Below are 143826 nucleotides of genomic sequence, written 5' to 3'. Positions count from 1 at the left end.
CCAACTCATTTCACAGAGGTCACCAAACAGCCATCAGCCAATGACCTGGCGAGCAAGAGATGAAAGGCCCCAGGTGTCCCATTGCCCAGCCTCTCTCTAACTGCTAGCATTAGAGAGTGATGCTTCATCCAGCTGACAGCTGGGGAGCCGAGCTTTCCTGTGCTAGGGTGTATTCGTTCATAACCCTGGCAGGTTGCAAATGAATCTTCCTTTCAAATGATCGCTTATCACAAAGTCAGGACTTGAACATAAGATAGTGTGCCTCTCATCTGCAGTGTCACTGGGGATGTGTGTTGTAAACTAACAGACATTCAAGGACACACACCCTTGCCTATTGTTTCAGTCCCTGGAATTTCTGCCAGCTCTTTGCCCTCGGTCTAAAAAGCTCCACCACTCTCGGGGCTTGATCCAAATGTCATTGAGTTAGTGGAGCAGGCCCTCGCAGAAGTGTAGGGCCTTATTTCTAAGCTCTCGTAGTGGTGTAAATCAGGAGTGATCCCACTGAAGTTAGAGTTACACCAGCGTGAGCGCGAGGAAGCAGTCAATGATCAGATGAACTTGATTCTCTCCGAAGGGCCCTACCCACAGTCACTCAATTCTACCTGGGTGTTCATGATTGATTGTGATTTAGATGCTTGCTCACTGACAGCCCATTCCAGCATCCAGCTGCAGTTTTACGTAGGAAGGGAGTGATGAATATTTTGGCGATAAAATGTCCTACCTGAGTAAGCTTGGAAAGAATGAATATTCAAACCAATGGGCGCCATCTGCTTAAACATTTCCCTTTGGGCTGTGTCATTATTCCCCAAAGTTATAACTGAATCCCTCTCTGCCCCTGCAATGCCAAGCCCGTCTTGTTTTTAGAGCTGGCTATTGAGCAGGCTTGTGGTTTTCAAAGGCTTGTGGTTTTTACAATCCCACTCTACCCATTAGCAATGGGTTTCCAAAGCCGGGAAGCAAATCCTCTGAGCCAGGTGAGACTTTTCTAAGTGTTAGCAATGGCATCGCAGATGCTAAGCTATTTTTAAAAATGGAGCATACTGAGAAAGCAGCTGGTTTTAAAACAGGGCACCCTCTCTCCTTTCTGGGGGTGTTAATATCCCCTCAGAGAGAGAGTGAGTCCTTCTGAGTATGTGGAGCGTTATTTTCTCTGGCGTTCCTTATGGTTTAGTTCAAGGAACCTGTTTGTAGCTTGAATGGCAGAATGCATCTGATTCCTGTCAGCTACCAGTGATGTTGCTGTTTATTAATTATTTGTATTACAGGCCCCAAACCAAAATCGGATCCCCATCGTGCTAGGCACTGTATGTACATGTAGTAAGAGCCAGTCCCTGCTCTGAACAGGGCACAGTCTAAGTAGAGGAGACGGGCAAAACGTGGGAGGGGAAACTGAGGCATAGAAGGGGGTGACTCGCCCAAGGTCCCCTAGCAGGTTATAGACTAGAGCCCAAGTCTCCTGAGCCCTTATCCGCTGGACAGTGCTGCCTCAAACCAGATTTGATTCTGTGCTACGCAGGGCTGGACTAACAGGATGCTTCAGGCAAAGCTGGACATAGGGAGCCATGGACTGGAATAGCAGGAGCGGGTGCAGAGGAGCATTGGCAGAGCTGTGGAGTGGGTGGGGAGGGCAGGCTGAAGGCAGCAAGGTGTGTTGCAGGTCGAGGCGGAGGCATGTTGGGGCTGCGGGTCTGGAGTGAGGGGCATTAGCAGAGCTGCGTTTGGGGACGTGCTCCCGCAGCTTCCCTGCTCCGAGTCCGGCTCCCGTCAGCTCTCTCGGTCCCTCCTCCTCTCCCCAGCCCCTCTCCTGCTCATTACAGTTGAAACCATTTTATCACATCTGGAAAGTGCAACAGGAGGCAGGACCTGTGAGCATGAGTCACAGAAGCTGGAGGAGACCATCTAGGCCAGTGGCCCTTCAGCGTTGCTGCTCGGCTGCCAGGACAGCTGGGGGCACTGGTTCTGTCTCACCCTCCGGGCTAAGAAGAGAGAAAAGCCCTGGGGGTGAGGGTGGGTATGGCCAGCTCTGCTGGAAGAGGATAGTGTGCATCATATTATGGTGACACACCCTGGCTGGTCAACGAATGCCATTGAGAGGTTCCAGAAGTGATCCCATGCAGCCTTTCTAGCCAGAGGAACGTGGTGGTGACATGGGACTTCTTTATAGGGAGGGGGATGGGCGGAGAGGGATGGGCGCTTAACAGGGGGGAAAGTGGGCCTGATTCGTGGTCAACGTTAGAGCTTCAAGCCGTCTCCTGACCTGTGTGACTATCCTGTGGGTGCATGCGTTCAACAAGACACAGTGATCCAGAGCCGTCATGTGGCTTTAGGGCTAATGTCACTTGACTGGGGCTGCCCAGAATATCAGCAGTCACATCAGAGTTGGGCATATGTAGTTAACCGCCTGTGGCCACTCCCCGCTTCTCATCCCTGCTGGCTTCCGGTGGGTGGCTGCGGAGGAGTCTGTGTTGGGAGGGACATAGCCCCCGAGTCCGTCTGATGCAAGGTGTGAGCTGTCATATCTGCTCTCTGCCTCCCTGCAGCATGGACAAGGACAGCCAGGATGTCCACCAGGTGCTGAACGAACTCAAGACCAAATTCCAGGAGATGAGAAAGATGATCAGCGCCATGCCCGGCATCGGTGTGAGCCCCGAGCAGCAGCAAGAGCAGCTGCGCAGCCTGAGGGAGCAAGTCAGGACCAAGAACGAACTGCTGCAGAAATACAAGAGCCTTTGCATGTTTGAAATCCCCAAGGAGTAGGAGGGAAGGGACAGGACAAGCCAGGCCCCAGGGGAAAGCAAGACATCCCCTCCCCTTTTTTTCTGTCTTCTTTCTACAAGGTTACTGCTGTGTGGATCGCAGCCATGTGACATTAACCCGGGAGAACATTGTGTACCTGACGTATGATGATTGCAGCGGTTCGTTTGCTTTGATCTGCTGTGGGACTGCGTGTATTTATATATCTCTCTGTTCTGGAGTGCGTCTCTTTTTTTTTTTTAATGCAAGCACGCAGGAGGGATTACGCTCCCCACCTTGCTATGAGGAGTAAATGATCTGGTGGCAACATTACTGCCTGCAGCCAGAAAGAGGGGGCATTTTCTTCCCTTTTGTGGAAATCGGCAGAATGGAGCTTCCTGCCCTGCCCCCTGGAGGCAGCGGACGCGGTCCCCCCTGCGCTGGTTGCAGAGTGTGTGTCTGGAGAGAAAGGATTGATTACAACTGCTTTAGTATTTATCACCTTGATTTTTTTTTTTTTTTCCATAAGTGATGCTTGTATCTGAGATGATCCAAGTAAAGATTTGAAAACCCTGAGTGGCACTTCTTGCATCTGTACCGAGCATGCACGGACGGCACAGGGCTATCGTTCTGAAAGCACAGGAGACCACAGAGCTGCTCTGGGTGCTTTCTCCTTCCATTGCTTTTCTAAAAGCAGGGCTGGGGCCAAATAGCCTGGTAGATGTAGGCTGGGAATTTTTAAAGGAGTAGTCAGTGCTCAGCTCTGAGTGAATGTCACAGGGATTTAGGTACCTCGATTCCCAACTCACAGAGGCAGTGTCACTCCCGGTTGCCCTGGGGTCAGTCTGAGTAACCCTGTTGACTGTAGTGGTTATTACACTTTCCACCAGCGGGGCTGACCGCAGAATCTCTCAGAGGCCAGCTGCGTGCCCCAGAGTACTTTAATCAAGGGGAGAATCCACTGCCTGCCTACATCGGCCTCAAGCATTTGGGACACTTGTCCTGTGCTGTGTTAACCCCTGTCCCCGCGCTGCGGAGGGAGATGAAGTGCTTTGTGCAGCTCCAGTGCAGGACACGGAGGCCCAGGCAAGTATCTAGTAAACAGCCCCATGGAGATGGGAAGGGAGATTGGCCTATAGCCAGCTAGCAGCAACTGGGCCATTCAAGTCAGTGGAGTTGCACCAGGGAAGAATTTGGCCCATAGATAAGCTGGTGACTCTGGATTAAGGCCTCTAGCCTTTCATTTATTGAGACCTGGGTGCAACTCCTGTTTAAGAGCACCGCCCTGCCACGGGAGTGAGGTTTGCAGGATCTGAGCCTTGGTCACCAGTGTAAAAACAGTGGTGGGTTCATTTCCCTCGCCCCACGGACACTGTGGCCACCACACACTACAGCACACCACCTGGTCTCTGCTCAAGGGGAGCCTGGGACTTGACCAGGACTGGGATGTATTGGCTGGGCAGGGGGAAGTTTGTGCAGTGCCTGCCGGTATTAGCAGTAATGCTAGCCAGGCCTTTGTTGCCTTCGCTTTCACAAGAAGCAAATTCACCCCCCAGTATTTCAACTGTATAAACTAGAGGCAGGAGGAGAAGACGACTTGACGGGGAAGAGTCCAGCAAGTGCTCAGATTGAGGAGATGGGCGGTGGTGGGTTGGGCCATCGGCTAGTCCATCAATGCAGCGAGGTGGTGTGAGCCAATTCTGCACCTTATTTGTACCCATGTAAAATAGCAGAGTTGGATGGGTCTGATTCACCCCTGACGTAAACACCCTGGCTTCAGTGCAGGGGCGTGCAGAGATGAGAAAGTGGGTTTCCAGGGCAGTAACTGAGGGCACCTCCGGTTACAACCAATGAAAATTGCTGAACGTTGGATCATGTTCAAATAGAGCAAGGGACAGCTTGCTGAGTCCTACCTCGGAATTTCCTGCTGCCTGCCTGCCCCTTCCATGGGAAATGGAGGTAAACACGGTTATCATAGGAGATCTCACTGTACCTCACTGGCTAATAAAGGTATTATGTGTACAGTTTCAAGCATGTGTGCCCAGGGTTGGCTGGGTCCCAGCCTTTCTTGTGAAGTGCTCTTATAAATTATGATGAAATACTGTGCCAGTCACTAGAATGCAGGTTATTTGCATATAACACAAGGACACAGAGAAGCCGGTAGAGTCCCTGGAAGAGAGAGAAAGCTCATTCCTGTCAAGAGCAGCAACAAATTCTGTTTTGAAATTGCTTTCCCTTTGCCAGCCAGAAGGAAAGTGTTTCTGCTAAGGGCAGGGACCCCATGCTGGGACAGTCCAAATTACCAGTAGCTCTCGTTTCTTTGGGAAGACGCAAAGGTGGCCTGGGATAAACCTTTCTTGTTTCAGTGAAACCGAACCCTAAAATACGCAATAGAAAATGAACGTGGGCAGTGCATTTCTGCCAGCCATTGTCTAAGATCAGTAAATTTGGCATCTATTTCACGTGGAGAAATAATCCATTTAGTTTTCAATATACATTCCATGAACTGTGAATGTACTAGAGATGGAAGAATCAAGTGTAAGCTCAGAGAAATGTGCAATTGCAGGTGAAAGTCACCCCTTCAACTTGAAATCCAGTCAGGTTGGTTTGGGTTTTTTTAAATGTACTAAAAGCTGTTTCAGAAGCACATTTTCCTTATCTTTAAATTAAAGATATATTTCTGGCCTCGATTGCTGGGGTAGGGGGCAAGGGAAATAACAGGGGGAACTGACTAGTGAAACAAGGAGACTGGCTAAACACAAAAGGCCTAATTTTTCCAGAGGATCTGAGCAATTGAGATCAGTGGGAGTTGGTGGTATCCAGCAGCCCTGAGAAACCAGTCCTAACGTGTTTTCAAAATCACCAAGTAAGCAAATTAGAAAAAAATGAGAATTTATTCCTTCCCCGTTTTCTTTCAGTTCTGGCAGTCTTGGCTATTTGGAACAGTAGTTCTTTCAAATGCAAGTATGGGGCCTTTTTAAGTGGAATGTTTCCTTTAGGTGTGTTGCAAAGGGAAAAAGGTCTCTCTGATTTGAGTGCAGGTTACTATTCGTAAAAAGCCTTTTATGATAGAATTGCATGTGTGTTTCAAGTGCGAAAAAACAGGGCAGGAGATTACTTCTATTACCGTAGTGCCTGGTCCTAGGAGCGATTTTAATTGATTATGAAGTTGTGTCACATCTCATTTTACCCACATTTCCTATGACAGATGTCCTACTAGTATTTATGATCACATGCACTTATAGGCTAGGAGCGGAAATATTTCATTTTTCCATCTGCCCTCTAGATGTCACCCTATGGTTCAATGCAAGGTACCGTAATTAGAAAAATGACAGGTTTCAGAGTAACAGCCGTGTTAGTCTGTATTCGCAAAAAGAAAAGGAGAACTTGTGGCACCTTAGAGACTAACCAATTTATGCTTTTATTTATTTATTTATTTGAGCAATTTATGCTCAAATAAATTGGTTAGTCTCTAAGGTGCCACAAGTACTCCTTTTCTTTTTGTAATCAGAAAAAGTTTTAGCCCAATCAGTGCTCTGTTTTGGCAGCACAGTTCATGTGACCTCTCCCCTGAATTACTTTGTTGTGTTGAAATAAATCTTGTCATGCACTTTCAGTAACGGGAACCTTTGCACTGGGAATGAAGGGAAGTAAGTAGAGGGAAGGTTTTGATTGGAGGGGGCTATCATAAGTAAACACAGTTGCTCAGCTTCAATATAGATGTTCCATACCACATAGGGGGAGGCTTTGAAAATGCTGAGAAACACCATGAGGAATCAAAGACAAACCTGGAACAGATTAATTTAAAAAAGGGTTTTATTTTTGTAGAAAAAAATAGTAAACTTAAAACATGGAGCGTAGAAAACACTTGCATACGATTTTGTTCATGTCCAGGACACACACTACCCTACATAAAGTGCCTATTTAAAAAAAACAAAAACAAAAAAAAGCTTTTTTTTCCCTCCAAATCAGGCAAGACAAATGTAAACAAAAGTCAGGTTTTGACACACACCCATCTCTGCTTCTGTAAGAGAGGCCAGTGGAGGGGCCTGCCAGATGATTGCGACAGCGGGAAGTGTCCTCCTGCAGCTCTCCTGGCTCAGAGAAATGTACACCCACAAAGCCCCTTTCCAGAGCTCAGTGTTGGCTGGTTTCTCAAGTCCAAACCATATCTTCCCACCCCAAGTCTCTTCTGTAAGGCAGTGCACTGGCCTATGCTGGCGAAGGTGGGGAGGTGCCTTAGAGTCAATGTCTTTCCACTACCAGGCTCCTCATCTGTGCTCACAAAGTCCTCAGTCTCTCATCATTGGGGGGGGAGGGTGTCCCCAGCATCATCAGCAGCCCCCCATTGCACCCCAGAAGTGGGTGCAGAGGACAGCAGATGCAAATCATCCCCTTGGGCTGGGGGTGGGAGGTAACCTGCCCCCTGGGCAGATGCCACCCTGGCCAGGGCACATACCACCCCTGGGCAGCCAGAGTTTATTATGAAACAAGCTTCCCCCCCATGTATCTCCCTCCCTTTTTGGGGAGGGGAGGAGTGGGGCGGCAGGATGCTCCTAGCTGATCACACAGCGCTCCTTGTCCTTGGCTTGCCCGCCGCCGATGGCCTTCTCCCGGATGTACATGAGGTCACTGTGCACGCTGGGCCGGCGGGCAAAGGGGGCCACGATGCCATAGGCTTCCCTGCTGCTGCTGCCCTCGGCCCCTTCCTTCAGCAGCTTCTTGCCCTTGAGCGCCTTCTTGTGCAGCATGTCACAGTACTGCACCGAGATCTTGCGGTGCAGGTCCGGGCTCATCTCGCTGGGCAGCTTGGCCATGGCAAAGAGTGCTTGGAACATCTGGTCCAGGCTGCTGTTCTTCTTGGCGGAGATCTCGAAGTAGGCACATTTCTGAGGGTCTGCCCCGACCAGCTGCTCGATCTCCCGGGGCGCTACCTCCCGGTAGAAGTCTCGGTCCCCCTTGTTGCCACAGATGACCAGGGGCACCTCCATGTTCTCCTTGGTCTTGTTCTTCAGGCAAGACTTGGTCTCCAGGATCTGCTGCTTCAGCCGCTGCACCTCCTCAAAGGAGTCCCGGTTGTCCAAGCTGAACACCAAGATGAAGACATCTCCTGCAGGAGAGAGGGGGCACAGAGAGGGGGCACGTTAGGACCTGGTCCTGGATGGAGATAGCGCCCTGTCCCCAATCAGCTCACCCAACCTCAGCCCTAAGGGCTGACCATAAACTACCGCACCACAGGATGGAATTGTGTGTTTGTTTCAGGGTTACGGGTTGCGGGGGGGTCTTCTTGAAAAACAAGACCACCAAAATATGCCTTCGGTAATTTATGGACAGCCCCTAATTAGCCCTGGCATGAACCAGAAGCAGTGCTCTGCATTTCCCTATTTGTTCCCACCTTCGCCTGGTGCAGGGAGTTAGCAAACTTTATTTCCCTAGGCAGTTTGCTGAGCTTGCATGCAAATGCCAGCCTCTGTGGAGGGGCTTAGCTCGCTTGTGAGGGTGCAGCTGCGGAGAGAAGCAGCCAGCGAGCTCCAGGCTTTGCTGCGCTTTCAGATTTACATTGCAAGGTGTGCTGTGTGTGAGCGGCTCACACACCCCATCCAAGCCACCCCGGACAGTTGGGGGCATAGGTACTGGAAGTAGGGGGGCTGCCGCACTTCCTGGCTTGAAGTGGTTTCCATGCTGTACAGGGTTTACAGTTTGGTTCAGTGGCTTTCAGCACCCCCACTAGACAAATTGTTCCAGCCCCCCTGCATGGGTGCTGGGTAAACACACCCGCCCGGCCCTTGCTTGGTTCACTTTCCTAGTGTAACCCACACACCTTCTAGGCATGGTGTTGTGTCCCAATTAGTGACACGGAGACCACTTTGAGAGCCAGAGATTAACGAGTCTGCTCTACAGCCTTAGCTAACGGGCCGCTGGCTTTTGGCTCATGAGGTAGAGGCTCTTGCACTAAGCTCCAGCGGTGCCAGGTTCGATCCCGCCTGGCACCACGAGCGCCTTGGCACTCACAAAATCTTCCCCGAGGGAGCCGGAGACGTTGCACGCAGAGAGCGGAGTGTCCCCTGGCACAAGGAGCATTCCCAGCTGGGACTCCCCCCCAGCTCCCTTCCCTACCCAGAGGGACGCTGCAGCCTCCCCCCGGCCCCAGCCCTGGGAGGTGGGACCCGGCCCCCCGTACCTGTCAGGATGGAGAGGCGCCGCATGGCGGGGAAGGGGTGGTTGCCCGACGTGTCCAGGATGTCCAGCTGATAGACCTCGCCGCGGATGCTGTAGAACTTGCGGTGGAAGTCCTCGATGGTGGGCGTGTACTGCTCCTCGAAGCGGCCCGTCAGGAAGCGGGAGACGATGGCCGTCTTGCCCACCTTGGAGGAGCCCAGCACCACCATGCGGTAGCAGTTCTTGGCCGGGATGCTCAGCTCGGACTCGCTCTGGCACAGCTTCTTGATCATGGCGGCGGGTCTCATGGGAGCGGGCGGCGGGGGTCTGGGGAACGGCTGGCCGCGGGACGCCCGCCTTCTCGAGCAGCCCGCGAGTCCGCTGTGAGCGGCCCCCGGGCGCCGCTGGCTTTATACAGCGCCGGGCGCGCCCGCCCCTCGGCGGCGTCACAGACCGGGGAGGCGGCTTGCAGCTGGCTGGCTGGCCGGGGGCGCGGCTTGGCGCACGGCCGCCTGTCTCTGCCTGCGCTGGGGACCCGGGGCGTGGGGGGGGAACCACCATCCTGCTGCATTGCTGGAGCCCGGTCCCCGGGGCTGCAGAGCCCCCCCCGCCCCCGGAGGAGACGGGGCGTCGTGCAATGGTCCTGGGCACTTTGCAATTACCCCCCCACCACCCCATCCCTCCCAGCTGGATTCGGTGCCACCCTCCTCTTGGCTACACGATCCCCGCCCCAGCTACGCCAGAAGCCATCCAGCTCCGGGCTGGTTTGTTTCAGCCCAGAGCGCTCCCGGGCAGGGAAGGGGGCTGCCTGCGGGAAGAAGGGGCGCCCCGGTGCGGGGGGGGGGGGGAGAAGCGGGAAGAATCGATGGATATTGTCGGTCAATTACATACAACGGTGCCTGGCCAGGCTTTGTGAGCAGGGCAGCCCGGGGAACGGGGGGAAGATTTCCCGTTCACAGTGGTTGAAAAGAGGCCGTCGATTGAGCGGGAGACGTTGACTTGTTGTTTACGCACACGCGGATCTAGTGTCTGATTCATCCCTTTGTCACTTACACTGAAGAGCGACTGATTTGGCCTCGTCTATTTCCCCCCACCCCTTTCTCTAGGTACCAAAGTTAGCCTCCCACGCCCCACACACAGAGCCCGGCGGGCGCCCGGACGGGTCCTAGCTATTATGATGATTGCCATTTATTCCCCCCCCTCCCCCCACACCGCGATTTCCCCGTTTCAGTGTAGCCCCAAGTTGCTATCCAGGCTGTGGGGGGATGGGGGCTCGAGTTCCTTTGGTTTCCCGCTGTGGTTTCAGTTCCTGTGGACCCCCCCCCCGCCCCGGGAATAAACAGTCTGCGGGTAAGAGGGCTCATAGAACCGGCTTTGCGGGTGCGCGCCCAGGACACTTTCCAATCCTCCTGGTGCTGGCTGGTGGGAGCTCCGGCGGTGCCCTGTTGGAGTCCGGCTCTTCTTCTTGCCTGCTGCTTTTCGCAGCCCAAAAGCCCCCCCTTGTCCTCGACAAGCATCAACAAACGAGAAGGGGCCACTCCGCTGGCGCATTAGGCCTCGTGCGCTGGTATTTATGGCCTGCTGCCGCAGGGCTGTTATTCTGACCATTTAAAAAAAATTTAAAACATGCTAAGACAACAATGATGCCTCGAAAAACAAACCCCTAAAAGAAGAGATTCCGAGATCAGAATGTGGCCAAACTGAAGTGCCTTGTAATCCGGAGTGTCTCCGCTAGAGGACAGCAGAGGGTGCGGTTTGCTTGTCCCTTTTCCTGAGCGCTATGTTGGATTTTATTAAGGGTGCACACAGGTCAAAACGCACCTGAGAAAACAGCTGTGAGGTGAGCAGATGGATCCCCACAAACTCAGTCATCCACGCAGGTGACTGCAGACAATCCGTTGCATCAGTTGCCAAAAGACAGCGTTAGCAGGAAATGAAAAAGTGCTTGAAACAAAGTTTCCCTAGGCCAGGATGGAACCACAAGCCGCTCAGAAAGTGAGCCACATTCATTGTCAGGTGAGTTTATAATCTAAACAGACAAGACAGAGGAGAAAGAGATAGAACCTACTTGCTTGCTTAAGTACCCCATTGGTACCCCATGGGAATGTATGACCCTTGTTGAACTGGTGCCTTATGGGTGTTTTGCCGCTATGGTGCAGGCCAGGATCACCATAGCTGGGGCACGGAGATGAGCTGGCTTGGATTAAAATGCCATGTGGCTTTGATTGTAGAGCAGACCCTGTATTGGAAGGGTTTATTTTCAGATGTGGCTGGAGAGAAATCCCCCCCTCCCCCAAATATTTGGCCTTGTAAGATTTAAGATGATGGATGTTTCACAAGAACAGCTCATGAAAATCTGATGCCATCGAACCTAATCCATTTTGGCCGTAAATCTGGACTCTAGCCGAATCCTAATCCAGAAGCGAATGTAAACACTGGCCATCTCTACAGCTATAAAATGCAGCTGCCTCTGGGGTGGAATGCAGCAGCCATTTAAACAGCCCACAGAAACCCAGTTGTTGGGAAACATCATAGCCAGTTGAAGCCGCAAGGGGGATTTTAGGCAGAGAGCATATGATTCCCAAAATGGGAATGTTATTGCTCTATAAATGAGAGTGCGAGATCAGGAGGTTTATTAGACAATCCTAAAGCACAAGTTGATCAATCCCCAGAATAACAAAGATCACTTAATAGAAGTGGTTGACTGAAAACAGCAAGGGAGTTAGGAAGTGCTTGTTCCTCGCGGATAGACAAATCGAATATCTCCATCAGAATTTATTGCTAACCACACACTTAATAATCATGTCCAGAGGGAGTAAAAATAGCTTGTTCAAAGCCTCCTCTCAAGTTGGCTCTTCTCAGTATGTGGAAAATCCATTTGCTCCCTTTGTGAGGCTCCCTGGTGATAGGAAAGGCAGCGTGTTCTTCATCCAGAGGCAGCTCCATGCCATCGACACATGCTGAACAGCAAAACCAGGTGCACGGAAATCTGGACAATGCCAGCTAGGATCAGGAATGAGCTTGGGTTTTTCATTCGGATGCAAGCTGCAAGCAGGATGTGACCAAACTGGAGAGAGTCCAGAGGAGAGCAACAAAAACAATAAGAGGTTTAGAAAACATGACCTACAAGGAAAGAATTGGGCGAGTTCAGTCTAGAGATGAGAAGGCTGATGATAACAGACTTTCAAGATGTAAAGGGTTTTTATAAAGAGGACGGTGATCAATTATTCTCTGTATTGGCTGAAGGTAGAGCAAGAAGTAATGGGCTTAATCTGCAGCAAGGGAGATTTAAGTGAGCTATTCGGAAAAACGTTCTAATGCTAAGGCTGGAACAGGTGACCCAGGGCGGTTGCGGAATCCACATCACTGGATGGTTTTAAGAACAAGTTAGACAAATACCTGTCAGGGATGGTCTCACTATATTTAAGCCGTCTCAGTGCAGGGCGAGTGGACTAGATGACCTCTTGAGGCCCTCCATGAGTCTGCAGCTAGTTGAGATGCCCTGTCTTATGACTGAAATGACTGAGGACACCTAAGTAATGTCTGCTAACCATGCCCAGGTGGAACCATTCAGGCCCAGGGAACTCTCAATGCAGGGCCATCTGACCCACTGACCTTTCTGGTCAGACAAATCCCAACTGTGTTGTTTTTCAGGGTACAGTGCCAGGCTCAACTGTTTTCCGGCGACCCTGTTTTCCCATCCGCGGTTGGCTGCACACACCCCAAGATGGTGGAGCAGCCATTCTCGCAGGACCCAAGGCAGCAGAAAGTGCAGGTGTAGAGATGATTTTGTGAGATTTCTACCCTGCGGGATCAAAAGTTGGTGGGAGTTCATGAAGCTTAAACAGTGTTCAAAGCAGAATTCGATCATGGGGGTTGGGGGTGGTAGCTGTGAGCTTGCTGAGTCCCTACAAACACACATGTCAGATGAACATAGGGTGGTCAGACAGTGAGCATGTGACACAGCCATTGGGTTTAACAAGGTTCATGATTGTCTTTGGATCTAAGACACACAGCCCCTTGCTGGCAGACGGTAACACTGATCAGCATCTCATGGCTGTTATTACACAGCTATCCAATTTGGCTCTGCTTGGGCTCATGCCGCACGGGGAGGATAGTATTGTGTCTTTTGCACATTTTACAGATGGGTGGATGGGGGAACAAATGGGCTTATGCAATTTGCCTAAGATCACACATGAGCATCAATGACAGGACACATACAGAACCCAGGAGTCCTGACTCCCAGTCCCTCTTTGGTCTAACCACTAGATCAAACTCCCCTCGAGCTGGGAACGGAATCCTGGCTCCCAGTCTGCTTGCTCTGACCATACCAGTCCATGGAACGTCCTCCCAGAGCTGGGAGCAGAACCCCGGAGTCCGGATTTCCAGTCCCTTGCTGTAGCCTCTAGAGACAACCCCAAACGGGAGGGACTTCATTCCTGATGTCTCCCCACTGGGGCTGTGCTGCTGACTCACCACGACTCTCTAAAAGGCGCTCCTTTCATCAGAGCATACAGTTACCAGGAGTGCATTGATTCTATTATCCCTCTTCACTTAGCTTAATAAGGAGCCCCACATGCATTGTGTCATAGGGTTTTTTTCATCTCTCTTGATTAAGGGCCCTCTGTTATGCTCCGTCCAAAGCGCTGTAATAACATCTCGCCCTGCTGGAACAGAGGGGGCTTGGAAAGCAATTGGTAAATATTACACTGGGCTTTTTCTCGCCAATCTTTTGACGTCAGCGTGGAGCCAGTGATGAGCTATGGCCCCACAGAGCCCTCTTAACGGGAGAGCTCTCTCTTTCTTCCTTCTGCTCTTCTCCCCAAGGCCGTTGCTGCTGTCACTTGCGTTCCAAAACTTTCCCAACTTTCTGCCCGTCTGTCCTGTCTCTGGGCGGGGGACGACGACAGGGCTGTGCGTCTCCTTGGCGGGGAGCGGGTGAATTGCTCAGGGCAGGGGCTGTCTTTTGGGTCTGCATTTGTGGAGCGCCTAGCACAATGGGGGTCCGTGATTGAGGCCCCACCCGCTATTGCAATATGAATACTAAATAATAATCATTAATAACACAATGGTGTTTCCCAGGAGCAGTAACTGGTCATCAAAAGCCAGCAGCAATGCATGGGGGGGGGCACGGGGAGGGAGGGGAGCATGTGGGGAGCATGATTCGTTGCTTGGCTTGTACTGCACAGGCTAACACGGAGTGAGCATGCTCAGTGAAATCTGCTGAAGCCGCTGCCCTCACTCTGCACCCCGCCCTGCACTGGCGGGCACTATGGGTCATCTCTGTCAAAAGCTGGACACTGGAAGGGCTCTATAAATCCATGGGAGGGGTTGCTGTATATTTCATTCCCCTGTCCCCACCCATGCGCCTCCTCTTTCCCACAGGAAAAGTGCCCAAGTGGCACCACAGATAAATCCATTGGGGGAAAGCGTCTGATTAAATCAAGATGCAACATCCACTGGTTCTATTAATTCCATATATTATTAGCCTGCCTCATTTTATTAAATCACCTCTAAGACTTTTCCACAGCTGTACGTAGTTTGCAGCATATCATCTCTCCCAGCTGGAATGCAATACAGAACCCTAAGTAGTTCATTAGTGGATTGTGGGGGTTTTTGCCCGTTTCTCTGGCAATGATTGTCTGCGTATCTCCGTTTTTTCCAGTACTTGGGATTTGGTACAGAACCACCTTGAAAGCCTGAGACATCTCTAAATTCCCTAATTTCTTGAGTCATCAAAGCAGGGAAATCACTCATTAATCATCTTGAAAACAGCTCTTGAGCCAATGCAAATTGAAGACAATGAGACTCTTTCAACGGGCTTTGGATCAGACCCATGGCATGACATTGTCTCCAGACATACTGCATTTATTCCCAAGATATTGTAATTTTGCTGGGCTTTTTGTTTGCGGAGGAGGGGGCAGGGCCACTGCAAATAAGAACAGAAAAGAGGTTGGTTCTCCACTTTGGCACGTTCAAGACAAGGTGTCACAGGTTGGGCACTGGTTCTGACTGGCTGAGGGAGCAGTGCTGCTGATTCTCATGAGACATGGGCTATTTCTTACAGCTCCAGCCGCTCAAGTCATGTGAAAATATGAGACTCTCAGCTTTCATTACAAAAAAAAAAGTTTCTAGTCCTGATGGTTAGGGAGAAAATCTTAAGACCAGAGTTCAGCCTAAAGGGGCAAAAACCAGAAAGTAAATAAAGCAACCCGCATTTTTTAAAAAAATCTCATGATTTTTGTAAGGCAATCTCTTGATTTTTGAATGCTTGGGGTTGGTAATACTGAGACAGTGGGTTCAAGGGTGCCACCTCTAACACAGAAGTGGCTAGGGGTGGGGTTGAGATAGTCTGAGTGGAACCCAGCTGTGAGGAACAGGATTTACAAGGTGGATGGGAGATGTGTAGATGCCGTTCACCCATGTGTGGCAAGTTCTATTTTGAGGGGTTAAGCATTGGCTCGGCTCTTCATTGGCAACTACTTGCAAAGCTGTTCCAGCTGCTGCTTAACATTCCAGCCATGTGTACTCAGACTAGTCCTGACGTCTCCTCCAAACTCTTCCCTACTGCAATTCATGCCTCCCCCTCCAGGTTCCATGCAGTCTGGGTCCATTGTATTTCCTCCCAGCAAAGAATTAGCCTACTCCAGAAACTCAAACCCATCTTAGACCGCTCAGACATGGAAATGCTGTTTTCTTTCTAGGCCCTTCCTCTACTGACTGTGGGGCCCTTTGCTCTTTGGTGGGTCACAGTGAGGGATAGTCCCTTCTTTGATGCAAGGAGCTACATTATGATATAATCAAAGAGCCTTGAAGAACACAAGGCTAGGCAAGGAAGGCCTATGGCAGCCACAGTGGAAGTACTTTGGAAGATACCATGGGTGGAGAAGGATGCACAATCACTCTGCAAAGAAGCTTCAGCGTGACATCAAAAGCAGAAGTGCAGTGTCTTTACACCAGTACAGTCACAGTATTGTAAAGATAAAGTTGTCTGCTAGAAAGGTGGCTAGGAAGAGAGCATTGGACATGTAGCATCCCTTCCAATAGCCTTCCAAGGCAATTCATATCTTCTTCCACAAAACTCCCTTCCACCTCCGATAAGGTCCTGTTACGTTTTGAATTCCCCATCACAATTTCATGGATAGGCCTCTTGCAAGCCGTGCATGTTGCCAGCAATCCACAGCTTGCACAAAGCGTCCGCACGTTCGGCAGCCGATGGAGGTCATCCCCTGCCTGATTGCACGTGGAGGCAAGACTTTGCACCTCATTTCCTCCTTTGGGCTGTTCTTCTAGCTCAGGGGTAGGCAAACTTTTTGGCCCGAGGGCCACATCGGCGTTGAGAAACTGTGTGGAGGGCCGGGTATGGAAGGCTGTGCCTCCCCAAACAGCCTGGCCCAAGTCCCCTATCTGCCCCCTCCCACTTCCCACCCCCTGACTGCCCCCCTCAAAACCCCCGACCCATCCAACCCCCCCTGCTCCTTGTCCCCTGACTGCCCCGTCCCCCAGGACCCCACCCCCTATCCAACCCCCCCGCTCCCTGTCCCCTGACTGCCCCGACCCCTATCCACACTCCCACCCCCCCCAGACAGGACCCCCAGGACTCCCACGCCTCTCCAACGCCCCCTGTTCTCCGTCCCCTGACTGCCCCCCCTAGAACCTCCGCCCCATCCAACTTCCCCCTCCTCTCTGCCCCCCGGGATCCCCTGCCCCTTATCCAACCGCCCGCCCCCTTACCATGCTGCTCAGAGCAGCAGGAGCTAGCAGCCCTGCCGCCTGGCCGGAGCCAGCCATGCCACCCACGCTGCCCGGCAGGAGAGGCGGGCCAGAGTGCTGGCTGGCGGGCCAGAGTGCTGGTGGAGCACTGAGGCTGCGGGGGAGGGCCCTGACCGGGAGCTCAGGGGCCGGGCAGGATGGGCCCGCGGGCCGTAGTTTGCCCACCTCTGCTTTATCCGTTGCCTAGGGTGACCAGAGGTCCCAATATTAGGGGCTTTGTCCTATATGTGCAACTATCCCACCCCCGGAAAAAAAAGTGTCCCAATTTTTCACACTTGCTATCTGGTCACGCTACCCCGTGGCCGGGAGGGATACTGCAGAGGCTGGGAGTTGTGACGGAGCCAGGGAGATGGGGCGAGATCTACCTCTTCTTGCTGTGTAAGTCTTAACAAAAATTGACCTCTACCAGCAGCAGCAGAGTTTGCTGGATTTTTCTGGTGAATTTGCCCCCAAATAATTGTTTGGGGGCAGTGAAACTATTCTTGAATTTGGGTTAAATGTAGCCAATAGTTTTAGCCATAACTCCCCCCCCCCCAAAACAAAAACAAAAAACCTGGAAAAATGAACCTGGAAACATTGAAATCTCTCATTCAGACATTTTCAAACCAAAACGCTTCACGATTTCACTTAGCAAATGTTGATTCGAATCGACGTTTGAAACCTTTTGTTTGACCCAAATGAAATTTTTTTTTCCATTTTGTTTTGGCAGGAAAAAATGTCAGTTTTGGCTCGAAACGAAGCGATTTTCTTTTCCCGTTTGGCCCCCAAATTGAAAAATCAATTATTTCCTCACTCTAATCATCAGTGCTCCAGAAACACTGGCAAGTAGGAGGAGCCCTCCTGGGTGCTTAGCACTTGGGTGTAATGGCCTTCGTGTAAGGCGGTGGATTTTTCCTTTGGCCCAGTCATCTTCTTAGCTGGGAAGGGACAGCTGATAAGCATCTGGCATCCTCCTCCCCAGCCCCCGTTTATCAGCGCTGCCTCCCTACCGTGTGTATTGGGAGGAAACACGTGGCCCACGTGTCCTGGGTGTTGAGCCTCTGTTGACTGAAGAGTTTTTCAGGATTGCGGGCGAGATTGGCGCAAATGAGACGCACAAAGTGTGACTCACCACTGTTGGTTTGCAAGTGGTGGCCCTTGGAGGAGGCTGGGATATTGAAGGGACACCGGGTAGTACAGTGTGGGGCAGCAGCTGGTTCCGTAACAGACTGAACATTAAAGCTCTTTGATGCTGGAATATAAGAACGGCCACACTGGGTCAGCCCAGTGGTCCATCTAGCCCAGCATCCTGTCTCTGACAGTGGCCACTCCCAGCACTTCAGGGGGAGTGTGCAGAACATGGCAGTTCTGGAGAGATCCACTCCTGTCTTCCCCTCTCGGCAGTCAGAGATTCAGAGTCCCCCCGAGCATGGGGGTGCATCGTTTGACCATCTTGGCAATAGGTATTGATGGACCTTTGCCATGAACGTATCTAATTCTCTGACTGCCCCAGGCCTTCTCGGAACTGGGCTCCCAAAGGGTGCAAGGCCAGCTGCTGGGAGCTCTCGCGTAGACAAGGCTCAGATGCACTTAGTACTTTCCCCAGTATGTTACCGTGCCCTAGGAATCTGCTCGTGCACGGCATTGTCACTCACGGCCCTGTCCCATGAAATTGAAGGTACAGAGGCCAGCTGGTGCAGGAGAGCTCACCAACATGGGCCACAGGCTGGTATTAAAGTCATAGAGAAGCAACAACACAGCTGTTTGCATGGCACATGGATAGCAGATGCAATGTACCTTAATTTGTTCTGTCTCCCATACCCAGAGGCTTTATACCTACCTGGTTATAAGCTGTGTACTGAGTGAAACCAGTTCACATGAGCCTCATCTAGTTAGACTGCTGGGACAGTGGTTATGAAGGACCGATTGTTTAGAAATAGCATTCGCTATTGTGCTGCAGTGATTAGAAGAATGGCTCAGTGTCCGTCTGCCAGCGGGGAGAGAGGCATTAACATGTACCAGAGCTGTACCCGGAAACGTACCTTCTGTTTGCTTTGAAAGCATGGCAGCCTACCTGGGATTAGGGAGAAAATGTCACCTGTAACCAGAGACACCCTAAGCAAAGCACAGCCCTCCCTGAAATATAGGACATGGAGAGCAGGGAGCCAGCTGCCAAGTCACTGCAGGATTCAAGCAGCTTCCTGCGGAAATATCAGCTGCTACCAATAGAACATCTCGGAAACAAAGCCCTTCAAAGGGCAGATGTAGCATACTAGGGAGCATCAACCGGACCACTACAAGACAGGCCAGGCTCTTGGAAGACTATATTACAGACTTAGACATGTCACTTGTCTGCCCCACGTCCTTCGCTTCGGCCCCGACTGCCTAGAGATAGCTGAGGAGGTAACGTTTGGAGCAAAGACAGAACACAAGGCAGGGTTGTGGGGTGGAGCAGGGCACTTCCCATTCAAGTACTGACCTAGCCTGTCCCTACTTAGCTTGGCTGGTGAGATCAAAGCAAATGGGGCTGTGGATTTGGTTACTCAAATGGAACTTTCCGCTCAAGCTGGGGTGATTCTGGGATTTATCAGGTGCCTTCCAGGCAACCAGCTGATTCTCTGGAGGGTACAGAGAACAAGAACAGGGGATATGAGGGGAACAATCTGGTCCTTCCCACTCTTGGGCTGCCATCAGACCGAGTCCGCCGTGCCCCACTGAGACCATCCAATTGTGATAGGGTAATAGGGCACGTCGCACATCCGTGGGTTGGCCTGGACTGGACTGGGTGACTGGCCGCATTTTCTTCACCCGGCTGAGCTTCTCACAGGGGGGCATCACCTTGTAATAACACAGCTGGTACTAATGGCCCCTTTGCTCCAATGCAAAGCCGATGGAACTGTACCACGGAGGGAAGGCAGAGGGTCAGTTTTCTTTCTGAAAATGTCCTCTTTTCGTAGGTCCCTTATGACATCAAGGTAGGTTGGGGTGACGGCCCTTAGACTTCCACGAGCCCAACGCCTGTGCTGGCTAGTTAGGAGTAATTCAAGTACACCTGTACAATTCTTGCAGTCTGTGGAGTGGCCTGGCAGACACCTTGGCATAATGGGACTATCGTGTCGTGGGGAGAATTCCCTCCAAAGCAGCTGAGGTTCCCAACTTTTGCTGTTTACTTACAGTCACAAAACAATATCGCCGCCCGTAGTTAACTGCGTCTCAGTGTTGCTACCAACCCTCTGACCCCCGTGAAATTCTTCGGCAAGAGGCAAACATCCAGGCAGCTGATGTTGTACCAATGAATGCTACATTGAAGATGAATTTCCTTCCTCTCCCAGATATTCCCTCCCTGATTTACACCAGTGCCTGTTCTTGACAGGGGACTCAGGGAATTAAAGGGAAGCGAAATGGCTGGAGCTAAGCCTGTCACGTCGATTCTTTCTCTGATAATGTCCTGGCTGCGCTCGGCTGAATGGGATGGCTGAAGAGGGTCTCAGGCAGAGATCCTTAGTGGTCTCTAATATTTAGCCCAGAACAGTGCGTAGAGCTGACGTATCTGCAGCCGCTGTGCTTGGGACACTTCGAACAGCGGGGACTTTCTGAAAGTCTCTTGCTGAGTGTGGCAGGTCACTCCGGCGCATGGCGCTGCCACCAGGAACCACCTGTGCTGGCAGCCCTGTGACCCGGGACCCACCCGTAACTCACAGCTGGCGGCATGGCTGCAACAAACCGCTCAGCAGCGCTACCCTGGCGGCTTGGAACTTCACGCCACAATCAAGGTGGAATTCAGATCCTCATGCTCCAGAAGCACTGGCCAAAGCAGAATCTGCAGTAACTTGTGAGCAATATAAGGCTGATGATGCATGACTGAGCAGTTCTTATGCCAGCCAGCAGAGAAAAGGAACAGACACGCACACTTGACTGTTTCATTACTGATTATACCAGTGGTTCTCTACCCACAGGCCACTTGCCAATCAGCACACAGCTGCAGCCCATGTAACATCCTCAGGGCCATACAGGCAGTATATATATTGTCAGATTTCAGAGTAGCAGCCGTGTTAGTCTGTATTCGCAAAAAGAAAAGGAGGACTTGTGGCACCTTAGAGACTAACACATTTATTTATATCATGTGGCTGCAGCCCATATGACACATAGAGAGCTGCATATGCGGCCCACAATGGTAAACAGGTTGAGAAGCACTGGATTATACCCTAGGTGAAATCCCATCACTGCCCAGCAATTTGCTGCTCTCCGTTTAGTTTCTTAATAGGGATTCAAATATGAACCCATTGTGCTAATCAGCCTACGACAACCACAGCACCTGTGAACAACAGGAACATGGTCTCCAGGAATCCATGGTCTGTAGTTATTGCTCTTTTTCAATAATTTTCCCAGGCTGGTATATTAGTTCTTATGAGAAGATTTAATGGACTGGGAAGAACGGATGGAAATCAAGGAACAGGGCATAGCATGGCAAGCCTGATTGGAATCAGATGTGGGAGTGATAGTTTCCTATAGATCAGGAAGACTATGAAAATGGTGTTCTCTGGCATTGATTAGGAGGTGCTGGTTAACCCAGGGTTTTAATTAGGAGGTTCTGAAAGTTCCCACAAGCAAACAAACCTGAGATTCCTGGCCACAAAGCACTTCCGGTGCAACACTTTAAAAGGTGGCAGAAAGACACATAATGTGGCCAGGTGTGTTTTCACAAGAGCCTCTTTCCTTTATCCACATTTCTTTATTGGTGTTTGGGTAAGAAATTTCCCCTGTAGTTGTGATCTGGGGCCCAGGAAAAGGTTTATGTACAAAGGAGCTTAAGTGGCACTGGCCTGGTTAGGAGATCATTAGTCAGCCAATGGAAGTTGCATTGACAATGGAATGGTCAGTGAGGGGTCCAAAACAAAACTGCAGATCCAGGATCTGGATCTCTCCATAATGAGCAGAACCAGAATCCCAGATCCCTGCACTCTGGGACTCGCAGATTCAAAAACTGGATCTCAGTCTGAACCTCCCCGGATTTCCCGGGCGGCAAACTCAGATCCGAGCTCGGCTCAGGACCTAGGGTTTTCGTTTGGGCCCATCTCTGATAAGGACTTTACCTTGTGTTTCCTTAGTTGAGTGCACTGTCACTCCCTGCCCTGTTTGTGGGTAGAACTGTTCAGAACTGATCCCTCCTGGCACAGAGAACACTCCAATGCTTTTGCCTACACAGGAGGATTCCTCCTCTCTTAATAAAGCTGTTACGGCTGCATCCCCCTGAGCTTGGAAGCAGCATGATCTAGTGGACTGAAACACGGGTCACTCTCAGGGACTCCTCATTGCTCATCTGCCACGGACTCACTGTCTGACCATTGGCAAGATCGGTCCCTTTGTTGTGCCTCAGTTTCCCCAAGATTCAGAACCACAACCTGACTTCTAGGGGAGCTATAAGGATGAATTCGTTAATGTTGGTGCAGAGTCTTGCAGCTGAAATGCAGTCGAGCTGGGCAAACAGCGGGAAGCATTCATTTCCCTCTGGCCTCTCAAATACTATTACTGTACAGCAGCACTCGGTGCGCTGCAGAGTAAATGCTAGTTCTTTTTAAACCATTTTCCACGCAGCTCAGATGAGAAGATCAGGGTTTATTTACCTGGCAGCCCATGTTTATTCTTCAAAGGGCTGCACTGGCTAACAGTGTTTGTTTAAAGTGGTGAATGCCTGATAGCCCTTCCTCCCAGTGCCGTCGGTCTACGAAATGCAGCTTGCGGGTCCAAAGCAAACATTAGCAACTGATCACACGTGCCCCAGAGCTGTTAGGAAGGGCTTGAGGGTTTGTCTTTGGTTTTCAGAACAACATGCAGTGCCCTGCTTGGGCCACAGTCACCTGATGCGAAAGAACTGTAGGTTAGTGTCTCAGCACAGGCCAGGTGCCTCCAGTCCCTGAACAGTCACTCTGTAACATAGCTGGGCCCGTTCAACCCTCCTGAACTCTGGGGACATTCGGTCCAGGAATGAAATGTCGTGGCTCACCTCTCCTCTCCTGCTGTTTCTTGTAGGGGAGAGACAGAAGACTCAACCTCACTAACTCTAATGGGGAGGCTTGCGTTGAGGCTGCTGGATACAACCCAACCCTGGGTGTTCTCCAAGACTTACTAAACAAATATCTCCCGTGCAGTTTAAGGTCAACCACACAGCATCCCCCTAAGTCCTGGCCTTTGAGGTCATGGAAGGGACGGGAGCCCACATGCCACTTATCTTTGAGTGGTATGATCAGCTGCTTTGGTTGCTCAAATCAAAACAAAGTGGAAGTTCCCACCGTGGGATCAAAGACTTGGGAAGACGTGTCTTATTGTGTGAGTAGCCAGACTGGGACTTTCAGTCACCCAGGAGCAATTCAATACTATTTCATTCTCTCAGACAAGCTGTATTACCCCAAAGCACCAAGTCTATTAGGTCATCTAGTCCATCCCCAAGTTATTGAAAGATTGTTCCCTTCCAGTTTTGTTTTCTAGCACTTTATCCAATCTAGTTCTAAGTAGGTTTCCGTGCTGATGGAGGAAATAACTACTGGCTCCTACTGGGTGGTTTTAATAGTGAGAACTAGGCTGCCAGACACAGAGATGACATCAAACCAGTAATTTCAATTCAGAAACACTGTGCTAGGTCATCAGAGAGGAGTTAAATCTTTCCTTAGAAATGGCGAGGGTAGTCTCATAATCCTTCCCTGAAAGTCAAACATTGTCCACAAATTCTAAATGGAGCCTTTGTTTTTTGTTTTTCCACTGTGGCCTTCGTAGTAAAGAATATTCCGCCCAAGTCACACCTGAGTTTACCATGCTGGTACCCATGGAATCTAAGCAATAACCTGCCTGGAAAAAAAGACAAACCTTGGATCCCAATCAGAATTTTGTTATAACACAACCTTAAGCCTCCTTTTCTTTTTTAAAGGAGTAAAGCCAATGGCTATGAATTACCCATGGGCTTTTGCAAAACCCAGATTCACAGCAGGCAAAACTAGTTCCAAATATACAGCAGAGTATATTAGTAAATGCCAACTGCCATTAGAAGAGGTAGTAAAAAACAGGACATGTTTAGCATAAACCAGACAAATCTTATGTCCCTGTTTTTGGACAAAATTGGTGCATGACTGATATGTAAAAATGGGGAATCATTAAAGTAACTGGAATTTGATTTAAAACGGGCTAACTGAAGGGTGGAAGTTGTTTTGCAAAACCTCAAACAGGGCTGGTTCTGACTGAGGTCCAACCCCCCCCAACTTTTAGAATATTCTGATTTTAAATCATAATCAGATCTGTTTGTATTTTCAAGCAAAACTAAAGTGAGAATGGCTATGGCTTTGCACTGTAGTTAAGAACCTTTTCCGGGGGGGGGGGGTAATGGTCAGAGTGGGGGAGGGCAGAGTGGTGTACACTAGTCACACTCTGCCCACAAACCCATGATCCTCCCATGAGCTTAGAGTAGCTGAATATTTCTCTTAAAGTGGTCAGCAAAAAAGAAAAAATGAAAAGGTAAGGTGACATGTTAGGTTTCAGAGTCAACACCCCCAAAGACACAAATAGGGCAGCTCAGCTCTCTCAGAACTAGTGTTTCAGACAGTTCATTGGCAGATTCAGGAAGACAGCAGGGCAATAGGTGATATTAGCATAGTAGCCTTTGCAACCAGTAGGATTTGTAACTAATTTAAGGGGCGAAAAGGAGAGAAGTAAGCTTAGATTCTGCTGAAACTGATGGGAGAATCGGGTCCTTTGTAGCTAGCATCAGCGTACTTTCCCCATCTGACTGCTGCATGGGGGTGACACCACAAATGGCTAAAGCAAAGAAAGAAAAAAAAATACAGAGAAGGAATGGTAAGGCCTCCAGACAGGATTTGTAGGTGAAAAAACAAAATGTCTACCATATATTTAAAGGTCAAGAAGGGAAGTACTGGATAATTGGTGTAAGACATCGGGTATAGCCGGGGATGGGAAAGATCATGGCAAGAAGCTGAACGTTAAATGTAATAACAGCCATGGTGGAGAGTGGCAGGAGCAGTGCATTTACACATTGGGTGGGGTATGGGGTTGGGTTGTTTGGTTTTTTTTAGTGGTGGGATGAGGTGAGGGCTTGAAGATCTTAGTCGTGCAAAGCAATCTGAGCAAGCAGGGGCCTGATTCTCCCCACACTGACTCTGGTGTGAGCTCAGAGTCATGCCACTGAAGCCAATGGAGTTACACGGCTCCTACGATATCAGACTTAGCCTTTGGGCTGTCCATCTGGGAAAGAAGTTTCACAGATTAGTGCAAAGACTCCAATTTTAACTGACCCAATGGTAGCACTGGTCTCAAGCTGTAAGATTTGGCTCTGGGTCTTGAATAGGCCAGAAGATCAGAGCTGTCAGGTATCATAAGCATCCCTGTAAATAAGTAACCAGAAGCTGACTAATTATGCACACAGTCCAGGGGCCCTTCTCCTTCAGGACCTTTTCCCACCCAGACCCAGCATCCCAGCTATGTCCCTGAGCCAGCCCTAAAAGTATTCCCAGCAAGACAGGAGCAACCGTCCCCTCAGCTGCTCTGGGGAAGCTCCAGGCTCTTTATCCTGATGGGGGTTGCTCAGCCACCCTCGCCCCTTCGGCACAATCCACAGGGCTCCATCTCCACCTCTCAGGCACTGGCTGCTCCCTTCCCCCATTTGCCATTATGCACCCAGGCGGGGCAATCCCTTTGCTCTGCCGAGTGTCAGGCAAAGCCCTCCACAGTGTGCGGACACAGGGCCCCTGCTCTGCTCCTTGGGCTCTAAGCTGACCAGCACGGCTCTTTCTTTTCCTCTCACTCACTCACCCCCCCACCCCCAAACTGTCCCTCTTCACAGAGTTCCCTGTTCTTATATGTAACAAACTAGGCCTCATTTTCCCACCTAGTCCCTCCTTGGCTTGCACATCTCTATGGAGTTAAACACAGAGCAGGACCAAGCCTCCTCTCTTTATAGCCGGCAGGTGTGCAGCACACAGTCAAGGGGCAGGGCAGTTAATTAAGGGAAGGCTGGAGGGATTGGCTCAGTGACAGGGATAGCCTCTCCTCAGAGCAATGGACTGCACCTGCCTGCAGCACAGGTGGGGTCTATCAGCTCAGCCCCACAGTGACAGGTAGAGAGTTAATCAAGGCCAACCTCGCTGCTGATTGCTCTTGTACCCATCACACTGCCAGATGCCTCACAAGAGTTAGCAAGGCTAAAATGCAGCTTGGTGCAATGGCCCAGTTCCACTTCCTTCCCCCAAAACAGCAATGAGCCCAGCGCACTGCTCTTTGGCTTTCCTTGAGGGCCACTCCCTAGCATTCCTCTTCCGCCTCTCTATAAATCCATGGTACACCCACATCTTGAATGCTGTGTGCAGATCTGGTCACTCCTTCTCAAAAAAAGAGATATTGGCATTGGAAAAGGGCAACAAAAATTATTAGGGGTGTGGACCGGCTTCTGTATGAGGAGAGATTAATAAGACTGTGACTTTTCAGCTTGGAAAAGAGATGACTAAGTGGTGGGGTATGATAGAGGTCTATAAAATCATGACTGGAGAAAGTAAATAAGGAAGTGTTATTTACTCCTTCTCATAACACAAGAACTAGGAGTCACTCAATTAAATTAATAGGCAGCAGGTTTAAAACAAAAGGACGATTTTTTTTCCACACAACACACAGTCAACCTGTGGAACTCCTTGCCAGAGGATGTTGTGAAGACCAAGACTATAACAGGGTTCAAAAAGTAACCAGAGAAGTTCCTGGAGGATAGGTCATAGAATCATAAAATAGAACCATAGAATATCAGGGTTGGAAGGGACCTCAGGAGGTCATCTAGTCCAACCCCCTGCTCAAAGCAGGACCAATCCCCAACTAAATCATCCCAGCCAGGGCTCTGTCAAGCCTGACCTTAAAAATATCTAAGGAAGGAGATTCCACCACCTCCCTAGGTAACGCATTCCAGTGTTTCACCACCCTCCTAGTGAAAATTTTTTCCCTAATATCCAACCTAAACCTCCCCCACTGCAACTTGAGACCATTACTCTTTGTTCTGTCATCTGCTACCACTGAGAACAATCTAGATCCATCCTCTTTGGAACCCCCTGTCAGGTAGTTGAAAGCAGCTATCAAATCCCCCCTCATTCTTCTCTTCCACAGACTAAACAATCCCAGTTCTCTCAGCCTCTCCTCATAAGTCATGTGTTCCAGTCCCTAATCATTTTTGTTGCCCTCCGCTGGACTCTCTCCAATTTATCCACATCCTTCTTGTAGTGTGGGGCCCAAAACTGGACACAGTACTCCAGATGAGGCCTCACCAATGTCGAATAGAGGGGAACGATCACGTCCCTCGATCTGCTGGCAATGCCCCTACTTATACATCCCAAAATGCCATTGGCCTTCTTGGCAACAAGGGCACACTGCTAACTCATATCCAGCTTCTCGTCCACTGTAACCCCTAGGTCCTTTTCTGCAGAACTGCTGCCGAGCCATTCGGTCCCTAGTCTGTAGCGGTGCATGGGATTCTTCCGTCCTAAGTGCAGGACTCTGCTATTAGCCAGGATGGGCAGGGATGCAAAACCATGCTCTGAAGCGTCCTTAGCCTCTGCTTGCCCCCCCCCCGCTCTTTGTTTTCATCTAAAGAAAACTCTGAATTATGATTGCTTAAGACTAAGCTCCAGTGGTTTCATCCTGAGCTTACCCCTGTTCTCCCCAGAGTCTCTCCACTGACTCCTGCAGGGGGCTGTGGAAGGGATTTTTCTGTATTGAGATGCTGCCCTGAGGCCCAAATCAGGCTCAGGGGTCCCACTGTGTGGCATGCGGCACAAAAACACAAGCAAGGGCTGCTCCTGCCCCAGTGATTGTACCAGCTCAGGAGGAGATTGTGCAACCCTGTCTCCCAGTGGTGAGCACTGACACGACTGGCCTCACTGACGTGACCAGGGCGATCAGGGATTTCTACACAGCAACTAGACACCTGTGGCTGGCCCGTGGCAGCCGACTGGGGCTCACAGGCTTTGGGCTGTGGGGCTGTTTCATTGCCCTGTAGACTTCCGGGCACCCTGGGAGGTGGGAGGGTCCCAGAGCTTGGATGCTAGCTCGAGGCCCAAAGTCTACACAGGAATAAAACCAGCCCCACAGTCCGAGTCGGCTGGCCCAGGCCAGCCACAGATGTCTAGTTGCTGAGTGCCGATCGGCAAGAATAAGGTTACATAATCTAACCCAGTGATCCCCAACCTTTCTGTGGGAATAGCACATTCCTATTCCCAACAGACTGTGGCGGGCACCAAACGCCCCGTCGCCGAAATGCCGCCGAGAAGCGGCAGCGGAAAGAAGCCTCACCGCCAAGAAACGGCAACGCTTCTCAGCGGTGCTTCGGCTGGGGGTTCTCAGGTGGCCGCGCTCGGCAGTGGCATTTCGGCGGCGCGGTGTCCTGCGGGCACCGCATTGGGGACCCCTGATCTAACCCTTAACAGGGACGAAGTGACAAGAGGACAATACAGCACTGAACACTCTGGGGTCCTGGTTCATGACTAAGGCTCCCAGGCACAATGGCCTAGATCCTCAAAGGTATTTAGGCTCCTCGCTCCATTGGTTTCAATAGGTGGCTAAATAACCTTTGAGGATCTAGGCCCATGGTGATACAAATAAATAATAACCAGGCCCTATCTTTATTCTAGTTAGATGTTTACTTCTTAGTATTTTCAAATGAAAAGATTCTTTCCTAACTATCCATCCGCATACGTGGGATTGTTTATATCAATTACATGAAGCCACAACAAGCAGCTCTGACATAAATTGTCTGCAGAATATAATGTATCTTCTCCTCATTGGTTGCTATGGGTACAGGGCCACTTTAACATCTGACTGTAAACATTAGCTGTGAAGGGGATGTGGAAACTTTGCTAAAAATAAAAGACTATGCAAAAGTCTTTATAAAGAAGGTTGCTGACAAAGCAGAATCCCCCCCCCCCGACTTAATGGTTCTGAAACTCTGAAACAGAAAAGCAGTGTCTGCAGGACAGATTGGATGCAAACAACGTTTTGATTCAAAAACGGATTTAATTCTCTTTTGGTACCATCAGGGCAGTGACTTATAAAGGGAATGGAGCAAATCACAACCATGCAAAAGCTACAGCACGTTCCACTGGTTTACAGGGGTGAACTCAAGAGGAGGAAACAGGACCACCAGTAGGCGACACATTATCTGGCACAGTTTGGGGGTTTCATTTTATTTGCAGAAAAAACAGCATTTGTGCCATGGCAATTTCCCCCCTCCTTCCTGGCACCCGCGCAAAGGTTTCTGGAGGCTGGAGCAAGTTCAGAAAGGAAAAGCAAAGAGAGGTGAGGCGTTTCAGAGACTTGAAGTGAAATGTGCAGAGGAAATAAATCAGGCGAATGTTAGACTGTTTGGATGCGACTGAGAGAAGAAATCCAGGAGGAACCCAGGGTGGCAGCAGACTCACAATGACAGACAATACAGGGAGTAAGAGGATGACTGTAATTTACTAAGGATATTATCATGCTCAGTTATACCAAGTGTTGAAGTTCTTTCCAGCCAACGATCTCAGTGCTTTACAAACATTACTTAACACTCACAACAATGCTGGGCAGTGGGTTTATTATTACTTCTACTGCACAAATGGGGGTGCGAAGGTATGGAGAGATTAAGTGACTTTCCTGAGATCATGGAGTAGGTCAATGGTGTCCTAGGAACCCAGGAGCCCTAACTCCCAATCTCTAGTTTTAACCCCAATTCCCCTCAATAACAACGCAAGCTCCCCTTCGCGCTGCGTTCGATTCTCTCACTACAACTGACTCTTCACGTGGCTTTCTTCTCAAAGTGCCTCTAACCATCACAGGAGTCCATAAACATCATTCACTCAGGCTGGGAGCTTTAACCCTTCGCCATTCCCATTCAGAATGAATTCGAACGCTAGTATCTTTTGAATAACTAGACACCAGGGCTAAGATTTCAATCCCTGGTGTGCAGAGGGGATGGCTGAATGGCTCAGTGCTAATGAAAACAACAGGGAAGAAGAAAGATAACCTAAAAAACCCCCAACGGGACAGAGATGAAAAGATCATTAGCATCGGCAGTGTGCAGTGGGAAAGGCAGTCAGGAATGCAGCCGCTCTGCAGAAAGGACTGGAGGAAAAGTGGAACATTCCTCTTGGGGCGCCATGCTTCGGCAACACTGTCTGAGGTCATTTGCTTCATCCAGGGTACAACATTTTGTAGCAGAGAAAGAGAATGTGTGTATGTGTGTGTTTGTGGGAGTGTGAGTGAGTGAGAGAGAGAGAGATGAGCGGGTCTGATAAGCTTTCACTCTGCACAGTGAACCCTGCCTGCCCTTTGATCAAGCACCAAACAAGTAGACACTGTCCCTACACTGCCATCAATCACTCCCATCAATAAAGATGTAGCAAGTCGATGAGTGGAACAAAAAGACAGGGCATGAGACAGCCAAAAGGCAGCTCAACAGAGACTACAATGAATCAGGGCTCTATTCTCTGCACGAACCCTTTTCCAGATTGACACAGTGCCCTTCCATGACACCTTCCAGCCCAACATCTCAAAACGCTTTCCGAACATTAATTTAAATTAAGCCTCACAAAAGCCCTGTGAGGGAAGGGTCAGCGTTACCGATGGGAGGCACAGGCCACGATTGGTCGGGGGGCTGAGCACCTGCAGCTCCCCTAGATTGCAACTGGAGTTACCAGGGCTCAACAGTTCTAACTGAGCCCTAAGGCCCAGATCTTCAAAGGTATTTAGATGCCTAACTTCCACTGAGCAAGTGGCAGAGTTCAGGCACTCAGGAGCCCCGATTGCCAGCCTCTTGCACTACTCCCCCGCCAACACTGCCATCTTCCCTTTTCGGAGGTGCCTGCATTATTTCCCCCTGGTGAAATACGCTCATGGCAGGGTGCTCTCTCTCACCCTTCTCCCCTGGGATGTGTCACGTGATCCCAGTGCTTTGCAGACCCCTCCCCTTCCTCCTCCGTTGTTGGGTGAGTTCGTTCAAACACAGCAGAGCGTCACCTTCTGTGGGACACCAGCTGATCCGCGAGGGTGGAACTTCTGCCCAACTGACTGGCGGAGTCATGATGTGTTTCACGCTCCTTCACAATAGAGGCTATTTGCAAAGTCACCACAGGATTTAGAGAAACCGGGATGCCTGCCAAATTCAGAGGTGTCGACTTTTCAAGCAATGCAATTACAGCTCATGCCTAGATTAAATGCACCGTATTAAAAGTGCACAGTGTCAGCTGAATACTTCGGACATCAATACTGTACAGCCTTTTGAAAGTCACTCTACTTAACAGTCTCATTCCAGGGACATCTGCATGAAAGATCAGCTGGAACAGGCAACTGCTGTCCTAAGAAACTATTTACAAATGTCCCCTCAAGGCCCTGTTTACTATTTCATGGGCCCTTTAGTTAGAAAATACAGCTGGCTTGTGTTTTGCTGGTCTCTAAAATCTGGTTTTGCTTCCTCCCAAGATGCGGGGGAGAAAGGTTGAAAGCTGCTGCATGATAGTCCTCCGAGATAATCTCCTTCTTCTTGGCTACTTTCTTTGTGTATCTGCTGCAGATTTTGTGAGCCAGGACAAAAGGAGGAGACATAAGGGGCAGACTGAGCTACACTGTGGGTCCCCATGAGTGCTTTTAGCTCTGTTATTCTGGCTGTTTCTCTGATTGTTACAACTGTCATGGTACAATTCATTGGAAGGACGGGGTTTGTTTGGCTAATTAGCAAGACACATTTCAAAGGGAAAATGGACAAATCACACACCCAGAGGACCAGCAAACCAAGCTGTGTGTGGAGCAACCCGAGAAACTTGTCTCACAAAGGAGAAAGAGAGAAAAATAAAAAAGACTGTTACATCACCACCATCTGAGCACCCCTCAGATCCACACCAAGATCCTGGGATTCTCCGACTTCCGGCGTTTGCAAGTCAAAAAGGGACAATTCTTTGGAGACCCGTTTTTCGCATGGCTCCCTTTGGCTGCGATGAGGCATGCTTTGTGGGACCAGTGGGAGGTCTAATCTGATACGCATTGATGCTAGAGAGTAGGCTGGAAGCTTAAGTGAACTTTGGCCAAGACTAGCAAAAATGACTAGTGATTTTGAGTGCCCAACTTGAGGCACGTTGAGGGGGCCGGATGGCCACTCAGCACTTCCTGACCATCAGGCCCTTTAAGATGCCTCACTCTGGGCATCCAAAAATGGTGGCCTCCAAAATCACTAGTCACTTTTGAAAATCTTGAGCAAATTTTGGTGAATTTAAGACTAGCAAAAGGTTCAATGGCAGTAACTGCACATGCAGACCAGTCAGGTACTTGCACAAGCCTTTTGGAACAGGCCGTTACACATGCAAGTCTAAAAAACAGGCCTCTTGGGCTAAATTTTCATAACACAAGCATGTGCAAATGTGTGTCTGGAATGACCTGATCTCCACTTGCAAAGGAGCAGTCAGGCATGGCTTTACCTGTTACGTTTGAAGCCCGGCCTCATACAGTAGCTGGGTTTTTCTTGCGGATTTATAGAGGTTAAACGTTTAACTTCAAGGTTCCCCGCCGGTTTTGCCTTTCTTTCACGTTCAAGCCTATAATCAAAACACTTTAGCCTTGGCTGCTTTGGAAACAACTAGGAAGTGGGAACAAAACTCATTGTGAAGAAACCCTCCTAGCTGGATTTTGTGGGGGTTTGAAGTTGAAAATCTCTTGAGAACTAGAGTGAGGGATTAGAAAGAGTCAGCAAATGCAAAGCTTGGGGAAGGGCATAATTAGACAGCAGGCTGAGTTCTCTTTTCCCGTCAAATTATCTCGCACAGGTGAATGGCCCAGCAGACCGACTCCCCTCATTGAAATCTCCCAGCTCCAGTTCTCTCCTCAGTTCTCTGCAAACACACCTGCTGCTGCTATTTGTTCTTTGCCGCCTTCCGTTTCTGCTGATAGATTTCTTCTGTGAAGGGTCTGTTGGGGGTGGGGAAAGGTAGAAAAAAATTAAAGACAACTGTGTGCCATTAAACTGATACCAGGATCTCTGCTCCTGTCCCCTCCTAACACCTAGAGATCAGGGAGATTCTGCTTTGGAGCAAGAAACAATACAGCAGTCCCGGTAATTCCCATACCTAGCGGCTGGAAGGCAGCACAGTGTGCGGCTCTCTCTAATGCACTGCCTTTGTAGGTATATGTACTACTAACCCTTAGTGGCCAGGCCTACAGAGAGAGTATGGGACCTGCTACTAGCATCAGCTAACAAAGTTCTCCTTTAGCCTTTGTTTTAGGAGCAAGGTTCCAGCCCCTTCTCCCCATGTGTGAGTGTGTGATTCATCTAGTGATGGTGACTGTTGCCTGCAGCATGCAAGTCTGTGACAAAACAAGGCCCAGGGTGTGAACGTAGCTTTATGCCCCCGGCGCCCCCCGCCGGTGCTTTGCAAAGGTGCCCCTCGCTGCCTCAGGGGAGGCTGCCAGCTCCCTCTGCAGCAGGCTCAATAATGTCCCGCTACAGCTACCGCTAATGTGTGCAAAGGGGGAATGGACAATGACAGCTAGAGACAAGACTTGGAGGTCTTCAAAATCCATCCAGCTTTAATGACAGCTCCTAGGACCACCCACCCTGGGAAATACCCAGAATCCCTGACTGTGGGGAGGCAAGAGGCTCACCCCGTAGGGAGACAAATGAGACTGCTTCCAAGTGCAGAGCCTGGGCTAAGTTCTCAGGGGCACTGCATTGCACTGCAGGCATATTCCTGCCCTAAAGCCTCCTGTCCAGTCCCAGAAGGATCACCCCACGGGAATGGTGATCCTCTGGTGGCACAGAGTGGGCACAAGGGCTCCTGCACAACCCTCTCCTGACTGCTAGTGTAGCTTGGAAAGCGGGGTGTGGCCAAAATACGATCATGGGCTATGCAAACCCTGGGCTTTTCAGCCTCTTTGGAACACTAGCTGCTGACATAAATGAGAGCAGTCCTCAAGGCTGCTCTAACCTGGTGCAGGCGGACTGGCTCTGCCCAGAGCCGCAGCAGGATGAGGGCCGCACAGAGGTGAGCTCTAAGCCTCCTTTGTGTGCGCGTGCTTTGGCTCAAGCTGTGGGCAGTATGGCCAAAGGAGGATCCAGCCCTTTAAATCTATCCTTGCTCCCCTTCAAGACAAACATGAAAGTAAAGAAAAATGAACAATCAAGTGAGAAACAAAACTTCAGGGCACTAAGCCCCTCACTTTTCAGGCTCTCTTTTATTCCTCAGAAGCAAACGCCCAACCTCCCACTTTCATCCTTTGCAGATCACCTTTAAGGGCATTTGAAATACGTGTCATTGCTAAAGTACAATTGATGCCTCTGGTGGATATTCCAGGCAGCCACATTCAGCATAGGCCTGGAGAGTGCAGTGCAAAAGATCAGAAGAACCCATAAAAGGAATTACAGAATGCAAACTAGTGTTTGCAGTGCACCGTCAGGATACCCATTCTACGCCTGTGGACTTCTTTATTGTCGTTGCCATGTAAATTCAAGACAGAGACGGCCATTAAAAATCCCTAGTCTCCTTTTTCCTTAGGCGCCGTCTTAAAACCTAAATCTGTCCATTACCAAGGGGATTGGGAAAAAAATAAACAAACATTCTTTTTCTCCATGATGGGCTAACTGGAATAACTGCTCCACTGGGACTCTGGCTTTGTCTCCAATTATTTTATCGTGTGCTCTTGAAAAGCTACTCACCCCTCATACAGCATTGCAATCATATAAGAAACCGCCACTACAGCTGTCAGTAAAAGGCCAGCTGGGCTCGCATGCCTGTTTTCAAAAGAGAGAAGCGAAAGATCAGGTAAGTCACTGGCCTTACGTAACATGGGTTAGTAAGTAAGTTAGTAACATGGGGACGATGTACTCCATGAGAGCATGCCCGTCTTAAATAAACAAAGGGCAAGCGTTATTGTTTTGTATTGAATGCAAACTTCGACAGATTTCCGAGTAGCAGCCGTGTTAGTCTGTATCTGCAAAAAGAACAGGAGTTCTTGTGGCACCTCAGAGACTAACCAATTTATTAGAGCATGAGCTTTCGCGGGCTACAGGCCACTTCATCGGATGCATTGGATGTCACTTGGCAAAGGTTATTTCCTGACCAGCTTCTTTCAGGTAAGCTAACTATGTCTGTGCTGACAACGCTGCTACTTGGAAGATAACTCCTGAGATTATAAGGCCATGTAAGAGCTGAAAACTCCGTTACATAAGACTGTGGCATGGAGCCCCGGCACCATAAAGGAAATGTCTGACGCACACAGACCCAGGAGGGAAGAAGCTCCTGGGAGATGAAATACCGCTAGTGTGTACAATGACGGCCAGACCAACCTAAGGACATTTGCTCCCAAGGATGGGGACTTTTGCTTTGATGGGATTGAAATACCTAACTGAAATGGTTAGAACACAGGCTGATGGCACAGGTGTAACACAGGACACCCAGGGCCTTTCTAAACACTCTATTGTGTGGCTCTATTCAAGCAGTTACAATAAATGGTCATGAATTAGGAAGGTCCCATTCAGTCACTTAGAGTGGGATTTTCCAAAGCACCTATGTGACTTAGGTGCACAAGTCCCACTGAAAGGAACAAAGGCATTTGTGTTCCTAAACCACTTAGGCACATTTGAAATTCCCATCCCTAATCTCTCTGTGCCTCAGCCTTGCCCGTTTAGATTGTAAGCTCTTCAGGGCAGGGACCGTCTCTCATTATGTGTCCATACAACACCAGCACAAAGGGGTTCTGATCTGAGTCTAGATGCTACAGCAAAACACTTAAATAATAATAAAAGCAGAACCTCGATTTTACGAACACCAGTCTTACAAATGACCAGTTGTCTGGGCCATTTTTCCTGAAAAAGAAAAAAGAAATCACATCACGAATGTGATGCTGATGAAGAACAAGTCAAAATCCTTTCACGTCCTGATGCCTTATTGGAAATCGCTTTGCAGTGGTATGAAGGACAAGAAGAAACTGATGCTATGCACTGTACATACTGTAATTCCATGGTGCAGTAATTCAAAAAACCCTCTCCACTGGGACTCAGATTGTCTTTAAGTATTTTATCCTCTGCTCTTGAAAAGCTGTTCACCACTCGTACAGCATTGCAATCACGCTACAGCTGGCAGCTGTAATTTTGAGATGTTACATGTTACAACCTTTTTGATTTGATGAGTGCCTCACTCCCCAGTGAGTCAAATAAGGGTTCTACGGTCATATCTTGTCTGAGTGGGGTGGGGGGGGGGGAAGGATGGGGAGAGAGTGTTTAAAGATGCTGTAGTTCTGAGGAATTTCAATCAGCCAGCTTGCCACAAAACCCCTGATGAAAGAAAGCCCAACGAGGTTAGATTCTAGCTGCTCCTATCTGCCCTAACAAAATGGATGATCATATTCTGCTGGGTTCCAACATTACTGTTTGGGATTCATCTCTTCTTTCATTACAATTGCTGCATCATGAAACTTCACGTCTCCTGGCAACTAGCAATCTTATTAGGATAACTGACAGAGGTGATCACAGGCCAGGGAGTTGTAAACAGGCTATTTCAAAATCCATTTAAGTGGAGACAGATCAGTCAACCAACTTTGTTCCATTGTTCCTTCAAGTTAAAGTAGGCTTCACAAGGGGACCAGCTGGCTTTGATAGATCCCCCTACTGCCACTTACATCTTTCTTATGCCCATCAAAATGGATCATGTAGGTACTGTACAGCCAGATGAACCTCACCTCCAAATCCGCCCACCCAAGAGTTTCAACCTATTGAAAACTAATGAACCAAACAAGCAAAAATCCTATTGGTCCCCCATCAAATAAAGGCTGGTGTATTACAGAAGACACAGCAGTGAATCATGGGAGTCTTTCTAGCAGCTAAATCACATGTGTATGAGGGCAGAGTAGAGATTAGAGGCACACTGCCACCACCCATATAAATTGCATGACGATTCTTAAAGGATGCAAGACCTGATCTGGATAGATCGTGAGCTCTTTGAGGTTGGGAGCTTAGCTTCTAACTTGTCTGTAAAGCTCCTAGCTGTTTTTGGTACTACCGTAACGACGACTTAACATTTCACATGCAATATTCTGCAGTTCCATCAGGGACCGGAAAGCTGTGACTAACTGCTGGGAAAGTCCAGTGGTGGGCATGAAAAAGGCCAGATCATCAGCTGGTATACATCAGCATAGCATCACTGACCACTCTGGTGCTTTATAGCCCCTGGGGATCTGCCCCAAAGCTCAACCTGAGTCTTCCAAAAACGCTTCCCAAAGTAAATGGCTCATCCGTCTGGTTCTCCTCCAACACCGCTTGAATTTAAACACGGGTGTTCGGAACTTTTTGTTTACTCTCAGTTTACCAGTGGGGAGCCTGTTCTTCTAGACAGCTCAGCTCCTGCCGGCATGCTGTGGATTCTACCATTCAAGGGTGTTGTGAGCTTTGGTTTCTTGTAGTGAGGTACATTTAGTGAACGGGGACCAAGAAATGATTGTGTTTGTGTTTAAATCCATTTAGAAATGTTTTAGTTAAAAGGTGAACATGGCCAATTTCCCCCTTCCGGCTCGAGCTGAGCTTTGTCCTTCAGAAATGGGTCACCATGCAGAGATAAATGAATGAATGACGTTCATAGCAGCACCTGATAGTATCCAGTTATTGTAATATTAGATTGTAGAGATGCACATGCAATTCAAACAAGCAAAGCTGGGTACAGCAGATACCCAGCCCATGAAAGGAGGTGCGGGATTTTTTTTTTAAATATTGGGATCATAGACAGTGAGGCAAGAGAGTTGGAACTGAAGTATTCCATTCACCTCCTGATCCAAAAAAGATTTCATTGCATGTAGTGAACGGCAGCAGTCCAATCTGTGACTGTTTACTTGAACCCAGGACTTAAATGAGACAACGGATGAAAGGCCAGGCCCTTTGAATCAATGGGAGTTTTGCTGCTGACTTCCAGGGTGGGCAGGATTTCACCCTATAGGTATGTCTACACTACAATCGAGGGGTGACTGCAGCATGTGTAGATATATCCAAGCTAACTGGGAGCGATCAAGCTTGAATAACCATCGATGGGAAGCCTTGGGAACACAGGTGCTACAATGGGCTAGCTACTCAAGTCCAAACCCAGGGCCCTGCGGGGGCTTGTACAACCTGTGCTGCCATGTTTTCACTGCTACTGTCATTTGAGTGAGCTAGACTGAAACTAGCTTGGGGCTGCCTACATGTGCTGTGGTCATAGGCGCCGACTCCATGGGTGCTCGGGGGCTGGAGCACCCATGGGGAAAAATTGGTGGGTGTTCCCCGCTCCCCAGCGCCTCCACCTTCTCCGCAAGGGCACCGCTTTTCCCCTCCCAGCAAGTGCTGGGCGGGAGGGGGCAGGAGGGGGAACGCGGCCTGCTCAGGAGAGGAGGCGGGGCCGGGGATTTGGGGAGGGGGTCCAGTAGGGGCAGGAAGGGGAGTTGGGGCGGGGACTTTGGGGGAAGGGGTTGGCATGGGGGCGGGGGAGGGGCACCAGCACTGGTGCCATGAGAAGTTGGCACCTATAGCTGCGGTCACAGGTCTGCCAGCAGTGTCGACACGCCCTCAGCGTGGTAACACCGTAGGCTAGCTAAGGTGTTCAAAATAGGGTGGCTAACGTTAGGCTCCCAAGTCCACATTTAGGCACCTAAATCAGTTACAAGTGGCAGCTGGTGGGTGCGTGGCCCTATTAACGATCAAGCCACAGATTTAGGTGCTGAAATAGGGATTTAGGGGGCTAACTTCTGGCCCCCCACTTTTGAAAAATCACAGCCTCGGTGTCAATCAGTTTGGGAGTAAGACAGCTGCTGCGTCCATCAAAACTATTCTTCATGGTTGTCAGAGCGAGGTCCCGTCTCTTCTCCGTCGGGAAAGACGCCACACTCGACTGCGTGTGCGAGACGCTATTTTTGTTTCTGAGAACACGACAGACGTCAGGGAGAAGAAGAATCAAAAGCAAGGCGGGGAAGAGCCACCGCTTCTCCATCTCACGTTAGAGACTGTCCAATGGCTGCCCGTGGCAGTCTATAAAACCAGAGTTATGCATAGTCAAACAGCCTCTGCACCCCACTTGCTGTTCAGGGCTGAAGAGATAAGGCACTACAAGTGTAATTTATTCATCTCCAGCCTTGAATATATTTTCCTCCTTGTTGACTGTGCAGACAAGTGGCAATTGCTCCCTTCTTGTTAATTAAAGAAGAAAAAAAGGGTCACGAAAGCAATTTGCCTGGCAAGCGTTCGTGCATAGAATCTGCAGAAAGACTATTCTCAGAGAGACTGACAGGGACGGTGGGCAAACCAGGATCGCACAGGGACTGTGGTACAAGACATAGCAGTAGCCAGGCAAGATGTCAGCGTGACAGCTGCCTTCTTGGCTAACAAACCAGGGATTGAACCGGGAACTTCCAGAGCTAAAAGCACGAGCTGCAGCAGCTTGAGTTTAAGAGGCCAGGCTTCACAGACTTGTATCCTCTGCGGATCGGGCACAACAGGGGGCCGGTAACACACACTCACCAATGGGCGAGGTGTGCACGCTTTCCTTGTCACGCCTAGAAACACGCCTGCCTTTCCAGAAAGGCCTGTCTTATGGAGGAGGTCAGACGTAGGCTACGTCTACACTACTGAGTCCTGCTGGGTCACTCAGGGGCATGAAGAGCTGTGAGCTCTGACCGATATCACTGTGCTGGTAGAAGTCCCATGGGCAGATGTAGTTATACTAGCAAACTTTGCTGGTATAGCTTGTTTCGTTTGGAGGGGGTGGGGGCGGGACTGCCAGGATACCTGCATCCACCCTAGGAGTGCTTTGTCAGGCTAGTATGATGGTACTCCTCTACTGGTCAAGTGTCCTAGTATAGACAGGGCGCCCACGATCACAACGGTTCCTTCTGGCCTTAAAAAATCTATGAAAAGCACGAGTCTCGGGGCTCAAGTCTCAGCCCCAGCAAAGCCACGAGTTCATTTATTGAACTATGACTGAGACACATGCTGAACACAGTACGGTATGAAGAGGGGAAGGAGAGCTTTTGGCATCTGAGAAGAGGGAGGTGGCTCCAGCCCCAGGGGCCATCTTGTAAGGCCCGGAGAAGAGATGAGATGAAGACAGCAGTTAGAGAGGTGATTGAGGAGAGTGAGGTTAGGAGGAAAGTTGGGGAGTGAAGTGCAGAAAGCAGACACACATCCAAAATACGGGGCTTCCCAAGACCTCGCTAACTGTCTATCTGGGCATTCATACCATGCCCATCACCATGGCATTTGACCGCCTGCCTGGGAGCACAGCTGCAGACTCAGCAGTCAGACAGATTCAGGACTTAATTTACAATGGTGGCCCGAAGTTCTAGTGGCGGGAAGGGTAGTTCTCCAGCAGGTTGGACAGACACCCCAATGCTGCGTCCAGATTGGTCAGCTGCAGCCACAGGAGGCTCTGGGCTTGTCTACAGGAACTTTTAGGAGATGGTAAGCTGGGGCGTGGATTTAACCTGCTCTAGCCAGCCGTGCACTAACTGTCTGTGGGCACTCTGCTGACGCACATTAAGAGTTTGATAATGTGCTTTGATCTAGTCCTGTTTCAAAGAAAACTAAATCAAAGCACATTAACAAACTCTTAACGCACTTTAGCAGGGTTCACGTGGATAGTTAGTGAGCAGCAGGCTAGTGTGGGGTAGATTCACACCCCATCTTGCCGCAACCTATTTGTTCCTGTAGACAAGCTCTCTGTCTCTAGCCCCATGCCCAGAATCACCTCCTCTCTAATAATGCCCTGGGGGAATGAAGAGGATCTTGCAATTCTGACTGCAAACCCTGCTAATGCACTGGGCTGTAACCAGGTCTAGCCCATTCTTGATTGCTAGAGCTACAGATTGATTTCCACAGATCAAGAGCTTTATATCATACTATAATATCATTACACTATCATACTTATATCATTACAATCCCCCCTCCTCATTAGGATTATGTTCCCCACCCCTCAACCCCATATTAACACATGCTTGTTCAGGTCTCCTTATTGATTCATATCAGAGAGAACAAATTTACATGATCATTTGTTGACAGTGAGAGCTCTAATTGTATCATTTGGCCGCAGTTCCAGCACTGATTTACAAGGCTTGTTACCATGTGTTAAAACATTTCCCTTTAAAGGATACACAAAACATTCCCTAAATAATTAACACTTCATTTAGGTGGCTGCTTGACTCAGGCATGGAAAAGCTACAAAGTGGAAGTTACACATTTCCTACTGAAAGCTTAACAGATTTATGTGGTAACAGAAGGGTGAGAACCTATAAATATAGGTAGTATGTTTTGGCTTTAGCATGACCATGGCTTCTGTAATGTAGGGATTGTCATTTCAGTCCCTACGCTGGACTGTACCAACCTAATGTACTTAGAGTAGCAGCCATGTTAGTCTGTATTCGCAAAAAGAAAAAGAGGACTTGTGGCACCTTAGAGACTAACACATTTATTTGAGCATAAGCTTTCGTGAGCTATAGCTTGTGAGCTGTGTAGCTCACGAAAGCTTATGCTCAAATAAATGTGTTAGTGTAGCTCACGAAAGCTTATGCTCAAATAAATGTGTTAGTCTCTAAGGTGCCACAAGTCCTCCTTTTCTTTTTGCTAATGTACTTAGGATACTTTTCGAGCCACTGATTATCAGCAGTAACAAGACTTGTTGGTTTGAGCAACTTTAGAAAGAAAGTTAATTGACAATACTAAAAAAAAAAAAAAAAAAAAAATCAAATCAAGTCAGTCAGCCTCACTTCAGTCCCTGGAAAAATCATGGAGCAGGTCCTCAAGGAATCAATTCTGAAGCACTTAGAGGAGAGGAAAGTGATCAGGAACAGTCAGCATGGATTCACCAAGGGCAAGTCATGCCTAACTAATCTAATTGCCTTCTATGATGAGATAACTGGCTCTGTGGATGGGGGGAAAGCAGTGGACGTGTTGTTCCTTGACTTTAGCAAAGCTTTTGACATGGTCTCCCACAGTATTCTTGCGAGCAAGTTAAAGAAGTATGGGCTGGATGAATGGACTATAAGGTGGATAGAAAGTTGGCTAGATTGTCAGGCTCAGCGGGTAGTGATCAATGGCTCCATGTCTAGTTGGCAGCCGGTATCAAGTGGAGTGCCCCAAGGGTTGGTCCTTGGGCCGGTTTTGTTCAATATCTGCATAAATGATCTGGAGGATGGCGTGGTTTGCACCCTCAGCAAGTTTGCAGATGACACGAAACTGGGAGGAGAGGTAGATACGCTGGAGGGTAGGGATAGGATACAGAGGGACCTAGACAAATTGGAGGATTGGGCCAAAAGAAATCTGATGAGGTTCAACAAGGACAAGTGCAGAGTCCTGCACTTAGGACTGAAGAATCCCATGCACCGCTGCAGACTAGGTTCTGAATGGCTCGGCAGCAGTTCTGCAGAAAAGGACCTAGGGGTTACAGTGGACGAGAAGCTGGGTATGAGTCAACAGTGTGGCCTTGTTGCCAAGAAGGCCAATGGCATTTTGGGATGTATCAGTAGGGGCATTGCCAGCAGATGAAGGGACGTGATCGTTCCCCTCTATTCGACATTGGTGAGGCCTCATCTGGAGTACTGTGTCCAGTTTTGGGCCCCACACTACGAGAAGGATGTGGAAAAATTGGAAAACGTCCAGCGGAGGGCAACAAAAATGATGAGGGGACTGGAACACATGACTTATGAGGAGAGGCTGAGGGAACTGGGATTGTTTAGTCTGCAGAAGAGAAGAATGAGGGGGGATTTGATAGCTTCTTTCAGCTACCTGAAAGGGGGTTCCAAAGAGGATGGATCTAGACTGTTCTCAGTGGTAGCAGATGACAGGACAAGGAGTAATGGTCTCAAGTTGCAGTGGGGGAGGTTTAGGTTGGATATTAGGAAAAACTTTTTCACTAGGAGGGTGGTGAAACACTGGAATGCGTTACCTAGGGAGGTGGTGGAATCTCCTTCCTTAGAAGTTTTTAAGGTCAGGCTTGACAAAGGCCTGGCTGGGATGATTTAGTTGGGGACTGGTCCTGCTTTGAGCAGGGGGTTGGACTAGATGACCTCCTGAGGTCCCTTCCAACCCTGATATTCTATGATTCTAAGCAGACTCTGCTAATCAGTCTATTGTACAGCTGGACAAAACTTTTCAGATTAAACTTCTTTCTCCCCAGAAAAATGCAGAGTAAGGTCAAGTGAAAGATTTTGCAAATTTGTGTCAAATTTGTCAAATTGTTTCAATACCAAAAAAAAAAAAAACCTAACAAACCAAACAAGCAAAAATCCTCCAAAAATCTAAATGACTTTTCATTCCGACTTTCGGAAACCAAACGTTTCAATTTTTCACCTTTTTGTTTCAAAATTTCCTTTCTTTTCAGAAAAAAAAGAAACTTCATTTTCAGTTGGACAAAATGATTTGTTTGACACACAATTCTTTTCCCCCTCAGTTTGCAGGGAAAAAATGATCTTTTTTTGTTTGGAGTACAACGCCCCACCACCCCACAGACAGAACAAGTGCACTGTGCATTCTATGCACCCCAAAGAAAGGCTACAAAGACACTGACTGCCCTTCTTATGGGGAAGTGGCTGGCTGCCAACAGTTTTCTTTAAATGATTTTGCACACAGGGAAGAGCAACTGCTGCCTGGCCTCAAATTTCATGGCAATCTCACTGAGTCCCACTGACTCCTCCAGGCGTCTGAGTCAACGTTCTTGTGAAAACAGAGTATTTCAGCCCTACTCCCGTCATGTGTACTTCAGGACGCAGATAAAATCAGGCTCTACCTCTTGCATTGCAGGCTCTGCCATAGCAGCATTAGACAGGACAGACCAACTAATCTTGTCTGGGTCCTTCCGCACATGCTGCCAGTGTCCATTATACAAGGCACTGGTGAGACCTCACTGGAATACTGTGTGCAGTTCTGGTCTCCCATGTTTAAGAAGGATGAATTCAAACTGGAACAGGTACAGAGAAGGGCTGCTAGGATGATCCGAGGAATGGAAAACCTGTCCTATGAAAGGAGACTCAAGGAGCTTGGCTTGTTTAGCCTAACTAAAAGAAGGTTGAGGGGAGATAGGATTGCTCTCTATAAATATATCAGAGAGATAAATACCGGAGAGGGAGAGGAATTATTTAAGCTCAGTACCAATGTGGACACAAGAACAAATGGATATAAACTGATCATTGGGAAGCTTAGACTTCAAATTAGACAAAGGTTTCTAACCATCAGAGGAGTGAAGTTCCGAAACAGCCTTCCAAGGGAAGCAGTGGGGCAAAAGACCTATCTGGCTTTAAGATTAGACTCAATAAGTTTATGGAGGAGATAGTATGATGGGATAACATGATTTTCGCAATTAATTGATCTTTAAATATTCATGGTAAATAGGCCCAATGGCCTGTGATGGGATGTTGGATGGGGTGGGATCTGAGTTACTACAGAAAATTCTTTCCTGGGTATCTGGCTGGTGAATCTTGCCCATATGCTCAGGGTTTAGCTGATCGCCATATTTGGGGTCGGGAAGGAATTTTCCTCCAGGGCAGATTGGAAGAGGCCCTGGAGGTTTTTCGCCTTTCTCTGTAGCATGGGGCATGGGTCACTTGCTGGAGAATTCTCTGCTCCTTGAAGTCTTTAAACCACGATTTGAGGACTTCAATAGCTCAGACATAGGTGAGAGATTTTCGCAGGAGTGGGTGAGATTCTGTGGCCTGCGTTGTGCAAAAGGTTGGACTAGATGATCATAATGATCCCTTCTGACCTTAATATCTATGAATCTAAGTGTCCATAAACCTCCTAGCTGGGAGAAGGACCAGAGCCAATACCAGTCTTTTAATGTATTGCAGATAGCCTGACTGGCAAGAGGATGTTCTTAGAAAAACATGGCCAGTATCTATCTTCATCCCAAGCCTCTGCCTGAGAGAGTGGGCACAAAATGCCAGCATCCACCTATCTAGGCAGGCCAGGCTGAGGAGTCGAAATAGAGCTGGTGGGAATTTTTCAACAAAACAGTTGGAAAAGGCCAGTTTGTCCAAACCAAAACTTTATGCAGGACTGTAGGAGTTTCTTGGGTCCAAGACAGTATTTCTGGTCAAAACCCCAGAACAGCCACTTGCCCAGAGTTAGGGCACTCCCCTGGTATGTAGGAGATTCAGGTTCAAGAGCAGGGACTTAATCCCCCAGTCTCCTATCACCCAGGTGAGTGCCCAGAGCAATGGGCTGTTCTGGGGTCTCTCTCTCTCTATGGAAAATATCAGGAGGTCTCAGTTTTGTCCCAGTGTGGAACAGGAATAAGTTTAGAAATAACAAAATTATTTTGCAGGAGGGGAAGTCAGCTCCTGCCCAGCTCAAAGCCAGAGAGCCCCATGCCAACTCCCAAGGGAAGGTCAGTTTACATCGCAATCGAAGAGCTAGCTCTGAGAGGCAGTGATTGGGCTCTCAACTGGGAATCGGGAGGCTGGGGGTCTATTTCCAGCTCTGCTGCAGGATCTTGGGGAAGTCACCTGCCTTCCCTTTGCCCGTTTTCCTTTGTGCGTTGCGTCGGTTTAGACTGAAAGCTTTTGGGATATGGACTCGGTTTGATTCCTGTGCCTCTCTACAGTACCTAGCACAATGGAGGCCTGCTCAGAGTTTGGCCGCTAAGCACCCCTGTCATGAGAATAATAATGAATGTCTCTTGCACAGCAACCCTTTGCTACAGATACCTCAGAAACCTGAAAGGAGGTCCTAGGAGAAGAGAACAATCCAAAGATGGCCAGGTCTGTGTATGTAACAAGGACAGAGGGTAACGTAGACCCTTCCCATGGCGAAGATGATTGTATTTCATGCAATGGGTTTGCACATCTTCAGAGACACCATAATCAGCACAAAACGGAGGGGACATTTGTACAGGGCTTTTTGCCCTCATCCTTCAGTTTTCTGCAGAGCCTTCTACTCAAAGGGCTAAATCTTCCAAGGGCCTCCCCTTCTGCACACAGGTTATCCGCATGTTCCCATTTGTGTGTGCAAATCAGATACCTGTATTTCAAAAAGCCTGACGGTAGGGTGACCAGATGTCCCGATTTTATAGGAATGGTCCTGATGTTTGGGGCTCTGTCTTATATAGGTGCCTATTACCCCCCACCCCCTGTCCCGATTTTTCACACTTGCTATCTGGGTCACCCTACCTGATGGGCATGTGCATTTTGCTTACACAGATCGCTACAGTGCCATCTGAGACTGCTTTGAAAGCTGGCATCCCAAAAAACCTAAAAAAACCTAGAAAAGGCCTCTGGGCCTGTCATGCTGCCTTTTTGGAGTGTTAATTCTATTTAGACTTTTCACTCCCCGTCTCTCCCAAACGCTCTGAGAAGCCACTGGGTTAACTGAGGGCCTTGGCTTCCAAGTCCCTCTGAAATGATTTCCATTTCAATGGATGGATTGGGAGACATAATTTAGCGTGTGCCCAACTGGTGTCACGCCAACAGGCCTCACGCCAACAGGCCTGTTAACTGCTGCTATGTCTCTAAGCTCCTCTTTGGATCCACACAGATAATGCCTGCCATTTCTCCAGCCTTCAGAGAGATTCCTTGTACCAGCCGTGAAAGCCTCCACCCACACAGCTCTGTCCTGTGCCTGCTTCCATTTACTCCTCCAGGATACGCTGCATGGCTCTGTTGGTGCCTTATGCATCTTTATTTTATGGAGTCATTAAGAAGCATCAGCAGCTCATCATACTTCCCATTTAGCAGCTAATTAAAAGAGCAGAAACTGTAACCGAGAAAGAAGGCTTGTGTGAGTTTGCGGGGGAGAAGGGGATGCGTCATATGACTGGATACTGTCGCTTTCTCAGAATTAAGGGCCTGAACTCGCTGGAAGATATGCTGACAATCATCCACGACACACCTCAAAAAATCATCTACAACTCAGGTACTCATAAATACAGTCTGTTTTATGTGACACACACTGCATGTATGATCAAGCCCTTAGTCTTCAGGATCCAGTGGGCCATCTTTTAAAGAACAGACGATAGGATAATTAACCACTACAAAATATTTTTGGGAAGGTGGGGTGTCTCCCTACACATCTATTTAACACTCAGAGATTTCAAAGGCCTTGTATGCACTAAAAGCAACTGGTTTTAAATTCCTTCCTCCCCTAGTAAATCATTTATAGGGGCAGCCTTTTCAGATAGCCCTCAAGCAAACTACTGCGACCACTTAGGAATGGGACTGCTCTCACTGCATAAATAAAGCATGTGCGTAACTGGAGAATCAAGGCCTGTATTGCTGAGAATCAAGCTCGGCAACATACAAAAAAATCAGAGTCTGCTCTCTGCTTCTGACAGAGGACGACCCTAGAGATGGAGCCGGGGCTTCAGTAGCTCTGCAAAGTCTGATTCGTTTCCTAAGAGACCTGGAAATGTTTATGTTGATTTTAAAAAGCCTCTTTACAGCCATTTACAGCTGAGCTCTCCTCTGGACTCTGTCACGTGGCTCTTCCCTGCATCCTTTGCATGGGCTGCTCCCACCAGCGGCATCTGGGTTGCGTCTTGCTGTTGGAGCTCCTACCAGCGCTGGCTCTGTTGTATCTTCTGCACCTGGTCCCCCTTGCAAGCTCCCGCCAACCTAATTTCCATTGCATTGCATGCACTGATCCCGTACGTGGAGTTCTCACCAACAACCACCTCACTGCATCACCTGTGGAGAGCGCTCTCTCTGACACCATCTCCAGGACACAGTCTTCACTCTTTTGAGACCCAAACCATGTCCCATCAATTTCAACAGGAGTTGGATTAGCCCCTTCTGGGCAGAGCTCTCCTGACCTCAGTGGGCAGTCCAGGTGCAAAATGTACAGTAGGGAAGCACACAGGAGAGAAGACTTGTAACTGAGTTACACCAGTACAATATTCATTAAAGGCAGAAAATGAAGAAACAGGGCTTTATATAGTCATAAAATCACCAAATTAGTTTCTATTTTGTTGTACTCCTGCGTGGCAGGTACAGTAACAAATAATAAATAGCTTGTGATGTTGTATGGATCTCAGTTCCCAATATAACTTGTGGTGGTTGTTGTTTGCTACTGGGCAACTAAAATTAAACACAATATTACACAAAAACCACTTCAAACTTAGAATACAGCACAGACCATATTGTTCATTAGTTGCCAGACCACATACTATTCATTTTTCTCCCAATCAGTCTATTAAACTTTGTTATGCTACCCAAGGAGTGTTCTTGCAAGGTTCCCATAGTCCTCCAGTCTTTTTCCTTTTTAAAGGTAATTATTGGACCATACTGATTCTCAGTGTCAATTTCTTAGTTTCTGTAGAGTTACACCAGGAATACATTTGGCCCTGGATGTTGATTTTTCCATTCTGCAGAGTTGGCCAAGGACTTCACGCTGCAGAAGATCAGATGCCAAGATCAGTATTGTCTTTCTAGAATGTGGAGAGTATTTATTTTGTTCAAATTAGTGCTAAACATATCCGCGGGTGACGAGTGATTTATGCGATTGTGGGATAATACTCGGCAAATTAAAAGTCAGAATGCATGGCACTTTCCCTACACTACCAGATTGTCCCCACAGTTCAGAACGTTTAGAGAACTTCCCTGTCGCGAGCTTTTACCTTTGCCACCTCTCCAGGATGTTTTGAGTAACTTTAATGAGCCACCTCCACATCGTCGCTCCGCAGAAACGACTCAGGAAATAGTTCCACCACTTTCACGTGTAATATACCCGCCCGGCGTGGGCGCTCATGTCTCCCCCTAGTGGCTGGCCACAATGCCTAGAGCCGCCTACGGGGTCTTGGGACAATCCCACCCTGAAGGAGTTCTCCTCTGTCTCCAGAGATAGTCCATTGTGCTCCTGGTAGGAATACTGCTGTCAGTTCCAGCCCCACAAGTTCCAGCCCCAATCCAGTATTGCAAGGCAGGATGGCTCCAGGTGGGCCTCCTCACACTTCTCATGGTTTTTCTGAGGAGCACAATGCAGGCCTAGCTAATGTTTGCTGCCTCCTGCATCATACATGCTCAACAGCTAGGAACTCCAAGGACGTGGTGTGTGGGGCATTGTCTCAGTGGACCTCCTAGCCCTCTCCGGAGAGATCCTTCCCTGCTTCTTACATGAGTGAAAGACTCCTCACATCCTTCCCTACTCCTCTCTGAGTATCAGCAACAGGACAAGGCAGGATTTCACTTACACACCAACGAGAGTGTGATAACCAAGCGGCACTTATGAGCCAGCTCCCGCAAAGCGGCAAATGCCCTCCCCAGCTAACCTTGCCAGCATGTCACAAGCTCAGCCCTAAATTAGACCCAGTGAACACTGCCACTGACTCTAGAGAATGATGAAAGAACGAGGTGAAGAGGCTGTGGCCCACGACTGCCCAGAGCTGTACTCACATGATGGACCAGCCAAGGTAGCAGGCAGTGCTTCCCCAGTACATGGGATTGTCCATTACATTAAAAGGGAAGCTTGTCACTTTCTCCTCCTTCAGGATGCCAAAGTAATCGCCTGTGAACAATAAAAAGAGTTTAGTGTTAAATATTGATCAAGCACACCAGAGGGTCACTGGGACGCAGCAGGGGCTCAAGGACAGCTGGGTCATTACATACCTCACTAGTCTAAGCTACCTGGGATCTCTCCTTTCCACTCTGCTGCTTTCTCTGTACAGCCTTTACTCAGCACGCTTGCTGCTCAGTTTTTCATCTCCACTCTAACATCACAATGTACTGAGCTGGTATTTTTTTGGTAGGGGATAGAGGCACTGGGGTTTCCTCTGCAATACCTTTTCTGTCCTTGTCAGGCCAAAGAGGGTTGGAATTGGAAAAGGGTCAGAAAAGGGCAACAAAAATAATTAGGGGTATGGAACGGCTTCCATATGAGGAGAGATTAGTAAGACTGGGACTTTTCAGCTTGGAAAAGAGATGACTAAGGGGAGATAAAATCATGACTATAAAATCATGACTGGTTTGGAGAAAGTAGATAAGGAAGTGTTATTCACTCCTTTTCATAACACACGAGCTAGGGGTCACCAAATTAAATTAATAGGCAGCAGGTTTAAAACAAACAAAAGGAAGTATTTTTTCACACAACACATAATCAACTTGTGGGAACTCCTTGCCAGAGAATGTTGTGAAGGCCAAGATTATAACAGGGTTAAAAAAAGAACTAGATAAGTTCCTGGAGGATAGGTCCATCGATGACTATTAGCCAGGATGGTCAGGAATGGTGTCCCTAGCCTCTGTTTGCCAGAAGCTGGGAATGGGTGACAGGGGATAGATCACTTGATGATTACCTGTTCTGGTCACTCCCTCTGGGGCACCTGGCATTGGCCACTGTTGGAAGACAGGATACTAAGCTAGATGGATCTTTGGTCTGACTCAGTATTGCTGTTCTTATGTCCAAGCCCTCTAGGTTGTTTTTTATATTATATATATATTCCCAACATTTATAGGTTTAAGAATAGCATCTGCAGTGACACTATGTGGGATGAAAACCACAAGAGCAACTAATATTTAGGCTTCAAGGGATCACCAGCTGCAGGTCAGGAAGAACTTGATCCCCTTGACACAACAACGCAGAATAGCATGTTTTACGAGAATTGTCAGTTCCTATGAAGGATGTGGTATTAGTCACTGCCAGTGACATGGTCAGTGCTTAGACAGAATGATGGTAAAATACCTTAGAAATGTGATGGATAGATAGACAGAAAGAATAAGTCCAGATGAATCACTGAACTCTTCTGATATGGCAATATCTGTGGTTTTTATATCACTAAACGTCACATCTTCATAACATCTAGAAATTAATCATTATAAAAGTACATTAACAACCCTCAGTGATGTATTTTATTTCCTGCTGTTTATATGCCAGAAAATTAATGGACTAACTTTTCTCCTCTGAAGACTTGGTTACAATGGTCTCAGATGAGTCCTGTCTGGATATTTAGCCACCCCACGTCATCACACAATGTGACTGCATTTGCTCATGAGGGTCACCTGAACAGGAACAGTACTGGAACTGCAGGTCAGTTTTTAGGTACATTGGTGACTATCATGGTGGGGGGCAGGACAAGAGAGAATTCTGTGGCTCAGGCTCCATCTTAGGGTTTTATATTGCCACTCATCACTGGAATACCTGATGTGTATTGACTATGCATGAGTGCAGGGAAGCCTACAATGTACCTGTCTCTACTTAGGGCTTAGCAGGCTCTTACTTTCATAAGCCACTACAATTCATGAAGTTCACAAAGAAAACTCAACGCTCTACATTCCATTTTGTCCTTGATCAGAGCTGTAATACAGTGTTCTTAGGGCTTTCCTTGCAAGCATCTACCATACGCTTTTCAATGTCATGGCACAACGGATGCATGGGGCTAAATCATGCTGGATGCAACTCCATGAAAGCGCCTCAAACCTGAACTGCAGCACCTCTCGATCCATTCAGCAGCAGGTGAGCGCTGATAAATCGATCTTACACCGCTATCTTATGGTGACTCATTCATATCGCTTTGAAAACAGACTGGAAAGAATATGGCATGCAAAGCAAAGCTTGAACTGCTTTTAAATTTTATTTTGGGATACAGAAGGGAATGCAGGGTTGTCGCCCACATGGGACCTTAAAGTGTGTGTGGGGGGCAGGTGGGGGAGAATATTTGTTGTATATATGGAAGCTCTGAAGAACATAATCTCCTAGAAAGAAATCCATTGCTACTTGGCTCCAGAGAAGTGGGACAGAGAGAGATACTCCACCAACAGTGAAGTAGAATCAAAAGTTTCAACTTCCATCAAGCGCAGACTGCAATATGGGTTATAGCAAGATCTCTGCTTGGAGTGAATGAAGGACTAAATGAAAAAATGATTTCAGGGTAAGGGGCTTGTCTCTCCCCAGGAAATTGACTGGAATAGTTATTGCAGAATAGCTTCCCATGTGGACCCTATTTCAGAATAAAAACTACTTTTTTCTGGATTAGCACACTGCCAAGACTCCAGGTGGGAAGCTATTCCACTATAGCTATTCTGGTCAATTTCCCCATGTAGACAAGGCCTAAGAGGGCTGGACAGTACATGGCAGCCTGTCTAATCATACATTGACCTCGGGCATATCCCAGAAGCTTTAATGTAGGAATCAGTCAGATTTTAGAACAGGTATCTGAAATGCTTTGTTGGTTCTACCTCCAACACATCTCTCCTCATTCAGGGCCCTGATATAGGAGGAGATGTCACTCCTGCATGGCTTAATTTGCAAAACAAAATAAGCATATTAAGGCACAATTAAGCTTCTGAGGCTGGTCATCAGGGCAGAAAAGCAACATTGTTAATCAGAATAAAACAGGCCAGAGCATGATTAGACCTGGGAGTCAGGACTCCTGTGTCTTATTCCCAGTGAAAAGAAAAGGAGTACTTGTGGCACCTTAGAGAATAACAAATTTATTTGAGCATAAGCTTTCGTGAGCTACAGCTCACTTCATCGGATGTATAAATTTGTTAGTCTCTAAGGTGCCAAAAGTCCTCCTTTTCTTTTCGCGAATACAGACTAACACGGCTGCTACTCCGAAACGTATCATTATTCCCAGTGCTGTCATCAACTTGCTCTCAGACCTTTGGCAAGCCACTTAATCTCTGTGCTTTATACGTGCTTCCATACCTCCCAAGAGTGCAGTGGGCTCAATATACGTTTGTAAAGTGCTTGGAGATCTGCAGATAAAAAGCACTATAGGAGGGCAAGCCATTATCATTATTATTATCGTTATTACATGGATCATCCTGCATTTTCCTTGGCCTCACACAGTGCAAAACATTTGCTTCCAAGATTATACAGCTCCTGTCCAATTAGACCAGGCTTGCTGGCTTTGGCTATATGCGACTAAGTGTAATAATTGCCTGGTACAAATGTTATACATTTGAGCTGTTCTCTTAGTTGCTTGGCAATCTTCTTCTGAGTCACTTCTATAGACTGTATTGAAATGCTCCAGGCTTCACCACAAATACCACTGACACCGTATGTCCTGCTACATATGCACCACGGACTCAGTCTCACAGCCAATTCCTGCACCTTCTTCAGGGTGTATCCATGTGCCAAATATTTTTTTACCCTCCTGTCTTTGTGTTTGTCTGTCAATGCCTCCATTCATTGCACAATGCTAGCTCCTCCAAGGCTCAACGGCAAAAAAATGCACCTATCTTGCTGGCATTGGCTTATCGGTGGAGTTATGCCTTGTTGGGGCTTCAGTGCATAGATCTCCAGGGAGTCAAATGCTGCATAATTTGCGAATCCCTGTTCCAAACAAACACAAACGCAGCAGCCCCGTGAGTTTGTGGAGCCTGTTATTAACATTCCTCAGGCCATCACCACTACTCAGTGGGATCTCTGACCTAAATCTTCACAGTTAAAAAACAAAAGGAACACTACACTAAATCATCTTGAATACCTTTCTTCAAAAGCAAGTCCTAGGAAAAACAAACTGGCATTCATTTTGGCCAGCCTGAATGCTGACATCCTGCAGCAAAAAATACCACACGTGTGGCTTTTAAAATATAAGAACATAAGAATGGCCATACTGGATCAGACCAATGGTCCAGGTAGCCCAATATCCTGTCTCTCACAGTGGCTAGTGATAGAGACTTCAGAGGGAATGAACAGAACAGGGCAATTATCAAGTGATCTATCCGGTCATCTAGTCCCAGCATCTGGACATTGGAGATTTAGGGACACCCAGAACATGGGATTGTGTCCCTGACTACGTTGGCTAATAGCCGTTGATGGACCTATTCTCCAGGAATTTATCTAATTCTTTTTTGAACCCGGTTATACTTTTGGCCTTCACAACATCGCCTGGCAATGAGTTCCACAGGTTGACTGTGCATTGTATAAAGTACTTCCCTTTGTTTATTTTAAACCTGCTGCCTATTAATTTCATCAGGTGACCCCTGGTTCTTGTGTTATGTGAAGGGGTAAATAACACTTCCCTAATCACTTTCTCCACACCATTCATGACTGTCTAGACCGCTGTCATATTCCCCCCTTAGTCATCTCTTTTCTAAACCTACCTCCTTTTAGGGCCTGCAAAATTATATCCGTCTTTGTCTGGTCAGACAGCAAGGGCTGTCTTACTATGTGTACGTACAGCGCCTAGCACAATGGGGCCGTGATCACAGATGGGACCTCTAGGCACTATCATAGTACAGATAAGTAATAAATTGCCTGCAAATACCCACACATACAAATAAGGGGAACTAGACATCCTAGCTCTGTGAACGTGCCTTGAATCAGGGATCTCTCTCTCAGTCAACACTGGCACTCGCATCTATTTGCTCCTGCAATACATTTGTTTACTGTTGACTATTAAAGTACATTTGGGCTTCTATTAATGGAGCCAACAACATATGTCCATCCCTTGCACAACTCTGCTAAGCAAAGCATGTTATTTGTCACCGAGCCACAGCAAATCAATTCCATTGCCCTGCTTTCAAACTAATTCTTACTGCAAGAGGCTTGAAGTTTTGTGGAGAAAAGCCTCTGATCTACAGCTGAATACCTCATACAGAGGAAGGCAAAGGCAAAGAAAGCTTCTGGCAATGCCACGCTGCTTTTACTGGGAGCTTCTGGAGAAGGTAAATGCTTTTGCTGCACGGATGTGTTTTATCTTTGGCAGGGACAAATCACAATGGAGATGAAGTCTGAGTATGGAGGCTAAATCAATGGCAGTGCTGATAATGGGAAGAGAGAGCATTTGCCAACCCTTGAAACAAGTAACAAACCAAAGATAGAATGTGCACTGTGCAGAAATGAAAAACAAACCCAAGAACACTGAATGGACCATTTCAGCTAAGAAGCTTTTAGTCAATATCAGCGATGTAGCAATCTCTGCAGCCCAAAATAGCCTTTCCTGACAAAATACTGTCCTCAGTCAGCCCAGCTACACTTCACAAAAGGGGGCTCAGGGGCTAAAATCTTCTATCCCAAACGTATATAATATATATATATATTTCCCATATATATTTTTTCCCCAAAAGATATATATGGGAAAGATTAACCTGGATGGCAAATGAAATTAATGAACCAAATGACATTAATAGACAGCAGGTTTAAAACAAACAAAAGGAAGTATTTTTTCACACAACACAGTCAACTTGTGGAACTGCTTGCCAGAGGATGTTGTGAAGGCCAAGATTATAACAGGGTTAAAAATAGAACTCGATAAGTTCCTGGAGGATAGGTCCACCGATGGCTATTAGCCAGGATGGGGAGGGGTGGTGTCCCTAGCCTCTTGTTTGTCAGAAGCTGGGAATGGGTGACAGGGGATGGATTATTTGATGATTACCTGTTCTGTTCATTCCCTCTGGGACACCTGGCATTGGCCACTGTCAGAAAACAGGATACTGGGCTAGATGGACCATTGATCTGACCCAGTATGGCCATTCTTATGGATCTCAATTTTGTAAATGGCCCTGGGTCTTGCTAATGAGCTATATTTAAACCCCAGAAATTTAGACTCAGACTGTGGGGTGTTTAGGGGCTGAATGTGTGGCTCGACTGATCTCTAGCTCAGATACTTCCCAGGTTCTAGGTAAATGTCATTTCTAAAATCTCTAATAAAATTATATCTCCCCAAGCTGGAAATCAGTTGCATTGCCTCCAAGTCCATAGGAAGCCTTCTGCTAGGGCTGTGCCAATGTTCAATGGGGCTCAGATCTCAGGTTTCACTCCAGGTTTCTCCCTTTAATGAACAATAATAGGATGGTAGAGATTACGAGGCCTGGGGGCACCGATCTGGATTGACAAAGAACTTGACTGAACCTTTTCCCAATCTCAGACTGAACTTCTCGTGGCATTTTCAGCTGGAACAATGCCAATGCCCTGGTCATCTCAGGGACAGATCTGGTAAGATATCTAGACAACGGGGAGTGGAGAAGCTTTACATAACAATAAATAACCCTAGCTCTTATAAAGCACTTTTCTTCAGGAGAGATCAAAGCACATTATAAAGGAGGTAGGCACCATGTTACAGGTGGGGAAACTACGATACAGAAGTGACTTCTCCAAGACCACCCAAACTTGGCCACTGGCCAAGCTGGGACTAGAACCCAGGTCAGTCTCCTGAGTCCCAGTCCAGCTCTCTAACCACTAGGGAACTCTGGCTCTCCAAGCCCTGAAACCTCTGGTGGACTGTCCACTGGAGCGTCTCTTTCTTTGAGGGTGAAATTTACCCCTATGCTGAGCGTCCGCACAAGCCTTGGGCCCCACTTGAGACTCAAGGAAGCCTCCAAAATAGGGAGCAGCCCTTTCTCAGGAAGTGGGAGGTTGGGATCTGCAGTCTTGGTTGGGGCTTTCAGCTCCTATGTTTGTAGGAAAGAATTCAAGGTGCCCATCCACTCTGTAGGGGTTATTTTGTATCTCTGTGGTTCAGGAGCAGTTTAATGTATATATGTCAGGCTTTCTACAGCCTCCTCTGGAAACCACCTCTGCGTTAGCTGGCTATAAAGCCCCACCACCACAGCTTCTCTGCAGAGACTAATAAGTTTCAATGTAACCCAACTGACAGCGTTTGGTCAGGCTGGGTTTACTTGTAACCACGGTCAATGCTTTCCTTGCTGGAAGGAATAATGCATAGATGGGAGACAGAGGGACTGAAAAATACACTCCTTCCCGCATGCAAAAAACCCCATTACCTCATTTAAGACAACTGTCCACCACTATGCATGTCAGAAAATAGGGCAAGCCGCACTGGAAGAGAACATTAAACTAGAATTCCAGCAAGTGTTTATAGCTCTGCAAATTGCTCCAATTGTGAAGGCACAATGAGGAAAGGAAATGCTGGTGAGCTGGCCCCAGTGACCGCTGAGAAGCATTATTTTGCGGGCGACAAAGAAAATGAAGCTGCATGAACCGAAATGAACAAGCTCAACAGCCGCAAAATGGAGCCTTGATCCAACACTGCTGGGTGGAAAATTGAGTGGCACAGAAAAACTTGTTTAGGAAGAGTGACTCATTGTCATCCATAGGCTCCCACAGTTTAGCCCTTTCTAAGCAATTTAAACGTATTATTTAATCTGCCTAGCCAGATACTTATATGGCCCCCATCATTGTAACAGAAGACAAAAGGGACCTTGATTTTGCTGAAGGGTTGAATCCTATTCCCATACGTTTTCGAGGCTGTTGGGTGTTTCAGGTTATACCAAAGCTTCCCTCTCCCTCGGATGTAATGCAATGACCTCATTCCTGCTGATCAAACACAGCCTTCCTTACCCAAAGCAAAATGTAGATCCCAACAGTACTAGAGAATTCACCCTGCTTCTCTCTCAAAGATACAGGTGCCCAGAGTTACAAGGAACAATTAAAAATGCACACTCAAAAGAGAGCTCCATAATTGAGAGGAAAAATATTTCCTTGCTGTCCTGGAGTGCCATATTTTGAGTAGGGAAGGAATTTTCCCCTGGGTCAGACTGGCAGAGACTCTGGGGGGTTTTTGCCTTCCTCTGCAGTATGGGAGCAAAGGTCACTGGTGGGTTTAAACGAGTGTAAATGGTGGATTCTCTGTAACTTGAAGTCCTTAAATCATGATTTGAGGACTTCAGTAACTCAGCCAGAGGCTAGGGGTCTATAACAGGAGTGGGTGGATCGGTTCTGTGGCCTGCGATGTGCAGACTAGCTGATCATGATGGTCCCTAAAGTCTGTGAGTCTCAAAAGAGAACAGCAGGGCTCCAGCGCTGCACTTGCAATAGCTGGGTCTGCAGTAAAGTTCAAGTTCGTGGCACATATCAGTAACTCTACTGCAGAGAGAACAGGAGGACTTGGGGCACTTTAGAGATGAACCAATTTATTTGAGCACGAGCTTTCGTGAGCTACAGCTCACTTCATGGAATGCCTGCAGTGGAAAATACAGGGGGGAGATTTATATACACAGAGAACATGAAACAATGGGAGTTACCATACACACTGTAACCAGAGCGATCAGGTAAGGTGAGCTATTACCAGCAGGAGAGCGGGGGTGGGGGAAAAACCTTTTGTAGTGATAATCCAGGTGGGCCATTTCCAGCAGTTGACAAGGACGTCTGAGGAGCAGCGGGGCGAGCCCAGGGCCCCACATAAACCAGATTCAAGTCCATTTCCCTTCTGGGATGCTCTGTTTCAGCGGCACTGCTCATCCCTACCCAATTCTCCCCTTGCACGACCGTTAATTCTTCTCCTTGGATTTCTCAGCTTTGTCCATCTGAGGTCACCAGCACAAGCGACGTTCCCTCCATAGTCGTGGCTAGGCAAAGGGCTTACGGTCTCATCCAGGTCAGGAGAGCGTTACACCAAGCCTAGAAATCTTATTCTGCACAATTAGGGGAGTGGGATTTTTTTCCCCTGCTGAGCCGTGATAGCCTCTAAACCATGGAATCTCAGCTATAATCCAACTTCACGACAGAGGGAGCTTCTGAGGGAAGAGGTGAATATGCAATATTTGATCTAGGCTAGCCACTAATGTTAATAAATCCAAGATCTTCCTTCTTCCCTACTCTTTTACACACAGAAGAAATGGTCTAAGCGGGAGCCATGCAGAGAGAGTACTCTTCCCAGAGCTGAGCAGAACAGAGTCACTCTTTGCATTTCTGCTGAATCTGACTCCTATTTGTTTATTTTTCAGTAGAAATTCAAGTCCAGAGGATCTGTTGAGTCAGCCATGGCTCAGGTTTGATGGAACTAATTTGAGACCTGGCTAAATGTGGGGAGTATTAAACCCATTTTCATTCTAGAGTGACACCTGCTGGCTGAGTACTATGGGTTTTAGAGAGACACAATGGGGGAGGTAATAATATCTCTTCTTCAGAGTCCTGTTCATCTAGGGACCTGAAGAAGAGCTCCGTGTAAGTTCAAAAGCTTGGCTCTCTCACCAACTGAAGTTGGTCCAATAAAAGATATTCCCTCACACACCATGTCTCTCTAATATCCTGGAACCGACACGGTTACAACAACACTGCAAACTATTAATGGGCTCATATTTCCTGACCCAATAACCATATTTACACAGCGCCAGGATACAGGGAGGAGGGGAAATAAGACCCCCAGGACTCTGGCTCTCTGGTTTCAAGGCTCTAGATATCAGGAGCCAATCAGGTTCCCACCAACTGGAAGAGGAAATTGTGACGGAGGAGCTATTCACAAGGCGGCTGTCAGACAAATGCCGGTGGGAAGCCAGTGAGTGCTGGGTGAGCAACAAACATGGAGTACAATCTATTAAGGAATGAGGAAGCACTGACTAGTGGCCAGACTGTGCATTCTGGAGCCCTGGATTCTATTCCTATTTGCAAGACCTCAGGCAAGTCAATACATCTCTCTGTGCCCCGGCTTCCCCCTTTGCAAATCGGGAATGATCTTTACCTCCCCACTTCTGATGGGGGGGGAGGGGTTGGTAACATTTTTCAAAATGACTAAGTCACTTAGGCACCTACGTCCCCTTTTTTTCCCCAGACACTTCATCAGGACACTTAGGAACCGAAGTCTCTTTGGAAGTCAGTGGGACTTAGTTTCTTTCTGCACATTTGAAAATTTTACCCAAGATCTTAAAAACTGGTCTCCTGTCTGCTCTCCCTGGGTCAGATAGCCAAGGTAGCAAGTAGTTTTGGGTGGCGTGCTTCTCAGTTGAGGCACGTGAAAGGAGCCTGAATTTCAGAATCACCTGTCCCTTCATGGCATCTCAAGCTGGACAACCAAAAAACCCAAAAACCAAACCACCGAGCCATCCAAAGTATCTAATCACCTTTGAAAAATATAGGCTAGATGCCCCTAGGACCACTTTCTGTGGCTACATCTACACCACAATTTAGGGGTGGGGTTTTCAACTCCCAGACCCACAGTAGCTCAATGAGAGCTAGCATGAATATAAACAGCAGTGGACCTGCAGTCGTACAGGCAGCGGGAGACCGGCTTAGCCCTGCCAACTACCTACCTAGAGGGTTCAGGATACTTTGGAGTTGGCACGCAGGGAACAACACCCCTAGTTCATAGTGTAGACACTGTTTGTGAAAACTGCACCAGGAGTGCCCAATGGCAGCCTTACCCAAAAATGTCCCGATGAATCCCAGTGCTAAAAAACTGGAGATGACAAACAAGAACCCTATTCCCAGAACAGCCAAGCCTGCGCAGTAGACAGAAAGGCAATCCAGACCTTCCAGCTTCGGCTGGCTCCTCATGGCTTCCGTGAAGCTGTGGGGGGGGGGGGGAAATAAAAGGGAGACCTTTAGTTGCAGCATCTCTTTAACAGCTTTCCTGGCATCTGTAGGGAATAGAACATGGAAAAGAAATTTGGTAGAAAGACTCTTTTTTTCCCATCTGGAGCTAAGCTCTGAATACAGCTCATCGGACATGCTGATTACTTCCTGAGAAAAGCCAAATGCCAGAGTTTTATGAGCAGTGGTTGACAGTCATTTTTACTTGGAACCCAACACAGGGCTAAAAATAGTAGCGTGCTTAAAAGCATTTTGTCCCACGCCCGTGAGCTTCTGGGGAAAAATCACATTTATTGCTTTGGGCTGTAAAGCCTGATGGGAAGGCAGGACTTACACAAGAATTAAGAGCTGTGAAAGACCTGCAGGGTTATCTTGTCCATCCTTCCCTGTATGTCCTCAACAAAACATTTTGCAGAGTTAGACACATACCCAGGAATGGTTCACAGCTGGAACGTGAGATTAGAAATTCAAGAGGGAGGGAGGGTGGGTCTGGACTGGTGAAAAAAGTGGGGAAATTCTTCCCAGAATATACTTGATACATGTAGTCTACAATAACTTCAAGCAAGCCCAGGTTTACAATTACATGTTGACTTTAACATTTAGAGCCCAATCCTCTATTGACTTATTACCGAGTAAAATACTTATGGCCCTATTGACTTAAAAACTTAAAAACCCCGTTCCGTCAACCTAAAGGGCTCTTAAAATCAACTTCTGTACTCCTCCCCAACGAGGGGAGTAGCGCTAAAATCAACCTTGCTGAGTCGAATTTGGGGTAGTGTGGATGCAAATCAACGGTATTGGCCTCCAGGAGCTAACCCAGAGTGCTCCATTGTGACTGCTCTGGACAGCACTTTGAACTCGGATGCACTAGCCAGGTACACAGGGAAAGCCCTGGGAACTTTTGAATTTAAATTTCCTGTTTGGTCAGTGTGGCGAACTCAGCAGCACAGGTGACCGTGCAGTCCCCCCAGAATCATAGAGTACAGAATGTTTCTAAGCTCCCCCTATCATCTTTGTCCCTGAGGTTATCGCAGATTAGAAGGCGAAAAAAACTGCACTCGCGATGACATGTTTTCCAAGCTCATGCAGTCCTCCCGCACTGATAGGGCACAGCTTAATGCATGGAGGCATTCAGTGGCAGAGGCCAGGAAAGAATTAAGTGAGCGCGAAGAGCGGAGGCAAGAGGCGATGCTGAGGCTAATGGGGGAGCAAACTGACATGATGAAGCGTCTGTTGGGGGAGCAAACGGACATGATGAAGCGTCTGTTGGAGCTGCAGGAAAGCCAACAAGAGCACAGACTCCCGCTGCATCCACTGTACAACCGCTTACCCTCCTCCCCATGTTCCATAGCCTCCTCACCCAGACGCCCAAGAACGCAGCAGGAGGAGGCTCCTGGCACTCAGCCACTCCACTCCAGAGGATGGCCCAAGCAACAGAAGGCTGTCATTCAAACAGTTTGATTTTTAGTGTGGCTACAATAAGCAATGTGGCCTTGTCCTATCCTCCTCCCCCACCCAACCCAGGCTACCTTGTCCGTTATCTCTTTTTAAAAAAAAAATTAAAAAAGAATGCATGGTTTCAAAACAATAGTTACTTTATTTCGAAGGGGGCAGGGTGGTTGGCTTAGAGGGAATTAAAATCAACAAAGGGGGCAGGTTTGCATCAAGGAGAAACGCACACAACTGTCACACTGAAGCCTGGCCAGTCATGAAACTGGTTTTCAAAGCCTCTCTGATGCGCAGCACACCTTGCTGTGCTCTTCTAATCGCTTTGGTGTCTGGCTGCTCAAAATCGGACACCAGGCGATTTGCCTCAACCTCCCACCCCGCCATACACGTCTCCCCCTTACTCTCACAGATATTATGGACCACACAGCAAGCAGCAATAACAATGGGAATGTTGCCTGTGCTGAGGTCTGACCTAATCAGCAAACAGCGCCAGCGAGCTTTTAAACATCCAAAGGCACATTCTACCGCCATTCTGCACTTGCTCAGCCTGTAGTTGAACGGCTCCTTACTACTGGTCCAGGCTTCATGAGCCCTGGGAGCAAGGGGTAGGCTGGAGTAGGTGCGACCGCGCGGTGCTGTCGGCTGGGAGAGCAGCCTGAGGCAGAAGCCTCCAGTTTGCATGATATTCCAGGCAGGACTGAATCTCCATGAGACAAAACTTAAAGAAAAAAATGACCTGGAGTCTCTGGCTCCCATTTGGTGCTCTAAGAGGAGAATAGCCATGTTTGTCCAGGTGCCCTGATTGACCTCACCGAGGTCTGCCAGGAGCACCCAGGAGATCTACGATGGCTATCAGTCCTACTGCACTGTCTGCCACAAAAGCAGGGAGCTGCTGCTGTGTAGCAGTGCAGTACCGCATCTGCCAGCAGCGCCCAGGAGACGTACGGTGGGCTGAGCGGGCTCCATGCTTGCCGTGGTATGGCGTCTGCACAGGTAACCCAGGAAAAAAGGCACAAAACAATTGTCTGCTGTTGCTTTCATGGAGGAAGGGAGGGGGGCCTGACGACATGTACCCAAAACCACCCGCGACAATGTTTTTGCCCCATCAGATATTGGGAGCTTAACCCAGAATTCCAATGGGCAGCGGAGACTGCGGAAACTGTGGGATAGCTACCCACAGTGCACCGCTCTGTAAGTTGATGCTAGCCACGGTAGTGAGGATGCACTCTGCCGACTTAATACGTTTAGTGTGGACATACACAATCGACTGTATAAAATCAGTTTCTAAAAATCGACTTCTATAAAATAGACCTAACTTTGTAGTGTAGACATACTGCTATATGGGGAGTCTGAGGGTATGTGGCCCCCTAATTATACATTTGTGTTAAGGGGAAAGAGGGAGGCAAGGTGCCCATTTACTATCATGCTGTGATTTAAAGAGCCCTGAATTAGGATTCAGATCTACTCTCCTATGCAAAAGAATCAGGTATACTGCTGCAGATGGAACACACAAAGTGGTCATGTGGGCATCTTCTAACATTACAGGCAAACACTTGTACGGTCACATATTGCATCTTATCATCTCTTCCGTCTTCTGCTGCTTTCATCTACTTCCTGCTGTTCCGCCCAGCTCAAGGTCACTCCAAAACTCTCTGGTTGCAATTATCTGACAAGCCGGAAGGAGCAGTATTAGCAAGAGGACGTCAGCAAGTTACATCAAACAGAACATCTCAACCAGGTTTTTCATCTGCCAGATCAAATATTTTGCCCATGGCATATAAAGGAAATAGGCCTGACAGAAAACATTATATCCAGCACCTCTTTCCACTTACAACCCTGGTGGAATATTTGTGTGCATAGATCCAAGAACTGCTCCTACCAAAGGCAATGCAAAAACTGCCACTGACTTCAACAGCACTAGGATATGGCTGAGCAGGCTGATCATGGCCCCAGGGGCAGCTGGGTCAAAGCAGGTTAGGGTAGGCAGGTGTGGCCAGTTATTTTTAAATGATCTGCACAAACCTCAGAGTGAAACAAGGAGGATGACAGCAAGAAAGGGACACTGCCCATAGCAAAGAGCAACCTCTTGTCATTTTGCTGGCTCGGGCTCAGATGCTGCTCGCCTCAAAATAAAATCACGTTTGCTTAAGCAAAGCAATACACAGTCTATTAAAGCAATCCTCTAGGGATGCTTCAGGACTCTTCAGTCATGCAGATGTTTGCAGATTAGGTCGCTAATGTCTTTGCACAGCTTTAAGGGCCTTCCCCTTCGCTGTGCTAGGGCCTGTCTACACTGCTCTGGCAGGCAAAGAGGTCTCAAAGTGGGCAGGAAAGACCCCCACAAGGATACTCTCTGTGCAGGGGGCTTCTCTGGCCAGTGCAGAGCTAGTGTCAAGGCTCTGCATGTCTTACTCCCAGTCCCCAGCATAAAAGGTGCATTGGGAGCATAGCAGAAGCATGGCTAGAGCACACGGCACTAAGGCTATTCTCTGCTTCCTAAACCTTATGTTACAGCAACCACAAGTCTGCTCTAACTTACACTGGGGACCCCCTGCATGGCCCCAGAGTACAAGGAGCACAAAGGTGCCTTAAAGCACGAGGATGAGGTAACTGAGAATCAGATCTCAGGCCTTTCCAGCCACAGCCAGCACGTGATGTGGTTTGTTTTGGCAGGGTCTTCGCCTCCCTTACCGTTATCTCCAAATGATCTCAACCATTCTTTTCATGCGTGGACACTCATGCAAACATCAGTTCCTCTAATCAGCATGTCTGCTTGGTCCCCTGGTGTTTAGCTTACAGCTAAGAGGGACATGTTTGCACTGAGATAATGGACTGTCTTCCCCTGTAGTAAAGTTTTATATCTTCCTGCACAGAACCTGTATTTGCATTATACATGATGACTACAGGACTTTTCAGAATTGGTAAATAAACCTTTTAAGCATTTATTAACTTGTGCCATGACAATCGACACACAGTCTTCAACAACTCTAATCATTTTTGCATTTATAACATGGCGTTGGCAGCTGCAAGACAATCTTTATTGCACTGGACGGTACCCTTGTTGTGTGAGTAAGGCACCAGCCAACTGCCCTTAATCTGAATGAAAAACATAGTAGGTGTATCATTAAAACGACCCTTTTAACATAGGTCTTGTCATGCTCCTTGCACCATTTGTCTTGGACAGGTCATCTGTACTGTACCAGCCCTGTGTCCTACCAAAGCGCCATGTAATCTGTTACGAGGAGGAGACAATTAATTCCACGCTGTGTCCACATAAGGTTCCTATTTGCAATGGCTTTCAAACCTAATGACCCTTCTTGCTGTAAACCCCACGACCAGAGAACTTCCCTCTGTTTCGTGCCATCAGGGCAGGGAAGGAGGGTGGACCACCATCAAAGGGGATCCCAAAACACATGCATGGAGGCCCAGATCCACTGATCTAACGGCCGTCTACCTATCTACTGTATGCATTTCTAAAGCACGGATCACTGTGGGATCCAAGCACCTGACCGATCAGAAAGATTAAGAAGTCACTACTGCTTTTTGATGGAAGACCATGTTCTGTGGTGCTGCTTGAATGGCACGGGAGAGGAATTTGCATCCCTGGGCCACTTTTCAGCAACTCTTATCAAGGGAAGGTCTGTGTACAGAGATGAGTTTTGCATTGCACTCTGGAAGTGCTGAGGTCTCAGGTGACTCGACCGCTGGCAGAAGGGTAGCACACAGCTAAGGGGCCTCCATAAAGAATGCCCTGCCTCAGCCCCCAAGAAGATCCATCCTGGGCTCTGCCAGCTGCAGCCTGCTTGTAGATCAGAGCACACTCGGTGCAGCCTAATACAAGAGACTGTCTGGACTGTCCCAGTGGATAGCAAGCTAGTAGTCCGTGGAGCAGTGATGCACTCACTGGGGGTGTACAAAGTGCTGGCAGGTCTCCTGGTTCCGGCTTCTTCTTGTTTCCACCTGTCAGATTGCATTTCCAAAAGCCAAGACTGAGACATTAAATACTTCCCCAATATTAATTTTTCCATACAAAGAATTGCTGCAGGTGGGGAGAGGAGGTGGATTGTATCAGGGGTCTGGCCAACTAGGACCAGCTATTGGCCTACTTCCCTGCTAACTCCGCTGCTAGGCAACTAATAGGCACAGCAGCACTGATCTGAACTGCCTGATTAATTGCCGCACCTGACTGGCTGCAAGGTTAGCATCCTGGTTTATAAGTCCCGTCCCAGCACCAGCACCAGCCCCCACCTCTGTCCTGGCTTCTGATTCCCAGCTCCGACCCTTGGCTCCACTTCAGGACTGACCCTTGAATTCAGCTCTAACTCAGAGGCCCGACGCTTGCTCCAACCATTAGGCAAGACTGCCCATGGCTTGATCATTGTCAGGTTGCACAATTGCAAGTGGGAGGTGAGGTGTCCATGAGTCAGTCGCAGAAGATGTGGTCACCATGGTGGGAAAGGTTTCAGGAACCCCTTCCCTAGCCCACAGATGTCCTTACAAATGAAAGCAACATGTGCAACCAACTGATGAGTGTGTGTTACAGCCCCGCCCCCCAGCGCCTGATCAGCACAGGATAGGAGTCTGTTATAGCCACAGCTAACGAGCATTGGCTCATCAGCTCAGGCTACAGCAGCTCCTCCTTTTAGTTCTAGTTCAATCCCTGATGTGTCAGCCAAGCTGGTGGCTGTCACATAGGCAGATATGCTAGAGAAGGATTATTTGACTGCTTCAATAAACAGAAAAAAGAATTTGGGGTCAGGAAGAAATTTCCCCCCTGGGGTAGATTGGCAGAGACCCTGGGGGTTTTACACCTTCCTCTGCAGCATGGGGCACGGGTCACTTGCAGTTTTAAACTAGTTTAAAAGGTGGATACTCTGTAACTTTACCTCCTTAAACCATGATTTGAGGGCTTCAGTAACTCAGCCATAGGTTAGGGGGTCTAGTACAGGAGTGGGTGGGCGAGGTTCTGTGGCTGCAATGTGCAGGTGGTCAGACCAGATGGTCATGATGGTCCCTTCTGACTTTAAAGTCTGTGATTCTATAAACCTTAAGGCACTCTCCAATAAGCTTCAGTCTGGAGAGGCTGCACAGAGTCCAAAGAAATAGTGTTGCACAACACATTTCTGTAAGTTGGGATGGATGCGGGGTTTTAAATTAAGAACCCAAGGTAACAGGCCCTGATCTCCCCACCTGTTCCCGTAAGAGAGAGAAGCTTATTGACAGGTTTCAGAGTAGCAGCTGTGTTAGTCTGTATCCGCAAAAAGAACAGGAGGACTTGTGGCACCTTAGAGACTAACAAATTTATTTGAGCATAAGCTTTCGTGAGCTACAGCTCTGTTGCTATGCATTCAACGCTAACTTTGGACTAGAAATAAACTAACGAATGAGGTGTGAAATTGCAGAGAATAAAGCCCATAAAGATGGGAATGATTTTCAAACTTGTGCCCTAACAGGGGTATAAAGACACCGAAAGCAAGAATAAAGCTTGTTTGGGCTTAAGGGAAAGGAAGGTCTCTCCTACAGGTTGCAGAAGGGAATCCAACCAGGTACAGAGGGAAAAAACAACAAGATTGTCAAGAATAGAAGCCTGAAGCTAGGCTCCTAAATCCATATTTAGGCTAGTGAAATCAGTGAGCTGATTTTTCAAAAGGGCTCAGCACTCCTGGTTGATCAGGCCAGCTCCTTGAACTGCACTCAGAAACGATCTGGAAGCCTGTACAGTCTCCAGAGCAGAACTGCAACCTGATGCTCCGGGTGTGTGAATCTCCACCAGCTAACTGGGCACTGAAATCTGCATTAGTTGAATCTCCCACGCTAGCTTCAGGTCTGACCCCGTGGAGCTGCAGTAATAGCCCTGTGCAAGCACCTTCCTTCGGAAGATCTCCAGGGCCTGGTCAAGAAGGTTGGGTTGCTGCTGTGAGAATGAGCGCTCCCTGCTATCCGCCCCACAAATTTTAGCCACCCTCTCAAAACAGAGAGCTAATAATGGTCATGAAAGACCTGGAAATAGGAAGGCAGAGAGCATCGCCAGAGGATGTCTCTGCACGACTGAGCAAGATTTTTAATAACTGGAAAGTCGAGGTAGAGGTGGGAGGTTATTTACGGAGATCACAGTGAGAATTATGCAAGCATTTCTTCCCTGGCAGAGATTTCAGGTGCAGCAAATATGGAAGCGGCTGTAATGATGCTGGCAGCGAGTCTGCTATTCACAGAGCAGTCCTACTACAGAGGAATAATTAGACTGGCAGCGAGCGCACCTCTCAGTCAACGGGGGCTGATTGTGGTAGAAGATCCAATAATTCACTAGCAGCGAATGCTGCAACCAGCAGCGTCACAAAAGCAGATGTCAGAGTAGCAGCCGTGTTAGTCTGTATTTGCAAAAAGAAAAGGAGGACTTGTGGCACCTTAGAGACTAACCAATTTATCTGAGCATAAGCTTTTGTGAGCTACAGCTCACTTCATTGGATGCATTCAGTGGAAACTGCAGAAGACATTATATACACAGAGACCATGGAGGAGGTATTGTTTCATGGTCTCTGTGTATATAATGTCTTCTGCAGTTTCCACTGAATGCATCCGATGAAGTGAGCTGTAGCTCACGAAAGCTTATGCTCAAATAAATTGGTTAGTCTCTAAGGTGCCACAAGTCCTCCTTTTCTTTTTGCGAATAGCAGATGGTTTCTTCCTGCCTTTACCATCAACAACTCCTTTTCCCCATCATTTTCTTCACAGCTTCTTCTCCCTGATAACCACTTAACCTTTCTAACTGCACCTGCCTGAATGTCATTTAGGTCAGTATGTTGACAATCACAGCCCACAATCCCATTCATATCTACAAGGAACCCTCAAAAAAAAAAAAAAAAAAAAAAAGAAGAAGAAGGCATCTCTTTTTGTTAGAAAAAGAACAGGAGGACTTGTGGCTCCTTAGAGACTCACAAATTTATTTGAGCATAAGCTTTCGTGAGCTACAGCTCACTTTATCGGATGCATAGAATGGAACATATAGTAAGATTGTAATATATATATTACATACACACACACATACAGATAAGTTGGAAGTTACCATACGAACTGTGAGAGGCTAATTAGTTAAGATGAGCTATTATCAGCAGGAGAAAAAAAAACTTTTCTAGTGATAATCAAGCCACGCCATCAGGGGCTCATTCAACTGCACATCTACCAATGTGATATGTGCCTTCATATGCGAGCAATGCCCCTCTGCCATGTACATTGGCTAAACCGGACAGTCTCTACGCAAAAGAATAAATGGACACAAATCTGACATCAGGAATCATAACATTCAAAAACCGGTAGGAAAACACTTCAGCCTCTCTGGCCACTCAGTAAAAGATTTAAGGGTAGCAATTCTGCAACAGAAAAGCTTCAAAAACAGACTCCAACGAGAAACTGCTGAGCTTGAATTAATATGCAAACTAGATACCATTAACTTGGGTTTGAATAGATACTGGGAGTGGCTGGGTCATTACACAGATTGAATCTATTTCCTTAAGCAAGTATCCTCACACCTTCTTGTCCACTGTCTAAATGGGCCATCTTGATTATCACTACAATTAACTAATTAGTCTCTCACAGTTTGTATGGTAACTTCCAACTTATCTGTATGTATGTGTATATATATATATATACACACACATCTTCTTACTATATGTTCCATTCTATGCATCCGATGAAGTGGGCTGTAGCCCACAAAAGCTTATGCTCTAATAAATTTGTTAGTCTCTAAGGTGCCACAAGTACTCCTGTTCTTTTTGCGGATACAGACTAACACGGCTGCTACTCAGAAATCTTTTCGTTAGGTTTGCTCCCCTTGTTTGACAGCACTGTGCATATGGACAGCTTCTCTGTTTTGCTGATGGTCAGGTGCACTTCCTATCTCATGCCCTAGCACAACAAATTTGGGACGGATATTGCAACCCGCATACAATATATTCCCCAAAGATACTGTATTAAGGTTATGAATGGCTTATGTATCACTGTGGGCCAGGGATTGTACACAGCGACAGCGGGGAAAAGGGTTGCGTTTAGCTCCTCCAGGAACTCAAAACAGTGGGGGGTGATTAAGGTGAATCACACAGGTTGTAAATGCCTCCCGAGAGGTACCTCACCCTGGGAAGACTTGCATAGGCTGGTTCAAACTGGGCTTTCTGGAGACCAGCGGCCAAAGAGAGGGCTTTCAGCATAAAAGGACTGTATTTAAATCGACTCAGGGCCTTTTTCCTGATCCAGCCAATGGACAGGACCTCCAGTTAAAGAGTTGTCCCAACCCATGCCAAAGGATTGGAAAAATTCTGGCTTCCTCAAGTTCCATAAGACACCTCTGGTAAGCATGTACCATGCAGCTAGGAACTTAAAAAATAATAATAATAATAATAATGTTTTCTCTGTGATGCTTTTACCTTAAGAACAAAGATGCTGGCTTAGAATGGGCTGTGGGGTAACTTGTAACTGCTGGCGATACACTGTTCATAGCGCTCAGAGAGAAAGCAAAGCCCAGACGCTGGTTGTTAGGTAGTCTGGCTTGCTGGGAATCCCGCAGTGTAATCCAGGGAGCCAGGCAGCCTTAAACCCCCACAGTCAGAAAGGAGAGAGATGAGAGTCTCCACCCAAGAGAGGTGATGGCTGGAAGCAGAGGCGCCAACTTCTAAATTTTCCCCGGGGAGGGGGATGGGACGGGACTCAACCCCCACTCAACCCCAGGTCCCACCTCCACTCCACTCCTTCCCCCAAGGCCCCACCCCCGCCCTGCCTCTTCCCACTCCTCCCCTGAGCTCACTCTATCCCCGCTCCTCCCCCTCCCTCCCAGCACCTCCTGCACGCCACTGAACAGCTGTTCCACAGCGTGCAGGAGGCGCGGGGAGGGAGGGGGAAGGAGTTGATCGGCACGGGCTGCCAGCGGATGGGAGGCGCTGGTGAGGGGAGCTTGGCTGCCAGTGGGTGCTAAGCACCTGCTAATTTTTCTCTGACACGGAGTCGGCGCCTATGGCTGGGAGAAAGAAACCTTAAGTGGGTGCCTTTGAGGGACCACGAAGAGGGAATACAGGTGCAGATACCCTGAACTGTGGCAGACATCACTCTCTCATGTCCTGCTCTAGGAGGTACATGCAGTGCTCATGGATACGGTTCCCCCAAACCCTGCAAGACTGTATTTTACCAGCAACGGCAGCAGGGGAGGAGAGAAAGCCTTATCAAATGTGTTTGTAAGAGGAATTTTAAATACTCCTGCCCAACACTCTTTAAAAGGGACATGCATTTTCAAAAAGTAGCCCATTTAAAAGAAATTCAAGTTGACAGTGTCCGTTTAAATGATACCACAGGGCCCTATGTTAGATCATCTGATTCACCCCTAGGTTATTCATTCACACCCAGTGTGGATCATGAATCATCAGCACTTCCAGCGATGACAAATTATCATCCGACTTTTCAGAGAAAATCACCTGCATTGGAGACGGCATCTCAGGAAAGCAGGAACCGCGTATGAGACGTCGGCCCAATAACACATCTCTTTGAATTCAGCCCACTCACAACAGGAAGTCCTAAAAGCAGCTCAGGAAAAGAGAGGCCTCCCTTCCATGCCCTTCTTGGGCAATGAGAGAGCAGAGAGCAGCTGGGGCACCTGCCTACCGAGACGGTCAGTGTCCCCTTTGAGGAGGAAGATATACCATCCCCCTTACAATCCAACCCGTGCTTAAGAAACGATCACCCACTGCAACCATCCTCTCCTAGTGTCTAACCTCCTATTCCTGAGCGAGCTAATTGAGCAGCTCACCAAGGCTCACCTCCAGCTCCATCTGGACACGGCCAATATCCTGGACTTCTCCTGATCAGCCCAGGGCATGGAGCTGAGCTGGCACGGGATTTCTCCTCTGGCCACAGGCATCCAATGCTCATTGCTAGACCTCTCAGCAGCATTTGAGATGGTCAGTTATGCAATCCCGCTGTCCTGCCTGAAAGACATGGCAGGGGTTGGCAAGATCCCATTGGGATGGCTTCATTCTCCTGGAATTGTCAAGTTTAGGTGAGAAACTTCAGCGTGCAGGAGACAGAGCTCAGCGATTGGCTCACAGATCTGGAACTCCTTCCCAGAAGACACCAGGATGGCCAGGAACCTTAGTGCCAGCAGAGCAAAATGTAAACCCCACTTACTTTGCCCAGCCCACACACCATAACACTCCATCTAAAAATAAAATCATAACAAAAACAACCAAAATCCAGCCTCTGATAGCCGAAGAAGTCTCTCTCTTTAGGTGTGAACGTTCACTTCATAACTTTGGGAGGTGTTCAGATACCATGGTGAGGGGGCAAGACATAGAAACCAAGAGAGAGAGGAAAGTAACTGGGACTTTAGCATACATATTCAGAAAGCACAGCAAAAAGAGAAACTAGAGGGATCAGGTGACAGCACTGGAGGGAGACTATATTGAGTCCACACAGGGGAAAGATACTAACAATTAGGCTAATGCATTGGAGAGTCATTTTGGACATAAATTAAGGGGAGAATAAAGGCTCGTCAAGTCAGGCACTCTTAGGATAAATGTCGCAAACCTCTGGGGCGGCCAAACAGAAGATCAGAAAAGGTTTTTACAGGTAAGAGAGGCCCTGCGAGAACAAAGAACTTTGATCACGGAGAATTTTAATCTAACAGCAGTAACAATTGCACAAAAGCAATTAATTCTCCTACGCAGTTTGCTAAACAGTTCCCTTGGTCAGAGGCCATTCTGGAGCCATTTCCAAGAAATGAGCTGAGTTTGATAAAGAAGGTTCCAAATAGGAAGCACCTCTGTCTAAGGTGCAAAATATAGTTAGACCCAAGATATTCATTTCCAACTACACTGAAGACACACAAGGCTGTCGTTGCTTTTCACTGTCCTCTCTGTCCAGTGCAGCAAGATTTATTTCCACGACTGGAGGAAAAGCTAACACGCTGCAAAACTTTATTTTAACCTCTTGTGCTTTCTCCAGGGATGCTCTGTTCCCTCCCCATGACTTTGAGAGAGTCTTTTGCAACTGCAGTTAAAATAACAAAATGCAGCTATTGAAAAAATTAACACCTGGTGGAGTCCACAGTTCATTCTTGCTCACAGATACCACTTGCCCACATAAGACATTCAATGGATTTGTTTTTTAAATGGCCAGCATTACAGTCTCAAGCTGGCATCTGAAACCACCACCAAAAAAACCCAAACCACAAGATGTTCTCTTTTTTGCTTCACTAACCACCGTGCATCCCCAAAGATTCTGAACTAGGAACCTGCCCAGTAACTTATTTAATGCATGAAGCACAGCTTGCTCTTTACTAGTTAGATTGGCTCTGCCACACTGAAGCAGACATGACTCAGAAAAAGAAAAGGAAGGAACAGAGAATGGAACAGCAAGACAGTGTTTTGCACTCACTTTCCTGACATAATCAGCCGTTGAGATTACAGCATCTCCATTAGGCAACGGGGCACTGCTTATGGTTTTCACGTTACATGTTGGTTGCTCTTTTGCCATCTGTGCTCTGTAGTCTTTTGAGCCTGCTGATGTCTTTATGGAAGTGCAGGGGCCAGAAATGAGGATTGAAAGCCATCATAACTTATCAAATCTTGAGCAAACAAACAAAGGTCAGCATTTACACTAGGGGCCTTGCAATACTGAAAGCAGGCTCATTTTGGAGAGGTGATGGCTCTTAACAAAACTCATCCACACGTATCACCACCATTCTGACACCATAGCTCTCTCCATTCAAGATTACCTGGCAGAGGCATATGTTTGGACTAGAGCACCTTTTGAACCTACTCTGGTACCAACTAAAGGCAGTGGTTAAAACCCCCGAGTTCAGGCTCCCAACCAGGTCTGTAATGTCTGTGTAAATACAGTGAAATGGGAGGGGAGGCCCTGTGAACATGAGGTACTATGGCCTCAAATTTCTCTCAATGGGCCTGCCGGGGGGCCTAGAGCAGGAACCCAATTTCCCTGTGGAACCCAATTTCCTTGAAGGGGTAACAGACAGAAGGCCTGTGCCAGAGAAGCCAGGGGAAAAACAGTGCTGCAGTCTAAGGGAAGGTTAGGACCATGCTGTTCTAGCATAGGGGATCCGAACAACAGCCTGGGGAGTGTCCACAAAGGGAGCTCTACCAGGGCTGTGCATGCCAATGGTCAAGCCATGCCAACTAGTTTAGTAGTAGCTGGCACAGCCTCTGAAAATGTGGAGTACTCCACCTGTGAACTGGCTGTTGTATGTGTCAAAAACCAGATAGAAGGCTTTGTGCTGTATCCCAGAAAGCCAGCAACCAGCTCAGCTGTGAAACTGGTTGGTGAGACCGTTCCCCTGTGAAATCCAAACAGACTTCTCTCCGGAATACATAAGCTGAAGACACACAAGACCCTTTTTATTGCCTTAAATTCAATTATGGTCTAAACTAATTACGAGCTTCCCTACACGAGTTTCAGCAACATGCGGTGGCCTTGAGGAATACAGGAGAGTGGGGGGCAGCGGGCAGTGTCATTTCTAAGAAGCAAAATCTGTCAAATCCATATACGAATTCCACTCATATTTTTATGCCATGGAAATTATCTGAAGTACTAACAATCCATTAGCTCTGACCCTGGCATAATTGGATCTGGGAATTTAGTTCAGACCCATCTTTAATTACTGCAGTGCAGCTAGAGTGACTCTAGCCTATCAACTCCTAGACAAAATGCGGCAAGGGGGAAGTCTGTAAGAATCTGTGTGTTACCTTCAGTGAACTAACATTTAAGGACATATTACCATAATGTACAGTGTCTCATCTATTCTATATCATTAGCTAACATAGGTATTATCAAGGCAGATCTCAGATAAGAGTTTAAACAGCCTGCTTGCTAAATGCACAGGTAATCCCTGCTCTTCTACACAGGAAATACTCTAACTTTTAATGAGTATGCACAGATTTGTTTCTTCTGGTCCTGAAGATTAAAAAAATGCCTACAGCAGCAGCTGTACAGTTAGTCAGTTAGGGTAAATAACCTTAAGAGAGAGCAGAACAAGAAAACATGATGCTTAAAGGCTGCTAACAGAGATCATTTGATTCTAGTAACTAAACACAAAGCGATTCTGCTTTCCCCTGTTTGTTTTCAATACAGAATTCAAAACTTACCCTCCATATACGCACCCCAACCCATTGGTGAAAGATGCTAGAGCTAGATGGATATCCTCTAGACATGCAACAGGGACAAGACAGACCACAACAGTGTGAGCTTCCCTAATCATCCTGCCTTTCCAGTGCACCTCAGTCCTAACTTAGAGGGATCAACTCTCAGAGCGAGAGGGTCTCTCATTCCCCATGCCACTCTTTGACTTTTCAGGTGCCATTACCAGAGAGAAAGGATGACCCAATGGTTAAAGGGCTAGCTGCAGATTTGGAGACATGGGTTCAGTTCCCTGCTGTGCCCTTGGGCAATTTGCTTAATCTCACTGTGCCTCAGTTTCCCATCAGTAAAATGGGTGTATAGGACTGGGGCATAGGCAGTCTGGCCTAGTGGTCACTGCTAGGCTGATGTCACCGAATCAAGAATGGCCATGAGGCAGTAGGTGAACAGGGATCATAGTAACCGCTAACGCCGGGATCAAAAGACCAGGGTCAGAGACCAGAGATCAGGACTATTTATCAGGCTGAAGTGAGGAGGCAAAAGTCAGGGTCAGAGACAGCAAATCAGAAAGCAAAGACAACGCAAGGTCGAGAGCTGCAGCAAGCCAGAATGTCTGCGTGGTTGCCCAGACAACTTCCTGGGGAACCCTCCAGGGTTAAATAGTAACCTTGGTCACACTGCAATTAAACACCTGCAACTGGCCCACGTCAGCCGACTCAAGCTCATGGGGCTCAGGCAAAGGGGCTGTTTAACTGCACGGTAGACATTCCGACTCAGGCTGGTTCCCAGGCTCTGGGACCCCATAAGGGGTGAAGGTCCCAGAGCCCAGACTTCAGCCCAAGCCTGAACATCTACACTGCCCCATAGCCCAAGCCCGAGTCAGCCGACACGGGCCAGCCGCGGGTGTTTAACTGTAGCGTAGACATACCCTCAGAGGGCCGCAGACTGTTGTTGCTCTGGCCCCTTTGGGTGGTACTTCCTGCAGCACCCAATCTCCATGATGTTCCTTGGATGTGGCTCTACACGGCCTCCTGGTGGCAACATGGGAACATCAGCTGCCCTAGGCGTCTCAGACCCGGGTTCCAGTGCTAAAAGGGGGATAACAGCACCACCCTACCTCACAGGGGTGTTGTAAAGTACTCAAATACTGTGGTAACAGAGACCACATAAGTACTTAAAATAGCTGAGGGGAGGTTTTCAAAGGCTGAAGCGGCAGTGGGATTTGGGCACTTCACTCCCATAGGTTCCTTCAAACGTCCCAGCCTTAATGTCCGTTGTACCAGGGATCTTTGCCACAAGGACTCTTGTCCACTGAGAGAGAGGCCATCAACTCACTTAACGCTCTGCAGTTGGATGAAAGGTGCTGCATACCCAGGGGTGTCCCTAGGCGGTGGCAGGGCCCGGGACATAGGTGCAGAGTTTTTAATCTGCCAGGGGGCTCCCCCCCACTCCACCCCTTCCCCCAAGGCCCCTCTCTGCCCTGCTTCTTCCCGCCTCTTCCTCCCCTGCCCAGTTCCTTCCCCTCCCCAAAGCAGGCTGTGCCCCCGTTCCTCTCCCCTCCCTGGCACTGCCTTCTGATGCCGCGAAATATTTGATCTGCAGCAGGTGGTAGGCGCTGAGAGGCAGGCGCTGATCGGCAGGGCCCACCAGAGGGCAGGAGGTGCTGGGGGGAGGGGGAGGTTCTGGTACGGGGGGCTCTTCCTCACCTGCCCCGCCCACCCTTTCACTCCCCTCCCACCTCCCCACCCGCTTCCTCATGATTTTTTCAAAGCGCAGCCCCCTCCCAAGTGTGGGGCCTGGGGCGGTCGCCCAGATTCGCCATACCCCAGGGACGGCTCTGTGCATAACCTGCCAAGGACCCAAGGGTGAATTATTCTTTACACCGCTGAAGCATGCAAAGTGCACCATGTGTTTTTCGAACATCAAGAAAGCCCCCGCCCCAGAGAGCCGGTGTTTTATTTTGGGGATTGGGTTTCTTTTTTTAAAAAAACAGATGGATACATTGAGAAGTTAAGCAACCTGTCAAGGATGAAACAGCGTGTCAGTGGCAAGGTTTGGGAAAGCGTACAGCTCTCCTGACACTCAATCCACTGCTCCGTCTCAACACCACTTCACGTAAGCACTTGTTCGTAACTTGGGCTCTATTCCAACCAGTGAGCGAAAGGCAAAAAGCTCCATATTGCTAAATGCCTGGTCCATGGACACACCTCCCAAATTATCATCATCTAACATGGTATGAAATTATTCCTTTTGGTCTAGCATGGGTGGGTTATTGTTTCCCATTAGGCATCTAAGCTCTCACAAAATCCTTATGTTTCTCCAGTTAAGCATTTCAATCATAGGCACATTTGTTGAAATATTTCAGCATTCAGATTCCATGTGATTAGGTTATGAAATCTTTTAATTGGAGGCAGCTGAGAAATAGAGGGAGCTAAAAATGCCTCAACAATCCTAGTAGGAAAGGAAGCATTGCACCAGCACATACTCCATGTATCTGGGTCTGTTCAGTCAGCTGCAGTAGCAGATGTACTATAAGAAACAACTTCAGATTTAAATACACACAGAGCCACTAAGACCGTGATGTAAACTTTGTGGGCTCAATTTTCCGTTGCATTGCCTTTTTATGCAGCTCCACTGGGAGGGGAGGGGATAAAATTGGGCCACCTCTCCCCGCAACATCCCCTTGGACCCAACACTGTGCAGGAGAGAAACTCCTCCCCACACACACACACTCTGGGGACACTAGGACCCAGCTGGTATCATATCCCCAATTCTGCCATTTCAAATCTAGCCCAGGCTGCTGGTCCCCCAAAGCTGATACAACCTAAGGGCTATATGTGGTGACTCATGTGAAATAAGTTGGCGATCTCAGCCAGCAGCGCCTAGTCGACAGGCATCCAGATCACAGAGCCAGAAGCACCTTTGTTGGGAGTCTCCACAGAAAGACCCACGTTTGTCTGGAGCAGGGAGAATGAAGGTCTTCCCAGGGCAGCATGGGAAAACCTTGTCCAGGCAATGGCTATGCCACACCTGTTCTGCCCCTGCAAGACTTTACTCTCCAAACACCAACAGTCCAGCACCTTTGGCCAGCATCCAGTTCATGAAATAGTAATACAAAAAATAAAACTTACAAGGAATTGTATAATGCTCTTTTTAAAAAAATCTGCTAGTTATCAATCATGATCAGGTCAGTGGAAAGACATAAGAAATCTATTGATCTTACATTTGTATAGGGTTAGGGTCCCCTTATCGTAGTATCTGAATACAATCTTCAAAGTATTTACCCTCACATGCCCTCTGGGAGGCAGGGCAGGACTATTGGCCCACGTGTACAAATGGGGAACTGAGATCCAAAGGCCCAGATCCCAGGTTTGCACCCAAACTACTGAGCCACCCTTTTTCTCTGTAGAACAGGGATACAAAGCAAGAAAGTTTGAACCTCAGTGACTAATACAGTTAAACGAGGCCACCGTGAAATATTTCTGATTTTCCTGTTTACTCCCCACCCTTCCTGCCTTGGAAATAGAAATATTTTTGTTTCCTTCTTTGATTTTATTTTTTCCTTAGTTGCGGGGGGAAAAAAAAGGGGGAGGTCTGGGTTTGGCTCCAAAATTTGGCTGGTTTGGCATAATAGGAAGATGGCTTTTCAAAGAGAAGTGGGGCATGATATTGCCAGCCCAGTTTCCATAGTCACTATCCCTGATCCCTGCTTTAACTTGAAGTGATAGAATAGGGTCCTTACCAATGGCTCCGTATAAAGTTAAGCAGCAGGATGACAGCGCCCAGGCAGTAACATGCAGTATATGGAGAGCCACAGACTCTACTGAGAACTCGGGTTTTGTGTTCCCATCTTGCTACCTAAACGGACAAAAAACAAAGGGCGTTTGAGGCAGTGAGACACATGTTGCTTTTATTTTAGTGCTGACAATGCTACCCCCGTACTAGACACAGGCTTTTATAAGAACTAAAAAGTACCAGGAGCCGAATGATCATTTAATAATTGATTAGAAAGGAGCAGAAGATATTGAACTGACTTGGCTTAAAAAGAACACATTAGAGAACACCCCTTTCTAAATTCTGTAACCCTCTTGGGAGCCTCCCTTAAACCCCAGTAGTGCATACATTTTTCCATCAGGTTAGAACCTCAATGACTTGTTCACAGGGAAGCCTGGAGAGTCTAAAACACACTAGCCAGGACTGTTGCTACTGTGTAGAGAGGGGGAAATATTAAGGTGGTATTTTCTTTTTCTACCGCTCAATTTATTCTCCTTGTTCATGCCAATCCTTCCATACTTTCCCAATTCTATTGCCCTGGATCAGATAAGCCATGGCCCAATTTACGGCAATTCCTTGCCTGCTCCCATACTTTATTTTGGCTTTTGAAGCCATTCAAAAATACAAACTCCAGGCCTCACAAGCTAAAACTCTTGTCACTAGAGGAGAGAAGTGATGCTGAGCGACTGAGTTAGGTCACACTAAATGAGCTTGTACATCTGGGCTTGGGCTATGCAAAGGCAAACACAAGTGGCCAAGAGGGGGAAATTCAGCTTGTACAGTTTCCCCTCCCAGTTCTGGCACCTCACTAAGACCCTGCTCTAAAGCCCACTAAAGTCAATGGGAATTTTTCCTCTGATTTCAACGGCTTTGGATTGGGCCCCAACCCCGCCGAGGTATCGCTCCCCCAGGCTGATCCTCTGCAGGATAATTTGAGGCGGAGTTCAGGGATCTGATGCCAGATGTACATTTTATCTCAAACTCCTGTGAACCAATATATTCCTTAAATGACAGATACACACTTCAGATAAACCCACTGGTTTATCTCTGCATGTCCATTGTGCCTTTGCCTGTTAGCGATTCCCAGTTTTAATCACTGGGGTCTTCTCTATTCTCCTGTGTCATCTTTGTCCATTGCTATCTAGAACCATTACATATAAGAGAAGAGGTTTAGAAAACATGATCTATGGGAAAAGGCTGAAAGAATTGGACATGTTTAGTCCAGAGAAGGCTGAGGGGGGACATGATAACAGTCTCCAAATAGGTAAAAGACTGTTGTGAAGAGGATGGTGATCAAGTGTTCTTCATGTCCTCCAAGGGTAAGACAAGAAGGAAACGGCTTAGCTTACAGCCAGGGAGATTTAGGTTAGATATTAGGAAAAACTCTCTCACTATAAGGATAGTTAAGCAATAGAACACGTTACATGGGAGGTTGTGGAATCCCCATCACTGGAAGCTTTTAAGAACAGGTTAGACAAACATTTGTCAGGGATAAATTAGACATATTTAGTGTCTGTCTACACTTAAAATGATACAGCAGGACTGCTGCTTCGCTGTAGTGCTTCAGTGTAGACACTACAGCGACGGGAGACATTCTCCCGTCACAATCCACCTCCTGGGTCGGCAGAAGAATTCTTCCATTGACCTGGCACTGTCTACAGCTGGGGTTAGGTTGGCATAGCTACATCTCTGGGGGTGTGAATTTTTCACAGTGCTGAGAGACGTAATTATGCAGATATAAGGTTTCAGCATAGATCAGCCCTTAATCTTGACTCCGCACACAGGGATGGAGTAAAGGACCTCTTGACCCTAGATGACCCTTACAGCCCTACAGGTCTAAGATTCTATTATATGTTTTTTGTTAGTAATGGTTCTGTATTCATTCACGCACACCCACACATGCATAGTGTATCCCTGGACAATGAATTAACACGCAGTAGAGCAATGCTGTTTTCAATTTCCATTGATTTCTGAGGCAGCACAGATGCAATGAGGCTGTATAGACAAACAAACAGCAGAACCTCTACCCCAGAGATCTTATGATCTAAAGAGCATTGCTCCTCAATCATCTGGGAATTCATCAATGGATCACCAATGGGAATTTTTTCCAGTGACTTCAACAGAATTTGGATCAGGCCCACACACAGGATTGGCACCAGCCCAAGTTCACTACATGCAGATAACATGTAACGTGTTTGGGAAGTGGCTGCAGCTATGTCAGTGGCATATTTAGGACCAAATTCACCTCTAAGAAGTGAATGTCGTGCCTTTGATTTCAACGAAGTTTCACCTATTTACACCAGGACTGAACATGGCCCGCCTTGCATGCGTCTTGCAACTCCATCTATGTATATATTCTAAGTGTATTTGATAAATGACCAGTTCATAGAAGCAGAGAGCAGGGAATTTGAAAGGCAATGCTGGTCCAAAAGCACAAAGTGCGACCTCTTGCGAGCGAGGCAGGCTTCGCCAGGCGAAGAGATGCAACACTCAGATAAGCAGGGCACCGGTTTTGCATGCCAAGAGTTGATTCAATTAGTTATACAACGATAGTCATTAGTGGATCTGTAATTTCAGGACAGAGAAATCAGATTTATAGTCTCTTGCTTGCTGGTATAAATAGTTTGTATTTTAAATTGAATTTAAAGCTCAGTGCGTCACGCTGCTGCTAAAAAGGGACCTGCTATTTGAATCAGTCAAAGGAAGAAACCAGGTCGGATGAGTTACCGCCTTTTGAATTTTTTTTAAAAAAGGGACCACAACAGGTGATTGAGTCATGGGGGGGAATGTAGCCATATGCTGGTAATTTATGCAAACTTCCTAATACTGATGCTTTCAATGGGAATTATTCTGGCTGCACTCAGTTGGATTGTGACTTGAGGCTTATTTTGGAAGCTTTTAACACATCCAGAGAGTACTTCGCTAGGGGAGTAGGTCAAATGCAAATCAGGACACACACACACACTTCCTACGGCGCCTAGATTGGCAAGGCTGCCCCTGTTGGATCAGAGTGGAGTGCATCAGTTAGTCTCTCCTGAAATACAAATCTTTGGAGGTCTACCTAGACGACCATAGTGGTCCCTTCTGGCCTTTACAAAACAAAACAAAAAACCCTCTGCATCTCTGATAAATTTTCAATTAATTTCAGCTGAGAACGAACACCTGACAGGTAGATTTCAAACGCTTCAAGGTAGAGATTGTCTCTTGCTATGTGTTTGCACAGCACCTAGCACAACAAGGCCCCACCCCAGTGTGTTGGGGGCCTCTAGGTGCTACCCCACTCCAAATAATAAATGATACAAACCACAAAAATGAATGTTAAGTGATTTGGGGTATACTAGATGACTATTACTTCTACAGCACCTCCTCCTGCTGTCCAGATACCACAGCAATACATGAGTACGGAGTGGCTAGAAGGATCTCAAAGTGCAATAGTCACACAAATTCTCTGCTGCCATGCCCTCTTTTACTTAGCTGCAGTCACAACCGCAGAGAATCTGACCCTACATCTATAGTATCACAGTGCCCGTGTGAGGGAGGTAGCTAAGTCTTGCAGATTGAATAAGGGGTTTTGTGACTTGCCCAAAGGTCACACAACAAAAGTCTGGGTGTAGACAACAGTTAAATCCAGGTCTCCTAAAATTTAGGTTGACCTTGCTAGATCACAATGGGGGTGTGAGAAAAAATTCACACCCCTGAGAGCCATATTTAAGCCAACTTAAGCCCCACTGTAGACAGCAATAGGTCAATGGAAGAATTTAGCTACCGCCCCTCCAAGAGGTGGATTTATTACAGCGATGGAAGAACCTCTTCCATCACAGTGATGTGTCTAAACCAGGGGCACCAGAACAGGGGAGGTCAGGGGGCCAGGGCCAACCCACTTTTTACCAGCCATACGGGCAAGCGATGCGGGGAGAGGATGAAGAGGAGTGAGTGGAGTGTGGGGTCTTGGGGGAATAGGTGGCACGAGGGCAGGGCCTTGGGGAGAGGAGCCGTGCGAGAGCGGGGGGTCAGGGAAAAGAGGTGGTGTGAGGGCAGGGCCTTGGGGGCAGCGCAGTGGGGGCGGGGCCTGGGAGGCAACGGGCGGTGCAGTGGAGGCAGGGCCTCGGGGGCAGCACGGCAGTGGCATGCTTCGGGCATCTGTCCCCCCAATTTTAGGGCACTTCCACTGCTCCCGATCTAACCTATAGCAGCACAACTGCAGAGCTTCTAGTGGAGACATAGCCCAAGACTTTCACTACCTGGTCATGCTTCCCCCACTCTTGATAAGTCCAATGATGACTGAAAGTTATCTGTGTAACATTTTCCAACACTCAGAATAAAAGTAATGCAGTAGGAGCCTCTTGAAAGCATGCTCTAGGTTCCAATGTACTCGGTCTCATTTCTTGTTAAACTTTTTTACATTGACTCGAACAGCCTGGCAATATTCCAAGTGATCCAATGTTTCCCCACAAACCATGATTCATACTCGATTTGAGCCCTTTCCCAGCGATTTGTACAAATGCTCAAAACACAAGTAAAGGAAAAAAAAACAAAACACAGCTCAAATGGCTGCCAGTGAAGCGAACAAGAAATTGATTTGGATTGCCTGGTCTTTTATAGGTGCAAAAATCTTATAGCATTTATTTCATAGAATCATGGAATCACAGAATATCAGGTTTGGAAGGGACCTCAGGAGGTCATCTAGTCCAACCCCCTGCTCAAAGCAGGACCAATCCCCAACTAAATCATTTAATTTGAGCAGGACTGTAAAAATCAGATTACAAACGTGACATCCACTTCAAAAGCAGCTTTGGCTCTCAAATTTGCTTAAACATTTAATCAACTGGAAATGCTATTTATTGCTCTGTTAAGGCACTGACAATAGCCTTTCATTAATATGTAGTGTTTGTTCCAGGGAAATGGATTTTATTCCATCATCCAAGCGAGGTGACTTTTAAATCTGTTACATTTTAATTTGCGCCGGCTTTGAAATAGAGGCTTGGTTCTATTTGATGGGACTCCATTTTTATATTCGGTTTACCACAGATGTACAGCATGAAACCAGATGCCTCTGAGCCCGAGATCTCTTTGCCATCGCTATGCTAATCCAACCGTCTAGGTCCTTATCTGACCCTCATTTCCACAGTATCAGAGCCCCTCACAATCATTAGTGAATGTAGCCTTACAATGCACCAATGAGGCAGAGGTGAAAGTAAACCGGTACACCCGGTACGGCGTACCGGCAAGAGCCCATACTGGGGCAGCCCGCCTTCCCCAGGCAGGGCCGGTTCTAGGCACCAGCAACACAAGCAGGTGCTTGGGGCAGTACATTTCTAGGGGCAGCATTCCAGCGCCGGCCATGCCGCCCCTAGAAATGTGCCCCCGCTGCCCCAGCTTGCCTCCGCTCTGCCTCCGGCCGCTCCCCTGAGCACGCTGCCGCCACTCCGCTTCTGTCTGGCACGGCAAACCTGGGAGGGAGGGAGGAGAAGCCGAGCGGCGGCACGTTCACGGGAGGCGGCGGTGGTGGAGCAGAGGCGAGCTGGGGCGGGGAGCAGTTCATCTACCCTCCCCCCCCGTTACTTCCTGCGCTCTCCCCCCACCCTTGCTCCCCTCCGCTCCGCCTGCTCCCCTGCTTGCCTGAGAGGGAGGGGGGGGAAGTGGAGCGGCAGTGTGTTCAGGGGAGCAGGCGGGGCGGAGGTGAGCTAGGGTTGGAGGGGGGAGCCACAGGAAGCAATGGCGGGGGCAGAAATGCTGCATGCCTGGGGGAGGAGGCGGGGCCAGGGATTTGGGGAAGGGCTAAATTGGGGCGGAGCTGGGGGCACAAAAAAAAAACAGGGGCAGCCAAACATTTTTTTGCTTAGGGTGGCAAACATCCTAAAGCCAGCCCTGTCCCCAGGGGCAATTTAAAGGGCCTGGGATTCCCAGCAGTGGCTGGAGCCCCAGGCCCTTTAAATTGCTTCCAGAGGCCTGCTACTCCATGGCTCCGGGGGCTATTTAAAGGACCGGGGTGGTAGAAGCGCCACAGGCCCTTTAAATAGTCCCCCAGCCCTGGGGTGGCGGGGGCTCCAGGGGCTATTTAAAAGGCCGGGTCTCCAGCTGCCTCTGCCGCCCTGGTCCTTTAAATAGCCACTGGAGCCTTGCCGCTTCCCCAGGGCTCCGGCGACTAATTAAAGGACGGGGCAGTAGAAGCAGGGGAGCCCTGGGCCCTTTAAATAGCCCCCGGAGCTCCGGGCTGCTGCGGCTACCCCGGTGGGGGGGGAGGGAGAAGGAGGGGTGGCACTTACCTTACAGGGTGGGCTGGGGATGGCTCTGACCCCCTCAGCCCCGCCCCTTCTGCCCTAGGCCCCACCCCTTCTGGGGGCCAGAGCTGGCCCCAGCATACCGGTAAGTTACTCGACTTACTTTCACCCCTGCAATGAGGTAAGGAAGGATTAGCATTGTGTAGAAACAGGACTACATCAATGTACACTACCTTTAAGTTCACACCAGGAGGGTTTACATGGGGCAACCAGAATGCAACACAGTACAGCGCTCTACAGTTCACATCCCCATAGTCTGGACTGCGGTGCCTTGTAGACGAGGCCCAAGTGACTTGTCCAAAGCCGCACAGGGAGCACGTGCCAGAGCTGGAAAATAAACCCAGATCTCCTGACACCGAAGTTTGGTGCTTTCACTACCAAGCCACCCTGATGCCCATAAGGGACAGACAGGATGGCCTGTGCGTTTTAACGTGTTCGCCCTTGGTGTGTAGCAAGCACCGTCTCCCGCTTGCAGAGGTGTGCTCCAGCACACCGCACATGTAAGGAAAGGGGTGCCGGGATCTGTGGGTGCTCTTGAGCTGGTCTCCAATTCATTCTGCCCCTTTCCCTGGGTTTAGGGGAGGAACAGCAAAGGGGGGAGGATTTGTCCCTAGACCTAGCATATATTGCCTCATTCACCGCACAAGGAATTCTACCGATGCAGTGTTTAGGAAACGATACACCGTGAACTCTTTTCACACTGGCAGAGGGGCCATCCAGCTGACGGGCAGGTAAAACAAGCATAATTAGCGTGATGTGTCATTAACATAATTCATGATAACAAAAGCTTGTGAAGGGTTATTAAACTTCATGTTTCAGGCCATTCTCTAACTAGTAGACACCAGGATGAGACCTAGAGGGGCAGGGGAGCTGCAGGGTTCTTACACCTTCCTTCGAAGCATCTGGTGCTGCCATTGTTGGAGACAGGACATTGGGATAGATGGACCTTGCTTCTGATCCAGTTTGGCAACTCCTAGGTTTCTAAGCTGTAGTCAGTGCAACTGAGTTAAAAATATAATGAAAGCTACTGAGGGCTAGCTGCTCCTAGTTGGCTTAGCCCCAAAGGGAGGCAAAGGAGGAAGTCTGGGGCGGAGCAGAGTGCCCTGCTGATCTCATGGATCCTAGGGGATCTGCCAAAGATCAGAGCCACCCTGCCTCCAAGCCCCCGAGCTGTAGGGGAGCACAATCCCAGAAATCATGCTGTCCACTGGCAGATGCCATTCATGGATGGATTTAATCTGAGGCAAGGGAGCCCACAAGAGTCAAGGCAGACTAAGTCCACACTGACTTCCATATGGTTAGAGGGGAAGGCAGAAACATCTCTTTATGGACTCACTCTGCTGGGCCCTGCTGCCTACACCTCGCGGGAGTAAAGGGCAGTATAGCATCTGAGTTGATCCTTGTAAATTAATAAAATCCTTGCAACTCTACCAGAAGACCCCTAGCAATGCACGGTTTGCTCGCCTGTACATCACCTGCACAAAGCTCTTGAGTATCTGGCGTTATCTTGCTCATAAGTTGAACACAAGACTTCAGTGCAAATCTGGGGAAAGGAATCACCTTTCAAGCCACCTGTCTGTGCTTCTGCTTTTTGTGGCCTAGAGGATGCCTACATCTGGCCATTCTGAACCCCCGAATTGCATGTGTGCTATGACAACAAACACTGATTGCTGCTGGATGGTGTCCTTGAATCATTCATTTTCCCCTTAAGTCTAGAGGATCCAATGAACCAGCATATGCTTTTCTCAAATGGCTGCTGGACTAAGATTGGAGACGGGGTGTATAACCCATAACCACCCAGCAACAAACCGTGGTAAGTAGATGTCCGCAGTTGGTCGGATTATATTTAGCTGTGGCTGTCACTGGGGACTGCATTAATAAATCACCCCAAGTTGTATCATTTAACTGACCTGACACCAATTCCCTCCCCTCTGACTTGTCAGTTCAGCTACTGACAAGGCCCAGCAGGCACACTTCCACATAACTGAAGAAGGACTTGAGAATGAAATGGATGCTCAGCCAGGATTGGACATTACTACTCTGTGTGTTGTCAAAGCGACAGCCGTCTACCGTGAGGGAATGAAAGTATTAGCAACGCTTCAACTAGACATCCTTGGCAGCTGGAGACTCAACCAGCAGGAGCTCTTCTAAGTCTCTATCTACATTCATCACAGTTTGTACCTACGACCATCACCTGCACCCTCACAACAGGGGGTGTTCTCATCCATCAGCAAGAGTTCTGAAGGCATTTACTACACTGCCATCAGGACTCATGTTCCACTGTCAGCAAGAACGTGATCAGCAGAAGCTCTGGGCAGTAGAGGCAAGAAAAAAAAAAAGAACAGAACAGAAACCGCAAATTAATTTGTACAAGCTGATAATTGTAGCTGCTATCTGTATGAAATCTCTAATGAGTTTATTTAAATATGTTCTCCGTGCAGATCATACAGGAATTATCAAGGTATTTTTGCAGATGAGATATTGCCATGCAGTCTTCGACAGACCAAGTGCTGAGTAGGAGACATTAATTAGCTGCTTAAACAGTAATTGACTTGCTGTTACAATTAGCCATCATCTCACCTTGATAGTATTCCATAGTATAGTAAAAGAATAGGTATCAAGAATCCATCTGAGGGTCTGGTTTTCTGAATTAATCTTTCAGATTAAGACCATTCCCCTTTAGGTGCACGTCTGCCTCCCCCGGTGCCATTGAAAGAACAGACGCAAGAGGAAAAGAGAGCAGGATTGCCTTGAATGAAGGAGTGCGTTCATGTCCCTCTGACTTTCTAAAGGGACATCAGCTTTTCCAGCACATCACACACAAATGACCAGTCTTCACCTCTTCCTTGGCCCCCATCGACCCTTGTGCACTGCTGAGCATCAACTCCCCACCCTTCCCCACCTACAATGCTAGTCTTTACCATTCAGCAGTCCCATGCTTCCTCCACCGCCTGCATCCTTTCTCCCATGCTACCCCTTATCCACAGCAGTGCTCCCCATAAACATCTGCAACACCATTACAGTATCACCCTCCAAGTCTCTTATTAGAGCTCACCTCTGCTGTGATGCCTACATAAACACTGAATGACAGCGAGGCAGCTGGTGTTCCACTAGTGCTGGTTATTACATTGATCACAGTCATCTCACGGTTACCTTGTGGGCCTCACAGGTTCGTTGAACGCACCTGTTGTCTCTTGTATTAGCCTTAGATTCTAAGATCCTGGGGTCATTTCATTGTGTGTGTACCGTGCCTACCTCAATGGGACTCTCCTCCATGACTGGGGCTGCTAATGCAAATCATGACTAATAAGGCTATTGAAAAATTAAGAATTAAAAGTATTTTCAGGTGACGCAACTGCCCCTCAGTTCTGCCCACCCCAGATAAAGACAATGTAGTTGCAAAGGCACAAAAGTTTTCAACTATTTTTGCCACACAAAGCACAGATGAAATGGGCAAACTATGACCCCAGTCCCGTAATGGCTCCTGCTGCAAATGGGTAGCGGTACAGCAGTAAACCTGAATTTCAGTTTCACTGGCTGCCAAATATGTCCATGCCTTGAACTGTGTGGGCAGAGGTCTCCGCTGAGTAGAACCTTACCCTTCTTGCAGTCAAGGGGCCTGAGGAGTCAGGTACTACTCCATGCAATTAAGGGGATCAGAATCTGGCCCCAAGCAAACAAGAGTTTGTTGAGGGGAAATATACACATGGTAAACGAAGCGAACCCTGGGAGTCGTCATCACAATGAGGACACTGCAAAGTCCAGATGTGGGTGGGCCAGGGAAGAGGAAGAGCCAAACCAAATCTAGAAAATGCACTCTCCATAAACGGGGGTCCATGGAAAGGGTTAGGTGTTTTGTTTCCACTGGCCATTCCCAATACTCCGGGCATCACCCTTTGACAACCTGACCCTGGAGAGCTGGTGTTTTACTGCTGCAATGGCTCTGAGTGCTGCCATGCCAAGGCCATTCCCAGAAATGCCAACTCACAGAGGCCACTCAGACAAAGTGCTTCTCCACTCCCAGTATCGATCAGATAAACACAGGATGATCCATCCGGTTTTCCAGCACTCTTGAGGAAGCCACCATCAGCTGATCTCAGACTAATAGGTTCTGCTCCTGTCTTCAGCTGCTAAAAGCTATTTGATTGCTTCCCTCCTGCACAGAGGGAAACAGCAGCTCTGTACTGCAAGTTGTTTCTGTAGCAGCAAGGTGGTCAATTACAGACAGCAATGAGCTGGCAATGGATTTCTAAAGAATAAAAGAATATTTCTAAAAATAAAAGATCAAACAAACCTATGCAGCAATTTTAGTCAAGAATCTTCCACTATCAGCTAGTGGACCACCAGCTTCCAATCCATACAACTTAAAAAAGCAAATTAAAATATTTCCCAAGGTATCAAATGAATGGTCTGATTTAGAGAGCGTCAGGACCTCTAGACTGGAGAGCTTGTCTTTCTACACATACTGTAAAGAGCCAAGTCCGTTTACAGTGCTATGCCAATAATACTAATAATTAGATATAAAATGTACCATAGCAAAATCTACGAGGTCATGTTTCACAGTGAAAAGTGTAATTCCCAGTAGCTTGATAGGACATAGGACCATCCCTTCTTATTTTCCATTCATGACATTATCCAGCAACAAATTGGAGTAATCAACTTTCATTATGGAATTAGTCTACTGTTTTTGTTTGTTTTTACTTCTAGGTCCTAACAGTAATTCAAACATATATATGATTCTGTTCAGGAAGGTGGTTGGCCTTCTGATTACAGCTTCAGACTAGATCATGGACGATCTGGGCTTTGTTCCTGACTCCGCCATGTCCAAGGTTACACAAGAAGGCTAACCCAATCAACCCCTCTGTTTTTCAGATTCCCCTTGTATGAATGATGAGAGGCTTAACTCATTAATATTTGTAAACGGTTTTGAGATCCTCAGGTGGAAGGTGCTGGTCCAATTGCCACTGAAGTCAAGGGAGGTTATTCCACTGGCTTTATTGGTCTTTGGATGAGGCCTTGAGTTTTTGTTATTTTTTTTCAGCCAAAAGAAACAGCAGTGGACAGTTCACACATGAGGTAGCATTTCCTAGCCTGGTAAAATAGTAAACTGATCGTTCATGTGCCAACTCTTGTCTCCACTAGAATTACACCAGCAGGTGAAGAAACAGTTTCACAGAGAAAATAAGGATCTGCAGAATTCCTGTGAGAGCAGAAGGTGAGAAATTCAAGAAAGGACATGAGAGACACTAGCACCTGAGAAAACTGAAGAAGAGAAACACCAGTAAACAGCAGACTGATCAAGGGTTTTTTATGCAAAAATCAAGATTGTGTATGTGTCTTGTTGGGAGAGATGCTTGGCCTAGCAGCCGGAGCAGCTCTGGCCCTAACTCTGGTGGAACTTTGAGCAGGTTTTTGGGTCTCATTTTTCCAGTGGAAGATACTAGCACATCTCTCGGTGTTGAAAGGGGTTAGTATGACAACATAAGCACCAGCTACTGTTAATACAATATCCCATGCTGAAAACGGCAATTTAAGCACCAGAAATTAAATGGTTTTCTCTGGTGTCTCTTCTACAAAGAGCTTGGTGCATGTTAGATACTAGAGAGGTCATTTGAGGCTGGTGTCAGATCTTCAACAACAGAGACAAGAGTAAGACTACTCTCGTTATTTAAAAGGGGTAAAATCAATACTAAAGAAAGCTGGGTTAAACAAACAATGCAGGAGTGTAGCCTAAAGAAACTATCTCCAGCGAATGTAATTGGACTGAAACGACATAGGTCACCTCGGTTTAATGGCCTTGAGCTGGGGAAACAAAACAGTTCCTCAGGTAAACAGAGAAGGGTTTCATAAGGACTAGAGTGCAGTTTACCTCAGAGTAGTCTTTTGAGATTACTTCCACACGCGCCTTTTACCTTAAATCCATCCATGATAAATAGCCTGATAATAATTTCATTTCTCTAATAGTGCTTATGTGATTTCTGGTGATGGAAGTCCCATCTCATCAGCCCGTTGCAATAAAAACAAGCCCCACTCAATGTTCTTTAAAGCAGCGTAAGTTTGTAAATGTTCCATGAGACAAATCCTCTTCCGCTTTAGCAAAAACAAATGACGCAGAATATAATCTCACACTCACTAGCAATTTCCATCACAAAAATCTGAACAGTGGCTCTTCGGAGCAGAGAGCCCATTGTTTGCATAACAGGATCCAAGCTGAAGATAGACAAATTCAAATTGTAAATAAGGCGTAATTTAAAAAACCAACATTGCAGGTAATTAACCATTGGAACAGCTTCCCAACAGAGGTGGTGGAGTCTTTAAATCCAGACTATGTGTCTTTCTACACACAGATATAGTCTAGCTAGATGTTGTTGGACTCAATGGAAGAATTACTGGGTGAGGGTCTCTAGCCTGTGCCAGGCAGGAGGTCAGACTAGATGATTGCAATGGTCCCTTCTGGCTTTGGAATTTACACACAAAAAAGTGCTACAAAAATACTAATTTATCCACAACACCCCAGGGGAGGTGGAAAGCGATTTGAACTCCCACTTTAAGGTGTGGCACAGACAGGCAAAGTTCCTTGGCCAAGATCATATTATGCGGCAGAGACAGAGTACAGGATATAATGGAGGAGTGCCGGGCTCCCAGTCCTGTGTTTAAGTCACCAGACCACAGTGCTAAAATACACTGAATACCCACTTCACTCCCTCTACAACCACAAGCAGAGTCTCTTGGTGTAAAAACAAAGCCAGCTGCAGAAACTGTTACCTTCCTCAACAAGTATGAGAGAGCAAAAGAAGGAGCCCAGATGGAGCAGGTGGAAGGGGTTCAGGGAATGTATCAATATTTGGGGTTTGTACCAGAGGCCACCTGGAAGAATACTCGCTCTTGGGCTAGCTGGATGTTACTTATTTTAGTTATTCCTAGGACAGAAAGTCACAGATGTTTGTTTAATGGAATTTTGCCTAACTTTTTTTTTTTTTATTTGCGGGGGGAGGGGGGGGACTTTCAGTTTCAGCGACTGTGTGCACAAATGAACTTCACTTTACTTACAACTCTAATTAAATGGTTACTTCTGCATACTAACTCCCCCAACCCTGTATTTTCCCATTTTTGATGCAAAAGCCATTTTCACCCACAAATATAGGCCCGTTTTAACTTGTGAAATTCACAGAACAGGCTCAAATTCATAACAAAAGGTCAAAGGAGGGGAGGGGATTTTCAAGTGGTTTAGAGGTCTCAACCTGCATTTGCTTTCATACAAGCCATTTTACCTTCCAAAGAATTGGACTGACTTACCAAGGGTCGTGATGGCAATTTTTAAACCAAGATTGGATGGTTTTCCAAAAGAGACGCTCTAGTTCAAACAGGAATTAATTCGGGGAAGTCCTATGGCCTGTGTTAGACAAGAGGTCAGACTAGATGATAGTAATGGTCCCTTCCAGACTTAGAATTGAAGAATACATTTTGGGGAGAAAAAAATATTAAAATCACTATTTCCATTTGAGTGCTGCTGACAAACGTTAATATCAAGGAACCAGGGCAGAACACCTTTCGCCAAACCTCTGAAAGCCCCTGGCTTCGGGCTAGATTACAAAAGTCAGCAGAACTATTTGTTTTAATATAAATTCACCCTTCCCCATGTTGGTGAACGCTAACATTCTAGCCCACGGAGTTTACATTGCAGAACAATGTTTAGAATCACTCTCACACGGGTTATCAGAGATCTTATTGCATCACGTTGCCCTCCCACCTCATCCTCTTTACCAAGGAGATCACCCTCGGCAGCTTATTTGACCACCTCTTTCTTAAGCTTAACTGTGTTTGCTTTCATGCCATCTTCTCTGCACGGAGCATCTTTCCTGAGCCAGTGCACAAAGTCACATCCCTCTCCTGGTTTAGGCCATGATTCATCGAAGGAAGTGCCTAAGTCTTATTGAATTCAATGGGATTTAAAGAGATGCCTACATGCTTTGCTGAAACAGGCCTTATCTCTATTCTGAAGATCCGCTTCTACTGTGACATCTACAAAAGTTATTTAACAATGATATTTACAGATCCTATATAGAAACTAAACTAAGTTTCTTTGCTACACCATGCTGTGTATTAGCAGTCACCAAGGAACCACGTTAATTCACTTATGACATCTCTCCTCTAGAGATCATCCCTCCTCTCCTGTCCCCCAATCTCCATTGTGACATTTCTGAAATCAGACCCTAATCCTGACATCTGGGCCACTTGGGCAGAATCGAGCACCTGGATGGAATCCCTCTGAAGGCAATGGTGTGGCCCAGGTGGAATTGATTGCAGGAATGGGGCCCTAGATTTTTGGGGGTTTGTTCATGTCTTTTTATTTTGTGAGGCACCTATCACACTTTTGGATGCTGTCAAATAATAAATGCAAATCTGTGGCCACACTCACCACTGCAGTAACAATTAATATTGGTCAAATATAATTAGGGGATTTGGCTAGATGAAAAATGGTCAACAGCACTTGGCAAATGCACCCACCTAACAAACATATCTGACTGGCCAAATCTCCACTGAGGCATCCGCAGAACCAGTAAGTATTTTAACAATCTGCCAATCTTTCAAAAGTCGCATTATCAATAGATGTCATAGTGTTCTAGTGACAGAGCTCTGAAATCACTCCTAGCCAGTTTTGAAAGGTCAAGTGGTTCCAGATGTAATAGAAACGAAGCAATCTGAGGAATCTGACATTTATTAAATCTTCTGATCATTGCTCTAGTAAGGTATGAGAGCTAAACGTGAGTTGCTTCTTGTTCTCCCATAGGACATTGCAACATACTACAGTGGTTTCTCTAACGCTTCATGACATTAGGGGTTGTAAAAGGGTCCAATCTTGCCACCTTTGCTCATGCTGAGTTGTACTCACTGTGCAAGTAGCTTGGAATCAGGTTAATTTCTGACTTCTCTCTTCATTCACCTGAAAATTTAGGGTGGGGAGATGGACCAGCCAAGACGTCAAGTAGGACAATCATTAGAGATTCAGACGAATCTGAAAGCTCTTCCAACATGCTCCACTAATGGGTTGAGGGCGAAGGGGAGGGACAATCTGGATGTTTGGGAGAAACTAGAACATAAGCTTCTCAAACTGCAAACACATCAACATACAATCAGCCCATTATGACCAAACAAAGAAAAACCAAACCAAACCACACCAAATCTTCAGCTGGACATAGAATCATAGAACTGGAAGGAACCGTGAGAGGTCATCTAGTCCTGCCATGAGTGCAGGGGATGGGACTAAGTATTATCTAGACCAGGGGTTTTCAAAATGGGGGTTGGCACCCCTCAGGGGGTCACAAGATTAGTACATGGGGGGTCATGAGCTGCCAGCCTCCACCCCAAACCCCACTTTGCTTCCAGCATTTATAATAGTGTTAAATATAAAAAATGAGTTTTTAAATTAAATGGCAGGGGGCGGGGGGGGTCCACACTCAGACGCTTGCTATGTAAAAGGGATCACCAGCACAAAAGTTTGAGAACCTCTGATCTAGACCATTCCTGACAGGTGTTTGTCTAACCTGCTCTTAAAAACTTCCAATGATGGAGACTCCATAACCTCCCTAGGCAATTTATTCCAGTGCTTAACCACCGCGACAGTTAGAAAGTTTTTCCTAATGTCCAACCTAAACCTTCCTTGCTGCAATTTAAGCCCATTGCCTTTTGTCCTATCCTCAGAGGTTAAGAAAAACAATTTCTCTCCCTCCTCCTTGCAACAACCTTTTAGGTACTTGAAAACTTATCATGTCCCCTCTCAGTTTTCTCTTCTCCAGCCCAACCACACCCAATTCTTAATCAATCTTCCCTCATAGGTCATGTTTTCTAGACCTTTAATCATTTTTGTTGTTCTTCTCTGGACTCTCTCCAATTGTCTACATCTTTCCTGAAATGTGGCACCCAGAACTGGACACAATAGTCCAGTTGAGGCCTAATCAGCACAGAGTAGAGCGGAAGTATTACTTCTCGGGTCTTGCTTACAACACTCCTGCTAATACATCTCAGAATGATGTTAGCTTCTTTTGCAACAGCGTTACACTATTGACTCATATTTAGCTTATGATCCACTATGACCCCCAGATCCCTTTCCGCAGTACTCCTTCCTAGGCAGTCATTTCCCATTTTGTATGTGTGCAACTGATTGTTCCTTCCTAAGTGGACAACTTTGCATTTGCCCTTATTGAATTTCATCCTACTGACTTCAGACCATTTCTCCAGTTTGTCCAGATCATTTTGAATTTTAATCCTATCCTCCAAAGCACTTGCAACCCCTCCCAGCTTGGTATCGTCTGCAAACTTTATAAGTGTACTCTCTATGCCATTATCTAAATCATTGATGAAGATATTGAACAGAACCGGACCCAGAACCCCACTCCTTATGCCCTTCCAGCACGACTGCGAACCACTGATAACTACTCTCTGGGAATGGTTTTCCAACCAGTTTTGCACCCACCTTACAGTAGCTCCATCTAGGTTGCATTTCCCTAGTTTGTTTATGAAACTGTCATGTGAGACAGTATCAAAAGCTTTACTAAAGTCAAGATATACCATATCTACCGCTTCTCCCCTAGCCACAAGGCTTGTTACCCTGTCAAAGAAGGTGATCAGGTTGGTTTGACATGATTTTTTCTTGACAAATCTATGCTGTTACTTATCACCTTATTATCTTCTAGATGTTTGAAAATTGCTTAATTATTTGCTCCATTATCTTTCCGGTTACAGAAGTTAAGCTGACTGGTCTGCAATTCCCTGGGTTGTCCTTATTTCCCTTTTTATAGATGGGCCCTATATTTGCCCTTTTCCAGTTGTCTGGAATCTCTCCCATCTTCCATGACTTTTCAAAAATAATTGCTAATGGCTCAGATATCTCCTCAGTCAGCTCCTTGAGTATTCTAGGATGCATTTCATGCCTGGTAACTTAGACAAATTAGATGTCTTCAAGTAATTTTTAACTTATTCTTTCCCTATTTTAACCGCTTCTGATCCTACCTCATTTTCACTGGTATTCACTACGTTAGCCGTCCAATCACTGCCAACCTTCTTGGTGAAAACTGAAACAAAGAAATCATTAAGCACCTCTGCCATTTCCACATTTCCAGTTATTGTTTTCCCCCCTTCATTAAGTAATGGTCCTACCCAGTCCTTGGTCTTCCTCTTGTTTCTAATGTATTTGTAGAATGTTTTCTTGTTACCCTTTATGTCTCTAGCTAGTTTGATCTCATTTTGTGCCTTGGCCTTTCTAATTTTGTCCCTACATATTTGTGTTATTTGTTTATATTCATCCTTTGTAAATTTGACATGTTGGTTTTCAAACCTAAACAGGGCTTTACAATTTGTCTACCCTAACTGCTCTGCTTAGATTCCAGCTCTGCCCACCTCATTAGCCACACAGTCGAATTCAATACTAAATCGAGATCATTCCTATTGCTACCTACCGTGCAGACAGAGGTTGTTTTCTTCTCTCGCGCGCGTTAGTGTAGTCCTGATAGCGTTTCATGTGGCCTTTAATGAAGTCCATCATCTCCTCAGCAAGTAAAAATTACAATAATCAGCCAGTGGCTGATTACATTAGGAACTGTGTTGCTATCCCTAAACAGCCCGGATGGCATGATTAGTATGCCAAGTACACATCTCAACAAGCCTGAGCCTTGCTCACCCTTAATATGGTACCTAATGTTCTCCATTAGCATCTCTCTTTTCAATGCAGAGAATGTCCTGCAGCAGTTTGTAATTAGGCACAACAGTTAATTCGACAGGAAACAATTAAAGGTGTTATATACATGGAGCAGTTAGAAAGCTAGTGGTGTCAAATGTTGAAATGTAAAATAAAAACACAATACACCCCCATAATAGAAACCAAAAACAAAACAAAAAACCTACAACGGAAAGGAAATGATTGACGATTAGCCTGTAATTATTTTTGAAGTCTCTTTACTGTTTATTTCAAATGTCACATTCTCAAAAGGGCACACCAATGTATATTCAATGCTATGCAAATCACAGATCTTCATTAAATGTAATGACACCCCTGGTTTGATCATTTGTTGGGACTGAAGCTGGGACCTCTGGATCGAAAAGGGTTAATTTCTACTGCTTGTGCCAAAGGATAGAGACTTAATTTAGAGCAGCGGTTCCCAAACTTTAAGAGCCCGTGAACCCCTTTCACTAAACTGAAATCTCATGAACCCCCTCCTAAAAATGAATATTTCCAGGAATTTAAATGTAAGTTTCCTCTGCACTCCGTGGGGCTCCTGCTGCTGGACCCCGTTGACCACCCCAGTCACCTGAGCTCCACTGAGCTCAGGTTGCAGGTCCCGCTAACTGCCGGGGCTCAGGCTGCCAGCCCCAACTACCCGGCCCCACTCTCCCTGGGGCTCGGGCTGCCAGCCCCGCGCAGAGCACTGGGCTTCGGGCGGCCGACTCCCTTGCTGACGGGGGCAGGGCTCGGGCTGCCAGCCCCAACTGCCCAGCCCCGCTCTCCCTGGGGCTCGGGCTGCCAGCCCCGTGCGGAGCGCTGGGATTCGGGCGGCCGGCTCCCTTGCTGATGGGGGCAGGGCTTGGGCTGCCAGCCCCAACTGCCCGGCCCCACTCTCCCTGGGGCTTGGGTTGTCTGCCCTGCAACAGGTCCCACCTGCTGCCTCCAATGCCCGGGGTCCTCTGGCTGCCCTTAGTGAAATTTTTCTGGCAAACCCCCTGTAACGTCCTGCGAACCCCCAGAGGTTCACAAACCACAGTTTGGGAACCACTGATTTAGAGGCAAGAGCACCACTCATTAATCTCTATACACGGCCTAACTGCTAGAGGGGGACAAAGAACTGCACTGTGCTAAAGCTCACTTTGCACAGGTCTCTAGAAATGAGATCGCAACAAGGAGAATGGTCTTCTCGATGAGTGTGCTGCAGACATGAATTTCAGACTTGCCCTGCACCCAAGCACAAGCTGAGTAAATCAGGCACAAGGGAGACTAGATGCACTAGAAAGCCCGGAGAATAACTCAGATTTTTGTGTTTGTAAAGCTTATATTATTCTTTGACTCATTTCTATGGGGCATTGCGGGGAGGAAGGAGTGGAACTTGGGTCTTTAGGAGGAATCAGAATGTGGCCTGGAGAATGAGGATCGGGAAAGGAATTTAACACTCCGGAGAGTAACTGAAGGCAGCATGCAGGCAGCTGTCAGAGAAACAGACGAATGGGGCATCCAGACGGACATCACTGGTAGCGTGGAGGTGCCTGCAGTGATACAATTAGAGAAAGCGCAAGGGCTGTGAAGGGCTTAGTGTATCCACACAGCACTAAACTCCTGCCCCAGCATGCACTGGACTCAGTGTAAAACGTGGTATGGATGATCAGGGAGCAGTCTTTTCTTTGACAGTTCCGAAGTCCTGGTCAGGACGATAAAAGGGACATACCCAGCGACGAATGGGATACCTTATCAGCCTGTGAGCATATGCAAAGTGTGGCCCCATGTGCAGCAAGTCACGCCGTTCTGCTGAAGAAGGGCGGGGGGGGGGAGAACCACACTTGCCATCAAGTCTCCTTGAGGCAGGGAGCTAAATCAGCATTCATCTCCTTGGGTGCTATCCTCAGGAGCCTCTGCAATCAGTAGCTATGGAAGTGCAGCCCTTTGCTGACTACAGCCTTAATTTGCAGCATATGTCTAGCAGAAAGAACGAGGGGAAAAACCATGTTTAGAATCCTGTGCATACATTTCAATAGGGCAAAATAATCAGATTAAAAACAAATTCAAAGGGAAACAATGAATTATTTTACGCCACCGTTCGTTTCAGTCTGCAGACTACTACTCTGCATTGCAAATGAGAGCTCATAAGTCCACCCTTATGGACACTTTGTACTTGGCGTAAGCTCTCCCAAAGGGTGTTAAGGGGAAAAGGGGAAAAAAACCCTCAGAGTACAAAACCAGAGAGAAATCCAATACCCCTTCACAAAGCAGTGAGAGTTAATTTGAAAAGAGTACTTATTGCATTGGCTTCACTCGACTGAGCACAAAATTCGGCTAGAGGGCTTCTGATTCTCTCTATGTACAACCACCGTTCAAAATATCATGTTCCATGTTCCATGGTAACTTACACTTTGGAACATTTCCCATGGATCTTTGAGGACAAGAATGTTTATGATTTTGCTGTCATCTGAAAGGCCAACAATAGATAAGGACAATTTGATCTTTATCTAATACAGGGAGTGCAGCATTCTGTTCTTCTGTCCTTGGGGATGAGATGTTCAAACTCCATAACATGACAAGCAGGAGACTAGCTCAGAAAAAGGTCTTTTTTTTTTTTAAAGCTTCTTTTTCAAAGAGACTGCAGAAATAATTGGACTTGCCTTACTTTTTTCATAATGGTTCATAGTAATGGAATCAGTACTGTACTCCAATGGAGACAGTGCAATGTGAGTGATATTCGGGGGTAGAGTTGATTTTTAGACAACTGCAAGAAAGAATCCAAAGAGCTAAATACATAAAGTAGATTGGAAAAGCAGTGACTGGGATAAAGAAACAGGTATGTTTTGATCACTGGAATATTTATAGCAGACACCAGTTTTAGTCTGCATGCACTTACAGGTGTATGCTCAATGCAAAAGATATAACCAAAAATAAAAAACTATTAGAGTCTTTAATGGAAATAATGATCTTCTTGCATAGGAGTTTATTCTCATTTTACAGCCTGGGTGTTTCACGCTAAGGGAAGCGGTGTACATAAATCCCTTGTATGAAGTTTAAGAGTGTTATACAGGAAACGGCCTTTGTCTTCACACATTTTTATCTGAGAAACATGTCTGGCAAATGGATAGGAGAGCTTCACATGTGGAACAATTTTCGCAAGGATTCACACCATAATTTACTACCCTACACAAAGCCGATAGAGCACAGTCAATGGACAAACTCAGGGTGGGCACGTTATAAAGAAATGCTGAGTTGACAAACATATGTAGTTGACTCATTATGCACAGAAAACTATTGTGGCTAGAAGCGTCAAACTTGGAGGACAAGATTCAAGTAGATTCTGCTTTTGGTTATACTAGTATAAAACTGGCGTAACACCACTGATTTCACAGAGCCCCCAGTGAAGTCCATAGATTTATGTTAATGTAAATGAAAGAAGAATCAGACCCTCTCACTCAATACTCTGATTTCATTATCTGTGTACCTCCAAACTTATCTCATCGCAGAGTGTGGTACGGTCTAAAATGTCATTGGCTGTATCCATGATTTCAAATGAAAAGCCACTGTATTTCTGTAATGGGTCCGGTAAACCGATGTCATTAAGCAGAACCTGGAGTTTTAGTAGCATTAGTGCACTTCTACAGACACACCAGCAACAAACAGTATGTCAGAAGTTCACATAAAGGGCTGCCTATGTAGCTAGACCTTGACATACAAGGCCACAACAACTCCAAAAGACAAGCTATTTAAGGGGAAATGAACACAAGAAGAAGTCAACTTTTTGTGAAACCAAGCATTCCCAACCAGCTCCTGGCATGAAACCCTTTAGTGGCTCACCCCGAGTTGTTATGGGCTATTGGTTCAGTGAATATTAAAGAGCCACCTGGTACATTATTCTGGAGCGCGTACTATTTACCAAGTCAGCACTTCATGGCACAAATCCTTGCTTGCTAATGATTAGGAATTCCTGGATCCTTCAACGAGATCACAGCATCCATGCCAGTGTCCAAGCTTCCTATCTATGCTGTCACCTACTGCGGCACATGCGATTTGCTCGCTTTACCTTCTGAGCAATTCCACCTCTGGGAAACGCCTGAGAAAGTTTTGGAACAATATTAGTTCCATTTAATTTGCCAGCCTTGAGAGTTAAATGACTGGCCATACTGTCATTCCAAAAAACAGCAACCAAAAAACAACAAAAAACACACCTCAGAAAGGTCACTTACTAGGAACAGCTCACAGTTCAGAGTGCAATCGAATTTGGGGAAGGTGCAGTAAGCCCATTTTGAATACAAGTGGCCGTATTAGCCCCAAAGCAATCTGAACAAGCATTAACCTACTTCTGCCCCCTTTCAGGGACATCTATTGTGTGACGTTCATAATGGAAATGGGAGAGAAATGTACTCTTCCTATGTTAGATATATTCTGAGTACGTTACAATTTTCTCCCCATTATAGTCGGACATTAAGATAGAGCATCTTTATTATCAAAGATGGGTCTGAACCCAAACCCTCGATCCCAACTCTAGGGCTATTTGAAATCCAAAGCCAGACCTGAATTTAACAGATACATTGGGAACTGCAGATCTGAAATCAACCCCCCCACATCCCATCCTCCCAAAGACTTTGTCTGTTCAAAATCCAGTTCTGAATTTTGTAGATTTATTGTCTGCTGCTGAAGACCACATGGTAATTTGGCTTCTAGATGCGGTGTTGCCCTGGCAGGCATCAAGACTCCATGGGGTCCTTTTCTGCAAGGACAAGGAATCTTCAGCCCACCAGAATAACTGGGAAGAAACTCAGTTTCCTGCCCCCATAAATAGTTTCCCCAGCATAGATAAGAATCAGGCCATAGGAAGCCAAGAGTAAGTAGCAAATGCAGGCAGAACTTGAACACAGGGTGATCAATGCAAAAAAACAGGACAAACCTTAGCTGTATTTATACACAAATGTAGGGTGAAGCATTTACCCATCTCTTCTGCTTTCTTTGATGTTCCTCCACATATCTCCTAATTTAACCTATGAAGGCAAAGAACTTGCCTTCCAAACAGCAGTCACATCCTTTTTGGAAAAGGAGCCATGTATTCATAAATTATAAAGCCAGAAGGGATCATTGTGATCAACTTCTCGGCCCTTCTATATAATACAGGCCATAGGACTTCCCTGAATTAAAACCAGTTAGAACAGGATGGAGAGAATTCACCACCCAGTCCTTGGTAAGTTGGTCCAATGGTGAATTACTCTCACCACTCAAAGGCTGCACCTGATTTCCTGTCTGAATTTCTTTTAACTTCAAATCCCGGCCAGTGGATATTGTTATACCTGGCTCTGCTAGACTGAAGAGCCAATTAACAAATTTCCATTCCCCATGCAGGTGCTAGGAGACCATGACCTTCCCCTTCTCTTTGATAACCTAAAATCGATTGAGTTCCTTGAGTCTTTCACTACAAGGCATCTTTTCCAACTCTTTAATGTTTGTGCATCAAAGGCAGAATTCACCTCACAGTTGCTGGAGAAGGTGACCAAAGCAAAGAGCACAGATTAGTTCAAGGGATGCATACATTTACTTCTGAAAAAGGGCAGGGAAAGACCAGGAAGGTAGCACTAAAGGATCATTTGAAGAGGAGCAGCACTTGGGCCAGAGGAACTTTCCTGTTTCTAAAAACACTTCTGTCCTTTTATGGCACAGAGTCAGCACAGTTACATGGTGGATCTGATCTTAGGCTTCATGACTAGAGGGGAAAAAAGACCCCACCCACATATGGGAGCTGTGCCTCATTCTGGGGCAAGGGACGCCACACTTGGAAAGTGAGAAAGCTTATATCATACATTTGCTGACTGGGTCTTTAGTATTTTTTCCTGATCAGTCTGAATTCCTGATACTTCACATGCCACCGGGCTGGCAATGCATTGTGAGTGAAATTCACAACCCTGTGCGCAAAGCAAGAGTGACGGCTTGTGAGAAGTAGTACGACACTGGCTTTGCAGGGAATGGAAAGAGTATCTAGTCCAACCGCTCCAGAGGGATTTCTGGCCCTGCTTGCCAGTCCCTTCCCCTCCTTCAGCTCATAGGCACACCCATGCCCACAAAATACCAGTCAGATCAGAAGCTCATCCTTGGGAAGCAGGCATATGACACAACCGACCTAACAAACAAACTTGTTCTGGAAAGGAAGGAGTGTTGTATCGTAAGTCTAAAGAAACCTGGAGACGTCAATTTAAAAGTTTTTTTCCCCATCCTCTCTCTAGTACTTCCATGGTCCTGATCACCATAGTATCCGACTGCATGGCACGCTCAGAAAGTGACTTATAAGTAGCCATGAGCCAAATGGCAGATGTCCAGGAGCCATATTGGCATCTAAGCACTAAACAGCTATTTCACACACAATATAACATGAATACACTATACTTTTGTCGAGTGTCATCTTAAAACTAACTATTTCGTAAGTGAAACAATGATTACTAAAAAGGAGACGGAGAAAGGTAGAGACAAGTATATTTTGTTATCTCTTTTCCACTGAGCTCAAGAACTTGGTAATAAACATCCTTCAGGGGTCATCAATGGGGATAAATTTCAGTACATAGGATTTTTTTCTACCCAGACCTTGTTATGAGATCAAAATGGGAGGGGGCGGGGGGAAATCTTGTTGCTTCGGCGCCCCCTGCTGACCAATTTTAGAAATGACAGGCTAGCTCCAAAACAAGGCCAGTCCGTTCCTCCTGCTATGAAAGACCTAATCGGGGAAAGAGTAAAATCAGGGAGATGCCTCAGGAACGGCAGGAGGCCCACCAGCTAAAGGGAAGCATGAGAAAAAGACTATTGGGCAACTGTCTAGTGCTTGTGTTGTCAAAGTAATTCATGCCTTAGCAACAGAAGTTTAAGAAGTAAATGCATCGTCAGCACACTCCACACTTACGCAGCTCTCAAAGCACTGTATCATTCAGTGTCATTACTCACATTTTACACAAGCAGCACAGAGTGGCAAAGTGGTTGCCGAAGGTCACACAGCAAGTCGCTTGCACAGACTAGGAACAGAAATCAAGATTCCTGGGGTGAAATGCTGGCCCCATTTTGCCACTGACTTTAGCCTGCATTGATTTCAATGGGGTCAGTCCCCTACACTAACAAACTAGACCACCCTGCCTCCCAATTTATTAAGAAGAGCCCACTGAGCCAAATTCTGCCTCTTGGTGTAGGCAGGTTTAATTCCATTGACTTCAACGGACCTGCTGCCTCTCAAACCCAGTCTGAATCTGGTCCAATAGTAGGAGTCTGCATTAAAATAGCAAAAGACAGGAATAAAGGCTGCCGGGCGGCTAGTATCTCAAACCAATGAGCCGAAGCATTCAGGAGTCTCAGAATTAAGGCTCAGAAAAGCTATAGTCTGGCTGGAGACATAATCACAGAGTGCTTTTGCCCCAGTTCTACCTGTGAGGCTACAATGGTGTAACCGTGGTGGCTACTTTTGCTGCGTTAGCCCCCTCCCTCAAAGCAGTAATGGAGCTGCCAGCCGGATCTGAAGCACAGCAGAATTGTCAGACTCCAACGGGAGCTGCAGCCGCACAGTGGCTCTGCAAATCAGCATGGGTGGTGTGTACATCCGTTTGTAAATCAAAAGCAGATTAAGCGAGAATAGCCTGAGTTTGGGTCCACGCATTTCTCTTCCAAAGAGGAAACCACCCACTTCCCAACCAAGTGGGATCAGAGATTCTAGAACTTCTGCTAAGCAAATGACGGAGCCAGTGACTGGCAGCACATAAGGCTCACAGCCGAATACAAAATGCCTACGAATCGGAAGATGAAATCTGAAAAACCAGCAGCTTGTGGCGACTGGACGGGAAAGAGCACTTATTGTACTTCAAGCCATCTTTTATCCTGTACCAAAGAAGCTCTTACACAACTGGTCCATTCAAAATATGCGCCATCATTAACAGTCAGGGGGATGATACAGTATGCTGCTCTTTAAATACACTATAGAGTTGTTGTAAGGACAGGGACGTCTCAGACCCTTAGACACCTCCGGAGACCCCCAAAGTACAGTGTGCATCTCTTCCCTGGGTGCCAATGAAAGTGGACCTCTCAGACTTGCTTTGTAAATGTTTCCCCACAGGCTTCTAAATCTTAAATATGTAAATGGACAGAATCAGACTTTCAGCTGGTGCCACAGGATTCTAGACCATAAAATGACACACGTTTCCATTGCAAAATGAAAGGGGTTTCTCCTTCCTTTCATGGTTTCCTTTCTTCTGGGCATGCTTCTAATTACCTTAGCATTTTCTTTAAAAAATAATAATAAATAATAATAATAATAATAATAGAATCCTGTAGAAAAACTTGCACCATCTTTTGTTAACTGCTTCTAATGGCCCAGATTTTTATAATGGTAGGATAGACAGGATGGTACTTGTGGTTAGGGTGCTAATCTGGGACCTAGAAAACCAGGATTCAGCTCACTGCCCTACCAGACAGCAAACGAGTTAATTAGAGTTCGTCTACTTTGCAGCTGGGAACGTGCTTCCCAGGGCATGGAGACAGATAGGCACCAGCATACTCAAAAGGGCAGCAGTGGCAGATGGGGCTAGCTGCCTGAGTGCAATCACACGTACTCCCTGGTTATGTACATGGGTGGCTAGCATGAGCTGCCGCCCAGGCCACATAGACCTGCATGCTAAAAATAGGAAACACGTGTTAGGAAACACGCTCCCAGCTGCAGTGTAGACATACTCTATTGACTCGCCCAAGGTCACTAGAGACACAAGGTGGGTGAGGTGAATGAATTCCGTGTAGCTTGAAAGCTTCTCTCTCTCACCAACAGAAGTTGGTCCAGTAAAAGATACTAGTGTACCTTGACCACCTTGACTCTTTAATAACCTGAGACCAACACAGCTAAAGCAACATTTGCCCAAGGTCACATTTGCCTACGCCTAAAATGTAGGTCGACCTAGCTACGTTGCTCAGGGGTGTGAAAGAGTTAAGTTAAGCCAAGCTAAGGCCCAGTACTGATGCTAGTTTTTGAGGGGATGGTGAAAGAAAACCCCTTCGGTCACTGTTGTGAATGTCCACACTACAGCAGCCTAGTTGCAGCCGAAGCACTTGTAGTGTAGACATAACCTGCGGCAGTACAGAAAACTGAACCCTGGTCTCCTAAGTCCCAGCTAGCACCTTGACCACCCAGCCATCCCTCCTCTCATACACATCTGTAAAAATCCGAGCCATTCGATGTATTTAACAACGGATGCTAAGGTGACCAGACAGCAAATGTGAAAAATCAGGACAGGGGTGGGAGGTAATAGGAGCCTATATAAGAAAAAGACCCAAAAATCGGGACTGTCCCTATAAAATCAGGACATCTGGTCACCCTAACGGACGCTGCATGGTTTCTAGAGGATTAAAACAAAAACAAAATTACTTAATGTACAGAGGAAAGAAAATAATACCAAAGAGAAACACTCTCCCCCTCCGCCAATTGTATTCAGACAACAGGCACTGCTTTGTCTCAAGAGGACAAAGTCTCCCAACTGTGACACTGAATACAGTAGGATATCTGACCCAGATTTTAGTGCCTGTTGTATGTATCAGAGCCGGCGAATAGATGCTGAAACTCTAAATTTAGCTGCTAAACAGGTGTGCTGGCACAGACAAAGAATGTTACAGTCCTGACAATCGAGATCCTGGGGTGTTTTGTTATGAGTTAGCCAAGATGATGGTTGTCACATACCTGCAACAAGCATTACGCAGCACTGTCTGAACCTACATTGCCCGATCAGGTAGAAAGTACCACAAATCCACTATGGTTTGACTAGCCACACAGATAAAAATCACCCGTAACTTTTCTTTGAACATCTTTGGTCCTGCCATGAGTCGTAGGAGATGAAGACAGTTATCACTGCCTGCTTTGAAAGGCTGAGGACGATGATTATGCAATTCTCTCCCAGCACAAAGAATGACAAAATGTATCAGATCTTACGCTGGGTCACGTAAAAGCAGATGTCAGCATGCATTTGAGACTCCATCATCGAATTTCCCCCAATAAAGAAATTCCTCACCACTCTATTGGCCCACAAATGTATCTTTCATACCCTTATTAGATTTGACAATCTCTACATGCCCAAGCACATAATAATCACAGTTGCGTAGCAGCTTTCATAAGAGGATCTCAAAGCACTTTCCTAAAGGTGGGTGAACATTATTACCCCTAATTTTACAAAACAGAGGAAGTGGGGATTTTCAAAGTAGCCCAAGGAGGTTAGGTACTCGAGTTCCAATGTATTTCAATGGGATTTGGGCATCTAACTTCCTTTGGCCCCTTTGAAAATCCCAGTCTGTGACTTTTGAGAGACTTGCTCAAGGTGGGACTAGACATGGCCACAATTTTCCAAGTTGACTATTGGTTCTGGGTGCCCAATTCAAGACACATTAAAGGGGCTTGATTTTCACAAAACACTGAGCAACCACCCCTCTGACAATAGGGACTTTTTAAGGTGTCTCAAGTCAGGCACCCAAAATGACTAGTCACTTTCCAAAACCTAGGTCGTATCACCTCCCATGTACTAATTCCCAGTCCCATGTACTAACCATTGGATACCATCACTGCCCCCCCCAAAAAAATGCACAAGGAAGTCAGTTATATGAAGCAGAAGCTCCAGCGTGTCCCGTATTTCCTTCCCATTCTTCTCTTGGATTCTGACTCAGGGAATCACAGCACATAACAGCTTATTTCATAATGGTCAGCAGCAGGCGGTAAACCGGAGGTGATGGATGGGGCGGGGGGGAAAATCACTGCAAGAACATGTCCAAGAGCAACATAACTCTGTGGCCACCTGTTGGGCAGAGTTGGCTTTTAATTGGGATGGCTTTTTAAGTTTTCATCCATCTGGCTACCAGAAGAGGGAGAAGCAGCTGTGGATGCTGAAAGGCTAGACAATATGGGCCGAATGCATCCTTAAGTGTATCTTCTTTGACTGCCAGTGGAGATACGCCAGGAGCAGATTTGTCCCTATGAGTTTTATGGGATTCTGTGTTAGAGGTGTGTTCTCTTTCACACACACAAATTCTTGCTTCATTTGCACATCGATCTCGATCTGAAGAAATAACCCTTGTATTTACACAGACTTGTGCTTATAGGAACAAATGCATATCAAACACACCTGGTTTTAGAACAGAAAGAAGGTGGCCAGCTGCCGTCTGGTTGCTGTCATGAAAGTACACGCAGCCCAAATACAGAAGGACTAAGTATCAAGCCCAAGGATGAAATCCTGTGCCCACTAAAGTCAGTGGGAGTTTTGCCATTGATCGCAGTGGGGCCAGGATGGCATCCTAAGTCTTTATTCTAACACAGTGCAAAGCAACGATGGAAAACCCAGGTCAACCACTGCAAGAAATTGCACAGGAAGAAGTTCAGTGAGACAGGCAAAATAAATTGGAGCACCCAATTGCTAAATCACCTTCTAACCACACAGTCCGTATTTTAACACGCAAGCAGCCCTTTGGCCAGCATCCCGTCATTTACGGAGCGCAGACTGTGTACTTGGCACTGTACAGAAAAACAGGCCTTGCACCAAGGATCTTGCAATCTAGTGCAGACACAGACAAAACAATTCAGACACATAGTACATTGGGTGCTGGTAAAGAAATCAAAGAGATCATTATTGACAGGCTTTGCAGGAGTGGCCTTCGGGAAGGAATGAGGAAGAAAGGCAGGTGGTTTGGTGCATGAAGGGGAGACTGGCAGCATGGAAGAAGACAAAGACAAGTCTGGCAGGGGAGGATACAAAGAAAGGGGGCTGGGAAGGGCAAAGGCAGAGACAGTATCCAGCTGTTGGCCCTTGTCAAACACTTAGATTGGAAGCTCTTTGGGGCAGGGACCCTCTTCTTATTCTGTATTTTTATAGTGCCAAGCACAATGGGGCCTGGTGCATTACTAGGGCACCTGGGTACTACAGCAAGACAAAAAAATGGGAATCAGGTTCCATTTCTAAGCCTATTTGTTTTACTAATCTAAGACGACACAAAGGCAAATCCAGAAGTGGAGCCATTAGTTGCAACTCCATTGAAGCCAATAGCACTGCGCCCACTTATAGCAGGATTGAATTGAGTACAAAGTGCTCCTAAACTTGCCAGGCAAGTCTTTTGAGCACTATCGTCCCAGGCTAGGATTTTCAAAGCAGCCTAAGGAAGCTAGTGGCCCAAGTCCCCCTGGAAGTCAGTAGGAGTTGGGTGCCTTAGGCCTCCATTGAAAATCTCAGCCTAAGCATTCAGTTATCATAGCAACAACTACTACAGAAAACCCTCAGACAGGTCACGTTCCCAGACAGAATACACTGTGATAACTCACAGGAGCATTAGTTACTGGATATTATTGCCCAGAAATAAGCAAGCACAATACTTAAACCCCATCTCATGGCAACACTGAGTATGTAGTGCCTGGCGAGGTGAAAGTACATGGATATATGTAGAGACTGGAGCGTGGGCAGTCAGGCCTAGCGGACGGAACAGGGTTGGAACCCAGGAAACAAAGTCAGAGTCAGAACCCGAGCTAGGGTCAGGCTGATGCCAAGAGTCAGGGCTGCGGTCGGGGTCGGGAGTCATGCCAAAAGTTGAGCCAAAATCAGGGTCAGGAAGGAGTCACACTGAGGGTCAGGACTGGAGTTAGACAGCGATGCCAAGGGCCAAGCCAGAGTCAGGAACCAGAGGGCAGTGCTGAGTCAGACAGCAATGCCAAAGGTCAAACAGGAGTCAGGGAACAGTAGCAGGGTCAAACCAGAGCCAGGAGTCAGGGGCCAGTATAGCAGCAGATCCAGAGTCCACTCAGCTGCTCAGACAACTTCCTGTGCCTCTATCTGGCTTAATTAGCGCATCTGGGCCAATTGGTGGGGCTGGAGCCTCTGATGGGCCAGAGTTCTGCTAGCCCCCTTCCCTGCTGGTGCCAGAGAGCTGTCGGTTAGCGGTGATAGTCTGGGTACCACTTGGGCACCCCCCAGAGCTGGATTCTAAACCTGCAATCCCTCCATGATACATTCCAGAGCAGCATTAGCAGCGAGCAGAGAAGCGTAAATCAGCTGGCCATCTGCAGCAGCGCGGTAGATAGTAACAGTCCCATCAGATCCCCTGCACCCGAAGAAATACCCAATGCCACTTTAAAAATGATAAACACAAACCTATGTCTGGCTCCTTTTTATGGCTCCATCCTCAGCCCTCCCCCTGCCACCAGAAAGAGACTCTCCACATTTTGCCTGCAGTGCCACCTACTGGTGAAGACAAAGTGCTTCAATTGTTAGAACGGACCCAGAAAAAGCACTTTGAAGTTTCTGCTGGTACATCTCCTCTCTCTCTTCTTTAAGAGCAGACAAGCTGGTGAAACAAAACTGGGTTAGTCCTTTAGCCATCCCTCAAGGCATTCACAAACATTCCAAGAGTCAGAAATCCAAACCCTCAGGAACCCTAGCCCGCAAACTCAGAAACAAAACAAGAGCATGGAGCATTTTTCCCTCCTTTTTAAATGAGGTTTTCCCCTAGAGTTCATGTTTTCCGAACAGACCAGCGTCTGAATTTGGGGGGGGGGAGTTATGCTAAATAATGATTCCAATAAGGAATTCACCTGGCATCTTCCTTTTAGAGGTACAGACACAACTAGACTCTTTAATGAGTAACCTGAAAAATTAGGGAACTTCATGCTGAAAATAAGGCTCCTTTAGGGCAGCTCAAGTTGGACATCCAAAAATCAGGGCACCTAAAAATCACTGGTCACGTTTGAAAACCTTGGGCCAAAATTCCACTTTGAGTCTAATTTCCATTAATGCTTCCATGACAGAAGAATCCTCCACTGACTTCGATGGAGCTACAATAATTTGTATTAGCTGAGAATTTGCCCCTAGATGTACCCAGGGAGAAAGAGTAGTCAAGGCACATGGTTTATAGTCAGACATGGGTTCTAGTCCCTACTCTGCACAGACTTGCCCTGTGTCCTTCTAAATGAGGGATATTAATAATACCTCCCTATCTGATAAGGGTGTTGTGAAATTAAAATTGATTAATGCCTATTAAGAGCTTTATGATCCTGGGATGGACAGTGCTTATCACACCGCGGGTCCCACCGGGCATAACACGACAGCAGCTACCAATGTTGGTTTCATGCATTCAGCCATGCCCGGGATCCATAAGCACTGAGTTGTGGCCTATGCAAAAAACGATTTGCTGGACTTCAGGAGATGACAGAAAGCGTGTTTACTTGGTTTAGCCTTTCATTGATTGTTTTTGTTTCTTTAATGCCCCATGACTTGATTGTCAACATATTTTTGGCAGCAGCAGCAGGTGACTTATCTAACAAATCATCCTGGGTGGCTAATGCAGTTTATGTTTTTATATTTGTAACTATTAGTGCCTGGCTGCCATGGTGATAGGTGCTGTATAAAGGACTGAATAATGTTTATCATTTCCTCTTGCTCACCTCCTGCTATGCACCTCCCAAGCCCCACTCCTAACTCCCCTCTCTATCCTTCTCATCTTCACACCTTCTGGGTTGTCTTTACACTTGGCACTGCCTCCCACTCCTCAGCAGTGAGCAGCCTTCCTTCCCTTCATTTCCCTCGGAAAACGCTCTGCTGCAGAAGCCTTGATCTTCACCACCTCCCAGCTGATCCTCCGGCCGGTGTGTCTTATACCTACCTCTACTGTACGGTCTGCATCTGATCCAGGGCCCAATCCTGCAGACCTTCCCAATGTGAGCCATCCCACTGAAGTTAATTCAGGAGTTTTAAGGAATAACGGAACAGGGCCTTTGATTTAAGGAACTCAAGACAGGGACTGTGTCTTCTTTGTATAGAGCCAGTGTACAATAAACAGGGACAAAAGGAGATGCCAGATACTTCCGAGTTGTAAGGCATTATGGCAAATCTGCATCTCAAGGTATTAGAAGTGGTGCTAATCTTTTTCTAAAGAGGGATCGTGCCAACTTCCTAAGTAGCCCTTTTCACAGTAATTCAGCAGGAAACGCAATTGCTAAAGGATCATAGCAGCTGCAAACAGAACACAGTCCCTGGGCTTCCAAATTCCATGGCAGTCAATGACGTTAATTTCACTTCGTCAAAGGCGCCACATTCTGTTCTCTGTTTTGCAGACCATAAATCTGGAGTGGCTGGGCCAACATCAGGGAGTTATTCTCCAGTTGCACACCAATGTAACAGAGACACAACCTAGCTCCGGCAGGCTTAGGAGAGGAAGCATTTTTGAAGTAACAAGAACAAAATGAAGATAAATCCTTCCTGCATTTCCTCCTCTGTTGGGCCTCCTGTGGAGAAGAAGTGTATGCCATGGCCTAAGCAACCTGCAGCAGAGCCAGGTGGGCAGACAGCGAGACCTAGATCCTGCCACTTGCTACAGGGGGTGTAAGGCTGTAGCACAAATGCAAGCAGAAGCAACACACAGGCCCATGTAAGGATAGCAACCTCCAGTCTGACAGGTAGTAAGTTTCAAGCCATTCTCCCTTATTCACGGAGTTCAAGGGAGCAGGTTAGGGGCAAGGGGTGGGCGAGTTGGAGGCAGCAGGAGCTTAAACGTGATCCTCGTTGTGCTAAAATAAGGCATCAAGCTAAGCACTCCCTTTCCTGGGTCTCGCTGATGCCCCTAGGCAGGAGTAATCTCACAGCAGTGCTCTTTTTACTGAATCAGGCCCAGACTGCTCCTGAACTGGAAGGCTGCGCTAGGCAGGCAAGTCTCCGCTTTATTCACCCCTTATTAATTGCGTGTTTCTAGCCCAACTTTCCACATCTGCACTGGGCAGAATCAAACTCTCAGGGAGAAAGCACTCAACTTGCATCACAGAGTCCACCCCATCCCATCGCAGCCCTCCCACGTTCCCAGAGCACTAAACACACCCTTAAGGGAGAAAAAGAAAGTCGGGGGGCTGAAAATCCTCCAGGCTTCTACTAAGGGGGAAAAAGAAACCAACTGCCAGGTGGAATCAGAGACTAAACGACCAGTCGGGAAACCAGGCCAAACACGGTCACTGCCCCAGATGGCATCCAAAATGAACAACCAAGTTAATATCCATCGGCTTGGGAATGGATAGCACCTAAGTTCCCTCTAAGCTGTGCAGCAGCCTATCAAGGGCCACGGCGGGAGAAGCACCTCTTCCCCAGGCGTGGAGCTGCCGCGGCAGGGAGAGGCACCTGTCCCGGGTGCTGCTGCGGCGAGAGAGGGCTGGGGGGAGTCCTCTCTCCTCGCTGCAGCCCCAGGGCACCCTACACCACAAACTCCTTATCCTCCCCCCGCACCAGAGCCCACACCCCCAGCCGGAGTCCTCACCCCCCATTCACACCCCAACCCTCTGCCCCAGCCTGGAGCCCCCTCCTACATTCCGAACCCCTCGGCTTCACCCCCTCCACACATGACCTCCATATTGGTGCACATCACAAAATTCATCCCACACGTGCCTGGGAAAAGTTAGAGGGAACATTGGATAGCACACTTACCACATTCCAGAAAAGAGGGTTAAAAGCAATGCAAAGGACAGCAGCAGCGAAGGTGGAATCGGTCATTTTGACATAGCCGAGCAGCAGTGTCATGGCTGAGGAATCAACCTGCGGGAAAGGAACAAAGTCAGCAGGGGCATCCGTCTCGCATGGTCACGAGCTATCTTCTAGACTGTGTCTTTTAGAAGGCTGAATACAGGCCCATGGGAAGGGTAAATCAGATTCTTCCAGCAACTGAGTCTACTGCAGTATATTCCTGCCATATAAATGTCTGTAGTCCTATCGCTGTGCATTCTGGTCCCGTGAGCTCCCACAAGCTAAGCAGGGTTGCAGTGGGTCAGTACTTGGACTGGAGACCTCCAATGGACATTGAAGGAAATGTACAGATCAGTAGAAGGCACCTCCGGGAGGCTGGGGGCACTAAAGGATGCTGTGCTGCTAGAAGCACCAACAAAAGAGATAAAGTTGAAATCATGAAGAACCCACAGCTTGATTTATTTAGGTAAAAGGGGCCCATTATCGCCAGTGTCCTGCTGAAATCGGGACTCTGATGTCGCATTCTAGATTCCCTCCCGAGCGTCAGCTGGATATCGTATTCTTCTTCACTTCCTGTCCTAAACTGTGGCGAAGCATTACTGTGCCATGTGTAACCCCAGAACTGGCTTCAGTGGCATTGGTGGACGAATCCTTTTGCTGCCCCCAAGGGATGTTGGAAAGGTATGCAAAGTGCTTTGTGGCGTTAGGATGCTAGGTACTAAATATGGACCGCGTGTGACCCTAATACCGAGCCTCCTGCCCCTGACTGGATTACTGAGTGCTTCTGAGAGCCAGACCAGTAGAAGTTGCAAGCGCTCAGAGACAAGGGCGTCAACCACTTCCATCCTGTCATAGCATCATAGAATATCAGGTTGGAAGGGACCTCAGGAGGCTCAGGCTCAAAGCAGGGCCAATCTCCAATTTTTGCCCCAGATCCCTAAATGGCCCCCTCAAGGATTGAACTCACAACCCTGGGTTTAGCAGGCCAATACTCAAACCACTGAGCTATCCCTCCCCACTGTAGATTTCTCCTCTGTGATTCAGACACAACTAAACGTGTTTAAGGGGGAGGGGTGGTATTTGGGTAGGCACCACAAGGGTGTGTCGTGCGGGAAATCCAAATATATGTTTCTGAGCTAAATAAAAGGGCATGGTATTTCCTAGTGCCTCAGCTCACTACCAGGGAGGAAAGGTGATTTTGTGGTTAAAGCTGGACTGAGACTCCAGGGATTTGGGCTCAGTTCCCAGTTCTGCCACAGATTTCCTGTGTGACCTGGTAGTTACTACCCCAACTCCAGCCCTCAGGTTTTCCTTCTGTGAAGTGGGAATTATACCTACATGCCTCTTCGGGTGTCTGGAGAATAAATTCATCCATGTTTGCGAATGAAGCAGATCAGGATCTTTTGAGCAAGACATTTTTCATCCAAAAAAAAAAAAAGGGGGGGGGGGGAGGTCTTTTTTGAAAAAGAAAATTGTCGATATTGTCAATTTTTCTGTAAAAACTCTTCCTACCTTTATTCCCCCTCCCCGATTTTTTTTAATTGAAAACAGCTCAATTTGGGGGTTAGCAAAACCAAAACATTCTGCAAACCACTTTGAAAAACAGTTCAGAACAAAAAAAAAAAAACCCCCGCAAAATGGGTCTGTTTCAAACAGTTCTGAAGCTAAGACCACTTCAAGCCGTCAAAGGTTTTCACTTTTTGAACCACTCTGTTGGTGAGGCACTCAGATACTATGGAGAAGGAGGGGCCTCACAAAGACTAGATGGGAGCTCCAACTGCAGTCTGATTCTCAGAGCCCACATCTCAAATCCCACCGTGCAAGTAATACCAATATTTAAAAGAGAGCAATGACTGACTGCAAGAGGCCTCTTCCCTGAAGGGTACCCAGTGCACTAAGCATGAAATAGCTTCATCTTGCCCACACAGAGAAAGGAGCTCACTTGCACTCCCGACCGCCTCGTGGGTCCTCTGAATTATCTAGAATTGCAGTGCGATTTGGGAAGAGCTGGGCCATTAGATCAGATGCAATTTATTTACAGCTCAACCCCGTTTTTGCAAGGCTAAAGGGCTGCAGAGAACTGAATTCTCTCAAACCTCGGGAATCCATTCCCGCATTGTGCTCTTTCAGCAGCAACCTGTCCATGCTTTTCGCTTTAAAGCTAGAATTACACAAGCTATTTCAAAGGGCGTCTTTCAGATGCTTTACAATCACGGACAAATGGGGAAATACTGAATCCAGAAGGAGGCCGCAAGGGTTCACTTACAGAATGTTTCTGAAAATTACAGTGCTTGGAAGGAGCTACAGTAGGGTGACCAGATATCAAATGTGAAAAATCGACATAGGGTGGGGGTAACAAGTGCCTATATAAGACAAAGCCCCGAATATCAGGACTGTCCCTATAAAATCAGGACATCTGGTCACCCAAAGCTACAGGAATAGCTCACACAAGGCCTGATCCTGCCCTTCCTTGCCCAGACAGAACTCCCAACGTAGGCTCAGGCCTATACTGGATACCAAGACCTATCTAATATCCATCCCCTATTCTCCATTCCCACTGCAACCCTTCTATTGTGCCTTGACTCACACCATCTGCCAGGCTTCTGTGCCTCTAATTTCTCCCTCCACACCCCCAGCCTCTACAAAATGCTGCGAGTAAACCCATCTTCCTCTCCCTGGTCGCACAGCCATATTCCTCTCCCCTATACCAGCTAGGCCTCGCCTTTCACGCCATGTTCCAACATCTCATGGTCACATTCCAGGCACCAGGCCTGCTCCATTACTGCCGACACATCTTCCTTCCTCCTAACTCCTACCAGCAAGCTGCACTCCATGTCAGCCACCATCTGCCACTCCTCTCCAAGCCTCCTTGCTGCCCCCAAAAAGGTCGGATCCATAGGACCAGAACCTGCAGAGCCTGGGACAACTGGTGTTCCCGCATCGCCGCCGAAGGCCATGCAGAGCCACACCCAAGGAGCACTGTGGAAGTTAGGCACCCCAGGAAGTGCTGCCCAAAGGATCAGAGCAACAGCACCCTCTGGCCTTCTGATTGGCCCATGTTCTCTATTTAACTCTGGAGGCCAGCCCCAGGAAGTTGTCTGGGTAACCATGAAGAGGTCTAGCTTGCTAGGATTCCACACCTCCGGTCTCCAACCCGAGCCTGACTCGGACCCGGACCCTTTCCTATCAATCCTAGCTCTACCGATTGACTGTACGGTGGCCAGGTGCCCAGTTTTGCACCTAAAAGTCCAGTCAAAAAGGGGACCTGACAGTGTCCAGTCAGATCTACTGACCGGACACCCAAAGCCCGGTTACTGATGGGGGGGAGGCGCCAGGTCATCACCTTCACCAGCCCCTACTCAGCCAGGGCCGCCTCCTACCTTCATCAGGTGGCTGCAGCTCCCAGACCTGGTTCCACAGGCAAGTCCCTCCTGACCCGGGCAGAGCGGGTGGGAAGGGAAAAGCAGGGAGTGATGGGGGCAGAGAGGGGTAGGGCCCTGAGGTGGGGCAAGGGTGGGTCCTCAGGGGGAAAAGGCAGGGCAGGGGAGGTTCTAGCACTCCTGCGGAAGTGTCCGGTTTTTAAATATTACCAAGTTGGCAACCCTAGATTACTGTGATCCCTGCTGGCTGACCTTGTGGCGGTCCTTGACTTGTGGACACAAGGCTAGACCAGTCCTCCTTTCAGTCAAGTGTCTCCTTAAAAGACAAGGATTCTCAGCATTAACCAATGGTCCGTCTTCTAATAATCCAGTGCACAACATGTCCGGACTGTATGGTCTGTACCTAATTTAAATTCTAAGCCCTGAGGGGCAAGGACAGGGACTTCCTCTCCCCCGCATTTCATATAGCACTGAGCACCCCGTCAGTACCTGACAAGCAACATCCTGGCTTGTTGACCTATTAACTCATTGTCAGTAACATCATTAATAGGAGGCTCAATTTCTTTTCTCCTCCAGAACCCATCAAATTCACTGCCGCCAACATGAAACAGATTTGGTTGTGCTTTCGCAGGCCAAGGGGGGGAACTCATTCACAGACTCATAGATATTAAGGTCAGAAGGGACCATTATGATCATCTAGTCTGACCTCCTGCACAATGCAGGCCACAGAATCTCACTCACCCACTCCTGCAATAAACCTCTGACCTATGTCTGAGCTACTGAAGTCCTCAAATCATGGTTTAAAGACTTCAAGGAGCAGAGAATCCTCCAGCAAGTGACCCATGCCCCATGCTGCAGAGGAAGGCAAAAAACCCCCAGGGCCTCTTCCAATCTGCCCTGGAGGAAAATTCCTTCTCGACCCCAAATACGGCAATCAGCTGAACCCTGAGCATGTGGGCAAGATTCACGAGCCAGATCCTCAGGAAAGAATTCTCTGTAGTAACTCAGATCCCTCCCCTTCTAACATTCCATCACAGGCCATTGGGCCTATTTACCATGAATAGTTAAAGATCAATTAATTGCCAAAATCATGTTACCCCATCATACCTTCTCCTCCATAAACTTATCAAGCTTAATCTTGAAGCCAGATAGGTCTTTCGCCCCCACTGCGTCCCTTGGAAGGCTATTCCAGAACTTCACTCCTCTGATGGTTAGAAACCTTCGTCTAATTTCAAGTCATTAGGACGGTGTCTCTCCAAGGGGTTTGTACTGTTATGAAATTAAAACAAACGCAGCACAATCTGAACTCGGCACCACATCAGTCACTAAGTAACTGTATGTGTAAGACAAGAAAGATTCATGTCAGCAAAAGGGCTGTTCACTTTCCTCCCAAAGATAGCAACAGAAATCATAGACACTGCAGGATTTGCAAAGGGGCGCTCTAAAAAAGGGGGATAGAAGAGTTGAAACAGGGCCTAGATTATACTATGGCTCTGCCCAAAGGCCTGGATCAAGACCAGGGCCCTGCTGTGTTAGGCGCTGTACAGACACAGGCCCTGATCCAGCATCAGACCATGCACTGTCCAAAGAGCGGGGGCCCTCTTGCAATGGGTCACTGCATTGATGTCAGTGAGGCTGCCGTAGACTCAGCAGTCCATCCATTGTAGGATCATGGCCCTAGAGGTAGACATGGTCCCTGCCTTGATGAATTTACAATTTAAAAAGGCAAATATCATAGAGAGGATAGGAGAAGAGGATCACATTTTTGCACACGTGCTATTCTTTATTTCGTTTAGTAATTACACAGATAAGTAACAGCTTTCCCCAGTTGCTCCTCAGCCAAGCCACTGGATAATTTTTTGTAAACATTATGCTGGGAGTCACACTTCAGTTATAGGAGTGCTGGAAAAAACAGGTACGCTAAATGGAGTGGATTCTCAGTGCCCATCTAAAGCGGCCTTGCTCAGACTCTGATTCTACTCCCATTGGGCTCAACCACCTAAGTCATTTATAAGACAATAGTACCTAAAATATACACAGCGGACCACACTGAGCCCTGGAATAGATGGATGTACTTCCACTGAAGTTAAGGGAGTTCCACCTGCTTTACACGAGGGCTTCGTCTGACCGAATATATCCAGGTAAATATTGAAACTAGCACCCTAAAAGGTCACTGAAATAAAGGGTGAAATAGTATGTCACTAGCTTTGTAGGCAATGAAAATACCAAAACTACTCACAGATATATCTATGCACAGGGAAGAACTAAATATACCCTGGAGATTTCTTCCAACGCAAATAAACATGAAAGCAGACACACAGTTTCCTAAAGCCGGAGTGTAGCATTCACCAGACGCACACCGGTTTGTTTTCAGCATAGTTTGATGAAGTAACATATGGTTTGTGTGACACAGCGCTCCTGCTTTCACGTTTTTGCTCATCTTTACAACAATCCATGTTACAGCATGCCCGTCTGCAGCAATACGGGGTTCCAACTACCGAGAGCCCCAAATAACACTCACCGAAGTCAGCAGGACTGGAGAGTGCTCAGCAGCTCACAAGCAGGAGGATGGCCTATAACAGCTGAGAAAACAACCTCCCCCTCCTCCCTGCTTTGAGTCTCAATACGGAGCAAAGCAGCTGCAAGAATTACAATGTAAACACAAGACACAATACTCTGCCAAAATGTGGTCAGATCATTTTAGGAATGTTCACTCCTCCTAAACCACTGACATTTGCAATAACATGGGAGTGGGGTGAGGTGAGGGACTAAGAGCAGTGCTTCCATACAAATTGTTATTAAACTCTGCAGAAAGACTTCTGAAAGAGACAAAAAATACCTTGGCTATTAATGGCTTAGTTGTAACTGCCAGAGCACTGATAGCAAAAGCAAATGATGTGAGGTCAACATAACCCCAAAGCAGCAGCTAATGACAGATAAAGGCCCTTTCCCTCCACCGCCTCCCACTAAAGCCGAGCTGGTCCCGAGCTGGTCCCTAGCCCTGCACCAATTTCAAAGGAACAACAGGCAGGGGGAAGAGGGGGAGGAGAAGATATTTATCAGTGCAGCTCTGCACAGAACATAAGAACGCTGATGGATGACAATATTTTTGTATGTTAGTGTCAGGTCATAACTATGATTCCTACGGTCAGATTCTGTTGTGCAAAACAGTCTAGTTAACACTGCTGCCTCACACAGAACTGCCCCTGATTTTACCTATTTATCCCTAAATCAGGAAGTACAAACTGAAATCCACTGACAAACTAACTGCCTGACCCCACCCCTGGGTGTGTGTGTGTCAATGTTACAGACCAGGGAAGCTAGTTAATGCACACCATTAGCTGCTCTCTAAGCCCTAGATTTAAATCCTAGCGAATGAAAGCACGCCTCGTGCTTCCCCCACCACACACACAAAACCACTGCACAAATGAACAGCAAAATTTGCAACCAATACCTTGCTATAATCCAAATTACTCAGTCCTCCACAGCAGTCCAAGTGGGATGGCAAAGCACCACCTGCCAGCATTCAAAGTTCAGCTTATCTCCTAAACTGACCAGGCCCTGAGCCTTTTATAACCTGTGTGGACACAAGCCATGCCCAGGCTGGGGGTGAGGGGCATTCAGTGGAACCTCTGGACGCCCTCACCCCCTGATCAGCTGTGACAGCCCTTCCCCCCCAGCAAGCACCCAGCCCTGCTTCCTGGTTATCACTTTAAACCCTGCCAGGGCATTCTGGGAAGTGTAGTTTCCTCCACCCAGGCTTCCCAGCGGCTTCTGTGCAGAGAACTACAAGGCCCAGAGGATGCAGGGCGGCTGAGTGCTCCGCAAAAGCCTCCAGGCTCAGAGCAGCATGTTCCAGGGCAGCTGAGCTCGAGCCAGTTCTCCCCTGGGTTGGAGCCACTGGCCCCAGGGAGTCAGGCCAGGGCGGGATGGAAATTAAGTTGGGAATCACTGACCTTTTTTAGTGGGGTGCCACCTTCCGCCGGCCGGAGGGGTTTGGTGGGGCTCTGGCAAGGCAAGGCTGCGCTGGACTTCGCCCTGGGCTTAGGCAGTCGTCCAGTGGCGTGGCGGTCACGACCAGTGCCAGGGAGGAGGGGGCAGATCAATAGGTCCTTCCCAAAGTCTACAGCCAAGCCGGGGCTTTCATCCCTCTTTATCAGTGTCAGCTCAGGACGGGGACCGTGCCTCCGAACATGCCTGCGTGGCCCCTAGTCCAACGGGGCCGATCCTGATTGGCGCCCTTCCGCAACACAAGACGGTTGATCCTGTGAGGGGACCACCCCTCTCCTCTGGTATTGATTTCAAGGGTTGCTGTGGTTGGTTCTCGGCCCCTCCCAGGGTGCGGCCGGGGCCTGATCTGGTGGTTTTATAGGCAGGGCCGGAGTTATGTTTTGCAAGACCCCATGCACAGTGAGAAGAGCAGGGTCCTATCCATCTCTCAGCAGAGCAGCACAAACCTCGCTCCAAGCCCCCGCACTATCCTTAGGCTGAGGTGGGGGGAACCTGTTTTAGGTGGGGCCATGCCAGTTTCCTTGCACCTAACAAGGCACTGAAGAGCTTTGATTTGTGTAAGAGTTGTATTTATACATGATGTTCCTGCATGGGCTGGGGAAAGTCCGGGCAGAAAAGCTTGGGTTGAAGGGAGCCAAGGCTGCAGGAGTGGGAAGCCATCACAAAAGGGCTGGAGCTCGGGTGCAAGGGAAGCCAGACAAACATCCAGGGCTGTAGAGCAGCGGGGGGAGGGGGAAAGCCCCACAAAATTCCAAATTTGCAGACATGGCTAAATGGCACAGCACAGAGCCGGACACCTGCAAGTGGATCCTTGCACTGTGCAGAGCCCAGCTGAGACAGTGGGGAGCTGGGCTCGGCTCCTGGAACTGCCTTCTATACCCAGGGACTCCATGCTCCAACCTCATACATCCAGGGCCCCTAGGGACAGAGGGCAGCCTCGCCCAGCCCCCCCACTACCTCAGAGTCCTACAGCTCATCCCTTCTGGGCTGTGTAACATTCCTCCCTGACAATCTGTTCCGAAAGACACTGAAGACAGAAAGCAAGGAGACCCACCCCAAACTAATAGGCCTATTCAGACCTGCAATATATACAGCCATAGCATAATCCCTGCACTTCCAGACAGGGTCTGCATGTCCATTAGGCAGGCTCAAGCCAGTCAAAGATGCCTTTTCTTTAATTTATGGCAATGCCTACAACCTATATTTAGCATTCGCTTCGGAATCAGAAGCGTCAGCAAACACATAGAGCGTTCCATCTGGCACAATTCGAGCTGGTGACAAAAAACCTATTTTATTACGGATAAACTTCAGATCCACCAAGTCTGAGCTATTTTAAGGAAGATTCATTCATTTTTTATATATTCCCGCTACTATCTATGGCATTTTGGCTAAAGACAGCTGGGTATAGTTCCCTGAGCCCACCAGTTCTGCTTCTGAAGAAGTCACATCGCCAACAGTGATCAGATCGGGTGGGACTCATGCACTCAAATTCTCTGGTTGCCCCTTCAATTTCTAAAGAATTTAAGTTTTTACTTAATAAAAAGTTTAGCTCTTAGAGTTAAAAAAGAAACCTGAATTTGACTAGAATCATTGCTGTCTGCCTGAGTCTGCAGAGTGACAGGCTGAAGCCATACACACGTATATAAATATACTCTAATTTGGCTGTTCACTCTGAAGCCTAATGGTGATAATTGGAATGTCAACATTGTTAGCTGTTTCACTGTGAATTCTTTCAACAGAAACATTCAGCTACTCTGAATTGTAAGTGAAATTTAGGGTTGTGGTCGCAGCTTGAGTAGAGACCCACCAATATATCCCCCTCCACTGGTTGCTACAAAGGAAGCGCCTCTCCCCGCACACAAGAGGGGAAGCATTAGGAAAGATTGTAGGAAAAGAAGCCCCCAAAACCATGAAGGACACACCACCACATGAACTGGCAGCATCAGTGCTCTTAACAGTCTAGGGAAGGCTGGGAATCCTCTTCCAGGAGGAAAAATGGAGGTTTATGAATCAGTGCCCCATCCATAGCCAGCCAAAAGGAAGTCGTGTTTGGCATTCTAAAGGCATATACAACAGTGGGCATTATGTAAAGACAACCCTAGCTGATGAGGAGCCTGACTGCAAGTTGTGCTGTCACATCAGACTCCTTAGCCGCTACTGGCACAAGAGTGATGAAAAATATTTTATAAAACAGTGACACTGTCAGGAACCCACAGTTACAGCCACCACAGTCATCACAAGAGACAGCACCCGCGACCTTCGGCTCTGAAAACACAGACCCTCTTGCTTGGATCAGTAAGGTTCTCCAATAGCTATAGAAACATTCTGACTTGTACCACTTCTGGGCAGTAGCAGGCAAGGTAGACACAAACACTTGGGCGCATCTGACTACAGTGGGACACATTCGCCAAGTCAATAGTTCTACATGATATCAGGATGCCATGGATGGGGATGAGGCATTGGCTTCATCCAAGGATACACATGAGGATCCAATGCCTGGACAGTATGGTGATGTGGGTGCGACATAAGAATAAGAATCTGAACAGAATAACCTCACTGCTCATCTAGTACTGCTCATGTGTATGCTGCCAGTCGGACTCTGTCCCAAGAGGTATGAGATTGTCAAGTTCTAGTAGGTGATAGAACCACTTAGCACCACATTGCTGCCCTGTGCCAACCAGCCAGAGCCCTCATGGCTCACATGGGCATTCAGTGCTAGGTACAGGGAGAGGTGAAAGGACACTATAGGGGGAGATCCCTGCAGTAGTCCTTTTAGTAGCCCAGATTCCTGGAGAGGAAATGGGATCCAGTGTGTGGGGCACAATACTGGAAGTCAGGAGACCTGAGATTTAGTCCTAGCTCTGCCACTGACCTCTTCTGTGACCTTGGGCAAGTCACTTCACTTCTGTTTCCCCATCTCATTTTGTCCAAGTTGCTCCTTTTGGACCTGGGCAGCTAGTCAAAGTCCAGGGCCCTGGGATGTTCCAGCTGGGTGTAGAAATTGATGACATCTGTTTTTTTCTTTAATGCCATCTTGTTTAAAGTCCTGCTTCTCCGCCCGCAGGAGGAACCAGGAACCAAAGGACCAGTTTCCTAGCTTACAGCCCCAAGTCTCTTTAGCCAACAACCCAAATGGTGTCTCTAGCTTTTTCCAGGGTCGCACGATAGTCACAGGGTATTGCTTGGCTTTCGGGCCCTTTTCCTCTGCCTCCCTCTCAGTTTCTAACTTCTGCCTTTTCACACACAGAGAACTCACACAATACTCAGCAAAAACTTAAGTCTTCTGCCCACTCAGTCCAAACATCTGGGTGGGTTCAAAAGCTCTTTTTTTCTTGGGGTCAGGTGGTGATGGGATGGGGAGCTTCTGAGAAAGTTATGTTAATTGAAGGGTGTGTTCGCACCCAATCTCAATGAGGTTTTAACACCACATAAGGTTTCACAGTCTGTTTAGACAGTAAGATCGTCAGGAAGGAACTGTCTAGTGGCTGTGTGTGTGCACATGTACAGCACCTAGCACAATGGGGGACCTGATCTTGCTTGGGGCCCTTTAGACACTACTAGAATACAAATAATAATGATGGACCTGATCCAAAGCTCATTACAGTCAGGGAGACTCTCACAGTGGGCTATAGAGCAGGCTGTAGGAGAGAGGTGTGGGCTGGGATAGATGTCCACCCAAATGGATCATCTCCAGCAGGTTCAGGCCTTTAATCCCGCTAGTTGGATAATTCCTCACAGCGAATGGCAGTGATGCTTGTGCTGAGTATATAATTAGCACCCCTATAATTTCTGAAGCAGAGATGTGAGAGCAGATGAGAGGATGTTGTTTATTTTGCAGTCCCAGCACCTGGGTCCTTGTGATGGTGGGGGAGAATGAAATGAGAGTCAACAGAACCAGTGGGGAAGGCTGATTGTAACCCTATTCCCTCCTTTACTGGAATGAAGTTAGCAAGCAGAAACCCCTGCAACAAATGCAGCATGTCCCTGACCTCTGAATGTCCTTCAGTCTTGGCCTGCCTGCCTGGCAGGCAGGAAATAGGTGCTGGTTCTGGAGATGTGTATGCCCACCCCATCCTGAGCCAGTGGGTGGAGAGCTGAACTGACAGGGTTCAGTCTGGCTAAGGGAGGGCATGGTGAATTGGTGGTATGCAGGGGGGAGTGGGGAAGGGAATAGAATAGACTCGTAGGACAGGAAGGAACCTCGGAGAAGAAGGGGGAAGGTATCAGCCAGGCTGGAGGTAGAGAGAGGAAGAAGCAGCTGAAGCCGGGAGAGAGCAATGAAGGAGTGACAGAGATAAGCAGTGATCCTCCCTCCTGCCCCTGGACTGTAGAGTGTTCCAGGTTTGCATGCAGAGAGGGGAGCCCCCCTTTCCCCACTCAGCGACCTGCTCCATTTCTGTTTTGGGAGGCAGCGGTGGATGCAGGCAGCACGAGGGTGACCAGATGGGCAAAGTGGGGCAAATCCCATTAGACTTGGTTCTGCCCTGAAGCCAGTTCCAGTCCGGTCACCTCAGCTACGTTTTCCTGTCCTAATATTTAGCACTTCCCTAGCACCCTCCACGTGAGGCTCTCAAAGCCCACTGGATTCTGCCTTGTCACCCTTCTGAAGCCTTAGCAGGTCAGTAGCCTGATTTTCAAGAAGGGCATGAAATCAATGGGACCTGCAGGCACCCACCATCTCTGAAAACCAAGCCCTCAGTGACATGCCAGGGTCCTCTGTGGCAGAGTCAGGAATCAAACCCAGGCCCCCAGCTCCCTGCTTTAACCACAAGACCTCAGCCAGGAAGCCCTGGGGTTCCTCAGCCAACCAGCAAGTGCAGAGGAGGCTAATACTTGTGTTATGGTTGGAAGGCCACTTCCCCACTGGCAGGGATGTGGCATGGTGACAGAGACAACCCAAAAGCCTGGATTAGGAACAGGCAAACAGGCAGCTGCAAGAACTTCAGCTGCACTGGAACTGGCTGAAACACAGTCTTGCCACCGGGCTGACTGGGTTGTGAAGAAGCAGGGGCAAGGAAATGTGTCAGGAGTGAGCTCTCCCGGGATTTCCCTTAATCCCAGCGCACTGTCTAGTCTTTTGTTAGCAGAGCATTTACCACATAGCAAGGGAATGGTGTATCCAAAGCCAGGCCCCTACCCACCTCAGCCAGCTTAGACTTTTTATCCTGATTCTCTGACATACCCTGACAGCTGGTAACGAAACAAAGAGGCTCTTCTTACTTAGTCTGATCCTTCCTTGTCTATTGCCAGTCATGTTTTCTTCTGTTTTTTCAACTCTCCTTCCCCAAGAGCAGAGGCTGAAAGCTCAGCCCCTTCCTCCTCCAGCCCCTCTGAATCTCTCTACAGTTTGAACACTCAACGCACCATTTAAATTCCCATTACGGCCCCTGAGAGGTCATTGATGAAAACGGAATGGAATTGCAGGTGCTCACGTGGGTGACAAAAATTATGCGGCCATTAGCGGCACTACTGAACTGGCCTGGCAAAGGGAAGACAGCAAACACAAAGTGATGTTTTGCTGCTATAACGTCAAGAGAAATAAGCCGCTCCCTTTATTTAAGTTTGTTCATTGGCCTCTGGAGCTAATGGCTGTCAGTACAGTAGGCATAAGCTCAAAGGTGGACTTGGCCAGGCATCTGTCTCACAACCACTTGTCGTTACCAGCCAGCCAGAACTAATCAGCTCGACTGCCAAAAGTGTCCTTGCTGGCTGCCCTGAACCCAGGGTCTAGTGAACAGGTGTGTGTGTTTGCGGGTGGGCGGGGGGTGGAGGGAATGCAGTGCAAAGCAGGAGCCCTTGGCTGAAGGCCCTTCTTCCCAGCCACAGGTAAAGAAATCCTGGGGTTGCCTGCAACAACTACCAGGTGGATCTCAGTCATGGCAATGGAGCACAACGGGCCTGTCCGCACTAGAAAGATGCCCCTTTGCTGATAAAGGCTATGTAGCAGGGCAAGCCCTGGACAGACAGGCAGGCTCATGCTGCTGACAGAAGAGGAAGATCCTGGCCCAGGGGCTTTGTTTCAGCTTGCAGTATAAAGAACTTGTGGCCTTGACCCTCCTCACAGAAGCGTGCTTCAAAGTAGAGCTGGCTGACAAGAGACAGTTTCACCAGAATTTTCCAATTCACAAAAGTCGACACATTTCACAGAGGTGGCTTAATTTCAAGGAAATCCCCCCCCAGAATCCAGGCAGGTTTCCAAGCCTGCCTGCTTTCCTACCAGCTCAGCCACCTGCCTTTGGTCAGCTGACCAGGAGCCAGAAAACCCGTTCCCAAGCTCATGGCTCGTCAGCTACCTGGAATCTGAGTAACCCCAGGGCAGCCCACTAAGTGGGCTCTGTTTCACAGAGAATTTCAAAGTGTTTTGCTTTCCATTCCGAATCAGAACCCAAACTTCCAGATCCTCCACAAAACAGAATCCTCAGAGCTGCACTCTAAACATTTACAAAGCAAAGTCAAGTCACTTCATTTACCCAAAGCATTCAGCGAGCACTGGGCTTAATTTGTAATGAAAGAGGTGCCGGGGCTGGAGCAATTTTTTTATTTTCAAAACTGACACAGCAAGCCCAGAGGTGCCAGGGCCTTGAACCGCCAAGACCAGAGGTGCTGGGGCTCAGCCCTGGAACAAATCAAGCACTGGGCGAGCTCCATCAGCGTAACCTACTTCCTTTCAGGTCTCTCTAAACTTAGAGCAGATCAGGGTTTATACCCGTCCCTGATTTCCCAACATGCTTTGCCCCAGGCTAGGACTACAAAAAGGCTGCCAGGAAGGACTATATTTCCCAGCAAGCCTGCTTTCCTGGATCTTAGACCAGCTGGGAACTACCCTGAGCCAGCTTTGTCCATAACTACTGAGGGGAAGCGGAGTTCCCCAACCTGCCCTATTCACAGAACTCTGCCTTCAGGCCCAAAATCCAGAGGCAGCAGCAGGGCCATCTTCACTCGCTCCAGTCTGCTTCTGAGAGACCATCTCCTTCCCTAGGTGACTGCATGCCCTGGCGCCAAAAGGCAAACTTGCTGTGGAGTAATGCCAGACCCAGAGGGTTCCTCACAAGCTCTAAAGCGCCTGTGTTCCCAGTTACACTCTTGTCATAAATACAAAGGGAAGGGTAAACGCCTTTAGAATCCCTCCTGGCCAGAGGAAAAACCCTTTCACCTGTAAAGGGTTAAGAAGTCAAGATAACCTCGCTGGCACCTGACCCAAATGACCAATGAGGAGACAAGATACTTTCAAAGCTGGAGGGGAGGAGAAACAAAGGGTCTCTGTCTGTGTGTTGTTTTGCCAGGAACAGAAAAGGAATGGAGTCTTAGGACTTAGTAAGTAATCTAGCTAGAGATGCGTTAGATTCTGTTTTGTTTAAATGGCTGATAAAATAAGCTGTGCTGCATGGAATGGATATAAGCTGTTGAGGAAGGACAGGCAGGGCAGAAAAGGTGGGGGAGTTGCACTGTATGTAAGGGAGCAGTATGACTGCTCAGAGCTCAGGTATGAAACTGCAGAAAAACCTGAGAGTCTCTGTATTAAGTTTAGATGTGTGAGCAACAAGGGTGATGTCGTGGTGGGAGTCTACTATAGACCACCGGACCAGGGGGATGAGGTGGACGAGGCTTTCTTTCCGGCAACTCACAGAAGTTACTAGATCGCACGCCCTGGTTCTCATGGGAGACTTCAATCACCCTGATATCTGCTGGGAGAGCAATACAGCGGTGCACAGACAATCCAGGAAGTTTTTGGAAAATGTAGGGGACAATTTCCTGGTGCAAGTGCTGGAGGAACCAACTAGGGGCAGAGTTCTTCTTGACCTGCTGCTCACAAACCGGGAAGAATTAGTAGGGGAAGCAAAAGTGGATGGGAACCTGGGAGGCAGTGACCATGAGATGGTCGAGTTCAGGATCCTGACACAAGGGAGAAAGGAAAGCAGCAGAATACAGACCGTGGACTTCAGAAAAGCAGACTTTGACTCCCTCAGGGAACGGATGGGCAAGATCCCCTGGGAGAACAACATGAGGGGGGAAGGAGTCCAGGAGAGCTGGCTGTATTTTAAAGAATCCTTATTGAGGTTACAGGGACAAACCATCCCGATGTGTAGAAAGAATAGTAAATATGGCAGGCGACCAGCTTGGCTTAACAGTGAAATCCTTGCTGATCTTAAATACAAAAAAGAAGCTTACAAGAAGTGGAAGATTGGACAAATGACCAGGAATGAGTATAAAAATATTGCTCGGGCATGCAGGAGTGAAATCAGGAAAGCCAAATCACACCTGGAGTTGCAGCTAGCAAGAGATGTTAAGAGTAACAAAAAGGGTTTCTTCAGGTATATTAGCAACAAGAAGAAAGTCAAGGAAAGTGTGGGCCCCTTACTGAATGAGGGAGGCAACCTAGTGACAGAGGATGTGGAAAAAGCTAATGTACTCAATGCTTTTTTTGCCTCTGTCTTCACGAACAAGGTCAGCTCCCAGACTGCTGCACTGGGCAGCACAGCATGGGGAGGAGGTGACCAGCCCTCTGTGGAGAAAGAAGTGGTTCAGGACTATTTAGAAAAGCTGGACGTGCACAAGTCCATGGAGCCGGATGCGTTGCATCTGAGAATGCTAAAGGAGTTGGCGGATGTAATTGCAGAGCCATTGGCCATTAAAACTCATGGCGATCGGGGGAAGTCCTGGACGACTGGTAAAGGCTAATGTAGTGCCCATCTTTAAAAAAGGGAAGAAGGAGGATCCTGGGAACTACAGGCCAGTCAGCCTCACCTCAGTCCCTGGAAAAATCATGGAGAAGGTCCTCAAGGAATCAATTCTGAAGCACTTAGAGGAGAGGAAAGTGATCAGGAACAGTCAGCATGGATTCACCAAGGGCAAGTCATGCTTGACTAATCTAATTGCTTTCTATGATGAGATAACTGACTCTGTGGATGAAGGGAAAGCAGTGGACATGTTCCTTGACTTTCGCAAAGCTTTTGACACGGTCTCCCACAGTATTCTTGCGAGCAAGTTAAAGAAGTATGGGCTGGATGAATGGACTATAAGGTGGATAGAAAGTTGGCTAGATTGTCAGGCTCAACAGGTAGTGATCAATGGCTCCATGTCTAGTTGGCAGCCGGTATCAAGTGGAGTGCCCCAAGGGTCGGTCCTGGGGCCGGTTTTGTTCAATATCTTCATAAATGATCTGGAGGATGGTGTGGATTGCACCCTCAGCAAGTTTGCAGATGACACTAAACTAGGAGGAGAGGTAGATACGCTGGAGGGTAGGGATAGGATACAGAGGGACCTAGACAAATTGGAGGATTGGGCCAAAAGAAATCTGATGAGGTTCAACAAGGACAAGTGCAGAGTCCTGCACTTAGGACTGAAGAATCCAATGCACCGCTACAGACTAGGCACCGAATGGCTAGGCAGCAGTTCTGCAGAAAAGGACCTAGGGTTACAGTGGACGAGAAGCTGGATATGAGTCAACAGTGTGCCCTTGTTGCCAAGAAGGCCAATGGCATTTTGGGATGTATAAGTAGGGGTATTGCCAGCAGATCGAGGGACGTGATCGTTCCCCTCTATTTGACACTGGTGAGGCCTCATCTGGAGTACTGTGTCCAGTTTTGGGCCCCACACTACAAGAAGGATGTGGAAAAATTGGAAAGAGTCCAGCGGAGGGCAACAAAAATGATTAGGGGACTGGAACACATGAGTTATGAGGAGAGGCTGAGGGAACTGGGGATGTTTAGTCTGCGGAAGAGAAGAATGAGGGGGGATTTGATAGCTGCTTTCAACTACCGGAAAGGAGGTTCCATCTCAGTAATAGCAGATGACAGAACAAGGAGTAATGGTCTCAAGTTGCAGTGGGGGAGATTTAGGTTGGATATTAGGAAAAACTTTTTCACTAGGAGGGTGGTGAAACACTGGAATGCGTTACCTAGGGAGGTGGCGGAATCTCCTTCCTTAGGAGTTTTTAAGGTCAGGCTTGACAAAGCCCTGGCTGGGATGATTTAATTGGGGATCGGTCCTGCTTTGAGCAGGGGGTTGGACTAGATGACCTCCTGAGGTCCCTTCCAACCCGGATATTCTATGATTCTATGAATGTATATTCCTATTTTTGTGTCTCTTTGTAACTTAAGGTTTTGCCTAGAGGGATTCTCTATGTTTTGAATCTGATTACCCTGTAAGGTATTTACCATCCTGATTTTACAGAGGTGATTCTTTTACTTCTATTAAAATTCTTCTTTTAAGAACCTGATTGCTTTTTCATTGTTCTTAAGATCCAAGGGTTTGGGTCTGTGTTCACCTATGCAAACTGGTGAGGATTTTTATCAAGCCTTCCCCAGGAAAGGGGGTGTAGGGTTTGAGAGGATTTTGGTGGAAAAGACGTTTCCAAGCGGGCTCTTTCCCTGTTTTATATTTGTTAGATGCTTGGTGATGGCAGCAATAAAGTCCAAGGGCAAAAGGTAAAATAGTTTGTACCTTGGGGAGCTTTTAACCTAAGCTGGTAAAAATAAGCTTAGGGGGTTTTCATGCAGGTCCCCACATCTGTACCCTAGAGTTCAGAGTGGGGAAGGAACCTTGACAGCTCTGTTTATACAATGGAGGATTTACCAGGGTAATTGGCGGACTGCTTCACTTGTACAGGTCATTAAGAATTAATTACCAGGTTTTCAGTGCTCCCTTATCAGTTTTATTAGGCTTGATAGTACTTGGCAATTTGGAACATACAATGCATGGGTGAGCTTCTGTTCAGACTTATCTGTGTAAATCTGGAGTATCTGCATCAGGGCAGATGCAGATCTCAGTTATACTAGTGTAAATCTGGTGTAACAGCTCCTCCTCCTCATCCCTTCACTGCCACCTGCCCTCCGTTTCTTTAAAGGTACAGCGACATGTATTATCCATTATCTGTGTATTATCCACCATGTATATCCATTGACACAGAGATTAGCCTGGACAAAAACTCTGTTTCTGAATTCCCTAAAAGCTTATGATGTTCAAGTTCTGAAACTGGGCCTGAGTGAATGTATTTTGTTCATGTCTGCAGGCGTTATACTGGGCTGAATCGAAACCCAGATCCAAACACCCCTCGACTTTGGGGAGTTAGAGGTCTGGCTTTCATGGCTTGAGCCCAGCTCTAAATGAAACAGCAACCCTCAAACGCAACACAGCTGGGGCTAAAGTGGGACTTTCACAAAGGGCTCTATGCATCACATGCAGACGGCTAGTTCCTGTGAAAGCCATGTCTCAGTAATTGCTGGAGACATTTGTGTTTGCGTCCACACTTCCTCCCAGGGCCCAGCTTTTCCACCTGGAAAACCATCATAGTGGTTCCTTGACAGCAAGAATAATGGATGAGAATTTGGATGGATTTCATAGGAGCCTGACACAGCCCCAACTGAAGTCATTGTGGGTTTTACCATTGACTCCTGTGGGAGTAGGACTGGGCCCTCCATGAGCAGTACCAAGGAGGACACAGTCATAGGAGTTATCTGGCCTCTGACTGGGCCAGGGCAGGAGGCTACGTTGATGAGGGCCTTAGGCTATGTCTACACTATAGCTTATGTCAGCATAACTTATATCGCTCAGGGGTGTGAATAAATCACCCCCCTAAGCTATATAAGCTACACCGACCAAATGCTCGTGTGCACAGCACTATGTTGGCAGGAGAAGCTTCTGCCGTTCGTGGAGATGGTTTTATTATGCAATGGGAGAGCTCTTGCCCCTCAGCACAGAGCATCCTCACTAGACATGCTGCACTGAACATTTAGACACAGCCTTAGAAATGCACATAAAACAGATTGAGAAATCGCTGTCTGTTCATTCTTCCTAGAACACAGTCCTAGGGGCTGTGGGTGGCTGAGAATTAACAGGCAGCAGCAGCCCTCTAGTCCCACCCCGTGCAAGCTCCCTGCACCGGTTGCTGTGCGTGAGACCAGCACCAGGCCATTTCACTGGCACTGTTCAGGCCTGGGAGCCCTTGACATGAGGTGTATTTCTGGGAGAGGACATCTGCTGCTTTTAAAAACTCTTCACACCACTGCAGCAGCTTGGAGGGGCCCTAGGGCAATGGGGAATTGGACCTGTGGGCTCCATTATGCCTAAGGGCCTATAACCATGAAGTGACCCGCCTTTGTGCGGTGACGTTTAAAACGGTGCACTTTTCCAGGCTGCACAGAGCACATATTAAGCAACCCCCTGATATTCCCAGCCCTGCTGCATTCTCAGGTGACATAACACTGAATTTTTAAGTGACTGTCCGAGGCAGCGATTTTCTGAAGCCATATTGTAACGTGTCAGCTTTGATCATCTTCACTCGCCTTCGCCCTGTTAAATCCTCTCTGGTCTCCCCAAATGTCAGCTGTGCTGTTTTGTCTGCATCGTCGCTGATTTCACCACAGGACCCCTGGCCACTTGTCTGTTTCACTGGACTAACATCAATTTGGCTCTACACAGCCCCATATGTGATGGCAGCTCCTAAAAAACGAATGATTGTTATTCAGTGATGCCCACTGCTCCTCAGGGCCCCCTGCGGTTGCTGTGGCAATGGGTGCATGGCCCTCAAGGATTCTAAACCAGTCACAGACGACATCAAAATATCCCTTTGGATTACAGTTGCTTGGAGCTGGTGAATTAGCCGCACTGATCTCGCTTCACTGCTTTATTCAGGAAAGTGGCTGGGATTTGTATCGATTTAATCAAGGGTCGGGCAGAAATAAAACCAGGCTCAACACAAGCCTTCCAAAACCTTTTAGCCTCCATTCCCACAATAGTTTCCACACAAGAGTCTGCACACAAGAACGAGCATTGGAACTCAGGCAATGTCACTAATGAGCATATTTCTGCCCACAGCACATTCCCCTCTGCCCCACCCGCCCCGGGTTTCACAACAAGCTGAAACTGAGGCCTTTGCTGCCCGAGCTTCAGCCTCTTCCAAGGGGAAAAAGCTTCAAAATGAGCACTGTTGAGTTTTAAGGGCCTTTGCAGCATCCGTGCTCTGAGCCAGCCAAAGTTCTTAGCTCCTGTAAAAGTTTGAGCAAGGATTTGTGCTGGATTTAAAACTAGTCCCAAGGGCTAGATTCAGCCCTCTAATAAAATGGAGGGAATTACTCTAAGTGATCACTGAGCCTGCTGCTCCTGATCTATATGCCAAGTGGGAAATCAGGTCTTTCACTCCCCTGGCTGGCATGAGTTGGACTCAAATAGTGCACTCAGCTCCTGGGGTACTGTGCGTTGCTTCACTGCAGTAACCTGTGGTTGATTAAGGAGCAGCACTGACAGCATGTAGAGGAAGTCTTTGCTACAACAATTCTTGCAGCCTGGGAGAACACTGGCTTCAACTCAGGCCCTTCCAGAGGTTTACAATGGGTTGTAAAAAGGGAGGATTCTTCAGGGCTTTGACAGGGAAGAAATTCCACCAGCTTTGAGTTATTATCCATTTTATCGCAAGTCACGATATCTTTCTTAAATCCCCAGCTGCCCGAGTCTTGTGAATACATGAGACTCTGTTTTCATCTTGTTAAAAAATAAATTTTTAGTCCTCGTCACTGGGAGAAAAGTTTAAAACCACGACCTGACTGCAGCCTAAAAGTTCAAAATCCAGATGATAAATAACACAATCTACATTTTTTAAAATTTAGTTAAATCTCATGACAGGGGGGAGCTGAGTCATGATTTTTGAATGCTTGGGGTTGGCACCACTGCTCATTGATTTTGTGTGTGTGTGTGTACACGTACAGACATCAGGAATCATTACTGAACATTACAAAAATTCCTTTTGTTTTTTTTTAAATATAAACAATGTTCTCTTTGGAAGACAAGCCAAACAGTATAAAGCCAGTTTAAACCCTACACCCCACAGGCATGTATCACCTTTAACAGTGCCTGAGAGCCTTCAGGTTGACCAGTTTCCCCACTGGCCTCTTCTCTTCCCCATCCTTTCTGTGACAATTTGTGTAGCTAATCTGCCATGTGACACTGTTTGCCCATAAGCAGAGCCTAAAATACCTATTACTGCCATTATGTTTCGTGCACCGCATGCTGGGTAATAACATGAGGACTCCATGCTTGTAAAACTAAACTGGTCTTTATTATGAGACCTACTTACAGAGATGCTGCAACTGCAGCCAGCATTCCAGCCATGTGCACACAGACTGACTTCCTGATGGCTCCTTCAAACTCTTCCCTCCTGCAACCTGTGCTTCTCCCTTTAAGTTTCATGCAAGTTGCTATATTACCTCTTTCTGGCTCATCAGGTCTACTTTAAGGCATGCTCCCTCACAGTCTTGGAGGCGGGTTGCTTTCATTGCACCATCATTAATAATTCATCTCAGGGGAGATTATAAACTCAGGGCTTGAGAAGCCTGAGGTTACCAGATCTGGATGGAAATGAGAAAGTCCTTGTCAACAGATGACACTCTCTCCCCCCCAGGGATTCAGAGAAATTACTCTGAATATATTAAACTTGTGTGTGCCAGAGGGCAAAAACATACTAATTTGAAAATATAAATAAATCATATCCACTCAGGAAAAAGCCAGATCCATGAAAAATTCCCTTCTGTGGCTGCATGTTAGTTTAAAGTCCTCCACTCCTTTAGCCTCCTTCTCGCTCACTGGGCTATTTATATACTGATGGGAGCAGCAGACACTGGTTGCAGCAGGAGAATGAGAATCAGACATTCTGGGTTCTCTTCCTGGCTTGGCCAAGTCACTCAACCACTGTCACTTCACTGTCCCCACCCGTAAAATGGGACAACAGTGTCTCCGCTCTAATGCTGGGAGGCTCATTTCATTAATGTCTGTGCAGATACTAAACTGCTAGGATGAATGGTGCCTTAGAGTGGGGAAGATAGTGCACTGGCTAGGGATTGAGAAGATCAATTCCTAGCCCTAACACAGGTTTCTGTACGGCTTTGGGTATGTCACTAAATCTACTCTGCTCCCCATCTGTGAAATGGGGATAACTAATTTTATGGGCAGAAGGGATCATTGTGATCATGTAGTCTGACCTCTTGCATGCCACAGCATTTCACCAAGTGGTTCCCACATTGAGCCCATAATATCTCATCCAACTAGAGCGTAACTTTTAGAAAGCTATGCAATCTTGATTTAGAAATGTCAAATGATTGCGAATCCACCACCTCCCCAGGCAGGGGCGGAGCTGGGGGGACTAGCGGGGGCTGTAGCCATCCCCAAATTTGCCTTAGCCCTCCCCCCGTAGCAGCTGCCACTCTCTGGCCTTATCAGCTCTGAAGGCAGAGCAGAGAGAGTGGTGGCTGCTGACCAGCAGCAGCATAGGAGTAAACCTGGGCAGGAGGCAGGGCCCCCCCCCAAGAACAGCCTCCCTACCCATGTCCCGGCGCACCACCCAGGGCAGGTGGAGGGTCCAGGGCTTGCCACAGCTGCCTACACTGACCTGCTCTGGCCTGGGCCCCAGGGCCCTGCCCCTGCTGTCGCTGCTCCCTGAGGGCTCTGCCAGCCCCAGAGCCGGATCCCCCTGTCCTGCTGGCTGTTACCAGCTGCAAGCAGTTGAAGGGCATTGGGGACCTGAGGAGCAGCTGCAGCCCTGGCTTTGTGGCAAGGAGGGCACACCCCCCCACCCAGTTTTCTGTCTAGCCCACCTCAGCCCTCCCCTCTCCCCCAGGAAGAAGCTGGCACCACCCCTGTCCAGAGGTCAACTGTTCCAATGGTTAATTACCCACACTTTGAAAAATGTGCCCCTTATTTCTAATCTGAATTTGTCTAGGTTCAGCCTCAAGCTACTGGATCTTGTTGTGCCTCTGTCTGATAAATCCAATAGCCCTCTCCTATCAGAGATCTTCTCCCTACGCAGGTACTTCTGGAGTGCGATCACATCACCTCTTCACCTACGTCAAAAAGCCTGAGCTCCTTTAGTCTTTCACTGTAAGGCCGGTTTTCCAGCCCTCAAATCATTTTCTGAACCCCTTCCAGTTTGTCAACATCCACAGCACTTCCCTACCGCCCAGGGTTGGTGCGTGATTTGTCCATGAATGACTGTGAGGCACTCACATATTAGGACGGATAAGGGCAATTGACGCATCATAGACAGACAGACAGACAAGGACAAAGTGTTCTTTACGCCAGGCAGCCATTCCCCCCGGCTGCCTCTTGGAAGGTCAGGGTGCCCAGTTCTGTTAAGCCATTGCCTTGCTCTCACTCCGGTTAGGGTCTGGTGACACTATACACGCAGGTGGCCGTGGAGACAGAATTGTAAATCCTCTTCGACTCAGATGACTAAGGCAAAGTCTTGTCCCTTCTGGCTGGTGGCCTTTTTTTATCCTAACGCTAAACAATCTGGGAGGCTAAAATAAAACCAGCCCATTCATCATCACCCTGTTGACACCAACCATTATGCTCTCAGGATGGAGGCGCCGGGGGAAGTAAGTTAATCCTTTGCACAGTAGGGCTTTGTCGCGAAGGGTAAAATCAGGACTGGGTTTTAGACCCCTGCAGACTGACATTCTCTGTTATGCACGGTCCCTCATGGGCAGTGCAGTGTGAGATTTCCCCATCAGTGCCCCTTACCGGAAGGACCATCTCTAGTCGGCGTGTGCTCCAAAACCAGCCTGCAGCATTAGTGTTACTGAGATTGATCCAGGCCCCATATGGGTGTATAGCCGCGCAGTAAGTGTGCTGTCCCAAGATCGCAAACACACACAGCACAATAGTACGGAGCCTAAACAACAGGGGAGGTGTAATGGAGGGGGGCAGGAAGGATCCCCGGGGATAAATCAAGGGCAGCTCTGTTTGGGGGCTCAGGACTGCTACAACAAGGCAGGTCAGGATAAGAGCTGTGCAGATAACTGAGTTTTGGGGTAAAAAATGGAACTGAAATGTTACAAAAAAATGTTTGGGGCTAACACAATGAAACTTTGAACATTTCCCATTGAACCCAAAAAGTAGAAAAACAAAATACTTGAAAAACATTCAGTTCAAACCGAAACAAAATGTTTCCATCTGCTTGAGAGTTTTTTTCTAAAACCTTTTATTACATAAAAGGGAAGTAAAATTCAGACTGAAAAGTCATTTAGAAATTGAAAAATTGGAAAGAAACACTTCAATTTATTCCGCACGTCGTTGGGGGGGAGGTTTTTTGTTTTGTTTTTTTTTAGACTGAAGCAATTCGGCAAATTCACCATGAATTTGCTAAATCTTTCGCTCAACCCCCATCTGCATTTTTCAGCAAAAAAGTTTCAACGGAAAACTTTTGCCCTGCTCTGGCCAGGACGGAGGGGCAGTAAGAGAAGGCGAGGGGGATTCAGGAGAGGGACGGCAGGAAGCGGCGGGGTAAGCCTGCTCTCTGGCTACTGTCCATGGCAAAGCGGGGGAAGCTTCCCACACCAGCAGCTAAGGAAGGATCCCTGCTGCTCCCAGCAAGGACTGAAGGTGCGTCTGTCTTGCTCCAGCAGCACCTGGCTGTGGGTAAAGACATGGTCACCCAGAGCCAGTGCCTGATGCGGGGAGTTAGGAGACACACTGGTGCTACTTCCAGCACACTAACGAGGAGAGGTACTGGGCTAAGCAAGCCCTTTTCTCCTAGATCTCCCCTCGTAGGCCCCAATCCCATAAAATGATCCGGGGCGGATCCCTGTGCCCCTGTGGATCAGGGCAGTAGTGAAGATTTGTAGGTGTACTAATATATGGACCCAAAGGGAGGGGAGCCCAAGAAGCCACTGGAAAGCAGGGATCTTCCTCCCACCCCATGCAGAGAGCAGACTGGGCTCCTTTCCCTCTGTTGGTGTTCAGTTGAAAACAGTGGCCCTGGCTTTCAGTTACCTTGATGCTGCACTTGGGGCAGGGACAGGAGAGGGGGCAAAGATAACACCAAGCCCCCTTATTCGGGGTCTGGCCAGGGCCTGGTGTAAGTTAGAGCGGTTTCAAGGGTGCTTTAATGCATGATGCGCTTCCCCTGGGAAGCACAGAATAGCCACAGTGTATTCTGGCTCTGCCCTACCACACCCCCTGCACCCAGGGTTCAGAGCAGGGTTGGGATACGGCCATTACCTCAGTCTACACTGGCTGAAGATGCCCCCTGCATAGAGGGTATTCCTAGTGGTCCACGTGCACCCATGTTCAGCCCCATGTTCCCTGCCAGAGCTGCACAAAGGGGTCTCGGCGTAATGGAGGGTCAGGCCCGGTGCGTATGTAGCTGCAGCTTCCAACCCACGCTCAGCACCCTCCCATCCCAGGGGTCTTTCTTCCCGAGCCCAGTGCCGACGCCCTCTCCCGGCGCATGACTAACAATGGCCATTGCCACATGGAACTGCCCAGCCAAGCTGCCCAGCGAACGTGGCCACTCAAAAGCGATTACAGCAAGGAAGAGAGGGAAAGACTCTGCAGGTGGTGCCCGTACAAAGAGTGTACCAGCAACACCAGAGCCGAGAATCGCATCGCCCAGCACCGGCCTCTTAAGCCAAAGGAGCAAGGTCTTTGACTACAAAGCCCTGCGTTGTCTGCAGCCTGATGCTCAGCCAGTTCCCCAAATGAACTGCGTGCCCCTTTTCATATCACTGTCCCTGGAGCGGAAGAGTTTGGCTAATGCTTCAGACAAACATCCTGCACTTGATCCTCAGGGATATGAAAGAGGGGGGGGGGATGAGTCATGGCACCCAGAAGATACTGAATAGCAGCCACCACGCCACTCATCGCCTTGGCTTTCTCGTGTGTTCCTGTTTCCAGGAATCCCAGTCTGTTTCCAGCTGTGGCAAGCGAGATTGTTGCAAAATGACTTGGGAAGAGACATGTTTGCAAAGGGCTCTGAAAAATAATTGCTGACCCTGCGGGCCTGTGAGTGGCACAGACCCACGGTGGCAGCAGTGATAATATTCGGGGAGGGGAGTAAGTCCCCAGTTGGTGTAAGTCACCATAGCCCTATTACTTTCAATGGCATGTTACACTGATTTACACCAGCTGAGGATCCGGCCCTTGGTTTGTTTGTTTGTCTTTTGCAGTTATACAATAAAATTCAGCTAGCCAGAGATCTGGGCTCAGCTTTCCGAAATAGATTCTGCATTTCAAAGTGGTGTTTAAAAACCACATGAAGCTAACTTCCCAGGGCCTCTGCAGTAAAAAGGTTTGCCCCAATCAGCTACCCCTCCCACCCAAGTCACCCTGAAGAGAAAAACCCTGGGAAAAAACAGCTTTGTGAACAGCAGAGCATAATACTGCATGACACTGGGGAGCGTAGGAAGCGATTTAATAGAGCCATATGGGTTTATTGTGGGGAACTTTAAGAGCTTGCTGTAAATATCTGCTCTCCCTCACACACACCAGATCCGTAACCCTTTCCCTCCCGTTTAATTTATTATTAGTTTACCTTTAATTCACTCGGCTGCATGTTATTTTAAACTTTTATTCCTTTATTTATTATTTATTCATTGTATTGGGATAGTATCTAGTGACCCCTGTGAAGACCATGGCTCCATTGTGCTAGGCGCTGTACATATATATAGTTGGAGAATGGACCTGCTCCAAAGACTTTCAGTTCTTAGAGGTTGCCTCCCGGTGAAGCACCACATGTTGATCTGTGTTACACTGGCCACTGGGCCCATGTGGGTATTCCTCCCTTAGGGCCCTGTTGCCAGGCGTACGCATCAAGGTAATGTCAACTCCCTGCACCAACTTTCTGAACCCTGTACAGCATAGGACCAAACCACCCAGGGGATTTCACTGCTCCACTGTCTGTGCTCTGTTGTATCCTATTCTTGACCCCAGTGTTTTCTGTTTAGACTAATCTCATCAGGCCAGGAACCTTGATTGCTATTAATCAGCCTTAACTAGATCAGAGCTGCTGCTAAGCTATAATTATTTCTCCTGCAGTAGGACCTAGAGGTCCCAAGCAATACCAGGATTCCACTATGCTAGCTGGTGTACAGTAACATAACAAGAGACAGTCCCTGCCCCAAAGAGCGCACGATCCAAGTTGACAAAGGAGGGGGAGAGGGAAACAGAGATGCTAAGTAACTTGGCGAAGGTCACACAACAGGTCAGTATCAGAGGCAGCACTAGAATGTAGATCTAAGTCCCAGTCCACTGTGTTACCCACTAGACCGTGTTGTCTCTGTCTTTCAAGCTGCTTGTGCTTTATAAATAACGTATAACACTAAACCCCACACAGGCACGTGTGTTCCTTCTGCAGGGTGCTGATTTGCTTTGGTCTCACAGTGGGAGGATCCCCAGAGCTTCTTCTTCAGTAACTGCTCCTCTTGGCCAGCTCTCTCATTCCTGCTCTCTATCAACACACATGGCAGAAAAACGAAACCAGGGCAAAGGGTGATGCTGAATCCTCGTCAGTGCTACTGTAGGAAGCCGAACCGCTAGAGGAAACCAGTTCCTGGCTGTCGTTGCTAGAGAGTTAGAGGCTTCTAATTAATGGGAGTACAGGGAAAGACAAAAGCTTGCCAGTCCCCCATCAGGTGTGTTTCCCACAGGCCCCTCGGGGGCTAGTGGGTCAATAACTAGCAATGGACCTGAGCCACGAACCCGTCTGGACCTGGAGTTCCAGTCTGGCACACTCACTTATTACTATTATTTATTTGTATTGCAATAGTGCCCACAATTTGGGACTCTCCAGTTCAGACCGTTTTGCTAGGGGCTATGCAAACGTAGCATGTGATTAAATGGGACGTAAGCATGTGCTTAAGGGCCGTGCCCAATAGGGATGCTCTCCTGTGTTGGGGTCGCATACTGGTAGGAAGACACAGGCCCTGCACTGAGGAGCTTCACAATCTAATCACCCTACTTGGACATCTTAGCTGTGCCATGCTGGCTGTTTACACGGCAGGCCAGATCCTCAGCGGATGTCAATTGGCTTAGTTCCATTCAATCTCAATGGAGCTACACCCATGTCTACCAGCGGAGGATCTGGCCCTTTGACTTTCAAGCACAAAGATTTCCAACAAAGCGCAGCTGGCCACATTGCTTTGCCCAGTGTTGCTGCCTGCCTCCTTAGTGATGGTGCCAACATGGTTCCCCGGATTGTGGGAGGCAACGGGAGAGAATTTTCATGGCAGTCTCTTGCTGAACTGGTGGCATCATGTCATTGCGGTGGCTGCTCTGACCAACAGGGATGTTGCGTTCGAGTCCTAGAGAGGGATTAAAGGTTTGTAGCGTAGACAGAGGCATCGGCCTTCAGATGAGACAGGAAGCTGCTGGCGGGGCAGAATAGGGGCAGCAAACTGCATTTTTTGAAAGGGGTGGGAGAAAACCCTGATGTCTGTCCTGGCTCACATTCTCTCTCTCTCTCTCTTTAAGAAAGCTGCTTGGGTACCACCGTCCTGACCAACGCCAGGGACCTCCAGCGCTAAAGGCACCAGCTGCCAGAGGTTGAGAGAAAGAGCCAAGGCTCCTCAGCTGGGTCTGTAACCTACTCGCATCCTCTGTGCATCAGAGGAGGACCCGTAACACACTCACCTGTGGGTTACACAACCGCTGCACATTGACTTCAGCGACTGGGCCGGTATTTACTCTTGGCCAAATCCACTGTAAAGTCTAAAGCACAATTCACAACTGCCACTCAACTGTCTTGCTCGCTTCTGTAAAAGCAGCCCGGTGAACAGCTCATAGCAAAACATCTGTGGGAAGAATTTCTCCTCTTTCTCTTCTCTCAAATGGGTCCCCGAATAGCTTTACAAAGAGTTTGTTTGAGGCACTTTTTGTCTGTATTTATTTGTGCAAACAATTTCTGTGAATGATTCCCGGCCTGTAACTCCTTTGTTGCAAAGCTTCGAAATTTGAGCATGTCAGTTAGCTCTGATTGGACACACCGATCACATGATCCTGTTTCTGTTCCCTGACTGGAGAAGTGAGATGGAGCGGAACTCGTAGAATCAGGTTGCTGGTGCGAATAGTCACAATTGCAAATTCAAAACTAGTTGTAGGTTAATGTGCGAGAAGATTTGCTGGTTGCCTGAACATTCCTGCCAGCTTGTTCCCTAGAACTTTGGTGGTAAAGAAGGGGCAGGAACATGTACAAAGAGAATTTAATTACAAAGCTGAATGGACAGTCATAGAAATGTTTAGCAGTAATTACCCGGCTCTAGTTGCGGTGTGCTTTCTGATTCCTTCTGTGGCAAGGGAGCTATATAAACCCATATCTATCATCATCTCCAAGAGAGACAAAACCAGTTTCCTTTTCCCTTTGCCATCAGCTCTCTACAGCCAGGGGAAAATGGGTAACACTTACAAAATAAAGCTACCATAAGTGGTCTCTTGATACTGGTGGACTTCTAACGCCCACACTAATGCACCAGGATTTCATCTGGCTTCATGAGATTCTAATAAATGCCAGAGAATGAATGAGAGCCAGGCTGTGATTTTAAAGTGTAACCGGTCTAGAAACGCAGTAGGACATTTCTCCACCCTCTCCCTAGTAAAAGAGCTGTTTTTTTACTTGACTTTTTTTTAACCCTTCAATGACAAACTTAAAGTCAGCTCCTCGGAGGTGTAGATCCATTGAAGGCAAATATCCATTGAGGTCAATTGAGCAAAGTGCCGTTCTATTCTGGAAAGGGACTGCGTCAAAACGACGCCTTCTTCAAGATGCTCCCAGAATGTGCTCAGAATTGCATCTGCTCGCTTCAGTGACCCAAGGAGGTTCTAAGTGATGCCAGGACAGCAGTTAACGGGGAGAAAGATGGATTCTGCTCTGGCTCACCTACGATAAGGCCCTTTCTGGTTGCACTGCTACATTCAGCCTTCTCTTGTACAACCCAGCTAGGTGCAAGTGAAGCAGAATCTGAAGGTGCTGGGGTTGCACAGTGATAACCTGACCTGTGGCCCCTTTTTTTTTTTTTTTGGTGATCACAATGATGCATGAGTCACAGCTAGGCTGCTTGACTCTCAGCTCCTAGGCTGAGTTTATTTTGGCTTAGAAACTGAGCGAACTTCCTATGAAATCTGCTGCGGCCATAAACGTGGAACCCCACTGTGCCGTTTCCAGTCACTTTACAGGGTCACGCCCAAGCTCAGAACACCAGATGAGTAAACAGCCACCCTTCGTTCCATTGTATGGCCTTGGGATGCTGGAGAAGAGACACTGTGGCCCCAATCCGTCAGTGCATCTGAGCAGAACAAAGTGGCTTGAAGCCATTTTTTGCCTCGGGTCTGTTTGAGCTTGCCAGGAACTCGTGCAGCCCCCGGTGCAACAGAGATACCTTCTGTTCTTCCCTAACTCAGAGCCAGTGTTCAACATCTCCTCTGGGCTGGGCTGGCAGCTGGGAACAGCCAGAGCACTCTAGACACATGCCTTTCCCCCTGGAATGCCCCCCCCGCACTGGGGATCCTGCAAGGGGATACTGTAGGTCCAGCTATGTTGACGCTACAGCAACCAGGAACTTCCAGAGGACAGGGGAATTCCCCTATAGTGTCTTTACAGCCAGCATACTGTGTCTGCAATGCGGCAGTGAACATGGCCCTTAGTGTCACTTAGGGACAGTGGAAGCTTCAGGGCCAGGTGTGAGGGCACCAAGTTGGGAGGGGCGGCTCACAGGTGCTCTCCCCAAACCAAAACATCACTGCTCATCACCATGACCCCCAAACTTAGCATAGCCACCAAAGGCCCAGAGGTGGGGCTGTGAGCTTCCCACATCTGCCGGTCCATAACACTATCTCCATGCCCGCCTCCTCTCCGTCAAGCACAGGGAAACCCCAAATGCTTTCTTTTCAGTAGCCCTCGCCCATCAGCTGGGATCGCTGGGGGCCAACAGCCTCCGATCCCAAATAGGGACAGCGAAATTAGGTGGGGCCCTCGCAACTCCCAGGCTGATCCTAGGGA

General features: G+C 47.7%; 3 protein-coding genes across 11 annotated transcripts in view; 1 reads left to right on the top strand and 2 right to left on the bottom strand.

Moving 5' to 3' along the window:
• The window catches only part of MED9 (mediator complex subunit 9), a 6401-nt gene extending 3092 nt beyond the window's left edge, over nucleotides 1–3309 (top strand). Inside the window, exon 2 of the mRNA XM_077828871.1 lies at nucleotides 2541–3309. Coding sequence (XP_077684997.1) covers nucleotides 2541–2757 — 217 coding nt within the window. The 3' untranslated portion in view covers nucleotides 2758–3309. The remainder of the gene's footprint in view (nucleotides 1–2540) is intronic.
• A 3260-nt stretch (nucleotides 3310–6569) lies between these two features.
• RASD1 (ras related dexamethasone induced 1) lies at nucleotides 6570–9244 on the bottom strand. Of its 2 annotated transcripts, none has more exons than XM_077828302.1 (2): nucleotides 8915–9244; nucleotides 6570–7843 (listed from the first exon to the last, which is right to left on the bottom strand). In XM_077828302.1, the coding sequence occupies exons 1-2, from the start codon at nucleotides 9198–9200 to the stop codon at nucleotides 7290–7292; spliced, it is 840 nt and encodes a 279-aa protein (XP_077684428.1). In that variant the 5' UTR covers nucleotides 9201–9244; the 3' UTR covers nucleotides 6570–7289. The 2 variants fall into 2 exon arrangements, with proteins under 2 accessions (XP_077684428.1, XP_077684429.1); XM_077828303.1 differs by having other exon boundaries at nucleotides 7349–7769.
• Nucleotides 9245–28672: 19428 nt separating this feature from the next.
• PEMT (phosphatidylethanolamine N-methyltransferase) lies at nucleotides 28673–119745 on the bottom strand. 8 transcript variants are annotated; one of them, XM_077827800.1, is made up of 9 exons: nucleotides 119512–119745; nucleotides 117165–117326; nucleotides 114016–114077; nucleotides 112642–112749; nucleotides 78159–78274; nucleotides 59671–59816; nucleotides 49024–49135; nucleotides 34355–34429; nucleotides 28673–32610 (listed from the first exon to the last, which is right to left on the bottom strand). In XM_077827800.1, the coding sequence occupies exons 3-9, from the start codon at nucleotides 114046–114048 to the stop codon at nucleotides 32556–32558; spliced, it is 645 nt and encodes a 214-aa protein (XP_077683926.1). In that variant the 5' UTR covers nucleotides 114049–114077; nucleotides 117165–117326; nucleotides 119512–119745; the 3' UTR covers nucleotides 28673–32555. The 8 variants fall into 8 exon arrangements, with proteins under 8 accessions (XP_077683926.1, XP_077683928.1, XP_077683929.1 ...); XM_077827802.1 differs by lacking the exon at nucleotides 119512–119745 and adding an exon at nucleotides 118297–118370; XM_077827803.1 differs by lacking the exon at nucleotides 114016–114077.
• Nucleotides 119746–143826: the final 24081 nt, after the last annotated feature.

This window comes from Eretmochelys imbricata, chromosome 10, assembly GCF_965152235.1.
Source record: "Eretmochelys imbricata isolate rEreImb1 chromosome 10, rEreImb1.hap1, whole genome shotgun sequence".
NCBI lineage: Eukaryota > Metazoa > Chordata > Testudines > Cheloniidae > Eretmochelys > Eretmochelys imbricata.
The sequence above is the reverse complement of the archived record's forward strand: the minus strand, read 5'-3'. Positions and strand labels throughout refer to the sequence as shown.

What these genes read in the sequence shown, in the direction of transcription:
- PEMT (XM_077827799.1), bottom strand. Translation starts at nt 119,583, where the DNA reads ATGCTGGCAGGTGGTGCTTTGCCATCCCACTTGGACTGCTGTGGAGGA. An exon ending in ACCCTCTTTTCTGGAATGTG is followed by an intron (nt 78,275 to 112,641) that starts GTAAGTGTGCTA and finishes TTGTCCGTTTAG; the next exon opens with GTAGCAAGATGGGAACACAA. An exon ending in ATTCATCGGGACATTTTTGG is followed by an intron (nt 49,136 to 59,670) that starts GTAAGGCTGCCA and finishes TATTGTTCACAG; the next exon opens with GCGATTACTTTGGCATCCTG.
- RASD1 (XM_077828302.1), bottom strand. Translation starts at nt 9,200, where the DNA reads ATGAGACCCGCCGCCATGATCAAGAAGCTGTGCCAGAGCGAGTCCGAG. An exon ending in GCGCCTCTCCATCCTGACAG is followed by an intron (nt 7,844 to 8,914) that starts GTACGGGGGGCC and finishes TCTCTCCTGCAG; the next exon opens with GAGATGTCTTCATCTTGGTG.